This window comes from Xenopus tropicalis, chromosome 1 (assembly GCF_000004195.4).
Source record: "Xenopus tropicalis strain Nigerian chromosome 1, UCB_Xtro_10.0, whole genome shotgun sequence".
NCBI classification, from domain to species: domain Eukaryota; kingdom Metazoa; phylum Chordata; class Amphibia; order Anura; family Pipidae; genus Xenopus; species Xenopus tropicalis.
The window spans coordinates 132457618-132601796 of NC_030677.2; the positions used below are offsets into that span (position 1 = coordinate 132457618).

At 38.7% G+C, this 144179-nt stretch overlaps 3 protein-coding genes and 1 pseudogene across 8 annotated transcripts; 3 read left to right on the top strand and 1 right to left on the bottom strand.

Moving 5' to 3' along the window:
• Window positions 1-17053: 17053 nt before the first annotated feature.
• Window positions 17054-70539, bottom strand: gnaq (guanine nucleotide binding protein (G protein), q polypeptide). The gene is given in 7 exon segments (NM_001044517.1): window positions 17054-17434; window positions 18980-19133; window positions 19879-20008; window positions 20637-20765; window positions 25766-25920; window positions 36728-36912; window positions 69859-70539. Coding segments are annotated over 7 exon segments (1080 nt in total). The 5' UTR covers window positions 69995-70539; the 3' UTR covers window positions 17054-17243.
• A 10187-nt stretch (window positions 70540-80726) lies between these two features.
• Window positions 80727-86049, top strand: LOC105946328 (annotated as a pseudogene).
• Window positions 86050-97014: 10965 nt separating this feature from the next.
• Window positions 97015-124047, top strand: cep78 (centrosomal protein 78kDa). 6 transcript variants are annotated; one of them, XM_031895600.1, is made up of 16 exons: window positions 97015-97459; window positions 100584-100866; window positions 101188-101363; window positions 102052-102124; window positions 103135-103238; window positions 104735-104909; window positions 107090-107203; window positions 107921-107985; window positions 109660-109768; window positions 112297-112429; window positions 112982-113015; window positions 116146-116292; window positions 117061-117138; window positions 118720-118886; window positions 120083-120260; window positions 120822-122780. In XM_031895600.1, the coding sequence occupies exons 2-16, from the start codon at window positions 100614-100616 to the stop codon at window positions 121305-121307; spliced, it is 2292 nt and encodes a 763-aa protein (XP_031751460.1). In that variant the 5' UTR covers window positions 97015-97459; window positions 100584-100613; the 3' UTR covers window positions 121308-122780.
• A 6406-nt stretch (window positions 124048-130453) lies between these two features.
• On the top strand, window positions 130454-140819 carry psat1 (phosphoserine aminotransferase 1). The gene is given in 9 exon segments (NM_001016582.2): window positions 130454-130553; window positions 132868-132928; window positions 133010-133079; window positions 133933-134138; window positions 134643-134815; window positions 136538-136707; window positions 137311-137439; window positions 137752-137889; window positions 140135-140819. Coding segments are annotated over 9 exon segments (1110 nt in total). The 5' UTR covers window positions 130454-130493; the 3' UTR covers window positions 140238-140819.
• Window positions 140820-144179: the final 3360 nt, after the last annotated feature.

Here is a 144179-nt window from a genome sequence, read left to right on the forward strand (position 1 = left end):
AAATACTTTATTGCGGAAAATGCAACGTTTCGAGGCAAGGACTGCCCCTTTGTCCTTGCCTCGAAACGTTGCATTTTCCGCAATAAAGTATTTGAAGGGCATAGTCCCATATTAAGCTCCTGAGTGCCGTTGCTATCTACCTATTCAGAATTTGTGGGGAGGGTGCCGATCCCTCCGAGCACTGTGCACCAAGCGGTGAATGGTTATTGGAGAGCTGAGGGAGTGCGGGTGAAGGTTCATTTTTTATTACTTCAAATTTGTGACAATTTCCCTTCTCCCCCCAATGAAAAAGGACTGCAATATTCCATTACTACTTACATTAGGAGCACAGGCACCACACGGCATAAATATATAGGAGGGCTACAAGGGCCCATGAATGGGATCTTTACCTTTAGTCCACCTGTGTTAAACAGCTACCAGGGCAACCTAAACTGCATTGAAAGAGGAGGTATCTCCAAGCAGTCCTAATTAAACTTATTCCTTCCATTCCAGTTTTAACTGCTAAATATTACTCCTTATATAATCCCTGACTAGTGTAATCGAGAATACTTAAAAGAATTGCTAACTACTTTTCCTCTGTTGGCATTTTAACGTCAAACCTAAAATGTAAAACTTACAAATTTACATTTATTTCCAACCCCTTCATAATTAAATGCAATATTTTTTGCCTGGCCCTTTTTCCCACTTTAGATTTTTGTGTGTGTATGGGAAAATGTACAGTGTTGTGAATACAAGTGTTGCTATATAAATATCAATGCATATATGGTAAATGTCATTTTTATACATTTTTAATGTTGTTGCCTGGCAAGTTTTAGACCAGAAATAAAGATAAAAAACGTAATTTGGGATGCTAACATACAGTATCTATCGATCTGTCTATTCTTGCTTTAGCAATGTAAATGTAGCTTATACCCTGTGCCTATCAGCTAGTTCTGGTTTGTTTTTGTTATATGGAAGGGTAAAACACACATTAAAAGACATTTAGTGATATATACATTTACTTGGACACAGACAGAACAGATTTAAATCCTCACACTGTGGTCATTGTTTAAAGAACATATATACAAAAAGGTTGAACAATGTAAAGTATTTCAGGGGTTTCTAGTTTAAAATGTAAATAAGAGTCCAGAAAGAACTGCTAGCACACGTAAGTTGCAGGAAAAAAAATAAAATGTAACTGTTTCTAGTTCAAATGATCAGAATCCTTTGATTCTGTATTTTTGTTTAATGCATTCATATACAGGTAGAGGTATCTATTATCCAGAATGTTTGGGAGACAGGGTATTTCATTTAAAGGGTCTTTTCATTATTTTGATCAACAGACCATAAATCTGCTAAAAATCATTAAAACACAGCGTTGGACTGGGCCCCAGTGGCCCAGACCCAAACAACCCGGAGCACTCCAGGGATCCTTCGGTCTCCCTCCCCAGTTACGCCGCAGGTACGATTTAATTAGGCACTTTCGGGGGAGGGGGTTGGAGGGTGTTGGGGGGGTGTGGGGCTATTGGGTGGTGCAGGGGCCCTTGAGGCAGAAGCCCTGGTGAGCCCTGCACCCCCAGTCCAACCCCGTTTAAACATTAAATAAACCCAATCGGATTATTTTACCAGCAATATGGATTCATGTAACTTAGTTACCATCAGGTACAAGGTACTGTTTTATTATTACAAAGAAGAAGAAAATAATGAAATAAATTACTAACTTTCTGGATATCTGGTCTGTGGATAAGAGATCCCATACCTGACCAGAAAATAGAGGTGCCATAGCCAGTTGAAAGTAGCTGGCAAACAATAGTGGTATTCCTCTCTACTAAGAACAATTCAGCAGAACGAAGCAGTAGAAGTCTTTAATGCACTTCTTTATGGCCAATGCATGTTGGATTAGCCTATTCATATTATAGTTTCTATATCTAGGAATAGTCAGCCTTTCTAATATTGCAATCCCTGGCTATAGTCACGTAATGAGTATTTATATTTAATTGTACTGACTGGTGATCACTGGATCCCATATTTTATTTTACATATTCTATACTCCCCTAATATTTGCAGCAGCAGTCCCGTATTACCATATGTTTAGTTAAAATTGCATATCTTTAGCAGGCATTAATTAGCACTTTAGAGTGTGTAGCAGTGAAAAATAGCGGGCAATTAAGCCTAATTTGCATACATCTGTCCCTGTTCTTATTTGTTGACTTTAACTGTCCTTTTAATTGAAGTGAGCCCCAAGTGCATTACATTTATAAAGGAGAGCACTGAGATTTTTCTCAGTCTGCCTAGCCTAGTTGTAGTAGAGAATAAGAGCAGAAAGAAAAGGAGAACCCAGGATCATGCAGTGAGTTAAGCAAACCGACTCAAAGTGACAGATCTCATATATAAGAGAAATTTGAGTTAAATAACAGGTTTCTTAAACACCAAGCCAAAGATATACCGCAGAGTACAAGCCAAAAAAGGGGGAAATATTAAATAACCAAGACTTGTATTTTCCACAGGATCCTGTTGGTGAAGCTAATTAGGATAGTGGATGTGAGCCAAACCACTGATGAATGAGTGGAATGAAGACGTAGAAGTCAGCCCGCTGGTGCGCAGTATGAAGTGCAGCAGGTTGCAAGAACATGATGTCAGATGAAACAAATGTTTTCCCCAGATGGGTGTTGTCCAATAATTTCCTTCTTGATTCCTAAGAGTTCTTCAAGGTCGTTTGATTTCCTAAAAGAACAAAGCCCTTGACACAACACAAGATATCCTGTACCAACAGCCAATTTAGTCTCTGGTACAAGAAATATAATAACCCTACAGAGCAACAATAAAGGGTCAGGCATAAAACTGAAAGTGGCCAAACATCTGATGACATGTGTGACTCCTATTTGCTGCACAGTAACTTCCCATCCAATGGATCTTTTCGAAAGATGCAGCAGTGACCATTAGCATACTATGTATTTCACTGCAGGATTTAGTGCTGCATGCAAAAGGTTCATGGCTGGAAGTAATACATAAACATTATTATTGCTAGATGTATGCAGACTTGTCATGATATATATATATATATATATATATATATATATATATATATATTATATACACATATAGTAAACACACTAAGTTTGCCCAGGTGAAAGGTAAATTCTACCTGCTGATTGCTTGCTATGGGTAACTGCTCCTGGGCAAAATTAAAGCCTTTTATTATGTAACCCCCATAGCCCCTTATTTATCTTTATACAAATGGAATCACTGTTAATCACATGGCTAACCCCCTTTCCCCATATAAATGAAAAGCATCTTAATGGAAAACTATACCCCCAGAATGAATACCTAACCAACAGATAGTTTATATTATGTTAGGTGAGCTAATAAAGAATCTCACCAAACTGGAATATATATATGGAAGCAAAAGGCAGAACTCTGTCCATTAATTGGCTGATGTGGCCTAGCATGTATGTGTGCCTTTGCTTGTTTGTGTGCACTGTGAATCCTATGATCCCAGGAGGCGGCCCTTAATTCTTTCTATTTAGGAGTACCCAATCACACATACTACTAAAAAAGTATATTTTTATGAAAATGGTTTATTTAGATGAAGCAGGGTTTTACATATGAGCTTCTTTATGCAATATATTTTTATAGAGACATACATTGTTTGGGGATATAGTTTTCCTTTAAGAACCCAATTTGTGCCACATGCACAAAACATGGTGCCTCCATCTGGATGTAGCAATATCATATAAATAACGTGCATTGCATTGTCAGCTTTACTGGTCTGCACGTCCCTTAAAACACATTTCATGTTAAAAAAAATAATAAAAATGACAAACATTTAAAGTACCTGTAGATTTCAGCTATGTTTTAGGTAATCAAACCTGTTTTGGTCAATTAAGCATGGTAAATGTTCAAACAAATTATATAAGGTACAAACTATACATATGTTAGCTGAAAGGCCAGAACTGCATGCAATCATTTAGGTAAAGTGCAAAAGCAACAATTTGCACAGCATTTACGCAGGAGAAGAAGGAATCCCATCAATCGTGTGTCCTGACTAAACACACCACATATTTCAGTCTTTGGTTTTTGTTTTTTTTTTTCTTAAAGTAACAACAAAGTTCACCTCGGTTTGACATAGGTTAGAGAGCTAGGGCTTGTATAAAAGTGTTTGGTTACTCACAGTTAAAGTTTCCATTTGTTCTTTAATTGGACTATAAGGCTATAGGTTGAAACAATTTGATACCAGAACGGTCTGTCAAAATTGCACCCCCAAGGTGACATCCTAGCCCAGATGATTGAAACAGTATCAGCAAATATAAAAGGGGACCTGTTGCCCTAAGAGTGAGTTTTGTGAATTCTTATGGGAGGGGGGAGCAGTAGAGAGCTGTGCAGACTCTGGCCCTGGAAATGAAGGATGTTTCTGAGAGAGGAAGTCTGATGCCAAAGAACATGTTTACAAAAAATTAGACCGAAATCCTGTGTTTCTTTTTATAGAGGACTCAGTGCAGCTTATTTGTGCTTATGGCTGTATTTAATTAGACCGTTCTGATAAAGCTTACTTAGTTTTTACCTTTCCTTCTGCGTTAAGGAAAGTTTTGCATCATGCCGCAATCTTGTTTATGTGCCAGAATGGGGGACCTGATGCCCATGTCCATGCACTGGCTACACAGTTAGATGGAGAGGTGGGAGGGGGAAAGTAAGTAGTGCAGTGACATGTAGAAAGTGCTGGATGGAAACTGAGAGAAAATCCGCCCCACCTCTATAGCAGGAGGAAACTTTGTGCAACTTCAAAAAACCAAAGCGATGCATAAGCCTTTCCACTGGGATTCCCTTTGTTGCCGTTTGGAGTGATCATCCGTGGTAGCAGAGATCTATTGTGGGTGACTAAAAGTCATAGAGTGAAGACAAAACAGCCTTATAGATTTCTCTAGGGACCCTGGTTCCAGTAAATGCTTATTTCTACACTTTAGGATATTCTTGGCAATCCTGGGCTTCCTACTTTGTGGCAAAATCTTGGGGAATGCCCTTCCCTATTTTAGTTAAAATTGTCCTTACTGAAGTAATATGTGTCTTTGCGGAAAAACTTAAACAACCTGGGAGATATGTCGGTTAACTTTTAGTTGAATGTTTGAGCTCAAGACATACTAGTCAATAAAAGTAATGTTACTGTGGTTTTAGTCAGTTAGTGAAGCCTGGCCCATCATGAACACATCGTATTCTGCCTTTTCCAGCTTAGCCCCATTACCAGTCCTCTCAGCCAGCAATCTGAGTGTACAGTACTTGTATCCCAACGGCCTTTTAACAGTCATCTCCAACACCACAGTTTCAGTTTTAGTTTTTTGTTTCTCAGCCTTTCTGAGCCCATTTCTCACTACTATGTTGCCACTAGGTGAGAAACATAGTAGAAAAACTGTGTTTCCACCTCCAGGCTTTAGTAAGAGCAATCCTCACCTCAGTCAGTTGAAGTAGAACAATTATATATATATATATATATATATATATATATATATATATACACACATACATACAAGCATGCTATGCAACTTTCCTGGGTTTCCTGCCTAGACCTTTTTTTTTTTTTTTTTTTTAAATTACGTAGCTTCTTTGCATGCTGTTATCACTTAACATGGCACTTGAGTGCGTTCCTAAGCAGTTGTTCCAACTATCCCTGCATAAAATGTAAATTCCCAGAAGGGCCTGAAGTACAGAAAACAGAACTGATCTGAGGAAATCAGGTTTGTGGCTCTATAATTATTAATGACAGCATCTCCCCACCTCCAAAAAAACGCAAAAAAAGACTCCTCAAAAGCATATGCAGCCTGTGTATCTTGGACTACAAAGTGCAATAACATGGATAGGCTGAGAAGGGAGAAACCTTTAAGGCATACAGGAAAAGGCCAACTCTAATAGCTGAAAAAGCAATATAATTAAGCATCTCAGTTTACATAGGAGCCAGAAAAGTCTTATGTCACCACAGAAGTTTCCATTTACTTTTCCGGCTAACACATGATTATGCATTTTATTGGCCATAAAAGTCCATGACCCACCTTGCAGTTACATTTTTTTTTAGAGTTTAAAAAATGATTGAAATTATTTATTATGTTGTTTTTATATATGCTTTAATCAGGAACCAAATAGGAAACTGTAGGAGGTAAACCATGCTTACATGAGCCTACAGTCTACCTGCTGATAGATCACAAATCGAATCAAACTCGGGACCATAACACTAATCACGGAAGCCTTCTCTTGGAATGTTGTTCTGTTCAGGTTTTTCAGGGAACCTTTAACTGTGAAGGGAGAACTAGTAGTAAAACTGGGGGAGCAAGAATGTCTGGACTGGTCAGAAAGGATTGTAAACTGGGGAAAATGGGACTGCACAGAAAGGAAATGCTAAAACTAATTAATACTAAGAATGCTATATAGGTCTGAGTCAACTCAGTACAGGAATTGCTTGTACAGCTCTGTCCCACATGGGTTTAGGGTATTTAAGCATTTAACTCATACGACTGTGCCTTTAGCATCTCAATTTTTCTCTAAATGCTGTTGGAATTACTGGCCCCTTTTATATTTGTGGCCTGCTAATAACTGTTATCAGCCTTTAAACTAGAAGTATCTCCTATCTGCTGGATCTTTTATTTCTATATTGACAACATGTTACACAGCCCTTTACAGAAATTTTATAAGTCCTTCTCTAATGAACAAAGGCTAAACAGTTGCATCCATATAAAGGGTGTAAGCCCTCTCCCTTAAAGGACATGTAAACCCTACATTTTACTACTATGTATATAAACTGGGCACATCTTCCCTACCCCAACCACACCATTTGTATTGCATATATCGCCTCTGTTTGCCAGCACTATCACATTTTCTTTCAGAGACACTTTACTGCTCAGTTGCAAGTTGGAGTGATATCACCCCCCTCCCAGCAGCCGATCAGCAGAACAACGGGAAGGGAGCATGATAGCAGCTCCCAGTAGATATCAGAATAGAACTCAATAGTAAGAAATCCAAGTCTGGCTTGGGTCTCCTCACATCACATGGGAGCAGGAGAAACAATAGGTTACCTGAAAGCAGTTCTAATGTGAAGCACTGGCTCCTTCTGAAAGCTCAGACTCAGGCACAATGCAGATGGCTGCCTTAATAGCACTTCAATTCTATGTAAACAGTGTAAGAAATAAAAAGCCATACACCATAAAAATCATGACAGAATCCTTTTTAACTATGTGCATGGGGTAAGGAGCATGACGTATATCTGCCCAGCTAGCCAGTAAGGTTGCCCCTGAGGTAACAGTGTAAAAAAAAAAAAAAAAAAAAAAAAAAAAAGGTTAATGACAGTGCAGTACAGTACAGAGTCAATAATTTCCAGGGAACTATTTCAGTTAAATCTTGTACAGCTTTTAACAATGTAACCTATATTGCCAGATACAAATATGAGCTATTTTTTTTTTTTTTTTTTTTTTTAGACTGTGCCTTTGTACAATATGCAATCCAGCTTGGGCTCTAGGACCCAATGCAGCACCTTTAACCTCTGAGACATCCGGTCCAGGAGCCTGAAGGATGTTTAATTTGACCATGGAAGTATTATGTATGCAGCGTTCAGAGCATTGTTATATAAAGAACCTTGTTTGCCACCTTGTGGTAGAACTAAAGTAGTGATTTCTCAACACTTCATATGTTAAAATACATTGTTGCCAAACAATTTGACATAAATGTACCAACCATCAATGTAAATTCAATAAAAAATTATTACAATTTAAGGTTCCACCAAGTCAAAAAAAGTCTGAATACATTTTTCTGCCCCACAGGTCTTCATCATAATTAATAATTACTAGCTCTGCAAACCACGAACTTAGTGATAGCATTTTGTTGCTGGTCTGCAGAATCTAATTCTGAGAGAATAGATTGATCATAACTCTGGCCAATAGTGTCAACAGTGGTCCATTCAGGGACAAAAATACTTTAATAACACCCTTACTTTAAGCAGCACCTTTCAAAAACAAACATACTTACATCTCGTGCCTGTACGGCCCTATGGTGTGTCACAGTCACTTCAAATAAGGGTCCATCCATATTCACAAAATTTAAGTGTATGAAGAGACTCATCACCACAATTCTGTATCAACCAGTTAGTAATAACTGGTCTTATGTTTTAAATACAAGACACAAGTATTAAGAGTATCAGTGAAAAGCTCAGCCTGCTACTGAACACTGATGAGTATCTTAGGCGTACAAGCTGAGATTATCAGCATTTATTTGTATGTATGAGTTTATTTATAAAGTGCTACATTCTTTATTTAATTGTTGTCAATCAACATCATCAGCCTCACTGATGCAGTCCTCACTGTATTCCTGTAATTATGATCCGATAGTTTGGCCCTAGGGTACTCTATCCCCCACCTCAAGATGAACATAAGCCTGCTTGGGCAGGGCTCTCTTCACCTCTTGTATCGGTTATTGATTGCTTTATATGTTACTTTGTATGTCCAATGTATGAAACCCACTTATTGTACAGCGCTGCGGAATATGTTGGCGCTTTATAAATAAATGTTAATAATAATAATATCAATAAACATATCGGGGGAAAGATACGCTTGTTTGGCTAGCTTTACGCTCAGTAGCCATTGTGTAATTCAGCAATGGTTCAGTACAGATAAAACGGGGACAGAAAAGAAACTCATTAGCTCATGGATGGACTATAACCAATATTAATTTAAAAGACTGCATAAGCTGTTCAGCAATAACATGTCAGCCAACTATTATTGGTCTACACCAGTGCTGTCCAACTGGCGGCCCCCCACCTGCCTGGCTGCTTTGATAGCTTTAAATGGTATCAGTACTGTGATTAACTGCCCCCCCTGCATGGTTCACACCTCAGAATCAGGCTGTAATCAGGCTGTATATCCCCTGTATTGTTTAAAAATGTAATCCCCTGTGTTGTTCACACCTTTTAATCTCTGCATTGTTCACCCCCTGCAGTGTTCACACCTCAGGCTCAGACTGTAATCACCCACATTGTTCCCCTGTTCACACCTCAGACAGACTGTAGGAGCAGTAGAAAATAAATCCTTGCACACTACAAAAAGAACATATACTGAGGTGGTACTGCAATTAAAAAGTTTTTTAATATATAGTTATTGTGCAGATTGTAGGAACAGTGCCAGCATTGTGTCACTGTATGCTGCCTGTGTGTTCCATACACACAGGCAGGGTAGGGAAGGCAGAATATGGCACACGCAGGCAGCGTAGGGAAGGCAGAATATGGCACACGCAGGCAGTGTAGGGCAGGCAGAATATGGCACACGCAGGCAGCGTAGGAAAGGCAGAATATGGCACACGCAGGCAGCGTAGGGCAGGCAGAGTATGGCACACGCAGGTAGGGTAGGGCAGGCAGAGTATGTAACACACGCAGGCAGCATAGGGCAAGCAGAGTATGGCACACGCAGGCAGCATAGGGCAGGCAGAGTATGGCACACGCAGGCAGCATAGGGCAGGCAGAGTATGGCACACGCAGGCAGCATAGGGCAGGCAGAGTATGGCACACGAAGGCAGCATAGGGCAGGCAGAGTATGGCACACGCAGGCAGCATAGGGCAGGCAGAGTATGGCACACGCAGGCAGGGTAGGGAAGGCAGAATATGGCACACGCAGGCAGCGTAGGGCAGGCAGAATATGGCACACGCAGGCAGAATATGGCACACGCAGGCAGCATAGTAGGGCAGGCAGAGTATGGCACACGCAGGTAGGGTAGGGAAGGCAGAGTATGTAACACACGCAGGCAGCATAGGGCAAGCAGAGTATGGCACACGCAGGCAGCATAGGGCAGGCAGAGTATGGCACACGCAGGCAGCATACGGCAGGCAGAGTATGGCACACGCAGGCAGCATAGGGCAGGCAGAGTATGGCACACGAAGGCAGCATAGGGCAGGCAGAGTATGGCACACGCAGGCAGCATAGGGCAGGCAGAGTATGGCACACGCAGGCAGCATAGGGCAGGCAGAGTATGGCACACGCAGGCAGCATAGGGCAGGCAGAGTATGGCACACGCAGGCAGCATAGGGCAGGCAGAGTATGGCAGGTTTTTGCTGTACTACCACCATTAATATGGGTATGGTCATGTGATAACACGGGTGTGGTTTCAAGTGGGTGCAGTTTCAAAAAGGGGAGTGGTCAAAACTGGCTTCCATTATCGGCCCTCCACCACTTAGGTCGGAAAAATTCCGGCCCTCGGTACCACAGAAGTTGGACAGCACTGGTCTATACGTATTCACACTGAATGCAGATTTTCTTTCTGTGAGAAGAAAGTTCTTAAACCCAGTAGATGATTACTCTGGAATTTTGGAATGTTTTTCAGAGGGGCATTGCCATTGCCTTCCTACAAGGCCAAAATTACTTAGTAGAACAGATAGTAAACCTTAACTTGAGGTGGACAAACCAAACCACTTACCATTTAAAATACATAAATGTTAGAAAAATATCTCATTTGGCACAAAGAAACATTACGGCAAAACACAGCAAACTGCAGGGAACAAAGCAATATAGTCATTAGGAATCTTGCTGGTTACAGGGTAAGAATAGGATTATCAGCTAAATGTGTGGGTGACCTCCAAAATGCACTAAGATGTTTCACTTTTTTACATCAGTCACGTCTATATTCTAAAACAAATTTAAAATCTTCATTTTTCTGGAAAAACATGTAAAACAAATAAAATTTGTTTCGCAGCTCTCAGCATTTGACTTTCGACTGGTATTTGTTTGCTGTGCTTAATTAAGCTACCAACTAGGCAGCAGTTTGGAGGTCAGAATGGAGGCGGCCTGAAAAGAGAGATAAGCAATTAAAGATAAAAACAACAAAATTTCACACTCACTGGAGATCTGTCTTTAGTAGATGTGGTCAGTGAACCCTATAACCAGACAGCATTTTCAGTTGCAGGCAGATGCAGATGTTAAAAAAACATCTAATAAACAATTAAAGGGGGCAAATAGGGTAAACTAACTTTTCATAGTATATACACACTGTTTTTATGTAGATTTCAAGATATCCGTTTTTTACTTATGAAGTGTATCCTGTGTGCCCTCTGCTGTTTATTGGCTGGGCAGGACAGCAAAACGTAATTTTCCTTGCCACAGGAAGTGACCATTCATGCTAATCTGATCAGGAGCACTCAGATATTAATGAGTATAGATATGACTCAGATATGATACACAGACCTAACTGAATAGGCACCTCCTGTTCCTGCAGTTGGGTAAATACAGATATAGGACCTGTTATACAGACCTTGTTTTTTTTCCGGAAAAGCGGTCTTTCCATAATTTGGATCTCCATACCTTACATCTACTACAAAATAATTTAAGCATAAATTAAACCCAATAGGATTTTTTTTGCCTCCAATAAGGATCAATTATATCTTAGTTAGAATCAAGTACAAGGTACTGTTTTATTATTACAGAAAAAAAGGAAATGATTTGTAAAATTTAGAATTAGTTGAATTAAAGTTGAGCATTTGGGTGATGGGTTTCTGGACGATAGTTCCTATACCTATAAGCTACTGCTCTTCTATTGGCCATCAACCAGGTTGTACAGAAGAGGGCACTCAGGATACAATTAATGATACTAACAGTATAATGTGTTTAAAAACGTATATATAAAAAACTAACAAATTGCAAAAGTGTTTATAATAGCATGACATGCCCCCCTTTAAGACCAGCTAAAGCTGTTTCGAATAGGTTCATTTCTATGTGCACACAATTAAATGGCATGATTCAACAGGGTAAAGTATAAATATGTGGACTTGGAATTTATTATATATTAAAACACAAGATCACCAGCATATTTACAGAAAAACTTGATCGCATTAAGCCATGAAAATAAACCCTGATTGCATTGAAAATCGCAATGTTCTGTTACTTAAAAAAAAACAAAAAAAAACAAAGAAAGCTTAAATACACCTCTCACTGACTTAAAAGTTCATCTGGTTTTAGTTGGCAAAAACTTGAATCTAACATTTTTTCCCAACTGGTAAATCTTGAATACACAAGTTCTTTTTTTAAATCTTTAGATTGCGTTTGCAATTTCCTTCAATTAGAGAAGAAAAATGGGATCCGGAACTCTAAAGAATGAAACCTAATTTCCTACTTGCAGTTAGAATCCGCTGAACGTGATCCTGTTTTACGACAAACCAATTTGTAACAATTAAAATCCAAGACACTGAGAAAGAATAATACATCACTGTTTAATTATATACTAAACAATAAAAAAGGTCAAATTTTCATTTGTAAGCCAAATTGACTAATATGTTGAGGAAAAAAAAAAAAAGATGCTGCTCAGTTATTTAGAATCCGTAGCTTGTCCCTATATCTGTCTAGTTTGAATTTTCTCAGCACAATGAATAACATCAGTATCATGACAAAGGTATGCATACCCATAACTGTGTATAAAGTGTGAACTCAGCTCAGTATACATACACCCAGAGATGTGGATCTTTGGTTGGGTGTATAAATATTAATACACCCTTCTGGTATTATTAGGATTAGAAGCATTCTAAACTTCACTAGGTTTTTAGCTAAACCTAAAAAATGTTGATCCATTTCTTTCCCTCCATATAGTGATGCAATAACAAATAGCCAAACGAACAGTCTGTATTGTACACATCAGGCTGTAAAAACAAAAACATTTTATTCCATGACCTTAGCTTCATATTTATCTTTTGCTGATGCATCAGCAGTCTACAAAGAAAGAATTTGTCCATCTTATAATATTACCAACCCTTGTACTGAAAGAAAATGAAATAGTCCCTTTTTTATTCTCAATATTGGAGATAATTCAGTTTGGCAGAATGATTTGAACATATTGTCGTTTTGAGTAACCTGCATTTCCAACAGTGGTACAGTGCATTGTTTAATTACAAAATAATTATTTTTCTCAAGAATTTTTAAAAGAACATTTTTACATTTTTTTTAATGTGCTGCCTGGGTTACACATACATTTCCTAAGTACAAGTATGGGACCGGTTATCCAAAATTCTCAGGACCTAAGTTTTCTAGATAAATGATTTTTCCGTCATTTGGCTCACCATACCTTAAGTTTTCTAAATATGTATTTAAACATTGAATAAACCCAATAGGAATGTTTTACCTCCAATAAGGATTAATTATATCTTAGTTAGAATCAAATACAAGCTACTGTTGTATTGTCACAGAGAAATAGGAAACTGTTTAAAAAATAAATAATTCAATTAAAATGGTGTCTATGGGAGATGGCCTACCCATAATTTGGAGCTTTCTGGATAATGGGTTTCCATACCTGTAGGACATTCAAGTGAAATAAATGTATTTTGTCAAAAACGTATGCTGGATATCATCTATGGTTTTTTTTAATGTACAGTTTTGAGGCACAAATATCTGATCTGGAGTGCTAGAAGGCATAACAACAAAATGCCAGTTCAGCAACCAGGGTACATTCTTGTAAGGAAATCACTGTGCATTCCCATTTTGTTTTGTGCAACTATAAATGCATTATTTACTAATTGCCAACAGGAGGAAAAAAGCCAAGTGCTGCTGGGGAGGGGGGTTAGGACCAAAAGACTTCTTGTCCAGTGGATAAATGCAGGCCAAGAATCTGCCCCTACCCTACTAACTGCTTTCTGATGTAGCTGCATCCAGAGCCACTTTATCATAATCAAATGTTTCTGCATCAAAATCTGCTGTGTGTTTGCACCCAAGCCGACACAGTGGCTCTGGGTGCAGGCACATCAGAAAGCAGATAGGAACATAGGGGCAAATCCTTGGCCTGGGTTTATCCACTGGCCAAGAATCCACCTGGTGTGGCACTAGCCTTAGGGTCCTACCGTGGTGTGGCGCTAGCCTTGGGGTCTTACCGTGGTGTGGCGCTAGCCTAATGTATTTATTATCTATTCCTTTAATCAGTAAAACCCAACATTTCTGGATATCTTAAATAAAACAATTGTAAAAGAAAACATGATTATGCCCCCTACTCCAAGACTACCTTTACTCCTCATGCAATATTGGCTCAATATTAAAGGTAAAATATTAAAAGTAAAATAAAAGGCACTGCAGGCTATTTAGGGTGCCTCGCGGTGACCCCCTTCAAACGCAGTGATATTTTCTCCATTACAAAAAAACATCATCAATATGCAGAAAACTGCAATGAAAACAAGGTCCTAAACTTCAACTGTGGTTTTTTAAAAAACTTAAAAAACTGTTTTTTTTTTTTATATATCTGGGCCCCATCTAAAAAAAAAAAAAAAAAAAGTAATGAAACTTTGATTTATGAGATATAGCATATATACGGTGATAAATATAACCCCACCTCTCCTCCACCAAATATTACAAAAAATTAAAAACACATGGAACTTCAGTGTTAACTTTCATTTCCGTCACAGCATCATAAAAAAAGAAAAACAAAACAAATATATATATATATATATATATGTATTTATATTTTCACTGACTAGAAATTGAACATTGGTGACAATTATTTACATAAGAAATGTGCTATCACCTTGAATAATATATTGTATGTGTCTGATGATGATATATTAATGTTATGCAACAAAATATTTTGCAATGGCACTGTGTATGCAATTAGAACAGAAGAAAAAAAGAAAAAAGTTTTCTTTTGGAATAAAATATATATATATATTTTAAGCTTTAGTCACCCTTGAAAATACCAAAGCATATTATCACATCATAGTTCCTTCAAAGGTGTACAAATCAACTGAAACCCGGTCACTTGATTGATTGAGGAAATGTATTTTGTTTCTTTTTCCCACCTACTGATTTTTGGGCAATCAGAAGTATACAGAATATTAATCCAAGCCTCTAATTAGTCAACTTTATGTAAAAAGAATGCATTTCTGGAGCCAGCAATATACAATTAAAATAATCAGCAATCAATCCATACACAATTAAAATTTCAGGACATTTTTATACAGGGATTTCTCTTATGAAATGCAGGCTGTAGTTCTGATCAGTGTACTGGTACCACTTGGGACCAGTGTTACATTTTGTAGTCATTATTTGTAAAGAAAAAGAAATTCCTAACCAGTAATTATCTGACAAAATTTACATTCTCCTCTCTTTAAAAAAGGAAAAAAAAATATATTAAAAAAAGAAAAAAAAAAAAAAGAAAACCAAGATAATTCAAATTGTGAATAAGCTATAAGACAATACAGTTACATAGATACATATTTATCAATACAGCACATTCAGTCTGCCAAAAACTAATGATTACAAAGCCAATATGGATGCTGCCATATATATATATATGTATAGAAAGAGATAGAGATGTATGTACAATGATTATAGCATTCATAATTGCATTATACGTACAGCCAGTATTTTTTGTGTTTTTGTTGTTTAATTACAGGTGTGGACCACCAGTCTAAGCATATAATCCAATGAATGCCAAGTAGATGGGACATTCAAGGAGTTAACTGTAAACAGTTTAAGGGCAAATGCATCAAGGCAGAAAGTGGAGCTTCCAGGGGAACCGCAAACATGAAGTGAGAGGTAAAGAATACAAAGACATTGCATTTATTTTAAAGGCAGGATACTGTGGGTTTGCTCGCGGGGGAAGGGGCTGACCACTGTTGCCGTAACGCATAGGCCGCATTATCAGCACTGACTGTTCTCTGCATCCATCAGGCAATGACTCCAGCATACATACTGCATTGCAATCTAAGCAACTGGAAGACCAAAGCTGGCTTCCCATTTGCACAACTTGCTACAAAATCTGATGAAAGTTAGCAGTAATGAAAGAAAAAAAAAATTTGTGCAATGGAAAAAATATGGCAAATATGTGCTTTTGTTATTCACTTCTGTGCATTCAAGAAGCCCGAAAGCATCAATATTTACATACAGAAAGCATGTGTGTGAGTATGAAGGGCTGTGACTTGTAGAAGAGTTTACAAGGCAAAGGAATAGGAATTTCCCAGGCTCTAGCATCCAGTGTTTGATCCTAGACAGGGAAGTCTGCAAAGCAGTGCGGTTAATGTTGGTCACAGGTTTCCCTACTCAAGAACTGGAGCTCCACTGAAGCACTGGGAAGCAGGGCAGGAACATGGTAAATACTGGGACCTCTGTGCACGTAGCGTATATATACTGCTAGTTATTTGGCAATAGTAATAGAATACTTTATGAATAGAAATACATTTTCTAACCGTATGAAGTGAAACGGCTTGTTAATTGGCAGTCATCTGATGAGTAACTCAGGACCTAATCAGTAAGTTTTGGCATTTCCGTTTCTATGTACAGTACAATAAGAAAAGCCAGGTTTTGGCAAATGGAAACTTACTTTTGCCCTATGAAGTAACCAGCCGAATCTGCAATACCACCTCAAGAAAAGCTTAAAAAAATGCAAATACAATATATAAAAAATAAATTGCACTAGATCTGGGGAAACTGCGTGTAGTGTCCGTGGTGTTCTCTGTGCAAGTGTAAATAAAATATTACCAAATAAATCTGTTTCCACTTCAAAAAAATGGCACTTTGTAAATAAAAAAAAAAACACGTTTACGCTAAACTTATGTATCTTGATCATCTTTATAAACACTTGAATCAACTGTCTGCCGTGGGCCTCTCCTGTCACACACACAATTAGTGCCAGTTCTTCTCGCCTACCTCCGTGACAAGAAACCGTACCACCGACCAAATTTACTTTATACATATCAATAATTTAAAAATCACAGTATCAATATTTTTATCCTTCAGAGAAGTATATAAATTAGCAAAGCAGATGGCTTAATTTTAAAAATACATTTAAAAAAAAAAAAAAAAAAGAAAGAAAAGAATGATGCCTAATTGGCAAGTGGTGTGTGTGGCTCAGAAAGAAAATGGATGGAAGGTAAACAGGGAATCTTGTACTTGAAAAGATTAAAATACTCTAAGGGTCTAGGAGCCTTAGATGTGCATGCGTAAATAAAAATCTCGCTCTCGCCTTCAAAACTCAAACACGAAAAGAACTAAATAGCCAATGTGAGTGCACAACTGAGAAATTATAACACAAGTTGGATTTTTTTTCTCCTAGAAAAATTTGCTGCAATGTCCTGCAGCACCTTTTTTTTTTGTTTTTGTTTCCTTTACATAGTTTTAAATAAAATCAGAATAATTACTACAAACTCTGTGGACCACTCACAGAGTCCAGGACGGCAATAAATTAGTATTATGCAAATTGTTTCTTTCTCTGTTATAGATAATACAGTCCATCTTGTATTTCTTCAATGGCCCAAAGGGAACAGGGAGAGCTAGCAGGCACCATTACACCAGGTTGTATTCCTTCAGGTTTAGCTGTAGGATTGTGTCCTTGACTGCAGCAAAGACGAAACGAATGTTCTCAGTATCTGTGGCGCAGGTGAAGTGTGAGTAGATTATTTTGTCGCTGTCGGGATTGAGATCTACGAACATCTTTAAAATGAATTCTCTTGCTGCTTGTGCATCTCGTTGGGGTCCTTTTGAAAGGGAAATAAACGATATAAAATTTTCTTCAATAACATTAAATGAATTTGAAAACACAATTCAAACTAGTATCACTAATTAGCTAGAAGATTAAATAAATAAAGCAGCAGAAAAATACTGGCAAAAACATTAGAAATCATCTCCAGGAAAAAAATGAATTGCTCTGGTTATGGTTCTTAGTAGTGTGGGGTCTGTGCTTACTGGTGGTAGCCTTGTGTACCATTGAGAGGCTCTGTAAAATCAATACTTAAAGTAGGATTATAGGGGTGGTGTTGGCAAATAAAGTTCTGTATTGCTGAGCGGACAAGTAAAAATTTACAATATTTAAACAGTTTGTTAAAGGGGGTCCCTTCACTAAACTTTGACTGTCAACTCAGAGATGCAGACTCTTATTCGCACTTTCACAATTTACATTCCATAGCAATTTTACATTATTTTTTTCAGTTTCAGAGCTATTTAAGTTTTTATTAATTGCCAATGTAATGAACTTTGAAACAGTGCCACCTGGATGTCAGTTCCTGTAAGTGTACAGTCAAAGGACTGATGTGCTCAGGAAGGAGATGTAAAAGGGCAATGTGAGGCTTCTGATCTCTTTCCTAAAACACTTTTTGTTTTTGTTTCTAAGGCTAATGCCTGATGTGGTGTTTGGCAAGCCGAAAATCGCTTTCCGAAAATAGCGCCATAAGCCTCCTACCTGTGCCTGCACCCAAATGAATGGAATACCAATAGCCAATATCCGCCAAAGATATGAAGTCTCGTGTTTTTTGGCGGATACCGGCTACCCGAGTGTAGTCCATACATTTGGGTGCAGGTACAGGTAGGAGGCGTATGGCGCTATTTTTGGCAAGTGATTTTCGGCTTGCCGAAAATATACACCAAACTGCACGTCTGGCAGTAGCCTAGAGGTAGATCTCTTTGACTGTACAATTATAGGAACTGACCAGCAGGTGGATCCGTTACAAAATTCATTGTATGAGCAGTTCAAAAAACTAAATCGCTCTGAAACTGTAAATAGCAAAAGTGCATTTTTAAATTACATTTTGTTAAAGGTTTATTTATACTTTAAGATCAACAGATGTATCGGCTTGGGGAAATGAAAGCCAATGTGACTCAGAGAGTAGACATGAATATAGCGTTTATGTGGGACTTTTACGAGCAATAAGGTTACAATGGCAACCTTTAAGACCTATGCATGTCTGAGTGAATAGGCATATAATGATGTAGCGGCCATATATGTGCTACTATGGACAGTAGTCAAATTGCTTCACCAGCAGGACTTACTCCAAAGCACAACAGATAGGGGTTATTTGACTGATTGACAGCTGTGTCAGTGTGGTCACAGCATTGCTATAGCTGCTAAGTTAAAAACAGAACATTTTGACATTAAGGATATAATATATGGTTATGTATTGTGATATTAACATTGTTATACTGGAAATTGCTAATCTTGTAGATTTTTTTATGCCCAGGAACAATTAATCAAATGAATTTAATCAATTAAACTACAAAGGTGGCAACAAACTGATATTTTTACTAACCATCATATTCAGGAAAATAATCAACTAGATGTGAGTACATGATTTTCTCCTCTAAAAGATCTTTCTTGTTTAGAAACAGGATGACTGAGGAATTTTGAAACCACGGATATGTGATGATCGTCCTAAATAACGCTTTGCTTTCTTCCATTCGGTTCTGTAAAAAAAAAACGTGACCATATAATAACAATGTTCTTTAAGTATGACTTGCAATGCAGAGGTTTTAAGAACATATGCTCTTCCCAAACAGACTGGGTAATCAACTACAAGGCTTAAAAACAGTTTGATCCCTAGACCTATGCCTTATCTGACTTGGCTATATATTTTCAAGCACCTACATTCAGCATTGCGGCCAAGGGGAGCTTTCACAGTTTTTTTTACATAAGAAAACTGGCATAACAAAACATCTAGAATGGACCAGATTCCATCAAGTAAACCATTACCCTCAGCTGATGCCCTTAAAAACTATTAGGTTCACTATTAGGTTCAGGTGCATGATGTACAGTGAACTGGCTTACCAACCATTATTAAAAAATTATATTTGACCTCTCTTCCCATGACCTATATTGCTCAGAACAAGATCAGATCAATGACAGAAATGAAGAGGAGCCACAGTTCCCCCCTCACTTTCTCCTGTTCTGATCAATCAGCCGATTTGCCTAAATGAACTGAATACTATCAAGGTGGCCATACACTTGGATTTATCTAGCAATAAACCAATAACATAAAAAGGAGGCATTAAGACAAATTTGGCAAATCCAAAAATGTCAGGGAAAGTCTCACAAAAACATTAAAAGGGAATGCCTAACATTTTTAGCTAAAAATGATTGTAACACAAGATTCTAGGAGAGAAAGAGGGCCTAACAGCGATAACCCTCCTTGGGTCCACTGCCACTTCTTACCTCATTGTCAGATTCCACCAGCACTTGATCATATTCACTAAGGGCTACAAGGAACATTATGGAGGTGACGTTTTCAAAACAGTGTATCCATTTCCTTCTCTCGGACCTCTGTCCTCCTACATCCACCATTCTGCAGGGCAAAAAGAAAAACAATACATATTTTAACATATGAAAACGTTCAATGCATCACAGAATGGTAGCTATGTTGTTTTTTTTTTTTAACCAATGTACAACAGAACTGTGTAAGCACTGATTTAAAGAGGGAAAAAAGTCAGAGTAGTGTGTGTTTGCATAACCCTCATACCACACAAGTATGACAATGCCCTAAACAGCTGCAGGATAAGAGACCGAAACCTATAGATATTTCAAGAGAAGAGCACAAAGGGGCCAACAAAAAAAGCATATAGTGAGCTTGTCTATACAAATTTTTGGAGTGATAGATCCAATGAAAGATCCTGATACCATGCAGTGGAATAAAGCTGACTTGGCTGTAATAGCCACACTCAAAAATAAAAAATAAGATGTGTGCTTAGGTGCTGGTTCACCACTTCCACCCCTCCGCTATAAGCCATTACAGCCCTGTGCATGTGCATTAGTTTCGGAGGTGTGCAGGGCCGCATAAAATGAAAACTTAGATGCAGGTTGAAATTTTATTCACTTCTTTTGCTTAAATATACATTAATGGCTTAAATGGCTGCCAATTAGTTACGTTAAAAAATTATTAGCAAGAAGGTAATTATTTTTCCACATTATCTTACCTGAAGATAACACTTTGTAGGTCAAAGGGATACTCAATTATTCCAGTTGTTGGAACTCGAACCCTCAGCACATCTTGCTGGGAAGGAAGGTATCCTTGACTTGCTATACGGTCCAGGTCATTGAGATAACTGTAGAATTAAACAAAAACATGCAGATGGTTAATTTACCACTTAATAATATAGTGGCTTGTTGATACACACGATAAATGAAAGTAACTTTGTATTACGCATACCATTTTACCAAAACCTTCAAACATGTGGAAGAAGGATGTATTTACAAATTTTGCAGTTGGTCTCATGTATCACAACCAGAATCTGTAGCAACCACATCATACATCACACCCCAAGTTACCAAGATTTACAATATAATGCAATGTAATTGTACATTAGTACTAAATTCATGGTGCAAGGCTGTACTGTTCTCCATATATGCTTTACATTACTATTACTGCCTTTTCACAACAGTAGGACCTGGTTATCTCTCCACTAAAGGTGGCCATACAAGCTAAGGTCGCCAACTGAGCGGATCTTCTCCCGATATCCCCACCTACGGGTGGACGATACTGGGCTAATTCAGTCGTTTGACCCTGGAGCCAAACGATCTAATTAAAACGACGGGTATAGGGTCAACAGGCCGATGTGGTCCCCGATCTGACTAATTTTTAAACCTTCCAATCGAGATCTGCCCATCATTAGTGCCCATACATGGACCGATTGGTCTAAGGGACTGATATCGGCAGCTAGAATAGGCCCGTGAATGGCCACCTTTAGAGAACTGGTTTTCATGGCTGCCTTTGTTGCCTCAGTCTAAGAAAAACAAAAATTCAGATGAAAAGCTACCACTATTATTTATAAGTCAGCATTCTTGTAGCTTGGGTCGCCACCTTTCTGATTAACCATTGCCAGCCTGCAGGGGGAGGTGCTGACTAAAAAGGCCATGGGGGCGGGGTATGGGTGGTCCAGTGATGTCACGGGGGCAGAGAATGAACTGGCTTATGACATCAGGGTTGGCAAAATAGCCAGATTGGGGAAATGCAAACAGTTGGACAGGGAAAAGGAGGGATAAATGGGACGGCTTATCTGAAAAAAAAAAAAAAAAAACTTTATGGAGGGTAGGCAATTACAAATTCCCTTGAAAATTTGTAATAACAGCCCCAATCAAATACCTCCTAGGTGGCAACCTTAATTGCAGCTTGACATCATTTTGCTATGAGGGCTAATGCTGGAGTCAAAACAATTTAAGGCGCAGCACGGGAGACAAATATGCTTTGCAGCCTCAAATGCAGAAGTTCTGACCGAGTAGTACACTCTCACAGTGGTTGCTGCTGTGGTAATGTTTCCACTGAAAAACTTTGATGAAGCTGGAAGCAAGCCAAGATCCTGATGTGCAGTGTCTCATTATTAACTAAAGGAAGCCAAACAGGAACGCTATGCATATTTCTTACACCCAACCTATGACAAAGTCATGATCTGCAGAAATGTCTGTAATTTTGTTTTTCAGCACTTCTGCTTCCTAATAGTAAGTTCCCGAAGAACAAAACCAGAGCAGTGTTTTAGCCCTCGGTCTCATTTAGCAATATGGGCCTGGGTTACTTTACATACCCTACACTGATCTCTGTCTTTCACCTTGCATAAATCTTTGCTCAGTAGCATTTTCATATAAACATGCAGTTTCAATGATGTCCAGCTAAAGTTGTTTTAGCCATGATTTGTGGTGAGAATTATAAGCTGTGTGCTACAGGAAGGGGTGAATCCTTGCACAGGAAGTACCCCTGGCCATGAAATGTCCTCATATATGTATGTCTATATATAGTCACTTGTAAAGGAACTGTTGTCAATTTGTACAATACAATAATAGTACAGCCAGGAGGAATAAACTGTGGAACAGAAGTAAATTTATACAGTTACAAAGATTAGGAAGCAGCATTTACTATTGTATTTGTTTCATTATTATTATTTAAACACATTTTTTTAGGAAGGAAAATAAAATACCGTATATACTCGAGTATAAGCCGATCCGAATATAAGCCGAGGTACCTAATTTTACCTAAGAAAACTGGAAAAACTTATTGACTCGAGTATAAGCCTAGGCATCCATTTCTTTTAACACACCTGCACACTAGCTTGTGTCTGAGTAGTAAGGGCAGCGCTGGATTACTAGTCCAACTGGCCAACCATGTTATCATTTTAATTTGGGTGATTAGAAAGGAAAGGTTTGCATGTAGTACAGTGATATCCCGGCACAGAAGGAAAAAGGGGGTACATAGGGGGAATGTAGAACAGAAAGCAAAACAGAAAGTAAAAAACCTCAACTCATACTATAACTGTAGACATTTGTGTATTCCATCGTCTTACTGTTTTGGCTTTTATTACATATTGGGGATGGAGTTATCATCATGAGTGATGGCACGGAGGGGTGGAAGGCAGCCAGGTCCTCCAGGGGGCCCATGGGTATCCACTCTCCCTTTCTAATATGTTTACTTTTGCATATTTGACTTTGGTTACTAATAGACATCCATTTTTAGGGCAGCCTGGGTCAGTGGTTTTGTTGCCCACTGAAGAGAAAGCCCTGGAGCAGGGGTAGGGAACCTTGGCTCTCCAGCTGTGATAAAACTACAAATCCCATCAAGCATTTTCCTTAATTAACTATGACTGTGGCTGTCAGACTCCTGCAATGCATTGTGGGACTGGTAGTTCCATAACAGCTGGAGAGCCAAGGTTCCCTACCCCTGCCCTGGAGCATGTGTGTTATAAGGCTTCTGTGCAACGTGTCACATACTGCAGCCCTATTAGAGCAGAGAAAAAAAATCATTGGCGACTTAAGGAGCATAAAATAAGAGAAATCAAAGCCAAAGGATGAGACATGTCTCCGAATGTGTCTGGCAGGATGTGCGATCCCCCTGAGGCATAATGTCCATTTTCATATTGATGAACTGTCAGGTGCAAAAAATGGCATGAACTTATAAATAAAGCAAGACCTATGCATTCTCCCTTGCACCGTTTGAGGCATTCTGATATCTTTGGTTACAAGGAGAGCCAGCTCGGCAGATAAGAGTTTAATGGTCATTAACACTCAGCTAAACTCTTATCTGCCGAGCTGGCTCTCCTTGTAACCAAAGATATCAGAATGCCTCAAACGGTGCAAGGGAGAATGCATAGGTCTTGCTTTATTCATTAAACAGCTCATTTAAATGAAAGTTCTTTCCGTAATACCTTGCTACAGCCATCGGACGCGTACCGGCATTCGGCGCACACTCACGCACGTCACGCAGAGTGCGACATGACACGTGTGCGCCGAATGCCGGTACGCGTCCGATGGCTGTATGGTCTAGCTGGTCTGAATGGTCTAGCTGCGCTCGCTGCCTGTAGCAAGGTATTTTACGGGGGTATTTTACAGAGAGGGGGTCGCAGAGTAAGCGCATGTACACGCGTCGGCCGGGGGAGGGTTGGGTGTGTGCGGCTACGCACTTGGGCAGCGTTACATCAGCATCTACCGTATATACCCGAATATAAGCCGAGGATTACTTTTTCAGCTCTTTTTTAGGGCTGAAAATCTCGGCTTATACTCGAGTATATACGGTAAATCAGGTGTTAAAGTGCAAAGTTGCTGTTGAACTTTAGCACTTAACAGAACAAAATCTGTTGAAGAAGTTAAATCAATTCTGACAAATTGGCCCTTTTAAAAATTGCCAAAAGTATTTGATAAATGTGGCAATTTGATGAAACTTTTCCTTTCAGGATGATCTGCACATACAGTGGGGCTGGAGCAGTCCCATTACATGAGGACAGGGTCCCATTTAGACATATTGACAGCCTGGTGCAGTCATTGGCCAAATAATTTTTCCAATTATTTTCTGTATATTTCCATGCCCCAATAACATTTGGCAAGGGTAAATGCAAACATTCTTGCTTCTAGGCTTAAACATAGGATTTTAATACCAACTAATAGCACTACAGAATAGCAGGAACAAGTGTATTTCCACTTACAATTAGCATAATCTTGATAGTAACTACAGGCCAAGGCCTTTTTGCAGTGCTTAAAAAATTGCTGTCAGTGGGTAAATGTAGAGATCAACCTACATGACGAGGAGGGTCCGATTGTGATCAAACAATGCTTGTATGCCTTGACTTGCGTTTGCCGAGAGTGGTTGGCAGTTTACACACACACTATAAATGACTCCGGCTTCCGGGCTTTCCGGATAAGGTATTTTTTCATAATTTGGATCTCCATACCTTAAGTCTACTAAAAAATCATTTAAACATCATTTAAACCCAATAGGGTCGTTTGGCCTCAAATTAGGATTAATTATATCTTAGTTGGGATCAATTAAAAAAAGGTACTGTTTTATTATTACAGAGAAAAGGGAAATTATTTTTAAAAATTAGTATTATTAGAATTATTTTCTTATGTGAAACTCACACATTCATTGTAATTAAAAATCATGCGGCTCTATGACTGGAGAAGTACAATCCTTAACCCCGTAGTTTACAGATTTTGTGGGTTCAGGTCCCTTTTAAATGGGTTAAAGAGATTAATATTGGCACAACAACCCCTGCTATAATTTCAGGACTAGGGTAGCAAATTAAACCTTCATCCTAAAGCTCGCTCTAGGAAGTCTTGAAACGTGACAACACATAGATTAATGTGCAAAATGGGGCCCACATTATATCCACTTTAACATACAGGCAAACCATAAAAATATTACTGCCTCCAGATGACCCACATGCAGTGTAGCATTCCTGCCTGCATAGATGCAACAAACAGCGTGGGGGTCAACAACCGCCTAAGACAAATCATACTAGCAAGGACAGCAGGAAAGAAAGAAAAAAGAACTCCTGAGCAGCTGCTAGTGAGAAACATTCAGAATACCAGTAACCTAATAGCTAGTATAAGATTCAGGAATTATATTTAAGCAATAGCTGTAAAGCTACATGTTTCAGATTGTTTGTCCTCTGGAACAAAGGCCTATGTTAAGGCTTGTAGAATAGGAAGTTTAATTTTTAATATTTTATTAAAAGGCAATGTTCATAGTTCCCAGTAGAACAAAAGTACTGCAGATACCTGCAGTAATTATTAAAATACATCTGTTAAAGGGGATGGCAGAGAGTATATAAAAAAAACTACTTACTATTTAGTGGAATCAGACAGCTGATACTCCCGTCGCCTGTCGTATGCCTCTTGTATGCCAGGGTCATTCCACAAATACTTTATTGCATCTACATAAGGATTCTCAAATGAGGCGACCTTCTCTACATCAACTTCTCGAATTAACAGTGCATGGCCCTGAGGAAGGGGGGAAAAATATCATTTCTAAAAATAGTAAGACAAATAAAAATATGACACGGCAACTTTCCACATATTTCCTGTTAAACTAAACAAAAGGAAAGGGTGTGGAACTGGCAAGTGTTGCATCCCAAAATTAGCAAAGAATTGCTACTAAATGTGTTAAGTATAGGCAAGTTGCATGTTTATCTTTTCTCTGCCTTAACTACATTTCTGAAAAACTCCAAAGCTGAAAAAAACAAAACAAACATTTTTCCCCACAAGCAGGTTTTTGCCACAAATAAAAGGCTTGTCACCTTAAACCTGGCAAGCTTTTTTTTTTTGGCACAAAGACAGAAATGTATTTTTTTTTATTTTAAACTCAACAGAGGCAAGCCACAGCAAAAGCAACTGATTGCAGAAAAGGCAGGGATTTCAAACGCTTACCTGTCACCTTGGGCTGGTGCTTTACTTTTTCCAAAATTGCATCAGCCCAGGGCACCGTGTGAGAAGCACCAAGTTGCAATCTTCTTCCTCTTCTCCATGTGTCATCTCTAGTTAGGCCAGGCACATGTGCAGTTTAGAATTTTTTGTACTGTACATGTGCTCTATGGAATTGTAGAAGAGGACATCAACTTGGCATCCTCCCACCAGTCATTTAACCTTTACTTTTCTTCTACTTAGCATATTTTAACAGGCTTTTCTGTGCCAATAAATCTTGAATATGCAAGGGACTTAATGACCCCAAATTGATCGTGGGCCACTTTATTTAATTTAGACCTCAAACTGCAGTTTTAAAAAGCTTTCAAATACATTCAATACGGCAACTAGAGAATTATGTATATGGACTAAATTCCTATAATTCCTAAATTACTATTTATTGGAAGTCAAGAATCATCACTTGAAGGGTTTTTTTTCTGTGCTATAAATATGTAGGATTTAAAGTTTTATAATCCAGTAGAAAGATTTTAATTAAAGTTTGGCTTTGGTCTGACAACACCAATGAGGATTAACTAGCTACACAATGAAGAAATCTGGCAAAAGTTACTTGCCACGCTTAGAATATAGCCATGTATTGAGGAGCAAAAAGTGAGGAGAAACATACACAGTGCAAATGGGAAACAATCAAGATACAAGGTGAAGTATACTTGTCTTGTTATGTTGGGAAGAAAAATATATACGGAGCTGCTTCTGGATAGCAAAGGCTATTTACAGTGGCTTACGATAAAGGTATTTATGTTTAAGGGTTGTGTATATACAGTCATGGCCAAAATTGTTGGCACCCCAGAAATTTTTCCAGAAAATCAAGTATTTCTCACAGAAAAGTATCGCAGTAACACATGTTTTGCTATACACGTTTATTCCCTTTGTGTGTATTGGAACAGAACAAAAAAGGGAGGAAAAAAAGCAAATTGGACATAATGTCACACAAAACTCCAAAAATGGCCATTAGGCCGAGGACCACAGTCGGTCCCTGATCAGACGGGAAAATCAAACCTGCCCTATCGACGCCTGGCTTATTTTCAAGCAGATATTGTTCGGGGAGGCCCGTCAGAGAGCCCTATACATGGGCAGGTAAGCTGCAAATCAGTCTAAAGGACTCAAAATCGGCAGCTTTAACCTGCCTGTGAACGGCCACGTTAAGGCTAGCCATAAACAGTCTAATATTGCCTGTCAACCATCCCTGACCAAGAGATTAGTTTATTGGCCCATGCCAACCATTGTACAATATTTAGTAAAGAAAACGCAAAAAACTGAACCAGTCAGGAAAAGCTGCTAAAGGGCAACAAAAAGGAAAAAAAAACTGCAAAAGGTTGCTAAAGGAAAGGCACAATGATTTTAATAATGAGCAGCCCTTAAGTTATTGAACCAACACCATTAATCAACCCAGATGGACATGAGGTATTCCAGGGACTGTAGTTTAAAGGGGAAATATTAGACTGGCGGTGTGTTTAGTAACTTGAGTTGAGAAAAACTGAACATGCTCAGGAGCCAAGAGCCAAAGTAAATTGCTGAGGGAGGGGCGAGTGAGTTAGAGGAGGAGATGGATTTCCAGGTGATTAAGGGGATGCCACAGCCTTACTATTTTTATTTTTTACCTTTTAATATCCAGAGTTGCAGGTATTTAAATATTTTAAAGAGGGTGTTTACTGCTTAAATGTTTTTGTGGAGGGTTTACATGACAGGCATTTTAACACATTGTTAAAAATAGTACCTGAGAAATGATAAAGCACAATAAGCGCACTGAGTTCTATGTTCTACCAAGGCTTAGGGGCAGATTTATCAAATCACGAGATTGAATCCCGAATGGGAAAAATTTGGAATGGATGCGAAAATTTCAGAAGATTGCAAATCACGAAAATGCTTATGAAAAAATCGCATTAGTCACGATAATATCATATTGGCGATCCGAAAGTCACAAAATTTTCGTACCGAACAATTGTAAACAGCGGGAAAACCTTTGCAATTTTTTCTCGCAAGCATCGAAAAAGTCATGCAAGCATCGAAAAAGTCTGCGAAAATACGCTCAGAGCGTTCAAATGAAAGCTCCAAGCATTCTGTCAATTGCACTGGTATTTATCTACAGTGCTGCTGCTTTTAAACATCACTATAGTTGGAATGTTCTGGCTTAGTTATACACCCACAGAGCTAAAACACTAAATGCTGAGGCCATGAAGTTCAAGGTAATTAGATGGCTTCCCAAGAATCTGATACAGGAACTAGGCCACCATGCATAACAGGACTGTGGCATAAAAATTAATCTTTGCCTCTAAAGATGCCCCCAGTAGCTCCATCTTCTCCTACAAATCATCTCTCAAGCCTGGTACTAACCTATTATGCAGTTTTTTTTTTTATGCAAGCTTAGTGTAGAAAAACAGGTTGCTTGTGGTTACCGACTTTGCCATCTCCTAGGAAATTTTCTGTGGCCAACCATCAACCAAGCAAAAATGTACGAGGTGCCACCAAGTTATTCTATGTGCACGGAATGTTAGTCATGCGTGTCCTTTTTTAAAGGAGATTATTTAATAGGTCACTTAACATAATACAAACTATCTGTTGGTTAAGTATTCATTCTGGGGGTATAGTATTCCTTTGATGAAAAGGCCCATTATGAACTTTAGAAGCAGCATGGTTCTGAGAGTAGTGATTTCTATGTGGCATGGCTTCTTTTTAGCCTCTTATCTGCCGAACCGATATAGATATTATATATAAAGATATTGTATTTGCTAAAAGCAATGTCTTGAGAGGAACAGTATGTAACAACTCAACTATATCCTTGGGAAATAACTATAAGTCAGCAATTAGACACACAGACACACACGGCTTTGATGCAGTGTTAGCACATGTAATGAGCAATTCCTGGCTACAGACTAGTTTCAATCTTTAAAAATGAGAATTTAAAAACAATAATAGACTGATTAAAATATAGATGCTAAATTGCAAATGTGCAATTGCCAATAGAAACTGACTAGAATCTAGTTTTGAACAGTCTACTACAAGAAAATGAAGCAAAGGTTTGCCTAGTTGGGATTGGAAACTGCAGTTCTATTGTGCTTAGAATACGGAGATATTATGTGCTTTGGTTAATTAAACCAGGGTAAATTTTTTTCCTGTTAATACATAAAACACGAGCGGGCTTTCAATGTATTCAGTAGTTTGTCATAGCAATTGTTTTATTGTGTCTTTTGCCAAGGCAGCCATATTTTGGGTGCAACTTGGTTGAAAAGCATGGTCTGACTAGTCAGCTCACACTTATACCAGTAATTTTCTAGAAGAGTTCCTCAGTCACAGTCACTCTCCTGCACTCCAGTCCAGAACCATATAGTTGGATGGTTGGATGAATAGTGCATACTCTCAAAAAAAGGTCTTTAAGTTTTATTACTAAGACCTCACAGAGGAGATGATCATAAATATCTGCCAAATAAAATGTGCAACGTGCTGTCTACTTATAACATCTGCAAGTCTTTCAGAAGACATCACCTGTTGCTTCCTGCCCACCACCTACTCCCCTCCTGTGCACGCAATGCTGCATTTCGTTCCTCCGGAGAAAAATGCAACACTGCAAGCAGAGCGCTCAGTGTATGCTGTCTTCCTCTTGGGTCTGGCAATGTCAAATATCCTAACAATACATTTTTCAGATACTCCATGTTTGCCCCCTCCCTTCTTCTGTCTCGTCCATTTTTTTTCATTTGCTCCTGTAGAGCAATTAGTAAATCTGCCCCTAAGATTCTTCCCATCCTTTAAAGTCATGCAGGTGGGTAAATAGGCTCCCTGTCATCCACATAAAAAAGGAGAGAGTTGAGGTTCCTCAACCTTCTGTAGACAGAGAGCAACATTTAAAATGTAAAAAATTGGTGAGTCACTATAATATGTGCACTGAAAAAAGTTTGATGGGCAGATCAATGTTCTGGCTGGCTGTTGGTTAGCCCCATATTATCTAACCTGTAACAGTAATTGGTTGAAGACATGTTCTACAGCTGAAGACAGGGAATCACCCACAACCAATCCGAACAAGCAATATTTGTGCAAATTTCAACCCTAACCCGCCTAACCTAAGAGTAAACCCACGGATCGCTTAATGTCCCACACGTCGCTACTCTGTGGCAACATCATTTGGTGCAACATGTTGCTTGCGAGCCACTGATTGGGAATTACTGATCATTAGACTCTGACCTGGTAGGAACTCCCTTGCTGAACAAGTAGAATAGAAGAAGGACTTAATCATGTGAAAAAAACTAAAGAAATGGGACAATGGAAAATCAGATACGAAAAAATAAAGACGTAGGAACATATTCACTCTGGGTACGTGTGTACTACAGTGAAATGGAGTTAAAATGGTAGCAAGAACCCCAGCCTAATTGATTTTTCTTTGGACAGATGCACCTGCCAAAGGAAGAAATTAAACTACTTAATTTACTGGAGGAAAGTTGGCATCCCCATGAATATGATTGTCCTTTTTCTTTTTAAACAATATATACCGTATTTTTCGGACCATAAGATGCACTTTTTTTCCCCCAGAAGTGGGGGGAAAAAGTCCCTGCGTCTTATGGTCCGAATATACTTTAAAAAAAATGTTTTTACTTGCCCGTGTGGTCTCCGTGCAGGGCCCTCCTCTATTCACCGGCACTTAGCTCTGGCGCTGTGCGCATGCACAATGACGCGCATGCCCATACGCATGCGCGTCATTGTGCATGCGCACAGCGCCAGAGCTAAGCGCCGGTAAATAGAGGAGGGCCCTGCACGGAGACCACACGGGCAAGTAAAAAAACCTTTTCTTAAAGTATATCTGTAGGCTATATGCTGGTACAGATGGGGGCAATATGTTGGGTGCTGCTGGTACAGGTGGGGGGCAATATGTTGGGTGCTGCTGGTACAGGTTCGCTTTTAATGCACATAAAATATTTTAGGACAGTATTTGTTTCAGAATCTTTTTTTCTTAATTTCCCTTCTCTAAAAACTGGTGCGTCTTATGGTCCGGTGCGTCCTATGGTCCGAAAAATACGGTAGTTTGTGCTATGCAAAAAAGTAAAATGGAACATGGGGATCCAATGTGCCCAAAATAGGATGAAAGCATTGAATGGTCAGAAATGCTCGGTCAGCTATGATAAACCTCTTCTGCCTCTGTTACTAAAAGCATGGTTCCTAAGGATTAATTAATTTGGCATTTTTAAAGCTTTACACATGTATGCTGTACTATGATGCTTTATTTTACAGTACGGAAAAAGTTAGTATTCCAATAATGGGTTTCCTTTAACAGCCCATTTTATTCCATGATGTAAGACAACGCTAAAATGTCAAAGCTTATCGCCAGTTCAGGAAATGTGCGGCACTGCTGTCATGCCTGTCCTTATACAGATAAATAGCACTTTCAAATGTATTAAATGAAGAACACTTTCACATTTTTAAACAGCCCACAAAAAGTGACATGTGGTATATATTAGTAAAAGTTATAAACACCATCTAACATGGTGAAAATTATTTTGCAATAACTGGAAACTAGCACTTATATTGCTGTGTCACCCACTTTAACCTACAGCACTTATATTTGCCTATTTGTGCCTGTAAGTTACCCTCCCATATAGGATTGTAAGCTCTACGGGGCAGGGACCTCTATCCTCTTGTCTCTTTGATACTTAACATATTGCAACTGCACCTTGTATTTATTGTTATACTTTTTATTTATTATATTAATAACCCTCTGATGTATTAATCTATTCTATTGTACAGCGATGTGTACATAAGTAGTGCTTTATAAATGTTTCGGCTAGCTTTCTAGACTTGTTTGTTTGTAAAAATACAAACAAACAAAAAAAAAAAAGTGTATATAAAGATATAAAAGTTATCAATGATATTCATCAACTGCTTTTTTCCCCTCATAAAGTGTTTAAAAGATGTGGTTTTTGTTTGTATTTTCACTTTGAGAGCTAGCCGAAAGGTTAATATTCTGTAATAAAGCACCAAATTGTTTGTGCGAATGTGGACCTGTCAATTATTTATTTATAAATGTGTATATTTTATGTATATTTATTCACAACTGGAGGGCCGCCTCTCCACAGTCTGTGTGCTACAAGAAGTTTTAGAAAAATGTTTTTCATGGCTGTTCATTTAAAAGGGATTTGGACAACCTTGTATGGAAAAAATGCCAGTACCAGAAAAAGAAACTGAAATTTTATATGTACATATACTACAGTAGTTATATAAGTGAAAAGAGGAGCATTCACACACACAACTTAAAATGCTAAGAACACTATTCAGCTTATATGTTTTGGGTTCCACATAGCCCTATGTACAAACATACAACAAAGTAACACACAAACACCACGTTGTTTCACTCCAAGTGTAAAAATGTCCAATAAGCCAGATCAGGTGACAGATTGAATGCTGACATGAAGAAGCACTAGAAAGTCTGAGGGAAGCCATCCTGTGGAGAAAACAAGCAAAGATGGCAAGAAACACAGAAGATTACCTAGCAGAATGAGTGAAAACATGGAAAGCAGAACGGCAGGGATAATGCTCCACAGGATAACCACCTAAATAGTCCTGAACAGGCTACACAGCACAAACAGCATGCTGACAGGACAATTCGGATATATCACAGGCAAATATTTATTTTAAGAGTACACTGGTCAAGAAGAAGTCAACACATAAGGGGAAGAACAGAAAAAAAACCCACTGATGCCACAACAGAATGCAAGCATTTCAATAAGTGGAGATGGTTAACCCAGAAGGGAGAGGTGGTAAAAGACACTATCAGCTTATACCTGGCTTTTGCCAACTTGATAAGACTGTTGAAACCTAAAATGTGTTTAAAGGAATACGGGTTTTTTTTTCAAAATGCATTCGTTAATAGAGCTTCTTCAGCAGAATCCTGCACTGAAATCTGTTTTTCAAAAACAGAGTTCTTAATATTGAATTTTGAAATTTCACATGGGGCTAGCCATATTCTTCATTTCCCAGGGTGCCACAGCCATGTGATCTGTGCTCTGATAAACCCACCTCCGAGCAGGCGATCAGCAGAACAATGGGAAAGTAGCAAGATAGCAGCTCCCAGTAGATATCAGAATAGCACTCAATAGTAAGAAATCCAAGTCCGGCTTGGGACTCCTCCAGTTACATGGGAGTAGGAGAAACAATAGGTTACCTGAAAGCAGTTCTAATGCTGGCTCCTTCTGAAAACTCAGAATCAGGCACAATGTACTAAGATGGCTGCCTACACATCAATATTACAGCTAAAAAAAATACATTTGTTGGTTCAAGAATACAATTTTAAATGGTAGATTGAATTATTTGCTATGTAAACATATAAAATATCATGACAATATTCCTTTAATGATGAAAGAGTGCCTGTTAATGCTACGAAAAAGTTAATAAATGCCAGACAAAGATAATGAGGAATGCCTTCGAAACGTGATGAAGGAGGTGAGACATGTTTGGCACAATAAAGAACATCTAAGAACCCATGTAAACTTGTTCAGAAAGAAAAGGCAAGACCTTGATAGTCTGAAGCAAAACCAAGATATAATCAGCATAAAAGCAGACAAGAGAATATTAATTGCTAAGTTAGACTACCTGTGGGACAAGAAATGTTAACTATCTATTACTGGCCACTACAAGGTTGTGGGCCAAGTACCCAAATGAGGTAAAAAGGGATATAGACTCTTTGGTAACAGATGCTTGGATGAGTGGAGAAGTCATTGTAATTGAAAGATTTTTTGATGACTTATTACTCCAAAGCTGATAAAAGCTGCTGGCATCTTAACAGTCTGTGTATGGGCACTCAGATAGGCCTGCCAGACCAATATCTTGCAAAAATCAGCCAGATGCCATTCAGGCAGGTTTAAACATTCCATTGAGGTGAGGAGGGCATCAGTGCATAGCGATATTTAGAACCTATACCACATGAGTAGAGTATGCAATAAGCTGAGGAGGCTGTGCTGGTTCCCAGGTGCTGCAGATTTCAATTCAAATGGGAAGAGCAGGGCAAATCAATGGGTACAACTATTGCACAATCTTTCATGTAAATGAGAAAAGAGAAGTCCCTGTCCTGCCATTATATAGGCTGATGCCATGTGCAGGCACATGTAGCCGATATACGCATGAAAATGCGAGAGAATGCAAAGTCTCGCATTTTCATGCGTATATCAGCTACATGTGTCTGCACCCGAGCGTATCTCATTCATTCGGGTGCAGGAACAAGTAGCAGGCGTAGGGCTGTATTTTCGCCAAACGATTCTTAGCGGGGGCGATTAGTCACCGCAACTGGAATTTAAAAGTTGTGACGACTAATCGACCTGTCTGCCTTCGCCATAAGTCAAGTTAAAGTTACATCAAGAACAAAAAGAATACAATCAGGAACTAAAAAAAGGAAGTTTGAGAACAAACTTCATGTTGGTTTGAAAAACGTGAAGTCAATGTATGAAATTTGATCTGTTGTTGGCTCCGCTCACTTTTTCTAACCTTGGACCACAGTTATATAGAAAAAACCACTGTGCCGTTTCGGGACCCTGGTTTTAATAGTGTCTGAATGGCAGCAATTTCAATTTCCCCACTGAAAGTCAACGAGTGACATCTGATTGGCGGTTGGTGGATCTGCCCAATTTTTCTAACCTGGAACTGCAGTTACCCAGTGACTAACTCTGCAAAGTTTAGAGACCCTAGGATTAATACTTAAAGAACGGCAGCAGCTTAAATTTAAACCAATAATTCAATGGATGAAACTGGCCATTAGTGGCCCAACCCACTTTTCCTATTTTTGAACCGCAGTTCCCCAGTAACCAACTTTGCAAAGTTTGGGGACTCAGGCATAAAAATTGTGAGACTGACAGCATTTTACACTTCATTATTGAAAGTAAATAGGTAAAATGTGATTGGCTGTTGGTGGCCCTGCCAACTTTTTTTTCTAACTTTGAACGACAAATACCCAGTGAGTAACTCTGGAAAGTTTAACAACCCTGCCATTATTTAATTTTAACATTAACTGTTGGTGGCTCCACCCACTTGTTCTAACCCTGAATACGAAGTCAGCCACTGACTGACTGTGCAAAGTTTGGGAACCCTGACATAGTGTGATTTAAGATTTTAAATTTAAACCAAAAAATCAATAGGTGAAGTCTGATTGGCTGTTAGTGGCTCAATCCACTTTTTAAAACCTAAAAATGCAGTCCCCTAGTGACCCTGGTGTTAATACTGGGAGAATGGCAGCAGGTTGAATTTCCCCATTAAAAATCAATCCTTAAAATCTGATTGGCCCTTGGTGGCTCCACCCACTTTTTCTAATTGTGAACCGCACTTACCTAGTGACTAGCTCTGCAAAGTTTGGGGACCTTAGTATTAATATTTAAAGAATAGCTCCAGTTTACATTTAAACATATGAAGTCTATAGGTGAAATCTGATTGGCCATCCAGTGACAAACTGTGCAAAGCTTGGGGACCCTGACATTAAACATGTGAGAATAGCAGCAGTTAAAATTTCTCCACTGAAAACAATGAAAAAAGTGTGATTGGCTTTTGGCAGCCCAGCCCACTTTTTCTAACCTTGACTACGTAGTCACCCAATGACTGACTGTGCAAAGTTTGGGAACCCTGGCATCAAACAAATAAAATTCAATAGGTGAAATCTGATTGGTTGCTGGTGGCTCTGCCCACTTTTTCCAAAACTTTCCCTAGTGACCAACTGTGAAAAATTTGAGGGCCCTGGGGTTAATAGTGTGAGAATGGCAGCAGGTTGAATTTCCCCATTAAAAGTCAATAGGTAAAATCTGATTGGCTGTTGGTGGCTCCACCCCCTATTTTTTAAACTTTGAACCACAGTAACCTGGTGCCTAACCCTGCAAAGTTTGGGGACCCTGATGTTATTACTGTACCGCCAAGTCAATCGTTAAAATCTAATTGGCTGTTCACAGCTCCGCCCACTTTTGGGCATCCAGCAATCATCATATTTTCATTCAGGCTGACCCCATGACTATGTGATTCAAGTTTGGGGAGTGTAGCCTCAAAGCTGTAAGATTAGCCTTTTGGACAGACAAGGTACAAATAAACTAATATATATAGTTAATATTCACTGGAATTGCTGTGCGAAACATGGTGCAGTTCTTGGATACCAAGCTCTGTAGCCACCAACTGTAGGTGGTTAAGATATGTATACTCATTTGCAGACCTGTCACACAGACATAAAAGTTGCATAAAGTAAACCCCAATTAATTACACATAAAACCCTAATTCTTGTTTAATTATTTATTCAGTACTTCTACCGACCACATGCATGAGTCTGATCTAGTCTAACCAAAAATTATCTTCCAGTAGGAGAAAAAGTCTACTAAAATCTTACCTTGTTGTGTTCATACTTGTATGGGATTTTAAGGGTGTCCATGGCTCGAATCATAGCTTGCATTGCAGTGAATATATTTTGATAGACAAGCTTTGTGAACCCCCTTTTATCTTCATCTGAATAACCAGATCCATGGATTATTCTCATCTGTTTGATAAATGTGCTTTTTCCACTTTCTCCTGTGCCTGAGAAGAAAATAATATTCGTTTAGTTAACATATTGGTTTCATAGGTGATCAAAGCAAACAAAAGGAATTCTGGGAATGAATTCCAAAACTCTTAAAAAAAAAATCTACCTAAGCTGATCAGAAAACCCTGCACTACACTGATGAGCCTCAAGTAAGGCGAAACCGGTCTGTAGTTGGGAATCTGATCAGCTATTATCCTGGCTTCAGCTTTAAACCCAGTGGGTGAGCTGTAGCCTATATGATAAACCCATGTAAATGGGATTTTTTTTTTTTTAAGAGTTTTGGAATTCATTCCCAGAATTCCTTTTGTTTGCTTTTGTCTGTATGAGGCAGTCTCCTCAACCTTATTTATTTGTTTATAGGTGATCTAACAAACACTCTGTGCGTCAATAACACAATATTCAATGCACAAGAACTGGGTGTTCTCAAGATTCCACATGGAGAGCATCTGATGAGGGCACCCCGGCATTAAAGATATACTTTAAAACAAATTGGTACAATCTTTTTTTTTCTGAAGAAAACTGCCCCCAAGCCACACCCATTGTCCCCATGGATTTTCACAGAAATGTATTTTCTTCTTTATATTTTTTTTTTAAGATTTTATTTTGTTAAAAAAAATATTACAACCAAATTATTTAAAAAATAAGGATTTCAGGGATCTTGCACTACACAGTATTTCTGTTTTTAGAATACACAGATTAACCCTGACCCCATTGCTGCCTATGGGATTCCTGCTGGCATTTTCTATCATGTTTTGTCTGTAATAGGCACATTTTAAGAAAGAAAGTCCTTTAGCAAATTGCCAATGTTTTTAAGCTACTCCCACAAAAATAAACGGGAAAATACATAGTAACATAGTAAGTTAGGTTGAAAAAAAGACGTACGTCCATCACGTTCAACCATAATGCCTATATATAAAAATGATTTAGGGAGTTTTCAAAGCCATGATTTTAGCGTAAAAAAACCTGTTATGGGCAAACATCTCAAACTGCTATGACTGCCACTGGCCTTAGAGACAAAAAGTACTTTTACAGAAAAAAAAAAAAAAAAAATAGCTTGAAGTAACATTTACCATAAGGTGCACCAACATAACATTTTCTTACTGATTAGTGATGTAATCAGTTCGAACAAGAAAAGTAGTCATTGAATGGTACATGCTCCCCAACCCAATTTTTGCCCTATGTAACACTCAGCTGATCCTGTTATCAGTCTGGCACTCACAGAAACTGGGAAAAACGGTTAGGTTAAAGGAGGTCACAAATAATACATTAACACCCCAACATGTCACAATAACTATGATTAAATGAAATCTATAACCCCAAACAATGTAGGTCTCTATAAAAATATATTGCATAAACAGCTCATGTGTCAAATCCTTTTTCATCTAAATAAATCATTTTCATAAAAATATACTTTAGTAGTCAAATTGCCATTTTAAGAATTAAGGGCCGCCTCCTGGGATCATAGGATTCGCAGTGCATACAATCAAGCCAAGGCACACATACATGGCCACATCAGCCTATGAATGGACAGGGCAATAATATTCCAGTTTGGCGAGATTCTTTAATAGTTTATATTATGTTATGTGACCGATCTGTTGGTTAAGTATTCATTCTGGGGGTATAGTTTTCCTTTAATACTATTTGGAAAACAGAACTACAGTGAATTTTTGTATAACAGTTTTCCTCAAAAGTCTTGTCACTATGGGAAGGATTAACCCAAACTGTTTATGCATATAAAAAGTACCTTGAGGCAAAAATAAAAATAAAAGCATGAGAAAAAAAACCCGTTTACATCATGCCATAACTGCCATCATGTGCTGGATTTTTATATCATAGGAAACACTTTAATATGTTATGAAACCTATGAAACAAAAGCTCTCTACATTCATGGGATTCAGTCAAAGGACATGGGGACATTTAATAATAGCAATGATTGAGCCAATGAAATTTGAAGATTAATATAAATGTAAGAAAGAGCATTTTCATGTCAGTGTATTTTACATAATGCTCAGATTCTTCCCATACTTTTTAAAAAAATCAATCTCTTTGTCTGCTAGCAATCAGCGTGCTTTGATGCTGTGCATTGCCTAGGAAAACACATTCTTCCCACCGATATGCACAGATTGCAAAATTATAGAAAGTACATTGCTGCCAGAGCGCCGCCGGGATCAAAAAATCAGCATCGGAGCCCATGGCAGCAGCAATCGTTTTACTTGCAGCGATCCAAAGCTTAGGCTGGGGGAAGGCATTTTGAGGGTGACAAATCTGCAGCAACAGTAAAGCAACAGTAAAGTATAAAATGACTTGGAGAGCAATACAAGCATCATAAAAGTTCATGGGGGAGCCAAATAAGGGCTAAAGATTGGCTACTAGGTAGCCTCTATGCACACTATCAGCTTACGCGGATGCCAGATGTGGCGTAGGCTGATATTTTCGGCAAGCGGAAAAACGCTTGGCGAAAATACAGCCCTAACCCTGCTACTTGTGCCTGCACCCGAATGAATGAGATACGCTCGGGTGCAGGCACATGTAGTCGATATACGCATGAAAACGCGTCTCATTCATTCGGGTGCAGGCACAAGTAGCAGGCGTAGGGCTGTATTTTCGCCAAGCGTTTTTCCGCTTGCCGAAAATATCAGCCCTACGCCACGTCTGGCATCAGCTTAACAGGAGGCTTTATTTGGTAGTAAATTTGTTTTTTTCCAACCAAAACTTGCCACCATGTCAGGAATTCAAAAATAACTACCTGGTTTGGGGGCACCGAGAGCAACATCCAAGGGGTTGGTGAGCAACATGCTGCTCAACAGCCACTGGTTGGTTATCACTGCCTTAGAGGGTCATGCCTCTTATCTACAATTACTAGCAGATCTTTCTGCATTAAGGATTTAAAATTATTAGTACCAATATAATTAGGCCCACGGGTATACAAAAAGTAAACCGGTTCACACATCTTTTAAATCACATATATTGAAAGGGGGTGCTAAACCCAGGGTCCCATTCAGGCAACATGCATTTTTTCTTTCCTGGATTTAAAGTTTTCCCAGAATTTACACTGTTTTGACACAGCACCTGGGAAAAGTTAAATCAGGGTTCAACTGTATAAACTTTAGCACAATGAAAACATAATCTTAAAGTTATGTGTAAAACCAACTAGGGCTTAGTGCTTCTGTCCAGGGCCTACATAAATAAGGGAAGCATGCCACAGGTCGAAGTACAGGGCATGCTGCAACCACTGATCCTCCCTAACTTAGATTAAATTAGGGGGTGGGAGAAGAGATGCCTACCCCCAGCCAACATTTATGAATACAGAATTTTCAAACACAGATGGCACTGTATTCATACAAGAACCCCTCATAATTCTGGTGTACCATGCATGCACCCATTTTTTTGCCATCCGCTGCCTTTTGCACCTGTATGTGTGCACGGGGACAAGCACAAGAGCTGGCTGTCAGCATACACACACACAGATTTTGGCCCAAAAATGCAATTTCATGCTCAGTGTCTGCTGTCAGGGTACATACATGCAAGGTGCAGAAGAAAATAACATTTTAATATATTTTATAAAAACATTTTCATCTCTGTTCATGTGCCTAACACCAATGTGCACATTGTGCCCATAACTCAGATTGTAAGCTCTACGGGGCAGGGACCTCCTTCCTACTGTGTCTCATACCACATGGCACTTATATATATATATTATTTATTGTATTTATTTATTATATCACTTGTCCTCCCTGTGTGTAATTTTGTATTCTGTAAGACTGTACAGCGCTGCGTACCCTTGTGGCGCTTTATAAATAAAGTTATACATACATACATACATACATGTGTGTAATTTTGTATTCTGTAAGACTGTACAGCGCTGCGTACCCTTGTGGCGCTTTATAAATAAAGTTATACATACATACATACCTCAAAGCATAACTTTCAACATGATGTTATAAATAACAGGAGTCTCAGACTCACTTTTATCAGGTATGGTACCTATGGATTGGAAGAAGGCTAATGTCATTCCTATATTTAAAAAGGGAGTAAGATCTCAGCCTGGCAATTATAGGCCTGTTTGACATCTGTGGTGAGCAAGTTATTTGAAGGCTTGTTAAGGAATCACATACAAAAATATGTACTGGAGAATGTATGTATGTATGAGCAGTAATCAGCATGGCTTTATGAAGGACAGGTCATGTCAGACCAATTTAATTGTTTTTTCATAAGGCGAGTAAGAAGCTGGACAGTGGGGATGCAGTAAATACAAAGGTATAATCTATTTGGATTTTGCCAAAGCATTTGATACCATTTCCCACAAACGACTGCTTTCTAAACTAAGGTCTATTGGTCTTAGTGAAGTTGTTTCCACATGTATAGAACACTGGCTACAGGATCAGGTACAGAGGGTGGTTGTTAATGGTACATTCTCTGCTTGGAATAAGGTTCTCAGTGGGGTCCCTCAGGATTCTGTACTGGGTCCAATTTTGTTTAACTTGTTCATAACTGAATTAGGGGAGGGTATTACAAGTAATGTATCATTGTTTGCAGATGACACAAAACTCTGCAGACCAGTCAATTCTATCCAGTATGTTGCATCCTTGCAGCAGGATCCTGACCAACTGGCAATCTGGGCGGCTAAGTGGCAGATGAGATTTAATGTGGATAAATGTAAGGTCATGCACCTGGGATGTAAAAATATGCAAGCCACTTATTACCTTAATGGGACTGCACTAGGCAAATCCATAATGGAGAAGAACCTTGGAGTCCTTGTAGATAATAAACTTGGCTGTAGCAAGCAATGTCAGGCAGCAGCTGCAAGGGCAAACAAGGCTTTGAGCCGTCTCAGGGCTCTGGCACATGGGGAGATTAGTCGCCCGCGACAAATCTTCTTGTTCGCAGGCGACTAATCTCCCCGAAATGCCATCCCACCGGCAAAAATGTAAATCGCCGGTGGGATGGCATATGTGGCGCTGCAATTTCCCTGATATCGCAGAAGTTTCGTCTCAAGGCAACTTCCGCGATTTCAGGGAAGTCGCGGCGCTGCGTATGCCATCCCACCGGCGATTTAAATTTTTGCTGGTAGGAATTTTTTCCCCTCTGCGGCAAATTAGAACAGGCTTCAGATGGGGTTTTTTGCCTTCCTCTGGATCAACTAGAAGTTAGGCAGGTTATATATAGGCATTATGGTTGAATGTGATGGACGTATGTCTTTTTTCAACCTAACTTACTGTGTTACACCACGTGTTCTATTCAAAACTCATTTTTTTTTTTTTTTTTTTTTTTTGTTACTACATGGTTTTTTATTGATCCGACGTTTCAGTTCCTAACAGGAACTTTCATCAGGGAAAAATAGCACTGTGAAAGTATACACACATTTTTAAAAGCACCAGATGGCGCCAAAAACGCGTTGCTAGGCAACCACCAACAAGAGTAAATCATATGAAACTGCAAACAAAGCTCAAAAATAAACAAAGGGTGATCTAAAATCCAATAAGGAATATAGCACAGCTGGTTTTGGAGTGAATACTATTGAGGACCAGATTGTTGCCTGCCACCCACCTGTACCCCTGCTCGTGCCCGCACTCACCTAGGTCCCAGTGGGGAATCGCCAAAGAGCACCATGCCTCAAGCCCCCTTCTGCCTGCAGTCCCCTGTGCCTGTGTGTTGCTATCAGCCGCACCAGTCAGAAGCGCTAGGCCAGCGCGCCAGTAAAGACGCGTTGCCATGGCAACCAATTTTACGATCGGCTCTCCTGCTGTCCCTCCTTGTGCGCTGTTATGAGGAACAGTGCATATGCCACCAGTACCTTCAGGAGGCACCCCGGGACCCGCCGAATAGCTGTCCCTGGTGCTCCCAGGGGTGTCAAGATCTAGAGGGTGGTTGGGGGAGGAGCCACTGTTCTGGCAATAGGCACAACGTAAAGGGGACCCCCCCACGCGGGGGGATGCAGTCTGTATATATAGATATATTTATATATATATATAAATACATATATAAATACAAGTGTGATCACTATAAAGAGGCCCTTGCCACAAAGGCCTTTTCCAGCCACTGCTTTCACTTCATTAAGTGCTGCAAGCGATTCCTGTAAGGTAGCATTTTCACTTCCTTTCACTAGGCACTTAATAGCTTGTCTATGCATTACACAAAGTAAATCATCTTTCCATTCCCATTTGCTAGCTTTTTCTGCATTGGTCGTATTCTTATTGTTCTCCTGAAATGTCCCTTGTGTAGGAGATAGTGCCATAATACTATTTTCCTGCGGGCACTTTGTCTATTTTGTGCTGATCTCACAGACTGTGTTTATTAAGAAGCCTGCAGAATGTTTACACCAAAAACAAAAAAACTTGCAGGTTTTGAAAACGTTAAGAGACGTTTGAAACGTTTGAATCCGTTAAGAGAGACGTCAAATTGACCTTACAATCACTGCCTATCAATGGTGCTAATGTAAAAATTATATGCTGACGAATCTCGCAAAATGAGCAGATCTTTCCCCAATATGCCCACTTTGAGTTGGGTGATATTTGATATTGGGCCAAACAATCAGATATTGTGAAGCCATGGCTAGAAAAGGTGTGTGTGGTGGAATTTGATGGAATACAGACCGTTGGGACGAGGACAGCGTCAATGTGCCATGGTTCAGAAGATAACAAAATGAGGCCATGGTGTTTACCATGGAAAAGTTACAAAAAAAACAACATCGCTCCAGTAAAGCCTAACCAAAATTCTCATATTTCATGGCATCCTGCCACTACGGAACAGTAGTCTATGCCAAAAAGATCTTACTTCCTTATTAGTGAAGCCCATATAGTAGCTCCCAATCACAAAAAACACAAATATGGGGAAAATTATAAGCAATGTTACACACTGACTGAAATCATTTGAAAATGTATTCTGCCTATTCAAATCCACTTTCATACAAAAATACTAACTTGATTGTTAGCTCCCCATCCTCCCACAACTGTTATGTTGAACCAAGAACATTGGAAAACTAAACTCTCAACTCTTAAGTTTTGAAGCAAAAGAAGGATCCTCCAAGGAAGAGAAGAGACATCTGCCAGTGACTTCTACATGAACTTGGCAAGTTTTAGCTGGCAAATTTTGACGCATAGTAAATATAGGAAAAGTGGCATTTTTTTTTTCTGCAACTTTTAGTGCTAAAAATCTGAATGGAGGGGGGGGGATCCTGTGGTTAGTATATGTCCCCCTTATTATCCATGCTTCAGACAAATAAAAGGATCATCAGGAGGTTGAAAGCGAATTATGGACCATCACGTATGACTACAGTATGAGGAACCTTTTGGCTTTTTTAAACTAAAAGAGATACATTTTTTTTTTTTAGGTACAACAAAACTGCTTTGATCAAGGATATAGGAGAGTGACATAATGCAAGAATTAAAAAGACTTATATAAGAAGGATTATATCTGCAAGGGAAAAAGTTACAATATCACAGTATTTTTTTTTCCCCGTCTGGGGTCATCTTAATATATCAAATGTGGAGAGATGAAGTAACAGAATTAAAAAATAGAGCACAGAGTATGGCAGTTTTCAGTTTTACACTATACCTTATAGGGTGGAGGAGAGGGTCCACGTGGTGTGGCTGCACAAGTGAAGTTCAATTTTTGTTTAACTGTTTTATAGGTCTTCAGCGGTACCTGTGTTATTCAGGTACTGCTATATTTTCCTGCTTCTGGATCTATTCAACTTGATACAACAATGAAAACACCATTTGCCACAAAACATACTGCATTCCCCCATTCTCCAAGACACCGCTTTGTTTTACTTAACAAAACAATAATGTGGCCTTATATACCCTACAAACAGCATCATTACCCATATCCAATGTACAGTAATTTAGAGGAAAATAGGGATTACCTACCCCCTGGTCAAAATCATAGCAGTGAATAATATGCTGGTTTTTTAAAAAAAAAAACAAAAAAAAAAACAAACAAAACATTGTACAAGTAGAACACAAAAAGGTAACTGTAATTTCCTATTTAACAGTTATTTTCTATCCTAAAATAGACTGTCTGATCCTTAATTCCAGCATGTGATTTGCACTGGGGAGTAAGGATACATACAGGTAATATTGCTCAGCCCTCTAATTTTAACCATTGAAAACATTAATTTGCAAGCATATTTTATAAAATAGACTTTACAGTTCAGACAAATGCACATGATTACATATTAGTCGTTCTCTTCATAAATGTACCATAATAAAAAGGTTCCTTATCTCTCATAGAATTTCAGAGACATTAGACACACCAAGTAATAGTAAAATAACATAGTATTGTATGAGCTTACCTGAGATACAATAGTTTCTAATCCTGAACAGTTTTACACATACAAATAAAATATATTTTGTCGGACTGTTACATTGATATATACTATACGTATACCTTAAGGTTAGGCAGATGACAGTAGACTGTAAGCTTGTTGCCTTTACATCTTGTATCTGTTATTTTTGTATGTAAATCTGTAGGCTCAATGTATACACCCATTTACTGTACAGCACTGCAGAATATGTTAATAATTAGTATGCTATATAAATTTGGCTGTTTTCCAAAACTACTTGGTTTTTGCTATGCCCTTAAAGATGCATAACTTCCTCCTTATTCCCTAAGCCACGTCTCCAAATCTGTCCTACTGTCAGAGGTTATTATATCAGCCTTACAACAATAGAAAGGGATTTAGTGACTAGAGGAGAAACAAACTCAGTATCTATTAACAAGCATAGCAGGGTTTACAAGAATTTACAAACCCTTTGCAATAGCAGTGTCATTCCCTGTTTAATAATGACCGCAAAAATACACATCAGATACGGTGATAATTCCTGCTTTGTGATTGCATATGGTAAATAGACACTACCATATTACATTTGACTGGCTGGACACGATTTACTAGCATTTACTTGTGTATGCACTATATTGTAAAATTGCTTGAAAACGGTTTAATTACTGGCATGACTGTTCCATTCTACTTATCAAAATCAACTTAGCACATATCAGCTATAGTCTTCTAATGAGTAAAAAATGAACTCAACAGGAAGGAAGTCTAAACATCCAACAATTTGCAGTTTAAAGTTTACCCCACTTACGAGGACAAAGGTTTAGCTGTGGAAGAGAAAAATTCTACTGCTAAGCTACACATGGATATAGATAACACAATGTTCATAGACAAATAGCTGGTGTTACACCTTTAAGGGTCAAAAACTAGGATTTTACTGTGTAAGCCAGATCAGAAAAGGAACAAAAAAACAAAAACAAAAAAAACATTTTTGTACTCACAAGTCCAAAGAAGGGAGCTCAGAGTCCAAGCTTGCTTTGTAAAACAGATATGGGATAGGAAATGAATACTGACCCTTGAAAATGCACTAGTGATTTACGAAGGAAGATACTTTTTGTTCAAAATGTACAGCAACCAATCTTCAAGCTAAAAGCTAGGCTGCTGCCTGAATTTATCTATAAAATGTAACAGAGCCAAGATTCTTAAAATGGGCCCAGATGTTTAATCACAATGAAATTTGGAATATGCATGATTACTATTAAACAGGTATTTATAAAGCACTAGAATATTCTTCAGGGCTGTACAACAAATGGATGTATACACTGAACATACAGATGCACAAGGTGCATAGGAAAACCACCAATAAGCAATAGGTAAAAAGGGCCCTGCCAAAAAACGCGTACAATCTAAATGAATACAACAACATATCAATGTAGCAAAATAAACAAACAAACACAGGTGAACAGCTGTAACCATCAAGATGTGGCAACTATAATAAAGCCCTTGGCAATCAACCTTAAACAGTCAATAACTTTTATAAACTACAGCATGCTGGGAGCCTAATAGGCTAATGTAATAAAATGCCTAGGTGCAATAACCCATAGCAGCAAGTAGAATTTACTGGTCACCTGCTTAAAAGCAAACATCTTATTGGTTGTTATGGGTTACTGCTACAATTCTGAATAAGCCCCATTTCTTTGTTAAAGGGAGCTGACCAATGTAAATTAAGACAACCTGGAGCTAGCATACCATATTGTGTACACAGAGAATTAACTGCAAATGTGCTTATTGAAGGTTCCCAGCATGTGAGTCGAGGTTGCCAAACAAGTAAAAAAAGCTGGTTAGCCCCTCCTCTATTCCATATGTACACTGACAAGACTGCAATCTGACTGTTTCGTAAATAAACGGAGAAGATTTCAGCTGTGCCCGCACCGACAGTACTGTGATTGCACCCACACTCAGAGCAGAAGGGTGTTGAATCTATGTGGCACAGTAGCTAATAACAAAAACACAGGAATTTACTGGAGACAAGAGCATTCCTTTCAATGGTAGTATCAGGGAGGGGAAAAAAACCAAGAGCTCCCAATATCTAATAGTGAAGGGTTATTATTTCCTAGATACCTGGCAGGGACAGCAGTAGCAATCACATGCACATATATTTAAGGCCCTTTTTTTTTTTTATTGGTGCCACAGATGTGACCTATGAGAAAAACAATGCTTGCTGGGACAAGCCCTCTCCCTATCAGGTTTACTCTACATTATGAAAAGGGAAAGAACTGCAGAGGCACATTACTTCGGGTGGCTGAAGATCTTTCTTGCAAGCAATACAATGTAGTTTTATTTCAATCACTAAAGGGGAAGTGTGTATTTCTCCACAGACAGAATGCCAGTATTAAAGAGGAACAACTGGCTTTTGATGTGTGAAACATGAACTAGAATATAAATTATAAATAAGGGTAAGGCAAAATGCACTTACTTAATACCACAATACTTATTGATCAAATGGTGGCATTCTCAGATATTTCTATGCCTTCCAACTGTCCCACAGTCTTCAGTGAACATTTCTGGTGTGTGGACTAGGGATGCACTAAATCCACGATTCAGTTTGGGATTCTGTCAGCAGGATTCAGGCAAATCCCCACTCCTGGCCAAACCAAATCCTTAAAATCATGTGACTTTGTCACATAAACACGAAAAGGGTTATTGAAAAGATTTAACTTATGTATCCTAATTTACATATGCAAATTAGGATTCAGTTCAGTATTTGCTCGAATCTTTTACAAAGATTTCTGCCGATTCGATGATTCAGTGCATCCCTATAGCGGACACAAAAAACCCAGAGTTTCCAAAAATACGCATGGCCAGGGGAAAATTGCAGAGGATAGCGTTGGCAAGAAAAGAATGGGTGCATAAAAATATTATTTAAAATAGTGTTCCAGGTCTCTACATAGCTTACTGAATTAGGTCATAGGCACACAGAGTGTTTGCTCAACTTCTCTCAGCCTGCATTTTTTTCTTCAAGCTGAGAGAAGTGGATCTGCTCCCTTACACAGCTCTGTGTACCTTCACTGAAAGTAAAGCCGACCATACACGCACCGATACTATCGTACGAAACCTCGTTTCGTACGATATTCGGTGCGTGTATGGCATGTCGGCGAGTCGACCGAAATCGCAGGAAGCTGCTGATATCGGTCGACTCGCCGATCGGCCAGGTTAGAAAATTTTGATCGGGCGCCATAGAAGGCGCCTGACCAAAATCTGCCGTCAGGGCAGAATCGGCAGAAGGAGGTAGAAATCCTATTGTTTCTACCTCCTTATCTGCTGTTTCAGCCCTGACGGTGTGTGGCGGATCTGACGACGTTTTGTGTGACCGATGGTAGCACGAAACATCGTCAGATCGCCACGTGTATGGCCAGCTTAAAGCTTCTCCTCTGCTTAAGTGCAGGCAAACAGAGTTTTCGGCTTCCCCCAATTCACTCCATGTACCTGCACTCAAGAGGAAGCTGTACCTTCTCAGTAAGAACATATATAGGGTCACTAGTGTGTCTGAAACTAAGTAGCATTACATCCTCTTATAGGCTCAATCCAAGGAAATCTAATTAAGCAGAACAGGATTTTGTTTCAACCTGAAAGATTAGCAAATGGGATTGTCTTATCAACATCAAGTTCGTCTTGACAGATGCAGTATAGAGGCACGGAGGCAGTTTGTCACATCAAAGGCATACACAGTAAACACCCAGTATGTTAAAATGTGTAGTGATCATATACACGGTAATCCATAATGTAGAATGGTAAAGTAAAAAATGTAACATCTCAATAGCCAGGGCAGTCACAAATCCTAAACTGTTACCTGGAATCCACCCTGCTGCTGGCAAAAAATCCAAACTGTTCCTAACATCACCATAATCTGCGCGGTATACCCTTTCAGAGATACTGTTATCACAGAATTAACCCTTTTCATTAGAATACAACGTAATTTGTTACATAACAGTATTGTTACATTAGTGGTTCAAATTTTAAAAAAGGTAGCCATACATTGGTTAACAGTGGCTGCTCCAATCAGTAGATTATTGGCCAATGTATAGGGTCAAACAACAGTCTGTCCAACTTATATTTCGTTAAAGCCGCCCATACACACACTGATTATATCGTACGAAACGCCCACCCCTCATTTCAAACTCTGACAGAGAAGTGATATGATCTATAGGGAGCTCCAATAAAGGGGCCATTTTTATAGATAGGATTAATTTTTAGCACAAAGTGAAACCAGCACCGTATTATTATTCATAATTGCCTACAAAATTAGGGTTTTTCCCATTTATCCAATATGTCTCTTTTAAGGTGGAGACTGCAGCATTTAAAGGTAATCTGGATATGATGTTTGTTGATAATTTTGTGGTTTGTGAAATATATATATATATATATATATATATATATATATATATATATATATATATATATATATATATATATATATATATATATATATTGTAGTTAATTACCCCAGTATTCAGGGAATTATTAAAAAAAAAAAAAAAAAAAAAAGATAATTAGTAGAAGGCCCAAATAGAAAATAAATAAAATAAGAGCAACAATAAATCTGAAGCCCCAAAGCCTGTTCTATTGTTGCTAGGGTCAGTGAGTCATGCCCACATAACATATCTAGATTTGCCTGGTTGGAGAGTGACTCCCATACCATCTAAAATCCTTGCCACAAAGCAAGACAAGACCCTGAATGCCCTCTTATATAGTAGGTAATTATATGACTCATGGCACGTACACAGCGTTACTGTTATTAACTGAAAACCAAAGTGAGAATTATCCCCATTTAGAATTGTGGACAGAAGCATGCTAATTGTTTTACATTCTTGATCCAAGCCAAAGGCCTTTACCTTTATCACTTTTTTAAAATACCTTCAAGATACAGGTAACAGTAGTTTGATCTAATCACCAGCTAGCGTTCACACAATACACTCTTCAGCTAAAATGTACATGCTAGAATGTTTTTGGTAATGAAGGGTAAGTATGGAAATCATGACTAAATGTTTCAGTGCTAAAGCTCTTAGTGGTACAAATGATAAATAAGCATTACAGCAGCAGAGCTGTCTAAATGTTTGATGCCTCAATCTCATGTTGCAAGATATATTGTAAATGCAATAAACAGATCCCCTAGGGCACAGAGTGCTTTGAATACCTCTATATCATTAGTGTTTTGTAGACTAGATTTTCCAGCGATGGTCCAAGCAACACTTAATTGTCTGGTGTTTTAGTCAAAGACTAGCTAGGCAAAGATTTAGGATTACATCATAATAGCTTGGGGTCTATATTGAGCAAAGATCAAAACCATAATCTGGAACATTTAAAAAATTAAGAGTATAAGATCCCAAAGACAGGGTAACAACACAGTGTTTTCTTGGACATTATTAGATTTCAGTGGCTGCATTTTAATATTTCAAGAATGGTCCAAGCGTGATGTGAACTTCCACAAACAACTACAATGAACCCTGGAAACAGTAAACAGCAGAAACCTGTATGCAAGCGGATGAGGCTGAATGTATGGCTTTGACCATACTGCAAGTAATGGGGCTGGAGTTGATTAGAACAGGACTGGGATTCAAAATAGCCTATGGCTTTCAAGTACACAGAGGCCTAAACAGGCTCCACCAGCCTAATAAATAATGACTGAGCAGTCCCTCTGGCATTTGCCAGAATCCAGATTGCCAGTCCAAGCCTGGGGCTGATGGTTAGTGGCTCATTGGCAGATTAACGTGCATCAGCACATAATAAAATGAGTGGGACTGCAGCTGATCCGATTGTGATCAGGACTATTTATTGCCATCTTAAAGGAGAAGGAAAGTTCCAGTGACTTTAATCAATCACTTACCTGATATCCCAGGCAGGTGCTCCTGTTAGCTAAAAACTCCCAACAGTCCATGCAACCAAGCAATCCTTTTCTTGTCTATCTTTGGTTTCTCAGGGCCGGCACATGCACAGTAAAGTGGAAAAAAAAAACCAAACAACTTTCTTGTTTAAGTTCCGTTTTTCACTCTACTGTGGGAGGGCAGATTAAAGATGATTGCTTGATTGCAGATCGCCTGGGGCAGTGCTGTCCAACTGGCGGCCCGCGGGCCGCAGACCCCCCTCTGTGTGGCCCCCCACCTGTCTGGCTGCTTTGATGACTTACCTTTGAGTAAGCTTTAAATGGTATCAGTACTGAGATTAACTGGCCCCCTGCATGGTTCTCACCTCAGATTCAGGCTGTAATCCCTCTGTATTGTTTAAATATGTAATCCCCTGTACTGTTCACACCTTTTAATACCTGCATTGTTCACCCCCTGCAGTGTTCACACCTCAGGCTCAGGCTGTAATCACTCCCATTGTTCACTTCTTCACACCTCAGACATAGGTACTGTAGGCAGAGTATGGCACATACAGCCAGCATAGGGCAGGTAGAATATGGCACACACAGGCAGCATATGTCAGAGAGGGTATGGCACACACAGGAAGGGTAGTGCAGGCAGAGTATGGCACACACAGTCAGGGTAGGGCAGGCAGAGTATGGCACACACAGGCAGGGTAGGGCAGGCAGAGTATGACACACAGAGGCAGCATAGGGAAGGCAGAGTATGGCACACACAGGCAGGGTAGGGCAGGCAGAGTATGGCACACACAGACAGCATAGGACAGGCAGAGTGCTGCCTGTGTGTGCCATACTCTGCTTGCCCTGTGCTGCTTGTGGGAGGTGAACCTGGCAGGGGTTTTTTGTGGGAGTTTATTAGCAGTTGGATGGTCCCTAAGGTGTGTAATTATGTACTGGGGGTTGCTCTGCTATCCACAGGGGAGGAGGAGGCATATGGAATTATATATGTATATCTTAATATGACAATTATTTCACATATGAATGATGGTTGATATCCCCACAGTAAGGACCAAGCATTTGGGATTTTGCTGTGCTACCACCATTGTGATAAAATAGGTGTGGTTTGAAGTGGGTGTGGTTTCAAAAAGGGGAGTGGTCAAAACTGGCTTCCATTAGCGGCCCTCCACCATGTACGCTAGAGAAATTCCGGCCCTCGGCACCGTAGAAGTTGGACAGCACTGGCCTGGGGTATCAGGAAAGTGATAGCACTCATTGGGGGAAGTGCCTAACATTTTGGTAGCCCTTAGTGATCGTACCTTTCCTTCTCCTTTAATGTGACATACTGAAAATCTGCATTGGGGTTTCATTTTTAGGGTTATTAAATTATTTAGCTTTTTGTTCGGCAGCTCCACAGTTTAAAAAGAGGCAAATTTACCCTGGGAACCAGGCAGCGGCTTGAATGAGAGGCTGGACAATAATTAAGAGAGGGCCTTAAGTGGGGGGAAAAAAAAACCCCAATACAATTGTATTCTCACAGAAAAATAGTTTTTTGGCTAATGGGGTCAGTGACCCAAAAGGCTTGAAAGAGGCGTAAAAGGAAGACAAACAATTCATTTTTGCTTTTGAAAACCAAATGAAGAGTTGCTATGAACAGGGTATTCTAAAAGGAGAACTACTTTATGTTACTGTAATTTTTAAGTGTTACTAGGATATACAGTGCTGTACATTTTACAATATATACATGTAGACACAAGGAAGACAATGTTATAAAACGGGCATTTAATCACTGTTTATTTCTATTTATTTAAAGAAGGAATTGCTGCCCCATAAAGCTAACAATCTACAAGAGGGTAGATATTCTACAGTCACAAAGAAGAGGGCAAAGTGAACAAAGATTTGGCCCATTGCTTTCCCTCAGTTAAGCATCTTCCAGAAAATTCAGCCTCTCATTTTAATAAGCGACAAACATGCATAACCACTTCAATAAAAGCAATAGTTATAAAAGAGACTTCTAAATCATCCATACAAAAGTAAATCAACCTTTAACGGTTCTTACCCAGAATCCTTACTTTAGGGTTATCCAACAGGAAGCCCAACATGCATGGATTAGACATTCACTGACTATTTTTATTGTTAACATAATTATTATATATACTGTGGGACTGCAAATAATTGACATTCAGTGAGTAGACAGAACCACCTAACTTTATGGCTTGGTATATCAATATTGTACTAAGGAGCAATGGGATGGCTGTCTCCATGGCAACACAGCACTAGAGTTTCTGAAGCAAACACACAAGTGTTACCAGTGCAGAGCAACAGTACATTAGATTTTAATTACTGTAAAACACATTTCATTTTTGCTGTTACTGTTCCTTTAAAGGTGAAGGAAAGTCTAACATGAACATTCAACTATTTTGTTTGCCATATTAGAAAGATTAATCCCTGATGACAAAGCTGCTCTAAGATTTAAAGTTTTCCTGCAATGATCTTTGGTGTACCCAAAGAATTGCATACCTGTCATACATCGGTTAACTTCCATCTCTTCATTCTGTTTAATGCCCAAGGCAATCGCATGTGCAATGCACTCCAAAGCCTATCACAAAACCCCCTTTTCACCTTCAGATTAAGAAGGGGAAGAAAAAATAAAGTTTTGCTCGTGCTCGTGGGACAGTAACACCAACAAATGAAAGTGTATAAAAGTAATTACTATATAATGTAATGCTGCTCTGCACTGGTACAGCTGGTGTGTTTTCCTTAGAAAGACTACTATAGTTTATATAAATAAAGCTTCTGTGTAGCCATGGGGGCAGCCATTTACAGGAGAAAAGGCACAGGTTACTTAACAGATAAGCTTATAGAATATAATGGGGTTTTATCTGTTATCTGCTATCTACTATGCGCCTGTGCCTTTTCTCCTTTTTCCCAACTTCAATGGCTGCCCCTGTGTTGACATAGCAGCTCATTTATATAAACTATATTAGCGTTTCTGTTGCAAACTTACCAGTTTTACCAGTGCAGGGCAACTGTACATTATATTTTAATTACTTTTAAACACTTTCCTTTTTTGGTGTTACTGTTCCTTTAAAGGAACAGTAACACCAAAAAATGAAAGAGCTTTAAAAAAATATAATGCACTGTTGCCCTGCACTGGTAAAACTGGTGTGTTTGCTACAGTAACACTACTATAATTTATATAATAAGCTGCTGTGTAGCCACAGGGGCAGTCATTCAAGCTGGAAAAAAGGAGAAAAGGCACAGGTTACATAGCAGATAACAGACAAGTTCTGTAGAATACAATAGTGTTTTATCTGTTATCTGCTATGTGCCTGTGCCTTTTCTCCTTTGAATGGCTGCCTCTATGGCTACATAGCAGCTTATTTATATAAATTATAGTAGACTTTCTGAAGTAAACACACAACTTTTACCAGTGCAGGGCAGCAGCACATTATATTTTAGTTACTTTTATACACTTTCATTTTTTGGTGTTACTGTTCCTTCAAGCACTTGAAGGAAGGTACAATGCTTGGGGTAATGATGCCAATCGTAAGCTTCACAGTGTCAGAAGCGCATTAACAGGCATTATACACAGTAAGGTTGCAAATTAACAAACAGAGGTTAGGTAGGGAGAACCTGGGCCAATATATGGCTGCTGTACTGAATAACTACTTTTCCTTCTCCTTTAATGGAACAGTAAAACCAACATTTGGAAGTATATAAAAGTAATTACAATATAAGGTACTGTTGCCCTGCACTGGTGTGTTTGACCAAAGAAAGGCTACTATAGTTTAAAAAGGCCCAGGTCACAAAGCAAATAACAGATAAAACACTATTATATTTTACAAAGCGTATCTGTTATCTGCTATGGAACCTGCGCCATTTCTCCTTTTTCCAGCTTGAATGGCTGCCCCCATGGCTACACAGCAGTTTATTTACATAAATACATAAATAGTGTTTATGTAGCAAACACAAACTTTTACCAGTGCAGCGCAATAGTACAATATATCGGAAATTACTTTGAAACTTCTCATTTTTTTGGTGTTACTGTTCCTTTTAAGCAGAAAAAAGACTTTTGTGCATATCTGTATATTTAGCTTAGTTGAAACTGAATATTATTATTTTTTTTACCCCAAACCAGCAACCACAGGTCCACTGTTCTAGCTGTCATTCAAGTTTAGATATCATATATACTAATAAGAGGACCAACATTTTTGAAAGGGTGCACTGTGAAAAGACCTAATGTGGCAGAGCCTTTAACCTCAACGGTCAGATAAAAAAAATAATTTTGTTTCAGAATAAAATAAAGACACTTCTGTGTCCAAAGTCAGACTTGTTAAAAAATGATTATTCAATAAATAGAGTAAATAAAGTATTATTCAGTTTTGACAATATATTTAGAATTTTACCTCGGAGATGGTAGAAGATTTAAATTAATACAAATAAATATACAGACAACTAAGGTTATATGTGCAAAAACCTATATGGCACCAAGAGAAAAAGAATCCCATTTAACCATGGTATATACATACCTGCATCTATAGCTGAAGGCTGTGCTTAAAGTAGCCATTGGAATGAGAACGGGGATTATGCAGTACTAGAATGCTAGACATAGGAGAACGGAGATGAATGAACAGCTCTCCTGAATTTGCAGCTTTTTTTTTTTAAATCAATTGCTCTGTCCTATCTTGAACATGGTACTTCAAATGTGACTGTAATTATGTACAACAAAAACTGAATTAACATTTTCTGGAACTCTTGAGAAAACGAAGTCTGGACCTTCCCTCACTTTTGACCATATTTATACAAAACAAAAGTCGAAAGAGCTCTTAATGGGAATTTTTGAACAAAAGCCACAAACTGCAGAGGAAGTAATAAAACCACAATCACATTTCTGGAAGGAGGGGGGGACCTTTCCTATGCTCAGAGGCGGGCAATTTTATCTAAAGGAAAGAAGCATGAAAAGTGTGTATTTTTATAACGCGTACAAACATTATAATTGGTGAAGTTAACAACATATAACGGTAAAGCCCCATGGAGCACTGGCTCAGCTGCTCTCAGCCTGGTGTTTTTTTTTCAGCCTGAGAGAAACGGATCTGTTCATGTACTGTAAAAGCAGGCTTTTTCAGGCCAACCTCCGTTCCGCTCCACTGTGTGTGCCTGCAAGTGTGTGGATGCAGTGCAGATCAATGGATAGGCATACAGAGCAGATTAGTTTGTCTCACGCTGAAAAAAATTGCAAGGCTAAAGGTGGCCATACACAGGCTGATACTAGCTGCCAATATGCCTCCCTTAGACCAATTTGGCAGCTTATTGGCCCGTGTATGGGCACAAACAGCGGGCCTGCCCAACCAACATCTGGCCTGAAATCGCCCAGATCTCGATCGGGCAGGTTTGAAAATTAGTTGGATCAGGGACCGCATCGGCTCGTTGATGTGGTCCCTGAACCGACATACGCTTGTACCCTTTGTTGCAATTCGATCATTTGGCCCCAGGCCAAATGACTGAATTAGCCCGATATCGCCCACCTGTAGGTGGATATCAGGAGAAAATTCACTCGCTTGGCGACCTCGCCAAGAGAGCGGATCTTAGCGTGTATGGCCACCTTAAGACCGAGCGAGAGTGTATATATTATACACACACACACACACACACACACTACCTTACTCAGCAACTATATGGCATACCTGTACTTTCAGTTTCATCACCCTGGTCCACACAGCACATCATTACATTCAGTAAAAGGCCCATCTCATTTCAGACCCATGATCGTATACATTTCTGACCAGTATCATCAGCCATACTGATTTTCTAATGTGGCTGATGAAATATTAAATCATTATAATAATCATTTAAAACTGAAGTGTTGTTCCCCTTTACAATCATACAACTCAGAATATACACTAATTTCTCCATAAAAATATAGATAACAATCTAACAGCATTACTTACATAATGAATCATGTTCTTAGCTATTCTGAAAATTTATGAGATACAATCCATTGTTTTTAGATGCATTATGATGTCAAGAATAAGTCGTATATTTTCATTGGAATTGCTTTCCTGTTCATTTACATGCAAATCACATGAATATTATCATGTTTCAGTTATTTTATAGTAATTAAATAGTTGGTTATATACCCAATACAGCACATAAAGCACCAGCAGGAAAAATTTGCCTGCTAGAATAAGAATATAATAATATATATAGCCCTAAAACGAGTAATCAGTAAGGATACGTTTTTTTTTTAGTTTAAAAATGGCGATGGTTGCTGGAAAAACTGGTAAGTCAAAGAATTATTTTCTTTGCACAAAAGTAGCTTTTGCCATCTCCTTTTCTTTTGTGTTGCAACAATGAAACGCTTTCTTCCGTTTCTTTTTGTCGAGACATTTTTTTCTGTACAGCTACTGTAATCTTTATATAACAGACATGTTTGCAGACACCAGTATCCTCTTAAACCAGTAGTTCCCACCTCTGGGACTGGCCCTGTAGTGGGGCCTAAACCAGGGGAAAGTATCAACATTTTCAAGACTTTTTTTTATGTGTTTACCATTTAAGTGGCAATTATGGCTCCGAAAGAGTGTTTTAGCAGCCTTACTTAATTTCAGTAATGATGGCTTGTATAGGTAATGTTCACAGATCCCACTTGATAATATCTCAGGTCCCCCCCCCCCCAAAAAAAAACCCAAAAATCTCTTGTAACCTCTAGGTCTGAACAATTTCCTTCCTAGGTGCTATTGAGCAAATCATTCATTTTGCCCATAGTAGTTCAGGCCTACCTAGACATGAAGATGCTGGACTATGGCCAATGCCCCAATTTTTAGAATCACTACATATCAGCCTGATGCTGCTGCAATTTAAGAGACTCATAGTTAAAGGAACAGTAACACCAAAAAATGAAAGAGCTTTAGGGCTCTGGTACACAGGGAGATTAGTCGCCCGCGGCAAAACTCCCTGCTCGCGGGCGACTAATCTCCCCGAGTTGCCTTCCCCCTGCCATCCCACCGGCGAACATGTAAGTCGCCGGCGGGATGGCAGACGCGGCGGGGCGATTTCGGGAAATCGCCGAAAAAGCCTTCGAAGTCTTTTTCGGCGATTTGCGCGAAATCGCGCCGCCGCGTCTGCCATCCCGCCGGTGGGATGGCAGGGGGAAGGCAACTCGGGGAGATTAGTCGCCCGCGAGCAGGGAGTTTTGCCGCGGGCGACTAATCTCCCCGTGTACCAGAGCCCTTAAAGAAATAAAAATATAATGCAATGTTGCCCTGCACTGGTAAAGCTGGTGTGTTTGCTACAGTAACACTACTATAATTTATATAATAAGCTGCTATGTAGCCACGGGGGCAGCCATTCAAGCTGGAAAAAAGGAGAAAAGGCACAGGTTATATAGCAGATAACAGATAAGTTCTGTAGAATACAATAGAGTTTTATCTGTTAACTGCTATGTGCCTGTGCCTTTTCTCCTTTGAATGGCTGCCCCCATGGCTACATAGCAGCTTATTTATATAAATTATAGTAGACTTTCTGAAGTAAACACACAACTTTTACCAGTGCAGGGCAGCAGCACATTATATTTTAGTTACTTTTATACACTTTCATTTTTTGGTGTTACTGTTCCTTTAAGAGATGTAGGTTATGGGGGTTGATAGGATTAGATTCTTCTTGCTATTTGTTAATCAGGAAGTCAAAGAAACATGACAATCTACAGTCCGCAGGTTGGTCTCCACTCTTTAGAAGATTTTCTATTTTACAGTATGCCTAATACATTTCATGTGAATTCTAAACTTTAATTAACATAAATGCCAATTCCCACTCATTAGTAGCACTAATAAGCTTCAATAAACCTTATCTAAAAAGGACTGGGATATGAAATTTAAGAGCCACGAGAGAGTCTTGGATGCCTACAAACCAACTCCTGCTGTTTCTTAGTGTTTTCTACTCTGCAATTATCTGCCAATTTTCTGCTGAAACGCTGTGTATTGGGAAATGTCTAAAATGTGCTCATTTGCGCTTTCCTTTACAAACATGACTATAGGATTGAGGGTTTATTCATAGACATTATCACAACAGTCCAATATATTTTTAAATAATTTGTTTCGTTAGTATACGCTTAAAAAATGAATTTGCTTTGTTAGTTGATGTGCTTGCTAGTTTGTTTTGGTTGCTACAGACTCTCAACATCTGAATTTTCACAAGGGTAATACTAGTTAACCTATAAAAAACAAAAACAAAAAAAAAAAAACAGGAACTTTTATTAGATAGATGGTGATAGCTGGTCACCTTTAAAAAAAATTATCATGGCACAAATAATTCCATTTACAGTTGCTTACTATTTTCTCCTTTTTACCATTTTACCTAACATATAGCTTTTAAAATGTACACAAGCTTAATTTTCCTCCCTAGCTTATAAGCTATATAAGACAGGTAGCCGACCTTCTGATCTGTAAATTTGATTTTGAATTCTAAGGAGCAGAAAAAAAAAAAATCTGGCACATTATGTATCAATTGTGACCACTGGGGAGCATGCTCAGTAGGGGCTGCTACTTAGGTCTGAGAAATGTATCAAACAACTTATTTACATACAGTAACAAATCGTAGCAGTTTTGAAAGTCACAATTTGGCTTGTTGAGGCAGGAAAATGAGAGTAGGAAAACAAAACAAACACATTTTAAAGCTTAATGAGGATGTCCACACTAATTTATGCCTAATGAAAGCAAATAAAACTTTAGGCAAGTTTCAAATATACATTAATGATGCATTTTTAATGGTATTTAAGTTATTTGTGAATGTAATTGCTACTGAAAGCTGTACCTTTCCTCTCTATTTACTTTATGATTTGCCTGCCTGCAGAAGCACAGCCCTTTTGTTGGCTCTTCTCATGCCAAGACTCCAGTTCCCACAATGCCCTGTGTGTTCCTGTTATTCTCCATCTCAGGCTTGACAATCACAGAACATGCAAGGAATTGTGGGAATTGGAGTCTTGGCTGGAGAAGAATGTTACCTACTGTTACACAGTTTCAATATGTCCATGTAGTCAAGCAAAAAAGGGGCTAGCATACTGTTTCATTAGCAATCACATATTGAAATGACAGATAAGTTTTAAATATTGTATACTGGAAAATTGCTTAGCATTTTATTATAAAATTTGAATTAGTTTTTACCGTAATTCAAAATTAATTTTGTGCTAAAACGCAAACACCAATTAAGAGTTTTCAAAACTTAATGTTTAACAAAAAAAAAAAAAAAAAAAAAACACGAATGTAAAAATTCACAGTTTAAAAGCTGGAAAGTACATAGAAATCAACTGGATCTGTCCCAGCAAAGACCAAGCAATTTTTTTCAAGTGTCTCTAATTTTCTTTATGCTGATGCCCCATGGAGAGACTTAGTTGCCCATGTTACAGAGATTTATCATGGGCGACCAATTCCTCCAAAATACCTTTCTACTGGCAAAAATACGAATTGAAGTGATGCATATGCCTTTCCACCAGCAGTTTTGCAAAGTCGTGCAGTTTCCTCCTGCAGAAGAGTTCTATTGCAGGCAAGTAAATCTTGCAAAATTTGGTAGACTAATTAAAAAACGATGAGCTGCGATTTGCTGCATTCAAGTTATTTTTAAATGTTTCTAAGTTTTTTTTTTTTTTTAAATAAATAAATACAAATTTACCAAATGCAATCTTTGTATAACAGGGGAGCGTTTTTATCAGAGTATAACCCGTGTTATGACATAAATGTAAGACTGTTTTCTCCCTCTCAGCCCCCAAGGCCGCATCAGTTTGATAAAAATGACAATACTCCCTAAAGTATTGTACGTACTAACGCAGGCTCCCATAAGGATCCCTAAATCCTTCTTCAAAAAACTTGACAAACTAATGGGCCCCTTTATATGGGGAACAGGGAGAAGGAGACTCAAACTGGATTCCCTCAAAAAAGCCGCAAATAGCGGAGGAGCATCCCTACCAGACTTTGAACTATACTATCTGGCTGCCCAACTAGCACACACTAAACCCTGGTTCACCCCAAAACCCACATGCCCATCCACTAAACTGCTAATGGCCCTGAACAGCCCAGAAAGGCCCGTCCTACAAACAATGCTAAAAACCCCTCCCAACAAACAACATAACACAACCCACCCCATAATATCCCTAACTCGTACCGTATGGTCGCGAGCCGAAGTAATATGCATACACCGCACCAAACACCCAGACACACCCATATGGAACAATAAAGCACTCAGCGAGTTCACCCATATAGAAGCAGGCCGGATATGGAACAATAAAGGTGTGCAACTACTACAACACCTGATACACGATAACTCCCTCAAACCCTTTGACAGACTCCAAAGGGAATACGAAATCCCTGACACCCAATGGCTAACATATAGACAGATACAACATGCTTTTCACTCTGACCCCCCCAAAATGGGGAAATCACCCTTTTGCAAAATACTGGAGGTACAAACAAGCCAACATTTGATATCCACCCTATATAGCACACTCAGATTCTGCAAATATGAAAAAACCAACGCTGGCCTCTTTAGGGCATGGCAAACCGACATCCCCTCGCTAACTGACGAGGAATGGTTGGATGCTCTGGAGGCACCCGGGTCTGTATCCCCTAATGCCAACCACAAAATGATTCAGAAACTTATCCTCCACAGAGCCTACTTTACCCCACTAAGACTACACAGGATGAACCCCCAAATATCCCCCAACTGCACCAGATGTGACCTAGCTCCAGGTACCTTTATCCACATGATGTGGGAATGCAACAAACTACAAGTATACTGGAGAAAGGTATTTACCACAATTGTGGAAACAGGGGTGCAACTTCAACCCTCCCCAGAACTGGCCATACTAGGAGCATGCGATGACTTCATGGCCAATAAAGGTCAGCTAACAGTTATACGACAGGGCCTCTTCCAAGCCCGCAAGTGCATAACACACCATTGGAAAGATGTACATCCTCCAACCCACCAGACCTGGTTAAACCAAATGCAGAAATACCTTGACTGCATGCAATATCTCTATACCAAAAAAGCAACCCCCGAGACATATGAGAAAACATGGGGGACCTGGCCCCCCCTCTAGATATTACCCTAAAGCCAAAAACCCACTAAGACATGGGCAACAACAAGAAAACCTACCCACCAAATGCCCAGGTCAAACCCCAGACCTCCAGAGTTACCCACGGTATGAATAGGCAACAACCCTGGTTATCTACTATATCATATACCATGCTATGCAATCTCAATGCTCTAATATTACCCTTCGTTTATTCTCTCTTCTATACTCGCTCTCCTTTGTATGCTCCTCAAATCTTGTGTAAGATCTACATTATTGGTAAACAGATATGCCTATACATGTACAATACAGAAACAAAAATTCAAATGTTTTCAACTTGGTATGTAACCAAGGATGTACATATGATATTTGTTTAATGATCAATAAAGGTTATGATGTTAAAAAAAAAAAAAAAAAAAAAGTTTACACTAATAATTTCAAAAAAATCTTGATTAAAAAAAAGTTAGCTTCTGTGGCTGTCTTTAAATAAAGGACAAGCTCTCAGCAGTCCTATGAAGCCTTTTACTTTCAAATGATGCTGGGAATAAAGGTCCCCACACTATAAGATCCGCTCGCTTGGCGATGTCGCCAAGCGAACGGATCTTCACCTGATATCCCCACCTACGGGTGGGCGATATCGGGTAGCAAGTAACTTAAAAAAAAAAATAATCCGATCGTTCGGCCAAACGATCGGATTACATTTGTGGTTATGGGGCAGTCGGTTCGGGGACCGCATCAACGAGCCGATGCGGTCCCCGATCCGACTGGAATTTCTAACCTGGCCGATCGAGATCTGGCCAATTTCAGGCCAGATATCGGTCGGCCAGGCCGCTCGTTTCTGCCCATACACGGGCCGATTAGCTGCCGAATCGGTCCAAGGGAAAGATATCGGCAGCTATAGTCGGCCCGTGTATGGGGACCTTTACAGTTCAAATGAGGACATACTGGACCACCTAATTTTTTTTTCTCATACATTAAGCAACAAAAAAGGAAACAAGATTTGTGGCTTACCTGATAACAATGACAAAAGGGCATAGATTTATATTTTATTTGTTCAACGTTTAAAAAAAAAACAAAAAAAACCCCAAACCTTTACTGAGAATTTTGATTTTCTTTTAACATCAAAATCCTAACTTTAAAGGAGAAGTTAACTCAAGCCATGGTAGAATAAATCTCGCCATCAAGTAAATGGTAGCCCAACCCAGAGCCCCAATACTGTATTCCTTGATTTGTTGCATAATGTAATCCAGGAAACTTCCTTTAGTAAAAAGTTGGATAATGCTGTGTTACATTACTTGCATAAGAGGATCACAAGAAAAATCTAAAAATTTTTTTGTATTTTGATAATTTTCTCCCTAAGGGGCAGATTTAAGAATAAAATTCAGTAACAGGATGGCACACATGCTCAATCAAACTGCAAGCTACGGCAACATAAACGAAAAAATATAATGATTCAAAAAACTAAATATCTTAAATATCTTATAATATATTAAAATTAAGACTGATTGAAAAGTTGCTAAGAGTATGACATTCTATAGCATACTAAAAAAAGTTAAAGTGGAAACACCCCTTTAATTAGCGGCTTATGCACACTTCCTGAGCAACACCACTGACAACTTGTGCCTATTGCATGGGCACAGAAAATGAGCTGGACAATGGACAATGAGGTGCATACACTTTCACAAGCAGAGAATATATGCTTGATAGGAAGTCAGCAATCATAACCAGGATGTTCTTCCTCCACCCCACCCCAAGCAATGTCACCTGTTGTAGCCTTAGTTATTTCTTGTTCCCAATGAGTGAATGCATTATTTTTTTTTTCTTATCTTACAATGCGACTATTTATAGCAGTGTGACTCCAGTCTAAAAACAACTGGGAAGGATGAAAACAACTGACAAACATACAAAAATATACAATTTCAACACCCAGCAAACTATAGTTTTCAGAAAAGGCATTGTAATAGAGTATTTGCAGTACCATGCTCAAAGGTTACATATTCTTGTAAAACACATGTGTTGTGCCTGTAAAAGGCATACCACATATCTTTTCAAAAATGAAACAAGAGCATATGTTAGAGGTGTTTTTTTCACTCAAAATTCAGAGTTAATGAAGCACTCACAAGGGATAAAAATAACTTGAGTTTGCCTCAGATCGGTTGAGGCCTATTTTAAATCCCAGAGTTACCTTAATGTGAACTGACTTTTTGTTTTGTACAAGAATATTAAATTTAAAATTCTATAGTTGTTTATAAAGTTTTGCAGTTAGTGGTCACAAGTTATTCTTGATGCACAAATTGGTTTGACAGTTAAAAACTACGTTTTAGCTATTTTGCCTGGTTTGGTTTTTTTTTTCCTAGACCAACATAATTATAGAAAATAACTACCAGGGAATATTCTTTTCTGGGCACATGTGCCTGTATCATTATAGAATTAAGCATCTCAATTCACTTCTGATAGTAGTTGAAAAAAGGATTTAATAATTTGCATTTGACTAGTAGAATCTGAGCGCAGTAAATAAAATTGTGGTCATTACATTTTCATACACACTATTAAAATGTTAAAATTAAATTCATAGGTCCATAATACCTAGTCCCAGCTGTGACAGTTGCAGACCATGCACATAACGTATAGTGCTGAAAATGCGAATGCCAATTCATTCTACTGTGTAGTATGAACAATGCACCATTTTTGCTACAAAACTATACACAGCCCCATAGAAATACTCTACTAAGTGACAATCAGCTCATTGTTAACTGTATTTCTTACTCAAGTCCTGGGCCAGATGGGCACCCCTGAAATATTTAATTAGCATAAAGTTACTAAAGCCTTTTACTAGGCCCTTCTTGGCTGCAGCCATGATTTACGGTCTCAGCTGACAATTTAATGCAGCTTTGGGGAACAAGCAAATAATTTAAATTTAATAAATGCCACCTCTGTTGTCATCATTACTCCAGAGGCATATGGTTGCCCTTGGGGAGATTTTAGGTGTTGCAGAGTGGTGAAACCAGGCAATAGTTCAGATGCAACTTATGCCACTCTTTGGAAAACTACAAAACTACAAAGTCAGTTTTGACAAGTAATTCCCAATCAGTAGTTTGTGAGCAACATGTTGCTCCCCAGCCCATTGGATGTTACTCCCAGTGGACTCAAAACAGGTTCTTATCTTTTAATTCTTGGCTTGTAGGCAAGTTTTGGTTGCATAACAACCAGGTGTACTGATAAACAGAACCGCCTGTAGGCTGCCAGTCCACTTAGGGGCTACCATTTACAGCCCCCAGAAACTTTTTTATGCTTATGTGGCTCATGGGTAAAAAAGGTTGGGGATCCCTGGCTTAGATATACAGGGCTCATGTTTACCCACAGATACCCAAACAGAGCCTTGCTTCTGTGGTTCTTATGTCTATTTCTGCTTTGCCAAATGTCTTGACTCAACTTGCTCCTCCAGACAAACCTTTTTATGATGGCACAACTTGCCCTGTGTAGATTCCTACGTACGTACCACATTGTGGTATATATAGAGAATTTTGTATTTCAATTGACCTGAGCATATATTTTTTAAAAATGCACACAGAAGTTAAAAATGTGCACACAAAATATTTTTTTTGCAAACACAGCCAAAAAGAAACTAAGGAAACTTTCCCCACTCTCAGTATGCAGTGCTATCTGCGCTTGGCAGCTAGAATACCACAGGGGGCGTCAATTATGCTGCATATGGGCATCACCAGGAATGCCCCTACCTTCCGTGTCAGTCCATGGCAAGTGGCAAGTTCAGGGTTCCCTTTATCTATAAGCACTGCACATAATTTTATTAAATCAAATTCAATGGTATTATGAAAAGGAGCTTAGAATTGATGAATGCTAGAGAAAATCCTGCAGAGAAAGAAAATATTTTTGTGAATGCATTTATTTCTCATATATTATTGCTTGGGTCGATTTTCTCAATTGAGACACCCAAGAAAGCTCTTCAAGAGCTTCACAATATTGCCATATGCTTTTTATTGATAGGATTTAGTAACACATGCTGGTGTGCCCCACTGATCTTGGCACCTCTGAAATCAAGATGTTTAGGGGACAACACACTAGCAAAAATACAATAAAAATTTGAAAAATCTGCATCAGAAAAGCTCTTCAGCACAAGATTTCTCAACATTCAATAAATTGGCACTTAAGTCTCTCAAGCAGATTAACAAAAAGTTTTAATTTTTAACAACTGCTCTGAAACAGACTACACGCTACAATTACCATCCAATGGTCGTGTGAAAGATCATTTGTCCACTCTACTAACGTTAAAATAGTCACATATGCAGGTAAAAACAAAGGAATTCATTACCCCTATCTGACAAATCCGCATTATCGTTCGGGCACCTTCAAAGACACCAAACAATATTTTCAGTCCTGCCCGATTGCGAGGTGACAGTTATCAAAGGATTTTACCGAAATTAGTTGCCTCATCTCCCACCATAAATTCACAGATTATCGCACAAAATGAAGTTTTGTACAATAATATTGGTGCATGTATGGCCACCTTAAATACAAAGACAGAGGGGGCGACAATTTTTAAAAATCCAGTTGCAGCAACTTGCAGCCACCAGAGACAGTGTCAGAGAGTATGCTCCAATACAGTCAGGGAGTATGCTCAGCAGGGGCTGAACCTGCTGCTGAAAGATGCCAGCAACTGGTTGGGGACCACTGCTCTATATCATACACATCCTGCCAAAGTGGAGCTTCCAATCTAAGTTTCCTATTGATTTACACACAATATGGTAAATTTTCTTAACAACCACCCAGTGTAACTCACATTCTAACATAAACATTATGGTCACAAGCCAAATAAGCTGCCTGCACAAAGACAGTGCCCTGTTTGACACCACTGGGCCCCAGCACTGCAAGGCAGCAGTATTAACCACTGCACCAAAATGTAACTCCATAGAAAAATGTATTTAATCAACAGCCAGCTTGCTGGTATCTCCTTAAGTTGAATAAATACATAAGTAAAAAATGGAGTGAATAAGCTTAAGTACAATTCCTAACATTACATTTATTAAAGTTAAAAATGACAAACAGGGCAATTTCAAGAACTTTTGGTGCCTATACGTATTAATGCTAGAAGGCCACAATAAAAAGCCTGAAAATCCAATTATAGTCTATGGGGTGGGGGTGAACTGCCTGAAAATACTCATGCAAGTGATTGTAAGATAAGTAACGCTTGTAAGAATGAACTACCATATTTCCAACATACAATTGGATGAGGAGTGCTTGTAAGAACACTTTCAGTCTACTGCCATGGCAGGCATGAAGAGAATATGACCAAGCTAAGCTCCTCCGGATAGCATTTCATTGTCTCGGGAAAGCTTTGTTTTTAAATGTTTAAAAGCTTTAGCTTGGTAAAACCAAATGAACCTTCTTTTATGCCAGTTGCCGACCACGGATACAGTTTCGTCAAAAACCGTCTATCTTATTTTGTCAGAGAAAGCAGTATAAGAGCTATGTATACAGTAAAACATATGACCGGCAAACAGTAGCAGATAAATAAGGCTATTCTTACAAAACTATAAAAATTTACCCAAAAAGGCCTTTGACAGAGCTAGTCTTGTCGGTATTTATTACAGCAATTTTATCAAGCAAACAAAATTACATCATATCAAGGCCAAACTGTACTTAGAAGATATCTAAGAAAAAGGATATCCTGATTCGGGTACATTTTGAATACAATTTAGCTTAAGTTCTGCCCAAGAGGCGGCAGTATGAACTTTGAACTGGACAAGTTAAAGAGCAAATTCCTCTTCTTTACCCTTTGCTAGTATGAGAAAACACCATTTAATAGCAAAGGGTTACACACCAATGAACTTTAAGGTTTCATAAGCAAATATAATTCTTTGGTAATTTAGCAAGACTTAAAATTGACTACAACCTTATGGCACCAGAACACAAAAGTCATACTTATATAATAAGCATTACCTAATATATAAAATAAACATTCCAATATGAAATTGATTTGTCACAATCAACAAAATATAAAACATCATGGTGAATCTTTAGAACAATGTCATGACCAGCATGGTATCAGATATTTTGTTATTAGATAGATCTATGTTTCTCAACAAGAATAACAATAACAAGTAACAAGAATAGAAATCAAACCACTCAAAATCTATGTTTTGTTGTATACTAGTAATCAGGGTCCGTCAGCTTCCGCCACTGCCAATTTGCAGTGGATTCTTTGCTTAATTTTTTTCCAGAAAGACAGAATACAGTAAGTAATTGTAATTTTTTGTAAACACAAATAGATGGCAATAAAAGTTTATAAGCAATTGCCAGGGTTACTTTTATAACACTGTGCATATTGCCAGTCAGTCAATAAAGCTCATACAGCTCAGTGCTGCCCAGTTGGAGGCCTAGCTGCTCTCTCAGCCTGTCCAAAAGCACAAGATCATGTTTCCATGATTTTTATTTGTAATCCAGCTCACCACACAGAACATTTTTAGACAGTACATGTGTTGCACTGCAAGTCTAAACAATGCAAATCTGGTCAGTGATTAGAAAACAAGAAATAGGTATAAAAAGTGAAAGTATGGCTCTATGCTGGCCAGGAAAGCCACACCCACAAAAGTGCATGTCAATATATATTTATGGCACTTGCCAACTCCTCATTACCTTTCTTACATAGGGCGAACTGGGCTGTCAAGTAGAGTAAGGAATACTGGGTGGCAGGTTGTCTTCTCTTTTGAACCCCCATCTCTTATTACACTATACATTCTAAAGAAATGCAAGACACCTCACAATAATAGCATGTTTTACAATGGTATAGAACTGATTTGCCTTTATTATATCTATAAGATTATCCCTCTCTTTACAAACTATTACATTTCGAAATTTCAGCGAGTGAATGAAAAATATATAATTTAGCCTTTGTGCAAAGATGATTTTCACCATAAATTGCACTTCCAGAAAGATTTGCAGCATATATGCTGTAGTTTTGCTCTGAAGCACTTTGATACAACACACAAAAGAAAACAAAACACCACAATATTGTGCTTTCCTCACAACACAGTAAGCTATATCATCTCTATAGGCAAAAAAGCAGAACTGTATGATTAATAATTTCATTAATATGATATTATATGAAATACATACATGTATATTTCACTCATTTACCACCAGAAAATGCATACAAGAGCATCAGTTCTATACGTCCGTATATAATATTCCCATGTCCTAATGCCACCCTCCCCGAAACAAAAAATCTGCTAAGGCCCTTGTGCTGGTGTTTTCAAGTGAGGGGAATGTGTGGCCTACACACACACACATATATATATATATATATATATTATATATATCTCAAAATGACATCCCTTCAGGTACTGTCATACTGAAAGCATAAGCATCCCTGAGCAACAAATGAGTCAGACTCCCCTAAAAATCAAAAGGCACATATAAAAATATAATACTGCAGGGATCCATATTAACCAATGCAATTCTGCAGTGTCCATATTTCATAAACCAACTGCACTGGTGTGTGTGTGTGTGTGTGTGTTTGTCTATATCTATGTATGTATGTACATATATAAAAGGCATATACATGGGTACATGACACACCTTGGCGCTGTTTTGCACCCTGTGTGCTGCTCCCACCAGGCTCCGGGGGATGAATGAACAGCAGACATGTAACTGGGAGGGATGGTGCTGGGCACACACACATGTGTATGACAAGGCCACACAGCCACTTGCCCCTTCCATGTGTCTGTACTCACCGAGCAGGAGGAGTTTGAGCTCCCGGCGGGCGTCCCTCTTATCCCGGCGGAGCTGCCTCTCGATTTCATCGTTAATCCTTCGAGCTTCCTTGGCCTCCTCGCTGAGGCAGCACGCCATGATGGACTCCAGAGTCATGCCTCCTGACTGGTGGGGAGTGAGAGACCTCCACCCTGCTGCAAAAGGGACCAACGCACTGGAAATGTAGATATAGCAAAGCCCAAAGCAGCCGTGCGCGTACTGCAGGGAAAGGAAAAAGGGGGGAGGGGGGATACAATGAATGGGGTATTAAATCCACAGGGCAGGAAGGCAGGCACTGAAGTGCCCCCCGCCAGGCAACTGATGTGATGGCACCCTGGAGTGGGTGGAGGGTGCTGTTGCCCGTGCACAAGGAACACCAAAACGCCCGATCCGCTGTCACTCGCCAACTCCGCCTCCTCTCAAAGCCATGCACTGCACAACATGGTCACATCTACGGGGGAGCAGCCCCAGCACCGTGACCGTGAGAGCGAAACGTTCCACTAAATGGAGTTTATGGAATGCTGGAGCGATACGTGCAGCCCGATCCGACTGAGCCTTCCCAGCGGGGTCCTCTTTACAATAGAGCCAGTGAAACCCCGGAGCCTACTGTAATGCTAAATAGATAAAGCGGCTATTTCCCTTCCCCCAGTCACACATCTTTTCTCCCCTGTTAAATTTTAGCAGAGCTCCTCCAAATTGCAAATCCTTTAAAGGCTCCCCCTCTTTTCCTTGCCCTTAATAATCAGGTCTCGCCCTTGTGCGTGAACTCTCCTTAGTGCTGTGTCGGGGGGTTGTCACAGGATCTGGGTGCTCGCACTCATTTCCTCAAGCCAGCCTTTTTCAATGGCTCTGCTCCCCGGGCGTGGTAAGGCAGAATATGGCGGACCTTCTCCAAGCAGGCAGCAGGGATACAGACAGTTCTATATATACAGGAGTGTGCGAATCCCAGGAATAATGATCGAGCTTTCACTCAGCAGCCGGAGATCTCTTTATGGCAAACAAATCACTGCACCCGGGGCTAGTCACCGGCCAGTGCCAGGGTCCCTCTCATTGCCATGTGCGCACTAGTAGCCCCAAAATTCACAGGGGTTTTTTTCTTAGTCCATGCATGTAATTTTATTACAACCAATTCACTATTGGATCATATGACGTTGTGAAACTGGGGAGGAGATAGCTGCAACTCCATAGAGAGAGAAAGAAAGGGAGAGAGAGAAAATACACACAAATATAGTTGCAGTGCATAATATATCAGGGCGCTACAACCTGCAGCCTCGAACTACAACTCCCAGAAGGCTTGCAGGGGTGGTGGAAGCAGCAGAAGATCAACAAAAACTTGGTGGGCTGGGAGGTTTTATCTTTGCAATTTAATCTGGCGTTGATATGTGGACTTTACAGTTAAGAAAATAAGACTAGTAGAGGAACTGGTTTAAACTATTCAGCTGGAAGTATTCCTAGGCACAGATACACTCATTGCTACTGTATAGAGTTGTAGCTGTCTGCCTCAAGGAACATACTTCAAGTGATTTAAAAAGTTTATCTTGAAATCTACATAGCATTCAGCATACAAAAATAACATATCTTAAGGGCATGTATGGCAGTAAAAGAAGAAAACCAGTCAGACACAACAGGAATCCCTAATCATTATCATATTTTCAATGGAAACTTTAACAAAAAAAAAGGAAGAATTCTTTTCATAGACTGGATAGCACCAACATATTTAATAGCAATGGTTGTGTAAAACGGGAAGTGGGTAGTGCAAAGGTAATAAATTGCTGTTGCTTTTAAATAAGAAACCGCACATACATATTTGGTAAATTATACTCTTATGAATGGTGATAAGTGATGCCATCAGTTATAATTGGTGCATAGTGACAGTAATTTGTGTCACATGACTTATTCAAACTTGAACTTGTGTATTTTAAGAAATAATGTAACCCCCCCCCCTCCTGTTGTAAAATATGAGAATATTAGAACTCACCATGGAGTTCCATGACCTGTATAAAAGCACTTGGCCCTTGGCCTTGCTGATTTAAAAGAAAACCATAGACCCACTCGCCAAACTATTTTTATTCTTTTCCTCACTCAACCCCTTTATTCTCTTAGTCCCTTGTCTTTCCATACTATCTATTCTACCTATTTAGGCTTTTCATTGCCATACAGAAATAGGGCCTTATCATGACATAAGCAAAATGGCTAGAAGCAGAAGGGCCAACTGACACCTGGGCCCACTTGGAATTTTACTGGTATCCTGGTGGGCCAGTCCAACACGACTTCTAATATCCTTATAATACAGGAGAGCCATGAATATGCTTTATGCTTGGTGATTTCATCAGTTATAATCTGTGCTTAGTGACGTTATTTCAGTCACATGACTCACTAAAACTTTTATATTATGTTAAATAATGTACCCTCTTTTGTAAAATATGAGGATATTAGAAGTCACCTTGGAGTTAATGACTTGTATAAAAGCACTCAGCCTTTGGCTTTGTGCCTTAATATGGTCATGGAACTCTTCTGTGACTTATAATATCCTTAAATTTTACAATAGGGTGTTCATTATTCACTATATAATTTACAATAGGGGGTGCATTATTACCAATATATCTAGTGATATTACTTGGTACTTTTTGATATCCATGACATACATATGTTCCTGCTGATAGAGAATCCTCTGCAATATTGACAAATGGTGGTTAATATCAAAATTAAAAAAAACTGTGAAATAAACAAAAGACAATTATAAAGCCAAAACATATAGAAAGAAAAGTGAATTATGTACCCCCTATTGTAAAATATAATAATAATTCACAAAGGAGTTTTATTAACATATCAAGGCAGAAGGCTGAGTGCTATTATACAGGTCATGGAACACCGAGATGACTTCTGATATCCTCATATTTTAAAACAGGGGGGGTATTACTTATAATCAGGGCCGCCATCAGAGCGGAAAAGGGGTACAGTTGTTCCGTGCCTCATGAAATCTTCTGTAAGGAGTCCTAGAAGACTACATAACTTGCCTAGAAACGTAAGTAACATGCGTATTAAGCAAAAGACAATGTAAAGAGGCTTTGCAGGGACAAACGCCACTGACCACCAATAAATTAACAAATTCCAATGCCCTCAATGAACTGACTGACTTATTAGCCTGTTATTTTTTTTTTTTTTTTTAATTGAAATTTGTAGCATAACAATCCAGAACAGCGCACAACTATTTATACGAACTGCTTATAACGAGTAACATCAGCTGTTAATATTGGGTTCCATATACTAAATTTTATCAGTGTCTTCTAAATAAACTTTCCAGCAGGGGAATGACTGGTTATTGGGCACCACAGCAACATCATTGGGCCCCTACACTTACACAGTTTATATAACTTGTGCAAAAACGTACTTTACTTTCAAAGAAACATACATATGAACTCCACTGACCCCCCAATCCAAATACTGATTTTTTTAGCACATTAATTATTTTTACTGTTTTTATGAATTACTACTGACTAGCTATTGGGCTCCACAGCAAGATCATTGGAACCTTAAACTTACGCAGTTTACATAAGTTATACAAAAACTTATGTTACTTTTAAAGAAACTTACAGATAAGGGCAGATTTACTAAAACTCACAAATTCTCATTTTTTTTATTTTCAAATTAGACTTAATTCGTTTCCCCAAATATCTATTTACTAAAAACAGTCACTACGAGAAAAGTTGAAAAAACTCAACTTTTTTTAATTGTTGTCGCAAAAATCTCAACTTTATTGAATTGTTGCTGTGACAATTTGAAAAAGTTGTGATTTTCGGACAGAACCCAATGAAATCTCTTAAATTTCAAGACAAAAGAAAGAACTTCAAGGAAAGGAAGGGACCTTTGCCATTGACTTCTACATGACTCTGTAAGTTTAATCTGGCGAATTGTCGAATTCGGATGTATAGCCGTTTAGACACATAGTAAATATCGGAAAAGTCGCTGCGCTTTATCTCAGCAACTTTTCCAAAAAAAATATCTGAATCTAGTTTAAAATTAAAAAATGATGGTTAGTAAATGAGCACCATAAACTCCACTGACCCCTCCAGTACAAATACTGAACAATAATGAATTTTTACTATTTTTATAAACTACTGCTGACTAGTTATTGGACCCCACAGCAATATCATTGGGCCCCTAAACTGCAGAGCAGGGGCAGGTAGGTGGGTAGGTAAATGGAACTGACTTATTAGCAGATTAATCATACTCTTTAAACTAACTGCTTATTATGGAGTAACAACAGCTGTTTATACACACAAGGGGCATGGCCAAAATTTTGGTACTGAGTGCTTGTGCTCATGGGGGGCCCCATATAAATAACTTGTATAGGACTGCAAAGTTTCTCATGGTAGCCCTGATTATAGGTTTCAGTGAGTCATGTGACAGAAATTACTAAGCACAAATTATAACTGATTTCTATTATTAAGCACCATTTCTAAGGCATATCATTAAAAGAATGTACATGGCCCTTATTATAAAAGAATAACATACAGCACCCAGTTGTAAAATATAAAGTAAGTTTACAATCTAGATGAGAGGGTAACTTACAGACACAACTGTAAAAATATTAGGACATTGTAAGACATCTATATATATTTATTCCTTATTCATATTTACAGTTTGTCCATGAAATTCACTTATTTTGAAAAATGTTTTAAAAAATAAGAATTACATATACAAATTTAACAAGTACCTTCCTGCAACATAACTATGTCAGAAAAACATTTTTGCTAGGCAACATTGTGTAATAATAAGGGTTTGAACTCCTGGGTGTTTTCTGTTTTGCTTTGTGTGTGCATACTGGCATATTTGCTTTCCTAAGCTAGGAGGATGTCAAGGTACAGGGGTATACTTTGCACAGGAGAGCTAATGTAAAAACAGCATGTCCCTGGTAACAGCACAAGATGCAGATAACGAGTGCATTGCCTAGTACATGATGAAAACTATATAGTAGTCTAATAATTGTAAAGTCTAGCCAATAAATAGGAAATGTGTGAAATTGGGTGGACAAATATGCACACAGGCATAATTATAGTGATAGTTATTGTGAGGAACACAATAGGAAGTAAAGAAGCATAGTTACATAATTACATAGGGTTGAAAAAAGACCATAGTCCATCAAGTTCAACCCTTCCAAGTAAACCCAGCACACACAACCTATACTTACCAATCTATACTATCACATACATAAACTATATATACAACCACTAATACTAACTGTAGATATTAGTATCACAATAGCCTTTGATACTATGCTTGTCCAAGAACTCATTCAGGCCCCTCTTAAAGGCATTAACAGAATCTGCCATTACCACATCACTAGAAAGGGCATTCCACAACCTCACTGCCCTTACCATGTAAAACCACCTACACTGCTACATCACATCTGCAATGTAATATCACCCTTATTAATAAACTCTCCAACCAACTGGTCAGTTGAAGGCTACAGAGGGCACACCCCTCAAAAGATTGCATCCTGCAAGTTGGATATTGTTGTTGTTCATGTCTCAAAATAACTAAATTTTGCATGATTTACATTAATTGTTGAAAGTAGATGAAAACAAGAAACCATCAGACTTTATCTGATAAAAGGATTTACATTACAGCATAGAGGATAAGATATTGTGGCATCCCACAAAATCTTGTGCTTTTGCATGCTGGTGCATGATGAGATTTTGTGCGATGTACAAATATATCAGACTAAAACCTCTTGTGCCTATTACACATCCATAACCCCCTCCTGGTTATCAGGGTAAGCCAGCCCTTAAACACATATAATGTACCATCCAGCACAAAACCCACAAAGTGCGAGTTTGGATGTGCAGTAGGCCAGAATTTACATCATGACATCATACTATCCCTTTGATCCGTTCAGGTTAGGGCTACAAATACGAAAGACGATGGAAGGCCTATTGGATCTGGGTGGTAAAGGGAGGAGCTAAGGTCAGGTGTAGGTCAAATGGCTGTTGCAATATTCTAAATATTAGCATTACTGTAGATTACATGAAAGCAGGGTAGACAGGTAAATATTTCACACTTGCTTTTGTCTCTGCCCCTTTCTACCACGCTTACTTTGTTCTTAACCAGAGGTCTAAATGATTTTTGTGCTCAGACCCTGCCTCCCCTCCTATTGTGGGCAAAACTTTCTATGACAACATTATAACTTGTGAGGCTATGTCCATAGCAGTCTCCCTTCTATAGTTTCAGGTATATCAAAAACACCCAAGTATTTGTAAATCCCTTTTTACGGTTTTGCTTTACCCTAAGTGCTGGTGGTTTAGTAACTGATTCTAAATGTAAACAACTTAAATAAATGATAATTGAAGGAAATTGTCTTCATGGTGTATATAGCTGAAAGGTCAGTCACCAATTCTAGTAAAGGATAAATCACTTTATGACTACATAACCTGAAACTTATATGTAAAATGGTAATGAAATAAAGAAATAAAGCAAAACCTCAACAACAAAAGGTGCTATTTTAAGCCTTTACTAGGCCAATACTGCATGACTGCATGTTTCAGGTATAAACTCTTTTTTAGGTGATACACAGTGCATAGCAAACCAAATATATAAACTCATTAACCACACCCACTAATTAGTAAACTTGCCCCTTTATTATAGCATTTATATTCAATGACACATGAATTTCTGAAGTATACACTTGTAATCCATAGTCCAATTTTCATAAAACTCTGTGAACTGTTAACTGGAGAAGAGTTGGCAGGAAGTTATATTCCCCTAGGTTCATCTATAACTCTCCCATGTACAACGGTCCTGAGTGGATCATTTCTCTAGGAAGTCTCACCTGGGGAATAATTACAGTTGAACCCCAATTATATGTACCCAGATTTGACCCTGAATTGATGCTGTTTTTCGCTGTCCCATACAGGCAAACAGCATTTTTCCCGCATTTTGCTGTTTCCCAGAATTTATGCCGATTTGGTGCCATTCCCTGGAAAATTTAAAATTCTACTGTAGCAGGGTTAGATCTGCTAGCATCCCATATATAGCAGGGCCAGTGTAAGCTAGAAGCTGAGAGTGCTAAGATCTGCATGAAATAAAGACAGCAAATTGCTGTGGGTTTCCAAAAAAAAGGACTCTGAGAAGGTACAGTTTCTGTAAAGATTTACTTTTGTTTTCAGCCAGTAGGGGACCGGTATTAGAGAGGGAAAATACAATGTGTAGTAGAGCAAAAGTGTTGCAAGGGTTTTGTTATAATTTGTTTTTGCACCTGTTCGGTCAGAGTCTGGACCCGTATATAATAAATTTTTTATGATAAAGATCTGTTTGTTCATCTGATCCTGCTCATATATGGTAGTGGTATACAATGGGCAGCAAAATACTGCAAACCACCTGGAAGCTTTGGGAGCCAAGCAGCAAACTAATTCACCTGCTGCTTGCACAAATCAATACAGTGATATCAGTAACAGTGCCTTAGAACAACTGGCTGACCAGTACTTACAATATAAGATCCAAGTGCAGTGCAGCCCTGGTCCTAGGGTTGCCACCTGTCCAGTTTTTACCCAGACAGCCTGGTTTTTAGAAGGTTTATCCAGGTAAAACCAGGCAGGACCCTCTGAGACTGACGTAGCCCCCAGCCCCATGACATCACAGTCCTGCCCACCAGATATCTCTGTACCACCCATGCAATGTCACTGTCCAGACCATCATGACATCATGCCCATCCCCCTGCCTGGAGATAGCGACTGCAAAAGGCGGCAACCCTACCAGGTGCAATCACCAATCTGCAAAGCAGTCCAAATGATCACAACATGATGTTGAGGCCTACTTGGCTGTATTTGAATTACAACAAGGGAAAATTTATGCCTGGAGGAATGGGTAGAGGTGATAGCACCTTACTTGACAGAACTAATGGGTTTTGCCAAATTATTCCATGACTGGCTTCACAAAGAAGTGAAAAGGACTGGCATACACTGTTGGTGTTTATCAAAGGGAAAAATGATTATCAAGTTTGTGAATTCAAGATTGTTTTTCTAATTCGAATAAACTCACATTTCAAATGCTTGCTTATTTATTAATAAGGAAAACTCATTTGAATAAAAAACTTAAATACCTCAAATTTTTAAGTTTACGAATTCGAATAAAACTCGCAAAACTCAAATATCTCAAACTAAAAATATGGCTTGGCTTTGCCTAGGACAACTCCCATTGACTTCTATATAAACTTGCAAGCTTTTAAATGGCGTTTTAAATTCAAGTTTTTGTTTTTTTGCACTTAATAAATACCAGAAATTTGAAAATAAAATTAGAATTTTTGAGTTTTAGTGCTAAAAAACGCAAATTGTAAAAGAAAATCAACTCAAACATTGATTAATCTTCCCCTTGGTGTACTGCTATTATAAAGAAGTAACCAACAACTGGACTATTTGGAAATATGCAGTGCTTTGCAGCACTGGGATCTTGAGTTGAATTTTAACCTTGGCACCTGCAATAAGTATGTTCTTTCATGCCTCCCTTGGTTTCCTCAGGGTATACCAATGTCTTTCTACACTCCAAAAGAGTATAGGCAGGATAATGTCTTCCTGAAGAAAATGATCATAGTATGTGTGAATGTAATAGGGAATTATGATTGGTAAGTTCCATTGGGGCAGGAACTGATATAAATGATGCACAATGTCTGTAAAGTCCTACATAAACTTGCCGGTGCTATATAAATAAAGGATAACAATCATTTTTACTATAAATCCCTTCCTGACAGCATACACTGTATACAACTCTCTGGAAATATCTGGGTCTCATTTATCACGGGACTTATACACAGACAAGCATCCCCAGTTTTTTATGAACCTCAGTTGCTAAACCCTGTATCCTTATCTCCCTTTCTTTAATAATCAGAGCTACACATTTCCCTTCCTAACCCTTCCCACCAATGAATTATTTATTATTACTGCACTTAATAAGGAATTTTATAACCTGAATGCCCTTACAGTAAAGAAACCTTCCCTAAACACTGATGAGGAAAACTCCTTTCCTGTAGTCTCAATGGATGTTCTTTTTTTGCTTCTCTATTCCTTAGACTATAAATTTATTCCTAGAATTCCTGGAATTCAGGCTAGTATTCCTGTAGTACACAAGTTGCGTTCAGACTTCATTTGCAGGCTGCAAACTGTGGTGCAGCTTTCTATCTGACCTTGGTTTGTAATCTCTGTATTTTAAATTATTTCTTATAGTCAGATATTTTCTACTTGTTTGACAAATCATATTCTCAGGTCTCTGGTAAGATTCAGGTGATATTATGTAGTGTTTAGATCAGTAATTGTTGAACTTTTTCAGTTTAGGCCCCTTTAAGGGCCATCATTAGAACATAGAAATGTTACAGGTACAGAAAAAAAAATAATTTCTTACCCATTTACATTTTCATTGACAGAACAAAATTAGTTACACATACTGCCAGTCAGTTTTAAACATTTTGTGCTCTTTCCTGGAAGGGGAATTTTCTACTACTGACTAAGAAAAAATATAGAAAGCTGGGGTATAGGTATTGAAACTGGTCCAGCAACACACCAGTGATAAAGACTTAATAATAGAAATATAGAAATAAAACAGAGCCAAAACCTGAGGAATGCAGATGAATGGGATATTCCCAGCTTTATCTCATGGTGCTCATGACACTTTAAAGAAGATCAAACGTTTCAGGACCCACAAGGCCATTCCTCTGTGATACTGAGCAACACTTTTAGATATACAAACAGTGACCCCTACTGGGGAAATATAGCATAGGTGTTAAAGGGGAAGTGATCCTTCTTATACAGTAAGTCCAATTAGAAGTCCCAAAAATTTCAAACAAGTCAAAAACAGTTGTCACATTCAAAAACATCCTTATAGGTATATTGGTGTGTGCTAATTTGCAAAAGTGTACAATCTAAAGAAGAAAAAAAAAGATAAAAGTAAAGTGTTTTGTGAGTAAATTAGTATGTCTACTGACATTTTGAACAAGTGTGTCTAATGACACAGGAGAACCCTGGAGTTACTGCAATCCACAAAGGTAGTGGTAGCTCCAGGTTTTCCACATTTTATTTTGACTAAAGTGTTGTGTGCAGGTGGCATTTTTATGCCAAGCACCAGAGGTGATGCCAGCTGGACTTAAAAAAAATCCCTTCTGAATTCTACAGTCAATCTTACCCTATTGTTGTGCTTTGAACCCCTTGTTTATATGTAAGTGTATGTTGAATTGACAATATTTCACGTAAACACAACAAAAGACCTTACACGCACACCCTTAACTCTCCTCAAAAGTTTGTGCTCGGTGCTCACTGCAGGGGGATCGGCACCCTCCCAAAGAATCCAAATAGAGAAATGCAATGGCACTCAAGAGCTACAACTGGGACTAGCCCTTTAGATACTTTATTACGGAAGTGCAACGTTTCGGGGCAAAACAACCCCTTGACAAAGGGGTTGTTTTGCCCCGAAACGTTGCACTTCCATAATAAAGTATCTAAAGGGCTAGTCCCAGTTGTAGCTCTTGAGTGCCATTGCATTTCTCTATTTGAATTGACAATATTTGCCAGGCTTGCTGTTGTGTACCACTAGAGGGAGCTCCATGCCTAAATGTTAGCTCAGCTACAATGTGTTATCTAGCATAACTTCTTGTTCTCTATGGTTAGATATACTTCCTACTTGAAATGTCTGTATGCAGTTTGCTATGTTGGAGCTAATAAATAAGTTGTTTAAGCATTACCATTGAGTCCTGCACAACTCCACTGTGAACCCAACACTTTTTGTGGCGACGAGGATTAGAACTCTGGACAGAGCAGCAGAATAGGAAAAGATAACTCACAGGACAAACTTCAGATCCACTGCAGACATGGCTACCCTGGGACACATGGAGGAATTTGATGTAAGTGACCCTGCTTCTTGGGACTCATATGCAGAGAGACTTTCTTAGTTCCTAGAAGCAAACACAATAGATAACCCTGAGCAGAGGAGGGCAGTGCTGCTGACTGTCTGTAGGCCTAAAACATTTGCAGTCATTCGCTCACTCACTGCCCCGGCCTCTCCAAAAACAAAGTCTTATGAGGAGTTACTAGCAATGTTAAAGGCACATTTTTCTCCAACACCATCTGTCATTATACAGAGATTTCACTTCCACAAAAGAAACCAAAGAGCAGATGAAACAATTTCTACCTATATTGCAGAATTACGGCACATAGCAGAGTATTGCCAGTTTGGAGAGTTCCTAAATGATATGCTGAGAGATCAATTAGTCTGTGGTATTCAGAATGAGGCCTTGCAGCGATGGCTTCTCGCTGAGCCTAACCTGACACTGGCAGCTGCGCAGGAGAAGGCCTTGGCTGCAGAAACTGCACTGTTGCACACTAAGGAAATTCATCATACAGCAACCAGTGTGCACACCATATCCTCCAAACAGGGAAATTACATTCATTTTCAAAACAACAAACCAAAAGACTATCTTGCAACAAATGCATCACCATTTACACCATGTATTGGATGTGGTGGTCAGCATAGACGCTCTGTATGCCCTTTTAAGAATGCTGTCTGTCATTACTGCAAGAAGAAAGGCCATGTAATACGTGTTTGCAAAGCAAGGGTTAATCAGGAAAAACAAAGGTTTTCACATAAAAAATTACCAACAAATACAGTGGCTTGCAAAAGTATTCGGCCCCCTTGAACTTTTCCACATATTTTGTCACATTACAGCCACAAACATGAATCAATTTTATTGGAATTCCACGTGAAAGACCAATACAAAGTGGTGTACACGTGAGAAGTGGAACGAAAATCATACATGATTCCAAACATTTTTTACAAATAAATAACTGCAAAGTGGGGTGTGCGTAATTATTCAGCCCCCTTTGGTCTGAGTGCAGTCAGTTGCCCATAGACATTGCCTGATGAGTGCTAATGACTAAATAGAGTGCACCTGTGTGTAATCTAATGTCAGTACAAATATAGCTGCTCTGTGACGGCCTCAGAGGTTGTCTAAGAGAATATTGGGAGCAACAACACCATGAAGTCCAAAGAACACACCAGACAGGTCAGGGATAAAGTTATTGAGAAATTTAAAGCAGGCTTAGGCTACAAAAAGATTTCCAAAGCCTTGAACATCCCACAGAGCACTGTTCAAGCGATCATTCAGAAATGGAAGGAGTATGGCACAACTGTAAACCTACCAAGACAAGGCCGTCCACCTAAACTCACAGGCCGAACAAGGAGAGTGCTGATCAGAAATGCAGCCAAGAGGCCCATGGTGACTCTGGACGAGCTGCAGAGATCTACAGCTCAGGTGGGGGAATCTGTCCATAGGACAACTATTAGTCGTGCACTGCACAAAGTTCGCCTTTATGGAAGAGTGGCAAGAAGAAAGCCATTGTTAACAGAAAACCATAAGAAGTCCCGTTTGCAGTTTGCCACAAGCCATGTGGGGGACACAGCAAACATGTGGAAGAAGGTGCTCTGGTCAGATGAGACCAAAATGGAACTTTTTAGCCAAAATGCAAAACGCTATGTGTGGCGGAAAACTAACACTGCACATCACTCTGAACACACCATCCCCACTGTCAAATATGGTGGTGGCAGCATCATGCTCTAGGGGTGCTTCTCTTCAGCAGGGACAGGGAAGCTGGTCAGAGTTGATGGGAAGATGGATGGAGCCAAATACAGGGCAATCTTGGAAGAAAACCTCTTGGAGTCTGCAAAACACTTGAGACTGGGGCGGAGGTTCACCTTCCAGCAGGACAACGACCCTAGACATAAAGCCAGGGCAACAATGGAATGGTTTAAAACAAAACATATCCATGTGTTAGAATGGCCCAGTCAAAGTCCAGATCTAAATCCAATGGAGAATCTGTGGCTAGATCTGAAAACTGCTGTTCACAAACGCTGTCCATCTAATCTGACTGAGCTGGAGCTGTTCTGCAAAGAAGAATGGGCAAGGATTTCAGTCTCTAGATGTGCAAAGCTGGTAGAGACATACCCTAAAAGACTGGCAGCTGTAATTGCAGCAAAAGGTGGTTCTACAAAGTGTTGACTCAGGGGGCTGAATAATTACGCACACCCCACTTTGCAGTTATTCATTTGTAAAAAATGTTTGGAATCATGTATGATTTTCGTTCCACTTCTCATGTGTACACCACTTTGTATTGGTCTTTCACGTGGAATTCCAATAAAATTGATTCATGTTTGTGGCTGTAATGTGACAAAATGTGGAAAAGTTCAAGGGGGCCGAATACTTTTGCAAGCCACTGTAAAGGGGCAGCCACTGGAACAGAGGTCAACCAGCTGTATCATATCCAACATGTCAACAGTAAGGGCCCCGTAAACTCTGAAATTACTGCAAATGTTTTTATACACGGCCATCGGTGTGAAATGGAGATTGACTCAGGAGCCGCATTTACCATGATAAGCTCTGAATTATTTGATAAACTGTTCCCTCACAATCCTCCCACATTATCAAAGCCAGGGTGCACACTCCGTGACTATAATGGACAGTCTGTTGAGCTTCTTGGAAGTTGTGATGTGAGTGTTCAGTACAACACATTCAGCGGAATGTTACCCCTGATTGTTGCTAAAGGTACTCAAAAAAGCCTTTTGGGAAGGAACTGGTTCTCTCCATTAAAAGTTAGCATCCAAGGCATCCATGTTGTCACTGGGGGATCAGTAATGAAGGTCATTGAGGAATTTCCACAAGTTTTTGCAGATGAACGTACAAGGGCCCACCTGTGTCACTTAGATTAGACCCTACAATCTCACCCATACACATGAAAGCCAGATCTGTGCCATATGCTTTACGTCCAAAAATTGAAGCTGAACTTGAACATCTCACAGCACAAGGGGTCTTTGAGCCAGTGACACACACACAATGGGCAACCACGATTGTGCCAGTTCTAAAGCCTAATGGTGATGTGAGACTCTGTGGAGACTATAAATGCACTTTAAATAAAGCTCTTAATCAGCATCCATATCCCGTGCCTGCTGTGAATCAACTGTTATCCACACTAGCTGGTGGCAAGGTTTTTTGCAAAACTTGATCTTGCCCAGGCATACCAACAGTTGTTGGTGGATGAAGCTTCTGCAGATGCCCAGACTATTATTACCCATCGGGGTGCATTCAGGGTAAAGCGCCTCCAGTTTGGGATTTCAACTGCACCAGGAATATTCCAGCACTTTATGGAAACTTTGCTATCCAGCATTCCTGGTGTTGAACCATATTTTGATGATGTTCTGCTAATGGGGCCATCTGAAAGTATACTGGCTGACCGCCTTAGAGAAGTACTATCCGTTTTGATTCATCAGGCATTCGTTTAAAAAAAGAAAAGTGTGAGATTGGAGCTACCAGTGTAAACTTCTTGGGGTACTGTATAGATGCTTCAGGCATTCGTCCTACAGAAAGTAAAGTGAAAGCAATCCATGATGCACCTGAACCAAAATCTAAACAAGAACTTCAAGCATTCCTTGGGTTGCTCAATTTCTATCACAACTTCCTTGCTCACAAGGCAACAGTGGCAGAGCCTCTTCATCGCTTGCTTGACAAAGGGGTCCCATGGAATTGGACTCCTAAATATTCAGAGGCCTTCTGCAAAGTTAAACAGTTGCTGACATCTGATTCTCTTCTTGTCCATTATGATGAAGATCGGCCATTAATACTTACTACAGATGCATCTCCTTATGGTGTTGGCGCTGTTCTTAGCCACATTCTCCCAAATGTAAAGAGGCACCAGTTGCTTATTACTCTAGGACAATGACATCAGCAGAGAGGAACTATGCACAAATTGATAAAGAAGCATTAGCTATCATAGCTGGTGTTAAGAAGTTTCATAATTACCTCTATGGACATACATTTGAAATCCACACTGATCATAAACCATTACTGGGTTTGCTTTCAAAAGATAGTCCTACTCCTAATGTTATGTCACCTCGAATGCTCAGATGGAGTATCATGCTAAGTGCTTATGATTACACTCTTCTTTATAAACCTGGCAAATCAATCTTAAATGTTGATGCTTTGAGTTGCTTGCCTTTACAGATCCCAGACTGCTCACTACCCCCTTTACTTGCAGTACTTATGCTGGAATACCTCCCTGATTCTCCACTGAGAGCTACTGAGATTGCTCATATGACTGCAAAGGATCCAATCCTTTCTCGTGTTCTCAACTGGGTGTGGAGGGGATGGACAAATGAAAAGTTGTCTGAAGAGTTCAGACCATATTCAAACCGTCAACATGAACTATCTGCACATAAAGGGTGTTTATTATGGGGAAGCCGAGTAGTCATTCCTCAAAGAGGACGCAAATTTGTCCTAGATATGCTACATGCAGCCCACCCAGGAATCGTGCGCATGAAAGCTCTCGCAAGGAGTTATGTCTGGTGGCCCAGAATTGACACAGACATAGAAGAGGCCGTACATCTGTCTGTCACTTGCCAGAACTCTCGTCACAGCCCCCCTGCAGCTCCAGTGTTTCCTTGGGAGATTACAAAAAAGCCTTGGTCTAGACTTCATATTGATTTTGCTGGACCATTCCAGGGGAAGAACTTTCTTGTAGTGGTAGACTCTTTCGAAATGGTTACAGGTCATCCTAGTGTCATCCCAGACATCAGCTGTGACAATTTCAGCCCTACGTCATCTTTTTGCAACACACGGAATACCAGATGTTATTGTATCAGACAATGGGACTGCTTTTACTTCTGAGGAGTTTAAGACCTTTACCAATAACAACTTAATAAGGGCAGTAACCATTGCTCCACGTCGACCTCAAGGAAATGGACAAGCTGAAAGAATGGTTCAAACTGCGAAGGATGCACACAGAAGGATTACTAATGGGGACTGGTCAACAAGACTTGCACGATTCCTTATAGCTCAGCATGTTACCCCATGTCCTACCACAGGTGTCAGCCCTGCTGAGCTTCTGATGGGGCGGCGCCTTAAAACATGTCTTGATCGTCTTAATCCAGATCTAACTGATGATGTAGAAAGGAAACAGCAACAGAGCCTGGATTCAGCCCTATCCTCTAAGACTCTACGTACATTTGCTTCTAATGATCCAGTGTATGCCAGGAATTATGGGGCTGGTCCAAAGTGGAGTAATAATAACTGAAGTTACTGGACCTGTGTCATACAAGGTACATTGATGACGGGCAAGAGTGGCACCGTCATGTTGATCAGTTGCGGAGGCGTCTTCAGCCAAGTAACAGTACCTTAATGGAGAGCATGGGTTGTCCCAAGGTGGTTCCTAGTGACTCTCTTCCAGATGAAGTGGCTACCCCATGCAGCCAAGGGACCAATGAAACCAGTATTCCATCAGAGAATGACTCTGCTCCTATAGAGAACTGTGATAACTCCTCCCAAGATGTCTCTTGTGGTCAGACTTCTGGTTATGAACGGCCACAACGCAACAGGGTGCCTCCAAAGTGGATGGACGATTACGTTTGCTAGGGGGGAGGAGTGTTGTGTACCACTAGAGGGAGCTCCATGCCTAAATGATAGCTGAGCTACAATGTGTTATCTAGCTTAACTTCTTCTTGTTCTCTATGGTTAGTTACTTCCTACTTGAAATGTCTGTATGTAGTTTGCCATGTTGGAGCTCCTGCACAACTCCACTGTGAACCCAACACTTGCCTTCCTTTGTTTGGGTAGATTTATTTACTCATCAAGAAATTTATTTTTTATGTTAGAATTCAGTGAACAGTAAAAAGTAGAAATCCACATGATACATATTATACTGTAATTTATATATATATGAATGGTTTATACAAATAGATGTTAATGCATTCATCAATACTGTTGCTTCTAATATTTCAGTGTATGGTTTGTGTGGCTACAAAGAAAGCTTTTCTGCTGAATATTATTATGTTCTCCATTGTGATCTTAAATTGTGTGTTTATTTTATGCCTATTTTGGTTTTGTTTTCAGAAAAAGATTTTATACAGTGTGGTGTATACCCAACTTCCGATGCCTTAGATGGTGTGGCCAAGTTGGCAAACTAAGCAGAAACACTTTGAACAGCAATGTTCCACCATAGTTTTTTTGACTCAGTTTTTGAGTTTACTACTACTATTTTTTAAGTCTAAAGTGCCTACCCCAACTACAACTGCTACAGAATGGCAGAGCTGGGTCAACTAGTGACATGCACCCCTGCTCAGTAAACTTTTCCCTGCTCAGCAAACTCCTCCTATACTCCTCTTAACCACCCCTTGCCACTTCCCTTAGCTCCTATCAGATAAGAAACTTAGTGCTGGGCCTGAGTTACAGGCAGCAAATATATGTACCTAGAAACCTAACACCCCTCCACTGCTGCGTCCTAGCCATGTGCCTCTTTTGTCTACCCCTTGAATGGCTGGCTGCATAAAAACCATAACACCACTCAAGGTGCCTTGCATGCACCTTAGACAACAAGACTGATCTAGGATCTTCAATAAGTGTCTAGGAAGCCAAGCCACAAGAACCTTGTAATTCAGAGATTCTAGCAACAATTAATGGAGCCTATACCAGCATGATAGTACAAATTGAAACAAAAAAAATTGATCTTTGCCTACTGAATCTGAATCTACAAAGCCTAAGGGACAGGACAGCTGAGGCAAAGCATGGGAGCTCAACTACTGAAGGCACAGTTTATCTACTACCTTACAAGCTTTGAAAAACTGCCACAGGCACAGCAATTAGAATAATGGGACTGTCTAAGATAGCAGAAGGAAGGCTGCTAGAACCATTTGCTGAAAATTGGCTATGAAACACACAGGTGCACCATTTTTGGAGCTTATGGTGGTTAAGCAAGCACCCCAAATGCCAACAAGTCTGTGGAGGTGGGGGCCACTTTCACTTTCCATTTAGCACTACTTAGATATCACTGCACTCATTTCATTCCACCTCCATTGCATGGGCATCAGGCCCCTACTCTAGTGCAAACAAAATATTGGGATGATGCAAAGTTTGCTTTAATAACAGTGATCAATTTTCCTTCTAAGCTGTGCACTCGTGCACACACACAAATTGTGGTGTGCAACAAGAATTGTATGTGAAAACACTTAATTTTTGTACTGCGACACCAGTTTTTAAAGTGCGTACATGGTTTTAAAAAGTGCACACAAAATACCTTTTTTTTGTGCACACGGCCAAGAAGAAATTAGAGGGAACATTGACAGTGATGACAATGGCGCTTGCCTATGTGCTCTAATCGTGGATTACAAAAGAATGAAGAAAACAATATTTAAATAAATTACATAGTGTAAGATTAGTTTATTTTGCTTGGGAAACACAATAGAAAGAATTTGGAATTATTTCTTAGGGTCACAGGTGTGCTTTAAAATGTTGGTATGAGGATTTTTTTGCAGAGGATTTTTTTGTCTTTCACTAAAATGGAGGCAGGCAGGACATTGTCATATGCACACAATCACTCTTTGCATTCAATTCAAGCGACACACAAAGAGAGCTCTGTATCTACTGCCTAGTCACGGCAGGTGTTAGGTACAGGGTTCCCTTGTGTTTAAGTGTGTCCTGCGCCCTGAACCTCCCACAATAAAAAAGGCCCAACCAGCAATTTGATGAACAATACTGTTATAGATGGGCCAAAGCTGGCTGATGTTCTTTATGTATTCTATTTAAATAGGCACATTTTTGTATGCATTTTATGCAATAAATAAATAGGATCAATGAAATGTGTACTTGATCCCAACTAAGCAGGCGCATAACTATAGAGGAAGTAGACCCCACAGTCGTGGGGGGCCCAGGGGACAAAGGGGACCAGACTGCGGGATCTAATTCTCAGAAATCTGCCTTCCCCAGCTGATATCCCTCCTTCCCACCTGCTTGCATGCATGTCTGCCAGATGCGGCAGGCGCACATGTGCAACCAGGCAGGGAGCAGGCTGTGCTTGCCAGCCCCCTCAGAAGATTTTTTTTGCAGGGGAGCCTATAACAGCTTGTTTCGCCACTGAAACAAAGATATAATCCTTATTGGAGGTAAAACAATCCTTTTGGGTTTAATAAATGTTGAAATGATTTTTCAGTAGACTTAGGGGCAGATTTACTAAGACACGAACGCTCCGAGCGTCTTTTCGCTGAATTTTTCGTGTCGGAAAAGGTTTTCCCGCTGTTTACAATTGTTCGGTATGAAAATTTTGTGACTTTCGGATTGCCAACACGATATTATGATGACTAATACGATTTTTTCGTAAGCATTTTCGTGATATTTGCGATCTTCAGAAATTTTCGGATCCAATGTATGAAAATCCAAATTACAAATCCCCTTATACGGAAAATTCTGGGTCCTGAGCATTCTGGAAAACAGGTTGCATACCTGTATTATATTATTACTACAATTAATAATAATAATAATAATAATAATAATAATAATGTTTTGATAATTTTCAGCCTGACTCTCCTGTGGCAGTGTGGAATGGAATTTCTTCGGAAGATAGACAAATTACCAAACATTGCATATTATATATACCCAATATTACAAAAACCCTGATAAGTAGGTGCCAGAATGGCAGATAAAAGTCGATAGTTAAAAACTGAACAGGTCACTGTGAAGCAGTTAAACTGTGATCTTGAAAGTGGTGCTAATATTTTTGTTTTACATGTATTTTTTGTGTATCCATTACCAATTTGTCTTCTCTAGACTGAAACTGATTTAAAAAAAGAATTCAATTAAGTATACTGTATATGATTTTCTACTGTTTACTCACAAATTTGCAATGAACCACATAAGTAAATTAATGAATGCAGTGTAAGCAGAATAGCCATGTGCTCCATTCACATAACAGGATGTGTCCCAGGAGATAATCATTTCCTGAAAAGTTATTTCCAGTTTTCCAGTTTTCACTTCTGGCAGAAGTGCTGATCTCTTAATAGAAAAATATATTTCTAAGAATGACTGTCCAAGCATGTTCTTAGAAATACCATTGCAGCTGCTCTGTTCACTACCAAGAAGTGATCAGTAGCCAATCACTAATTGTCAGCTGTCTACTGGCTGCTGAATACAGGACTCATTCAAGGAATAAGTAATTGGCATATTATGTGAATGGGCAAACATAGAAACGTTGGCCTGCATATGGAAAGCATTTAGCTGCTTGGTACATGCTCTTAACAAACTTTTAAAAAAAAAAATAATTCTACACAATAATTCCTTTAAAATTGATGTCAGATGAAGTGCACAGAGGCATCAGGAAGATGCCTCTGAACTCTGCAAAGATTGACACTCTTTTACACTTATTACAATATAGCAAGATATAATACAGTGGTGTGAAAAACTATTTGCCCCCTTCCTGATTTCTTATTCTTTTGCATGTTTGTCACACAAAATGTTTCTGATCATCAAACACATTTAACTATTAGTCAAAGATAACACAAGTAAACACAAAATGCAGTTTTTAAATGAGGGTTTTTATTATTTAGGGAGAAAAAAAATCCAAACCTACATGGCCCTGTGTGAAAAAGTAATTGCCCCCTGAACCTAATAACTGGTTGGGCCACCCTTAGCAGCAATAACTGCAATCAAGCGTTTGCGATAACTTGCAACGAGTCTTTTACAGCGCTCTGGAGGAATTTTGGCCCACTCATCTTTGCAGAATTGTTGTAATTCAGCTTTATTTGAGGGTTTTCTAGCATGAACCGCCTTTTTAAGGTCATGCCACAACATCTCAATAGGATTCAGGTCAGGACTTTGACTAGGCCACTCCAAAGTCTTCATTTTGTTTTTCTTTAGCCATTCAGAGGTGGATTTGCTGCTGTGTTTTGGGTCATTGTCCTGCTGCAGCACCCAAGATCGCTTCAGCTTGAGTTGACGAACAGATGGCCGGACATTCTCCTTCAGGATTTTTTGGTAGACAGTAGAATTCATGGTTCCATCTATCACAGCAAGCCTTCCAGGTCCTGAAGCAGCAAAACAACCCCAGACCATCACACTACCGCCACCATATTTTACTGTTGGTATGATGTTCTTTTTCTGAAATGCTGTGTTACTTTTACGCCAGATGTAACGGGACTTGCACCTTCCAAAAAGTTCAACTTTTGTCTCGTCGGTCCACAAGATATTTTCCCAAAAGTCTTGGCAATCATTGAGATGTTTTTTAGCAAAATTGAGACGAGCCATAATGTTCTTTTTGCATAAAAGTGGTTTGCGCCTTGGAAATCTGCCATGCAGGCCGTTTTTGCCCAGTCTCTTTCTTATGGTGGAGTCGTGAACACTGACCTTAATTGAGGCAAGTGAGGCCTGCAGTTCTTTAGATGTTGTCCTGGGGTCTTTTGTGGCCTCTCGGATGAGTTGTCTCTGCGCTCTTGGGGTAATTTTGGTCGGCCGGCCACTCCTGGGAAGGTTCCCCACTGTTCCATGTTTTTGCCATTTGTGGATAATGGCTCTCACTGTGGTTCGCTGGAGTCCCAAAGCTTTAGAAATGGCTTTATAACCTTTACCAGACTGATAGATCTCAATGACTTTTGTTCTCATTTGTTCCTGAATTTCTTTGGATGTTGGCATGATGTCTAGCTTTTGAGGTGCTTTTGGTCTACTTCTCTGTGTCAGGTAGCTCCTATTTAAGTGATTTCTTGATTGAAACAGGTGTGGCAGTAATCAGGCCTGGGGGTGACTACAGAAATTGATATTGAAATTGAAAATTGAAATTGATAAACCACAGTTAAGTTATTTTTTAACAAGGGGGGCAATCACTTTTTCACACAGGGCCATGTAGATTTGGAGTTTTTTTTCTCCCTTAATAATGTAAACCTTCATTTAAAAACTGCATTTTGTGTTCAATTATGTTATCTTTGACTAATAGTTAACGGTTTTTGATGAGCAGAAACATTTAAGTGTGACAAACATGCAAAAGAATAAGAAATCAGGAAGGGGGCAAATAGTTTTTCACACCACTGTATATATGTGAATAGCTACCCTGAATGCCTATCAATGATTATACTCATTTCTTGTCATACTCAGTTACTATCCATGACCTAGATTACAACACTGCTAATTAGTAGATAAATCATAAGAAGGACCTATCCTAGTCCCTAAATGATAGTAGATATAATTACTTATTATATGTATTATTTGTACTTAAAGGGGTAGTTCACCTTTAAATTTACTTTTAATATGATGTAGACATTAATATTCTGAGACAATTTGCAGTTGGTCTTCATTTTCTATGGTTTTTCAGTTATTTAGCTTTTTGTTCAGCAGCTCTCTATTAGGTATTTTGGCAGCTATTTAGTTGCTAGTGTTTTATTTAGAAATAGACACAGAAAGATAAGTAAGAAAAAGTAACATTAACAATATAACCGTAGCCTCCCTGAGCAATAGTTTTTGGCTGCTGGTGTCATTGACCCCCACTCGAAAGCTGCAAAGAGGCAGAAGAGAAAGGCAAATAATTCAAAAACTATAAAAAATAAATAAAACCAATTGCAAAGTTGCTAGGAATTGACCATTCTATAACATACTAAAAGTTAACTTTAAGGTGAACCACCCTTTTAAACCTCCATGATTTGGTATGAAGTTGGTCTTCCCATTGGAGTTGCCTGTATTTATACAAGGGATGCACCGAATCCATTATTTTTGGGTTTGGCCGAACCCTGAATCCTTCAAGAAAGATTCGGCCAAATATTAAACTGAATCCAAATCCTAATTTGCACATGCAAATTAGCCTATGGAAGGGCTAAATAAAAGAGTAGAAATGTTATATTATTATTTTTAATAAAGGATAGCACTATTTTAAAGACCTGTTTAAAAACTTTTTTAGAGCAAAAAAAACTTTTCCAGAAAGACCTTTCATTTTACTTTATAATTTATTTTGTGCTCTTGCAAACTATACAGTGCTAATCTTTTTTAACTGGCAGATGGGTCACAATGCACTTTCTCTGTTAATTTCTTATTACATCCACACACACATTTATGATGCTGCACTAATATCTTTAAAGGACAAGGAAAGTCAAAATCTATGAAGCGCACTATTAAATAGTACTACTATTGCTGTGTAAAAATGCTATAATTCTGGCTTGCCTAATGAAAGATTTACAGAGATACACCTGCTACATTCTACATACTTGTTTGAGTGAACGGCACCGCCATTTTGTCAGCACCCCCCCCTCCGCTCGATCTCTCTCTCCTGTCCGATCCCTCCTTGCCTCTCCCCCCACCAGCACCTGCTTGCCGGCTGTCACACACCACCTGCTCGCTTCGCATTTTGTCAGCACACATACCCCCACCCCCCCGTCCACTCGCTCTCTCTCCGGTCCGCTCCCCCCTTGCCTCTCCCCCACCAGCACCTGCTTGCCGGCTGTCACACACCACCTGCTCACTTCGCGTTTTGTCAGCACACATCCCCCCACCCACTGTCCACTCGCTCTCTCTCTCCGGTCCACTCCCCCCTTGCCTCTCCCCCACCAGCACCTGCTTGCCGGCTGTCACACACCACCCGCTCGCCGCTTGCCTCTCCCCCCACCAGCACCTGCTTGCCGGCTGTCACACACCACCCGCTCGCTTCGCGTTTTGTCAGCACACATCCCCCCACCCGCTCTCTCTCTCTCCGGTCCGCTCCCCCCTTGCCTCTCCCCCCACCAGCACCTGCTTGCCGGCTGCCACACACCACCCGCTCGCCGCTTGCCTCTCCCCCCACCAGCACCTGCTTGCCGGCTGTCTGTTCTTCTTCTGTGCCGCTGCCGCTGCATACACGCCATGGCAACCGGACGCTAGAGGGGGTGTGCATCCGCTACCTACAGTCCCAAGTCACCAAGTCTGGGCAGGAGCGAGGCATTATGGGAATCTTCTCTACCCAGCTCAGCGTTTTTTCTAACTGTTTGGCTTCAGATCTTCTGAATGGGAGAAATATGGGGAGACTTAAGGGCACTATTAAGACAACTGAAGGTATGCCTGCATTTTGAGATTAACTATTTACTAGTCTTTCCTTCTCCTTTAAGACAAAATTTAGGACATTATTTATTAGGACATATATTGTCTACACAGATTGTTGTCCAAGTGCACTACATTGCTAAAATATTCCTGAGATTAATAGTTTGTTTACAAAATGCCTCTTTTCAGACTCTACAAAGTAAACTGCATTGTATTTGTGCAGTTTATCTTTTTTTTAGTATTAGGTGCTTTCAGTAGGGAATAGGCAGCGCCAGATCTGTCTTGTGCCCGCCCCTAGGCCCCCCATTGGTCCCCCCCCGTGTGCGCATGTGCGAACGAGCGTCCCCCACCCCCCTTCCGGGCTGCGAGCGTAAGTGCGCATGCGCAAACATTTAAAGTCCCATATGGAGCAGTGGGGAGAGGTCCCCATTGCTCCGTATGGGAGCCAAATTTAAAAATGTAGTTGCGGCGGCCGCCCCTAAATTTGTGCCGCCCTAGGCCCGGGCCTTTGTGGCACCTGGCAATAGGTGAAGTTCTATTTTAGAGGGATTCAGCCAACAGCATGTCTGGTTGATAGCATAATTGATTCTGATTTAAAGCCATTTGACTTTTTAATAAAGATTCTCATTCTTTTATGCATATTAAAGAAGGAACAGGCTGGCAACTGCACACATAAGTTACTGGTCCACTATATTGCCCTTACCAAACACCTAAATGCATGTTCATAAATGTCCCTGGAAATACTTACTGTGAGCAAACTTAATTTGCCAAGGTTTGCAAAGTTGCAAAGGTTGATGGTAGAGGTGAATCAGACTCGGACTGGCAATCTGTGGATTATGGTAACTGCCAGCGGTGGCTGCTGTAAGAGGCCATAGTCAGTTACTGTTTATTAGGCTGGTGGGGCCTGTTTGGGCTTGTGTATACTTAAAATGCCATGGCCTATTTTAATCACAGTCTATGCTTGGGGAGAATGTTAGGTGAGGAAAGCTTTTTAGGGATGGAAGGTTCAACATGGGGACAGTTGAGGGAAGAAATGGGCCTGTATTTGCCAACTGGCCAATATTTTTGTTGATCGGCATTTTCAGCCTGGGCACTATCAGTATGGAAATTGTATGTTCTCCTCATGCTTGCCTAGGTTTCCTTCCACACTCCAAAAACATATGGGAAGGTTAATTAGCTCCCAATAAAAACTATCCATAGTGTGTGAAAGTGATAGGGACCTTAGGTTGTTAGCTCGACTGGGCAAGGCCTGATGTGCAGAATATGTTGGAGTTAAATATTATAGAATTATTATCATATTTAAGTATAAACTACAGGCTGATGTCTCCAGACAAGAACACTAACTATAACTTCACTATACGCTGGGCCTACATAAAGGATAATAATATGCTGCAGGATTATTATTAGGGCAAGTTAGCAAAGTATTTTTTCTAGAGAATGGGAAAACTTTAGTTTAGTCACCATTAGATACCCTCTAGCTCACATGAGGATGCATTCATAGCAATATAAACAAGACTACTTTTCAAAATATTAATGTATGTTAAGTTACCTATAGGTTTGGTTATCATTTTTCACTGGTCACCTTCTGTAAGTAATTGTTACTTGAAGTTCAATATTTGTAATATTGCACTATTTTTGTATTGCACTATTCATTTAGCAGTTTCACCGTTGCACTGATCTTGTGTTTTCCACTGTGTATACTATTTCACATTATACTGTATATTATATTTTATTATATATTCATTATACTGTATATTCTTTATTCAATTTTTTTTAAATTATTATAGTTATGTATATATCTTGTGTATTGCACCTTTTTGATCCAGGAGGATGATATTTCGTCCCACTGTGTACTTGTTAGTATATTGTTGGGATAACAATAAAGCTCTACTTGACTTGACTAAAGCTGACTATTTTGCCATCCTGTCAATTATAGCTTCAAATGCTAACAGGCTACTGCAGCACAAATATGGCAGCCCCTCACAGAGCAACATGAACTGGTTACAGGTAGTTTAAAAGCACTGGCAAATAATTTTAAGTCAAAATTATAAATAGCAGGGAAACATAATGTTATGATAGATGTAAAAAAATTCCAGTGTCAGAATCTCTTTAAGTGTATGGAAGTAAAGTGGCATACGTCCCATGGCAAATCTGCAAAAAGTATATGTTGTATAAGAATTGTTGCATATACATTAATGTATCTATCTAAAGGTGGCCATACATGGGCTGATTCTAGCTGCCGATATCGGTCCCTTAGACTGATTTGGCAGCTTTTTGGCCCATGTATGGGCAGTAACGATGGGCCTGCCTGACCGACGTCTGGCCTGTAATTGGCATGTTTGAAATTTAGTGTCCCCGAACCGACGGACGCCTATTCCCGTCGTTCTAATTCAATCGTTTGGCCCCAGAGACAATCGAACGAATTAGCCCAATATCACCCACCCATAGGCCAAGCGAGTGGATCTTAGCGTGTACGGCTACCTTTACGGATGTTTACAACCTGTAGTTCTTCAGCTACTGCTGAAACACAATTAGAGGGTTTTATTTTTAGTTTAACAGTAGATGAATAATACAACATTATTTCCATGCTGGAATAGAGACTTTGAGCTTTCTGCCTCCATTTACTAACATTTAGAGGAGAAACACCTTCTAAGATATAACCCACGTCAACCAATCACATATTTGCTTTAAATATTCTTCCTTCAGCAGACTGAGAAAAAGTTAACTGGTTGCTATGGTTTATTCCCCAGTAATACATTTGCCCAGTATTAATAAAGGAGGTTATGTCTTTTCTTCTTTTTACTCCATTACATTCAGGAAAATCTGTGAAAGTATTTATTATTGTCAAATCACGTACAGAGGGCAGGGGCTTTGAAGAATACAATTTGGTAGGAAAGGTGTTTATAAACTTAGTTTAACTATGAGCAGGGCCGCCATCAGGGGGGCACAGTTGTCCCGGGACGGCCATGATAGTTTTTTTTAGCTCGGGCCCCCTTTAAACAATTACGGGCCCTGTCATTGGTGGTCAGCGGGTAATTCGATTGGTCGTGCCCCGTGCAGATGTGTCGTCAGTACACATGAGGCACAACCTTAGAAAAGTGAGGATGCAGCAGGGAGCCCTGGGCTGGCTAACAATAGGCCCTGGCACCAATGCAAAACTTAAGCACTGGCCACTAATGTTTTAGGGGGCCCTGGCTACCAATGTTTTAGGGGGTCCTGTCTACCAATGTTTTAGGGGGCCTGGCAACCGATGTCTGTGGGTCCTTTGAAGTGATGGGAGGGGTCACTGGGGAGGGGTCAATGGGGAGGCAAAACATTTTATTGTTAGGGCCCCATGTTTCCTGATGGCGGCCCTGACTTTGCGAAAGTAACTTATAACTTGTAAGAGACAAGCCGACATAACGAGTAAGCACAGGAGAACATCAAATCACTGATATGAAGCAGCAGTATTCTTGATCCCAGCGGTGGGAAATGAGAGGGGCGGCACTTGGAAAAGGTCGAGCCGAGGAGACTAAGATGGGTTGGAAGGGAAGGAACCATCTCTGACTGAAGAGGTCAGTAGGAGGGGAGCAGGAAGCCGGGCACTCGGAAAGGGCGGGGAAATGGAAGGCGGTTAGGAAACCAAGGAAACGGCCCCACGCTCAGCCTGCAGAGTAGGCATAGGGAAGCAGATGGCACAGTACGATTGTTGTTGCGGGAAGCTGATTACTACGAAAGCTGCATGCTTACTCCCGTGAGTCCGCCAGGTAATATAGAGCAGGCCTGATGGTATAGCGCGGCCAGCAGCCTGACCTTCATGCTACTAACTCCTTTCTGCTTTCTGTTTAACCTTTCCAGTGTTTTATTATCATTCTGCCTCTGTTATTATAGTCGTTCGCCGGCAAGCACATGCTTGTGTATTATTATTATTATTATTTGTTATTCTTCTGTGGCTAAACTCCAGCAGTCACGTCTGTAACTTGCGGAAGCAGCCATGGACTTCCATGAGTAAATAATGTAAAAGAAAATAACCAGGTGTTAGAATATATCCTCCACCCAAGCAAGAGCTGGCATGGCATAACATTACACATAAGAAACTCTGGGGAAAATAACCAATACTCTGGGGTAGTATTGTTGGTAGTTGGTTTTACTCATTAACTTTTCAAATAGGAATATTAATAGCATATAATCCATTCTGCAGTGCTAAACCTGCTAGAACTTCCCCACAATAAAGGCTTGTGTTGAAATTCATATTTGCCCAAGAGAATCTGGTTTCTGGTATTTTGACTGACCTGCTGAATGCATGACAAAATTTGCAAAAGTTCATGAATAAAATCAAAATTTTCCTTAACGATACCACCTTGGTGTTTTGTTTGTTTTCTCTCCAGGCTTTCCATTTTGTAATTTAAAGGAGACATATAGCTGAAGTGAATCCCCTCCTCAGACTTGTAGGCAATAATTTAATAATATATGTAACCTCTTTCAATATGGGATAAAAATGATCATTATCAATCATATCAATTGCCCCTGTATTGGCACTCCCCCGAGATCTGATAGTGACCTGTCTGTGTTTCAAATGAGGGGTGAGCATGTTGTAATAGTTTGGGGATGGCCAATCACAGCCCTGCAGTTACACAAGCAAAGACAGACTGCAGTTCCCTATCACGTTCCCATCCTACAGTGCAGTGTACCAAGTGCCACTGGCTCCTCTGTCTGCCTGGAAAAGAAGCCATCAGGAAATGGAACACAATTTTTTTTAAGCACGTTCCTCCTAAATTTAAAAATAGTATAATACACCAACTCATTCATTTTTTTTTTTTTTAATACAATATGTCACCTTTTTCAAATATAACCCAACCGGACCACTGATGCAATGCATAGGGCGTTTGTGCAAATAATAACTTCACACTTACTATAAGTACAGAGCATTGGTCTTTGTACATAATACCCCAAGCAGGTGGTCAATGTAGTGCAAAGAAACTTATGTCTACTTTTAACATTCAGACTAGGAATACAGTGGAATGCATAGAACATACAGACCTGTTGTACAATCCATGCTATGCACGGAATAGAAATGCGGTGCAGCTGGTTTGCGCATATCATGCCAGCTATGTAGGAAATTCAGAGCATCAAATTCTATTACATGTATTTAAATATGTATATATATTAAATATATATACATGTATATATTTAATTTAATATGTATATATATTAAATCCTCACTGCACAATTTCAAATATTGCATTGCATTTTATTATTGTAAATACTTGTACCTTTATTGCACACTTTTATTATATTTAATATTTGTATTTTTCTTTTTTTTTTTTGTCTATGTAAAGTTGGGAGGAACACGGGTCAAAAAAATTACATTACAGTAATGATGCTTCATTGTTATTTGTATATGACAATAAACATTGAAACTTGAACTTGAAACATGTATAGGATCCGTTATCTGGAAACCCGATATCCAGAAAGTTCCGAGTTATGGAAAGGCCATCTCCCATAGACTCCATTTTAAAGCGGACCTGTCACCCTAAGAAATAACTCCAAATTATTTTCTATATTGTTAGTTGAGCAAAATAAACTTTACTTACTCTATATAAATAATATAAATCTTGTTTCCTTTCGTCTTGGAATTACTCAATCAAAGCAAGCAGGCAGCTGCCATTTTGTGGGCACTGTTATGAAGACAAGCTTTGTATCATGCCAAAATCTTCTTTATGTGATAGAATGGGGGACCTGATGCCCAGGCCCATGCACTGGCTACACAGTTAGATAAGGAGGAGGGAGGGGAGAAGTGAGATGTGCAGTGACATCTAGGAAGTGCTGAATGGAAAGCTAAAGTTACTGTCTGCCCCGCCTCTATGCCTAAGGCATAGAGGCGGGGCAAGCAATATATGATTGACAGCTGTGATTTTTAAATGCCTTTATAATGGGTTTGGATGTGTTAATATAAAAATGAATTTGGGTTTCATGTTTAATTTGAACAGGACTTTTATTATACAGATTTTCATGTCTGGGTGACAGGTCCACTTTAAACAAGTGATTCTAATTTTTAGAAATTATTTCTTTTTCTCTGTAATAATAAAACAGTACTTAATCCAAACTTAGATATAATTAACCTTTATTGGATGGAAACAATCCTATTGGGTTTATTTAATGTTTAAATGATTTTTTAGTAAACTTAAAGCATGGAGATCCAAACTAGAGAAAGATCTCTTATCCGGAAGACACCAGGTCCTGAGCATTCTGGATAACAGATCCCATACCCGTACTATTAATCTACAATACTTGTAATACAGTGAAATATGCACAGTATCCCCAGAGAGACACCAGTTCGCCAGTCCAGAGCAAAAAAAGGGTTAAGTTGTGCTCACAACTGAATTAAAAACCATTAGGTGGGGATGCAATGAGGACATGACTACAAAATTCATGCAGTCACCCATTTTCAGCAAATATATGACATTAAGACATTTTGTGCATCTAACTATTACAAATGCCCCCTTTTAAAGGAGAAGGAAAGGCTAAGTCACTTGGTGCTGCCAAAATGTTAGGCACCCCCAAGTGACTTTAATCACTTACCTTTTACCCCGGGCTGGTGCCCCTGTTAGGAGAAAACCGCACCAGCCCGGGGTAGCTGCTTCCTTCTGTCTTCGGAATCCCTGGGCCGGAAGCGTGCAAAGAAAGAGGAGACACTAGCTGCAAAAGTCTGATTAAAGTCACTTGTGGGTGCCTAACATTTTGGCACCCCCAAGTGACTTAGCCTTTCCTTCTCCTTTAAAATTTAAAATTTCTTAACTGCATTCTAGGAGACATTTTTTCCCATGTCCCACCCTTTCTATAGTTGGGGGGATAAAAACTGATCAAAATACCTTTTTATTATTTTTTCAGCACCTAAAAGAATTTGTGTATTCTTGAAAGATGATTGACTCAGTCCGTATACGCCATCAGGGTTCCATGGATTTCCTTTCACACTATGAATATCTGTGTGCACTTCAGGATTCTGTTCCAATTCCAGCTGTAAAAGCAAACATCCGACATGGCAGTCTTAGCTTCAATGCAGATCGGATAAAACTCTCTGACTGGCTGCCTATTCTAAATTCTCTGAAAATAAATAAGAGTTTGCTAAATGTGTCAATAAAAAGTTGTCACCAGCCTGGACTTGGGGAATTTGGTATGTAATAATAACTATGAGAGGTATTTATAAGTGACTAAAATTTATGTATTTTAATGTGTCAGGCTTATTGTTTTACTTTCACCATTGTGAAAAAACACATGCACAAAAAATTTGCTATACTGTGGTGGAAGCAAAATTTATTTCATTTATCTTCTCTATGAGTATGGCCCTGTCTAGTAAATATTTTGTACAGTGAAATGCACAATACCCCTGCTGATTATTTAGTATTCCTAGTCTATATACATAGGAGTAGACTTAGATGATATGGATGTTATTTAAGGACAAGTGACTTTTTAACAGTGCATTTTGATATGTCAGGTGCTGAGAAGTATGGAATATATTTCAAAAGGCGCATCCCCCCCATCCGATCAAAGGACATGACTTTTCAAGTATGCAAAGCAATTACAAGCTGCTTGAGTGTATCAGGCTCTTTAAAAGAGTTAGAGCTCCATGGACTGCCTCTACGAGAGAGAGATTTAAGAATTTTAGCAAAGGTAAGGAGTAAATATGTGATTGTGTTACTAATGATGTAGGATGAATGAGGGGGTTATTGAGATATTATAATAATTATTGTATATGAGAACATGGCACATTGTTTTAGAAGCCTTCTTTTCTACATATTTGCATGCTTATTAATGTATTAAAGCTAGCTTCTTGATTTGTTTAGTAGAGCAAGACCTTTAGCAATGAATTATGAAAGCCAGTCATCCATCTTGAAGAAAACACAGCAAGTCCATTTGATTTGGCATATTACTACAGATTTATAACTGTAAATTTGTAGTATCTCTATGATATATTATATCATCTTCAGATTCTATCAGATTCACATTTTTGCATAGAGATACGTTTACAGTGGTGCTTGAAATTCTGTGAACTCTTTGTATTTTTAATTCTTCTGCATAAATATGCCCTAAAAAATTTTTTTCACACAAATCCTACGACTACATAATAAAACCCAAATAAAAATATAAATCAAAAACATTATACTTATAGCTGAGTGGAAAAGTTTGGGCACCCCTGCCAAATTACATATTTAGCTAATTATATACATAAAAACAACATATTTGCAAATGTTAATGCACAAGGATGATGATGATGTCAGTGGAGATTATCATATATCAATGGAGTTTGTCCTCAGGCCAGGCCTTGGAATTCTATGCTGACCGTATGCATTTTTTTAAGGGTTTGGCTGCATCCTCATCTGTGGAAAGCCTGTCTTTGGCATATTGCTCCTGTGGAGATGAAGGACTGGAAAGTAAGTTTTCCTTCAAGTTGGTTATTGTATGTATTTATGAGAATGAAATAATTTTTCATCGCTGAAGTTTTACTTTTTGCCATTGGGGTTTCACTTGAATCTGCAAAAAGCACATTAACCCATGCTCTTATATAAAAATGACACCCTTTTAAAGGGTCAGTATACCCTCTTGTTTAACATGAGTTCAATGAAAACATCTTGTGCTAAATATACTTCTTGCTTATGTCATTTTTGGTTCTTGCAAATTTGATTTCCAGTGCACAGATAGTCCCCCCTACATAATGGACTCCTGCTAACAAAACAATCTCAACAAAGGGTAAAGGGTGGGGGTTGTATGCTGGTAATGTTACTAAAAAGAGACATAAATGTAGCCCCTTGTGGAATTATTATAATTCTTTGTGTATAAAGTGTCAGATAAAATATCTCTTCTATAGGTGATCAGCATCTACTCACATCATTTCTTTCTCAATTAGTTTTTGTTTGGTAGAACTGTTCCCGCTGATGCTTTATTTTGTGTATTTCCTTTTCTCTGTTTCCTCCGTTTCCATGGAAATCTCAACAGGATAAATTAACTGTATTTCTGAATGTGTAAAGCCTTTTACAGTGGTCTCCACAAGCTGCAGGATATGACTTAATGAGCAGACAAGAGGAATTCATGATGCATGCAACTGATATTTTCACTGCTTCTTATAGAAGCACCCAGCATCTTTTTATATTCCTATAAAGAATAAGCCATAAAGCCAGATACTGTGCCAAAAACAGGAAATTTTTGCTAAAAGCACATGATTTTGTTTTTTAAGGGCATTTTTGTATATTCTTGCCTTTTAACATTTTCTGTGTTTCAATCTGGTATTGGAACCAATGTCTAGAATGCTTGGGACCTGGGGTTTTCAATATTGGTTTTTTTTTATATAATTTGGATCTTTTATACCCTAAGTATATTAAAGCATTTAAATATTAAAATTGACTCTATGTGAAACAGTGAAACAAAGGTTTTTTTGCGTTTTCAGTTATTTGTCAAAGTGTAAAGAATTCACCTACAATCAAGACAGTAAATTTCACAGGGTGCAATCTGACATGGCGAGGAGCAGAACACATAGCAAGTATCATCAAGGTAAATGGTCTGCAGTGCATTTATATGGCCTGTGATACTCTGGAAAGTACTGGTCTGGTTTAATAGCTGAGAATGAGTAGTACTGATGCATGATATTTCATGTGAGATTTAATTGCAGGTGGAATTAATGCAGGAGGCCTTCCAAAGGGGCCTATTTATCATGCTCTGTACATGAGAACTAAAGCCTGAATAGTATTTTTGAAAGCTCTCCCTTCCCCCACCAAAACCACATCAGTTTGTCCCCACAAATCTGCCCTAATTTCCTTATCTTATGAAAGGAAGCAAAGTAGCATAGTGGGGTTAAAGGATATTTTCTTACACTGCTGAATCTTTTCTCATAAGTGATTGCAGACACAGATGTGGTGCAATTCAGCCCCATTGCACTGTTCTGCTTGTTCTCAACAGGTAGGGAAAACTGAGTAGATTTTAGGGGGAAAATTGGTGTGGTTTGTATGGGGGAGGGCCCTCCAAAAATATTACCATTTTTCTAAGACTTTAGTTCTCTCTTAATGGATTACACAAAGTCTGAAGTAGTAATATAATACAGCAATTGGGGGGCATAAAAGAGCATGCACCTCTTTATTTTATACCACTTTTGATACTAAATCATTTTACATTGTTTGAATAGTACTCAAAATATACTCCTGTGGTCAGACAAATAAGCTATCATTGATGCCTAAAGAAAAATGTTCTCCATTGCAACTCTTACTTGTTAAGCATCAAACCAAGGAGCATGCTTGGTAGGGGCTAAAGGTGCTGCTGCTGCTACTGAAAATACCTGCAACTAATTTATCAACTTTTAACAGCTTAGAGCAGGCATTCTTAACCTATGGGTAAAGAATTAAAAATGAGTCTATATTCTGTTTATGGTAGGTCTCCTTGACCCCTTTTAATCATGTGAAATTTCTTCTACTGTAGAAAGCAATTAAAATGCTAGCAAAACAATTTTGGGCTGCAAAGAAAAGTACATAACTTAATTTGGGTTCCCTAAGTATAGGCCTATAAGACACTGATTGAGAGAGTTGATACTGGTGACCTAAGTGATACTGGGAAGACAAAAAGGGGGAAAACTAAGTTAATTTATGTCATAAAATTGTATATTTTCTATAATGCAGAGTCTGCTATATAACATACAACAAGTGGGAAACGAGTAATGCTCTTGGGCCTATTGCTGTTTTTTATAATGCTGGCATCACTCCTCTTATTGTACTTTTTTTTTTTGTTTTGTTTTTTACTTTCGTACCAATTTATTTGTGCTATTCTTGACCTACTCAAGTAAATTTTGGCAAGCTGAAGGAATTTTTATATTTTCTTAATTTGCTTATCGAGTTTTTTTGATAGCCAGGGAAAGAACAGCATCCCAACACCAGGAAAGAATGTTTTGCAAAACTTACTGTGGATATAATTTAATCATGTTACAAGTTCATGTGCTGCTATTTTACATCAAAGATGTCATGCAGAAAATGACAGGTGAATGTGTAATTGTATCTTCATAGCATCAGGCTACCAGAAGGCACAGTGAAGCCTGGGCTGAAAGCCTGAGATACAGAAGGCCTGATCTTGACTGCATGGCTGGTTTAAGGCGTGTCACTCTTAACAGCAATACCCTTGTGGGTGACCGTGGAGCCATTGCCTTGGCAGAAGTGATAGGCGAGGACCTCTGGTTAAAAGGTATACATAATTTTCAAATGCAGTTTCAAAATATGTAGTAGGAGCATGTATATTATTACTATTATAGTGTACTGTAATGCTTTAGTCACAGTCAATCTAAACACTCTCTAATATCGGCACCCTGCTTGGTCAGATTTTTTTTTTCTATTATTCATGTGCACTTCTAGGGGGCAGCAAAGGACATGTCCAAAAAAATTAAACTTCCCTTATAAAAAAAAAAACCAAAACATAATTCTAAGCTATTTTATTATAATTCTAAGCAACTTTGCAATATACATTAATTACAAATATGTAATGGTTTTTACATTATTTGTATATAATGTTACAGGGTTTGTCCTTTTCCCATTCTTTGCCTTGGTTTTAAAGGTAAGTTCTATTTTAGAAACAACACAAAGTTTACAGAGTGACATTTCCTAGTTGGCAGTTAGTTATCAGAGACACTGTATAGAGGAGCCAGATTTACACATTTAACAACAACTGAGTCACCTCCATCATTTCAGGGGATCTTTTGGAGGTTCAGAGGCTGGGAGTACCCTTGTCCTTAAAGATTTATAAAGTCGGGGTGTGAAGAAATAATTTTCAGGTGTCCATTTATTGAAGTGCCTCTGAAAATGTATTACACTAGGGTTCCCAGACTCATTAAAGGAGAAAGAAAGTTAAAAACTAAGTAAGCTTTATCAGAAAGGTCTGTGTAAATGCTGCTATAAGCACTCACAGAAATGCTGCACTGACTTCTCTGTAAAAAGATTAGTTGTGTCTGTTTTCCTCTGCCAGTAACACACAGCTTTCAGCTCTCTCCTCTCTGCTGCTCCCCCCTCCCTCAAGAATGCTGAGAACTCACTCCCCCCTTAGGAATGTGGATCAGAGCCAATGAGCAGGAAGCTGACTCATAGGGGCACATTTACTAATCCACGAACGTCCGAAAAGCTTCCGAATGCGTTTTTTTCATAATGATCGGTATTTTGCGATTTTTTCATAAATTGTCGTAGCCGTTACGACTTTTTCGTAAATTGTCGCGACTTTTTCGTAGCATTACGACTTGTGCGAATTGTCGCGACTTTTTCGTAGCCGTTGCGCCGAGTACGAAGATTCATTCAAGCTTCAGTATCGTGACTTTCCTTGGGCCAGGTTGGAGCTGCAGAGTGCCATTGAGTCCTATGGGAGGCTTCCAAAATCATGCAAAGTCTGAAAGGTTTGCCCGCTGTTTACGAGCGCTCAATACGGAAAAGTCGCGACAATATTGCAGCTTCCAGGACTTTTAAAAGTGATGGGTGTTAATAGTCTAGGGAAATCTAGATTGTTTGCTAGAAAGTCAATTATTTGGGACCAGAAGTGGATATGGGGACATCAAATCATGCTCCAAGGTTACCACACCATGGGCATCTGACAGGGGTATTATAGAGATAATGATAGGTTTGTGGCTCTGATTTTTAAAAACAATTTAACACAAGCCAGTAGACCGACAGACCTGTCTTACTGGAGGATTCTGGCTTTTGCAACATTATTTAAAAAGTCATACCCAGAAGTTAAGCAAATGCTGCTTTCAATAGCAAATACTTTTACAAATAACTTTTAAAGCACTAAACATTTTTAAAGGAGAAGGAAAGGTAAAAACTAAGTAAGCTTTATCAGAAAGGTCTATGTAAATACAGTCATAAGAAAGAGGATTTGTTGTCTCTTAGTTTTCCAGGGACAGTCAGCTCTCTCCTCTCTACCCTCTCCTGCTCCCTCCACCCTCAAGAATGCTAAGAACTCCCACCCCCCTTAGGAATGTGTGGTCTGAGCCAATCAGCAGGAAGCTTCCTCATAGTCTTATAAACTGCGCATGTACACCTTGGTGTTGGTGCAGGAGGCTTCTGATCATCTGAACTGGAGAAATGGAGATTTAAGGGCACTGTTGAGAGAACTGAATGTATGCCTGCATCTTGAGATTAACTCTTTATTAGCCTTTCCTTCTCCTTTAATAAATTCATATTTGATAGTTGCTTACAATTATGTTTTCTTTTAAAGTTGACATGTCCTTTAAAGCCCTAATTATACATATGAATTCTTGCTTAGGCCCTCATATACTGTTTATTGTAACCTGTTACATATATTGCATTGTTGGCAAGCTACATTTTCCATAAAGTGTAAGCCTTACACTAGATGTTTTTTTTTTGTTTGTTTCTTTTTCACTACAGCACTAGATTTGCGCCAGTGTGGTATTTCCAATGAAGGTGCACAAGCATTTCTTAACGCATTTCAAACAAATACAACACTGATAATACTGGACATCAGAAGAAACCCGCTAATAGGTACCAATGATTAAAGATATGCTGTATGTTTAAAAATTGTATTTATAATTCAGTGTAAGCTTAGAATAAAGGTGGTCATATTCTAAAGGATATGCTCATTTGGTGATGACCTTGAGGTGGGTGATCAACAAACTGATGCTTTCCTTGCCCAGTGTGATTTTTAAACCTGCTTGATCAACATCGGACCAAATACATATACAAATGTATATGCAGAAGTTACCAGACATACAGGACACCAGAAAGGAGCACACCAGACGTTAAACAGTTGTTTCATTTGTTGCACTCCTTTAATAGTCATCACATGGGGGTTATGGTTACCTATCTGCACACAACAAAAAAGGTTGTTTTTTTTTTTGTGCAAAAGTGGATATACTGCTTTTTATTGATTAGCTTTGCCTGTATCAGAAGATTGGGAGCTTGTAGATGAGCCAATTGTGTTTTGTTTATCAAAATCAAAATCTATATATTTTTGGTAGTTTAGATCATGTTTATGCACTTTTTTTTTTAACATAAGCCCAACTAATAAGCTTATGTCAGAAAGGGGGTATTTTTCCTGTTGAACATACTTCTATGGGCCCCAGATATTGCTGTCTACAGATGCTGAGGATCCCATTACAAGACACATTAAACAGATGGTGTTATGATTAGCATCACATATGCAGAATATAATCTAACTGATGTTTTTAATGCTTGTTATTCTTTGTTCTGTTTCTTTAGACCGTTCCTTACTGAAGACCATTATTGAGAGAGTGTTAATGAATGCACATGATACCAATTCAGAGGTATGCCTTACCAATTACTGTAATTATTTCATTTGGTTGCAAAATCTTTGATCACAATAATTTTTTTGTATTAAGTATGCATAATGAACTATTATGTTACTGGAAAACCTTTGGCACTAGTATATGTCTGTTTCTTTGTAAAGGCAGGATATTTGAATAGTAGGTTCTCATAAAATGGCTTCACCACTTTTGCACCCACACATGTAAAGGTCTTTAATTGTAGAAAACAAAAACTTCGGTGTCATGCATGTAGCAAAAATGTTTTGTTTAATCTGCTTTAAAACTCCAACTTAACTAGATAATATTGAAGCAAAACCTTTACAAGCTCTGGTCAATTAAAGCTCTTGCTTACATCAATGAGATATTGCCTCCTTTTTTGACATTCAGTCAAAAAACTCATTCAGTTGGGCTTATGTAGAAAAGGTGCATGAAAATAAATATATTTTTTTTACACAGACATACCTGATTCCACAGGTCAAAGAGAAATTATGGCACTTTCACAAACCATTTCTCAACTGTCTTAGGCTCACAGAATCATGCATCCCCTCTCGCCTTGTTTCATTTTGACGTGATAGATTCTTGAACTTCAAGTCCCCTCCGCTTTTCATAGTTGGTGGTGTACAGATTTTTGGGAGCAGAGAGACTTGAAATCTATCATTTTACAATGAAAAAAGGTGAGGCAGAGGTTGCATGATGTTGTGACTTAGGGGATGGGGAAGTGGTACCTGCCATCAGAGGTGTATAATGGATTTTTTTCATTAAATAAATGTTTAGTTTTTTCAACAAAGTAAAAGTGCATTCATACTTCATAATAAATCTGTTGCACATATTCAATACCCCAATCTAGTTAAAACTGCAACGATATTAAACAGGATACATGTGTATAAAATTGCCCCCACATCTATAAATACTCGTGCAACATTGTATATTATGTGAACGTTATGTGAACCATATAAAGTGCAATTTTGCTAAAATAGTAAAATTTAAAAACAATATGGTAAAAGATGGTTTGAACAAGAAGAAAGCATTGGTCTTACAGGTATGGTTTGGGAGGTACTTACAAAGTATGTTTACTGGCAGGATCCAGTTGGACAGAGTACTTGGTATTCAGATTTTGCTCGAGTGTTTGCGATGGCATGCGCTGCTGCTGCGCCCCCCCCCCCGTGGACGTGCGTGCGCATGCCATCGCACACACTCGAGCAACGCACACACCGGCATGCAGTTTGTCATGATTCACAAATCTATCTGGGTTCCAATTTGCAGGTATGCAAGTTACAGGTGGCCTGAAAACAAATACGAACTAAAGTTCCACATAGTGATTGCTACCGGCTTATACTCGAGTATATACGGTACCTTTAAGTACAGTACTTATAAAAAAATATCTAGCTTTTATGTATACTGTTAAGAAATTCATGTTCTTTTAAACAGTTAAATCAGTACTATCTTATTGATCTGTCAAAACAGGATAAGGGAAATGTGTGTTTCCAAGTACATTCTTTTGCTTCTGAAATAACTACTGTTTCACATTTAGTATTTTAATATTGGTCTATAATAGTGCTTGCTATATTCACAGTTTCACATAGGTGCATCCTGTATTTAATCATTCAAATAATTTTGAGCTCCCGTCCTGTTTAAATTCATAGTAAGTGTATTTTGTTTCCTGTTTCATTCCAGTACAAATGGTACACATCTCCGTCTTCTAAGGACAATGGGAAAGTAAGGCAAAAATGGAGATCTATAAACAACTGGAATGGACGGAAAGGAAAAAATATTGTCCGTGTTGGTATGTGTTTTTTTTTTCACATTAACAGCTAAATGCCCAAAACGCCAGGGAATGATTATGCTTAAATGCAGTAAGACATAATCTGCACATCAAGAAAACAACAAAATGTGGTGACTTGATATCAGTATGCATATAACTCTCTAACTCTGAACAATGCAGTATATGGTTTTGCCTCCCCCTTCCCCTCTTTTCTTTTTCCTTGTTTCTTTCCTTCCCCCACTTGTACTTGTATAACTGAAAATTTATATAAATGCTGAATGTTCAAAAAAAAAAAAAAAGGCTTATAGACTTATTCTTTTGTGTTATTAGTTTATTAAAATAGTCCCTTTGAACTTGCTATTTAGTTTCAGAAAAAGGATAAATGTAGAACTCCAGGTAACTCCAGGTGTTATTGAACTATTAATTTCCAGCACTGTAATATATTATTCTATAAATGTTCTTTATCCAGTGAACAATCTACAGCGTTACATATTTTGGATTAGACAATCCTTCCCTGGGTTCATATACATAAAAACAGAATAAAAAATTGAAAAACATAAAGTGCACCAGCTCCATAGTGTATTTCCAGCTCCCCCCCCCCCGAACCTATACTGACTCTATCTGATAATTAGCCTATTAGAGGCACGTAAGGGTTAAAACTTCTCAATTAGTGCATACTGAGCAAATGGTAAAAGCTCATAAGTACCAACTGATTGTGGATAAATCAGCTGTAGTATCAAGACTTTAATGATACAGGTAATCTATTTATTGGAATATATTTATTACTACATATGTTTTTAATCATATTTATTAAATGTTAAGTTTTAACAATTTAGACAAAGCACTAAATTCTTTCTAGCTTGTTTTTTAGTCTAAGCAGGGTGGTAAACACCCAGTGTGGTCTATCTATATAATAAACTGGATTGGTGATTACAGTATATGTTTTCATTTTGAAATACTGCCGTCTACTGGCTAAGACCTTTATTGTAATGCACTGAATAGATCTTTTACCTTGTTTACCATATGTTTACAGGGTACCTTCTATATGATATAGTTATCAATATGCATGTACCAAATACACAGAAAGCATACTGGAAAGCTTTTTATATATATGCATTTGTTCATTCCAAAAGGCATCATTCATTTTATCAATCCATGTAAGGACCCTCTTGACCTCTTGTATCGGTTATTGGTTGCTTTATTTGTTACTCTGTATGTCCAGTGTATGAAACCCAGTTATTGTACAGCACTGTGGAATATGTTGGCGCTTTATAAATAAATGTTAATAATAATAACTCACCTTAGTGTCATGATTGTTATAATCATTATAATCAGTCTTTGGAGCACAAAGGCAGTAGAAATACCTTGGAGGTTTTTATCTGGCTCATGGGCTTCAATGTGGAAAAGCACTGATATAAATAATCCCTGAACTGAATTTATGATTCTCAGACAACTTTTCATTTTCTCATGCCTTTTGCATCAGTTATTTGGCGGTGTACAGGTAAGAAGATAACAAACACAGAGGTTAATTTTAATTCTTTAAAAGTTGGCAGCATTGTTTAGCTAAGGTAATGACTTGATATTAAACATGCTGGAACACTCATTGGCAAATTATTATTATCTCTCCACAAAACTTTAGTGTATAATGTTCAGGAAGAGAAGGATACTAATTAAGAACATACTGATACATAGGTTGGCCCAGGATACAAATCTCACATACTAAGGCTGCTAAAATGCTTCTGCTTCTGCCACAAGAATGGATTCTTGGCCTATGAAGAAATGCAGGCCGATAATCTTCCCCATGTGGCAGGAGCCTTATTGGCCCATGCATGGGGTCCTCAGAGGGGCCTGGCTGACTCATATTTGGCTGAAAATCAGGCAAATATCTATAGGACATGTTTAAAAAAAAAAAACACCATCTGGGGGCAGCATTGGTGTGTTAATGCAATACTTGTCTGATGCATGTCCATATGCCCTGCTGCATGATCTGTTGACCCCTGTTGTAGGCCCAATTTGGCCTTGCAGGTCCCATGCTACATATAGCTTTAGAGAGATGTGTTCTAATGATCTGCTGCATTGGTTTGTTTCCAGTGTTTTGGTGTTAGATTCATCTGTATTATGTATTGTAGCTTTCATAACTTAGTACTTAAGCCAGTGATCCCCAACCAGTGGCTCGGGGGCAACATGTTGCTCACCAACCCCTTGGATGTTGCTCCCAGTGGCCTCAAAGCAGGGGCTTATTTTTGAATTCCTGGCTTGGGGGCAAGTTTTGGTTGCATAAAAACCAGCTGTACTGCCAAACAGAGTCTCCTATAGGCTGCCAGTCCACATAGGGGCTACCAAATAGCCAATCACAGCCCTTATTTGGCACCCCAGGAACATTATTCATGCTTGTGTTGCTCCCCAATTCTTTTTACATTTGAATGTGGCTCACAGGTAAAAAGGTTGGGGACCCCTGACTTAAGCTATAACAGTTATAATGACAAATAGTTTTGTACCTGTTAAGTAATGCAGATTAGTTAAATTTCTATTGATTTTTTTCTCAACAGGGTTTTCAACTAAAAAGCCAATGGTCATTGGAAGAAAGTATTCCTCAAAAGAATTGTACTGTCCCGATCCAAGGCCTCCAGGAGCTGAGGGATTTCTGCCTTGGCGTACAGCAGAAAGAGCAAAAAGACACAGGTAGAGCTCTTATTTCATCTATATGTTTAGCAGTAAGTATGCACTGTGTGTTGCAAATTCCCTGGCAAATCAAAGTAATGTATTAAGTAATTTATTAAAGGTGAAATGTAAATTTCTGTTGAGAACATGCAACGTTTTAGTTTGAAATGTTGCTTACACTTCTGTGCAGGGCTGTGGAGTCGGAGTCGAGGAGTCTGAGGCAATTTTGGGTACCTGGAGTCGGAGTCGGCAAAAAATTAACCGACTCCGACTTCTACTAAACTTAAATGGGAATAAAAAAAAAAAATAAAGCAAGTTTAAATGTCCCAATTCACAAACAGTCATAATTTATTACTTCTCTGCTATAAGAATAAAGCCCAATGCACGCAGTGCATAAACGAACACGTTGAGTGACCATGGAGTCGGAGAATTTATCTACCGACTCCACAGCCCTGATTCTGTGGTTTATTTGTTATTGAAGATGAACAGCCTTGCGTCTTTCATGTATGACAAGATGATGCACATATAAAAGTAATATAGGTTTAGTAACATTGTTCTTAATGTTTGTTCCAGGGACGTTTCAGGAGAATGGGCCTCTCCAGGAAAGGTATGTTATATAAAGAGAAGGCAGTTTATTTATGGTAAGATTCTACATTGGTAGCTGAAGTCTTACATCACCTGTGGCTCTTTTACAGCCAAGGAAGGCAGTAGCTTTCCTTGCACCCCAGTGTAAAACCCTGTGCCACTCCTCTGCCATGTGTGTACCCTTTGCCCCATGTACAGAATTTGAATTCCTATACTTCCCATGTGGTATAAGCATATCTTTTTGTCCTCTTCTACTTTTGTGCACCTGTTGCACCTCATCCTGTGCTCTGTGTGTAACCTTTTCACACAACCCATTGCCGCATGAGCACACCTCAACCATTTTCTTCATACCCTTTGTCTTAAATACACTTTTATTGTATTGTATGTTTCTATGGCTGTTTAAATGCATATTAATGTGGCATGATGGACTAGGTGACTGATGAGCAGCTGCAATATATAAAATATGTCTTGTTTCCAGAGGGGCCTAATGATCTTGCTGTGGGGCTCAATTATCAACTTACCTGTCTATCCTATGTCAGTACTTGATACTTAAGTTATGAGAGCTTCTTTGTGAGTTATGTATTTTTCTAGGCAAGTTGAGGATGTTTTTACAGAAATTCTGTAAATTTGTGCTATGCTATACCAGGCCCTGGACAACTGTACCCCCCCACCCCCCCCAATTGTGGCCCATATATAAATGTTTATGCAACCTGTACATTTAAACTATTTTTTTAAATAGGATATCTTATATAAGTGGGGCAGCACTTTAGGGGTATTAATATGTTTGGGTGAAGTATAGAGGGAATTTAATCAATTTATCTAGGTTAAGAATAAATAACATCTGGGATTTTCAATCGTTTAGGGATAAAACCCTGAATTCCTACCGATTTATAATAATATCTTATCTCTTTATATAATATATTATTTTTTTGGGCATCATTCACAGAATCATAGCTCTTTCTCTAAATAAGGACTTTTATTTCTAAATAGTCAATCTCAAATACAATAAGAAATAGAAAATTAAATTGCAAAACTGCTCAGAAAGTTTATATTGTGTTAAGTTTTTTTGGGTATTGCAAAATAAAATATTTTTTAGCATGTGCCTAAAGTTATTACCTACTGCCATCATATTTCACATTCCACTTTATAGGGATCGTTCATCCTATACATCCTATACATTACTTGCCTAGGTGACTCTTAAAATCTAGGTCACATTCACACACACTATGGTCAGTCTTATCAGGAGTTAACCTGCCTGTATGTGTTTGGAGTGTGGGAGGAAACCAAAGTACCTGAAGGAAACAAATGCAGACAAAGGGTGAACATGCAAACTCTTTGATAATATCTGAGGAACATCAAGAATTTGGTGTTATAAAAAGCAAAGTGGGCAAGGTTTAATAAATTTTTAATAAATTCATGACAATCCATGAGTTGTCTGCAGATATATATGAAAGCAGAAGAGGTGATCTATAGTATAGAAAAAAATCAAATCAATATTATATTATGGGCAAATTCTAGATTTTCATAAATGTTGAATAGAGCTAAATTGTATAACCAAAGCGAAATTAGGTGGTGCATTATCTTAATAGCTTAACATGAAATCAAGTCATCACTCGTTTTATGCCACTAGAGGGTAGTCCTGGTCTGTAGAGACAATTCTTAAAGTGAAAAGTATTGCCATTTTAAACTATTATGATATTCTCCTGCAAGGTTTTTCCTTTGTGTTTTTGGCATTAACCTTGTATGTTATAGAATTCCCATAACACTGAACTGTGTGGTGCAAACAGTTTACTCAGGATGCTTTGGATTAATAAGATTCTTTTCTTTTGAATGGGTCACTATGAAAGTGTGACATTGTACTGACTGAGAGGGTGAGAATGTTGTGGTGCAGGACTGCACACATACATACATGTTGCTGCTAATGTTCATAAAAAAATGGCAACAAATGGAAAGCTGCATACTTTTTACTGAAATAATTTTCACTGTGCGTTAAAAGGACAAATAAATACTGACATTACGTAGACAAACTTACAAAAGCTATGCTTCTGCTACCAAACTTAAATGTCCTGTCAGCAGAAACTTACCTTTACCCTGATTTTATTTCAGCATTCTTTGACTTTGTCCTCTTAAGATACAATAATTGCTTATTTAAGCATTTTTTATATGTGAGTAATTAAAGTGCCAGTAAAAAAATAACATTAAAATAATAATCATTTATAGACCATATTTGTGAATAAAGCTGTCTGGGCTCACAAAGGAATAGATCGGGATCCTGGCTATTCTAAAAGTCTGCAAGCTTCTCTCTTTTAGGGTTTAAAGGAGTTGTTCACTTGAAATTAACTTTTAGTATTATGTAGACATTGATATTTTGGGACAATTTGCAATTGGTTTTCATTTTTTATTTTTTTTGTAGTTTTTCAGTTATTTTGCTTTTTATTTAGCAGCTCTCCAGTTTAGAATTTTAGCAGCTGGTTGTTAGGGCCTTGCTTACCTTAGCAACCAGGCAGTGGTGTGAATGGAATATGAATTGAAGAGGGACTAAATAGAAAGATAAGGAATAAAAAGTAATAATAAAAATAAAATTGTAGCCTCAGAGAGCAATAGATTTGTTCATTGCATATACCCATTTATTGTAGACCACTGCAGAATATGTTGGTGCTTTATAAATACGTGATAATAATATTATGGCTTGTGTTCCTACCTGTTGTGAATAGATATGGTGATTTTCCAATTTTTCCACAGAATAACAGAGAAAATACAATTTGAATCTATTCCCATTTAAATCCTTCTTCTTTTTAGTCATCAAGGGAAAACCCCTTGTTACTTGACTGACCATGTTTGGGCCTAATAGGAAGTTAGCTGTGTCCTGCTCCATACATTTCTAGGGTCACCTTGGTGACTACACAAAAAAAGGATTAAACAGTGAATTGGGAAAATCCATATTTTCTTCATGGCATCAGTATTTTTTGTATAATAGGTTTTATCCTTTAGATGTGTTGAACGTAAAGCCATATAGAATTCAACTTGATTTAAACCTTTTGTAGCAAATGCCAATTCACATGTTTAATGTAATGTTTTATGTTTAATGTACATGCAGTTATTTCTGTTTTTTTCTATTTAAATGTGTTTAATCATTCAACTTCTGTACTTAGGCAGATACTGCAGTGAAAGTGATTATGGATAGTGAAACCTCTTCAGAAAGTGAAAAATCTGACAATATTTTGAGTATCCTTGATCAAGAATATGCCGTGCCTGGATCTGGTGAAAAAACGAGTGTAAAAAATTACAAATGTCTCCAGGTACCAAGCAGCTAATGAGGCCAGTTACATAAATGTATTTTCATGATGTATGTTATGGTAGGCTACATGATTATAAATAAGTCTGTATGAATGTATTTATTTTCATAGAGTACATAAATGTTGGTTAATGCATGACATTTAAAAAGTTAAATTTTTTACTTTTCATTTTAAAAAGCAGTTTTATTTTCATGTTGTCTTCTTTACACAGAAGGCATAGAAAAGACTATTCCTTTTTAACAAACTGTCAGAAGCACTATCTGCAGTTGTATATAATATTTTACCTGTGCCAGGACACGCAATTTGACGGCTTCAGCTCTCAAGTTATAAAATGGCCTGTCCACACTGTTTAATGGTAATTTCAGGGAAATTATATGGATGAAAATAATTATTTATAACTTGGCATTAAACTTTTCTGCTAAAGCAGAGTGAAATGGATTCATAGGATCCGATCCTAGTGACTGCAACCTCACTGTGTGCCAGTAAAGAACATTCACCACAGAAATGCTGTGCCTTGTATATCAATATTATATAGTACAATAATAAACTGGGTTGATTGTCTTTGTGCCCATAGTCACAGGGGACACACATGTTTTATAATTTGTTTTTGATTTATTTATTTTTTGCTCTATATAATGGATCCCTAAAAGACATCTGATGTTAGTGTTAATGATTTACTTTCTGGGGCAGTGCCTTTGCTGAGCCGGCACAGCTAGAGGACTAGGAAATGTCCTGACCAAGGTGCCAAACTTACATACTTAATATTGGCAGGTTGAATTGCAGATATGTCAAAAAAATTTAAATGACGAAAGAAAAGCAAGATTACGGGCTGATGAACGGATAATGGAGGTACAGTAACCTAATAAACAGATTTTGTTCTTCCCCTAGGGAAGTCTGGGGCAGTGAAGCCATGAATATGCATAAGAAATAATACCTTTTTTGAAAGAAGTATTAGAAGTCCTAAAGGCACGATAGCATGAATTTACCGGACGCTAATATACTGTATGCATGAACACTAGTAATTGATAATTGATTCCAGGTAATCAAATTGCTATACTTAATCTACTGGCCAATGCCTAGTAAATTAAAAAAAAAAAAAATGCACCAGCCCAGGGAAAAAAGTTACAAAATTTGGCTTGCCTTTCTCAGGTATCCTAAGTGCAGATTTAGGGGCTGATTTACTAAGACACGAATTCGAATCCGAATTGGAAAAATTCCGATTGGAAAACGAACATTTTGCGACCTTTTTCGTATTTTTTGCGATTTTTTCGGCGCCTTTACGACTTTTCGGAAATTGTCGCGACTTTTTCGTTACCAATACGATTTTCGCGAAAAAACGCGAGTTTTTCGTAGCCATTACGATTCGCTCGTATCTTGTCGCGACTTTTTCGTATTGAGTGCTCGTAAGTGGCGGGCGAAACTTTCAGACTTAGCATGATTTTGGAAGCCTCCCATAGGACTCAATGGCACCCTGCAGCTCCAACCTGGCCCAAGAAAAGTCACCATACTGAAGCTTGAATGAATCCGAACGCTAAGAAAAAATCGCAACATTTTGCGCAACTTTCGGAATGGCTACGAAAAAGGCGCGACTTTTCGCACAAGTTTTAACGCTACGAAAAAATCGCCAGATTTTGCGCAACATTCGGAATGGCAACGAAAAAGTTGCGATAATTTTCCGAAAAAATCGCCAAATACCGATCATTACGAAAAAAACGCAATCGGACGCATTCGGCCGGTTCGTGAGTAAGTAAATGGGCCCCTTAGACTCACACTTGTGCAGTAGAAAAAAATTAGAAAATCTAAGTCTTCTGTATCTAGTATAAATAAATTTAAAGCAACTGGACTTGTTAAGTAATCATTGAAGACGTTTCACTACTCATCCGAGCAGCTTCGTCAGTTCAACTGACTGGTATGGGAAGTCCTCAGCATATATACTCTTCCACTAATCCAATCACAATGGCACTTTGTAACTAAGTCTTCTGTGTATGCTCAAGTCTAAAGCTTGCCATACATTATATACTCCTAAGTGGCCGATATTGAGCTAATCCAACTTTTGGCCCTAGGGGGTCAAACAAGATGGTGGCATAGTGAGTGGTAGTTTTTTTCCCTGGGCTGGTGGTACTGTCCTTGCTGCTGTCTCAACTGCTGTCTCAATTACTAACTTTTCTATGAGATACTGCACATGTGCAGATTTGCCCAGTGTTAGAAAACTATCCCTAGTATTCCCATAATCTAGAGATGTAGGTGTTTAATTTATCAGTTTTTGTTTGCTTCCCCCATGAGTATTGGTAATGGCAATATAAACTATAATTTTGTTATGGAAGTCAGTACTTTATGGTTGCAATAATTCTTTTACATTTTATTCTTCTGATAAGATATTTATTCAGTCCTTCTTAGTCTATTCCAAGATATTTATGATCTTTGTTTTAGCTGGAGTTTGAAAACACTCGACTAAGGCAAATAAATCATACTCTTTCTGAGTCTCTTCACTCGAGGACAGCTACCTCTGTGATCTTGGAGGATGAAGGTGTCCTTGACAGCATTGAAAAGTCCTTCAGCAAGTTCCATGCGTTTCTGGATCTTCTAAAAGATGCAGGGTAAGTTGCATGTGATTGGAAATTGGAAGGAAAACAATTGCTGCCGCCAGGCATGTTCTGTAACCTAGTATAAGCATTCCACACTCGCACATGTCCGGCTCTTTTAAACTGCACCTAAACTGAAGTCTAACATTAACAAAAGGTGTAGGTTTGCTTTAAAACTATTAAATATATATATTATGTATTTATATATTTAAAATACTGTACTTTGCTCACTATAGTAGGTTGTGTTAGTACATTTTGTACAGGTATGTTCTGTGTGGGATGTAGGCATGTATACAGTGTGCAATTGTACAGGATCAACATTTTGCAGACACTATGGGGAAGATTTATCAAAGTCCGAATTTCAGATGTTTAAAAGTACGATTAGAAAGAATTTGGAGTAAATACGATAACTTCTAATGTGCATTAATTGCGTGAAAATTTGTACCGTGGTCATACCAAAATACCGTGGTACGATCCGAAAGTTACGAAAATTTCATATCCGAGCGATCGGAAACGGCGGGAAACCCGTTCTGACTTCAATGCATGATTTTGGAAGCTTCCCATCACGAAAAAGTCGTACTTTTTTAACGATATTATTGTTAACTGTACGAACAGTTCTAAACTTCAGAAAAAATACAATTTTTTTTTTAATCGTACCCATTCGGACTTTGATAAATCAGCCCCTATGGGGCCCATTCATTAAAGTACGATTGAGTATGAATTAATGTTTTTTCTAATTTTTAGAACTTTGCGTTATGTTCACAATATTTTCGTTAAATTCTGCGCATTTTTCACGGTTTGCGTGAATTTCCGCAACAAAAACGTATCCCAAATTTGTACTTTAATGAATGGGCCCCTTAAATGACTCCTGTATTTTATGCCTTGTTCATAACTTATTTAAAGTTTAGGGGTCCATTGTGCCTCTGCATTCTGAAACTTATTCTGGATTCTTTATTTACAATTGTTGTGATCTTTATAGTGCACATTTTTGCACCTGGTAGTTGTATTTGTATTGATACATTAGGGTCCCATATGTAGGTAATATGGCTTTCAGTATGTCTACTACACCTAGCAATTATTTTTGATCCTCAGTTTTTATTTGGAACTTTTAAAAGTGTGTAACAAGCAATTTGTATATGCTACAGAAACATTCCTATAGAAAAATATATAGTGATATTTGTTATCTTGTTATTATTTAATTTTTGCAAAAGAACCATAATAATTCCTGATCGCTTCTGCAGCCTGGGGCAGCTTGCTAACCTTGCAGGCATTGACCAGTCAGACTTTGCTCTGCCAGGGGATCCTCAGATGTCTTCTACTATTGATAAAATAGCCCAGCAGGCACCAATGCCACATCAAGATCAGCAAGAAACATTCTTTATCCATCAGGTAAGCAGGCACTTTTTTTTTAATACAGGTTGTCCTCACAAGGGATTCTTCTGTGGTGCATTTAGGCACTTGCACAGTTAGGCGTTATCTAAACTTGCACTGTAGGTGAATGGCGTGTGTTGTTGAAACTGACTGGCTTTTTTAGAACATGCATCTAGATTCTATAAAAATGGCAGAGACGCCCACAACAATCATTCATGCAGAATACCTGCCGAAATACATGGCTTTTTCATCGTAGCCATTAAAAAATCTTCCATCAAAGGAGAAACTTCTGCAGTGACCACCCTTACTTTACTGACAAAGACCCCCAGATTTTAATGAAAGGATGAAGGGTAGTCAGTTAATGATTGGGGGCTAGTGATGGAGCAATTTATATGTTCCTTTATTCCCCCTTTTCAAAAAAAGGGCTTTGTTTAAAACTTTTTAAAGCGATTTACAGTGACTGACAGAAATTAGCTGTATTTTGCTAAGCTGATTTCATTTTGCTTGATTTTGTCCAGGAGCTGGGAAAGCTTCAGTTTCATGTTGTCATTTTATGTTAATTCTTGATATTTTTTCTAGGCACAAAGCAGAGATAAGAAAGGTGAGCATACAGGCCCATCAGAATCCAATGCTTTGACTGCTGATACACTCCCTTCTTCCCGAGAGGCAGATAAATATTGTACCACCAGCCAGAAGAGCAAAGAAGGTTTTGATCCTGATCTAAAGGCCAGAGAGGCAAACGTGAACAGTGGGAGGCTTCCTGCTCTGGAGAATGCACAAACTTACTTGTATGATAAAAAAGGATCTAGAAATGAATGTTCTGACTCAGATTCCAGCAGGAGCCAAAGAAGTAGCTTAGGTCAGAAGTCCAAAGCATCGGCAAGTGAAAAGGAGAGAAAGCCATCTTCAAAAAGAAGCCATTCCTCTGGGACAAACAAAGCTAGTCAAGAGTCCATAGCAGCTAGGGATGAAAAGGCTGCGGCCCGTTCTAACGCCAGTATATCAGAATCTGAAATACAGGAGAAAATGAATTCTTCTGAAAGCATGCACAGTGGCTCACATTAAATAAGTTTCTATTAGAAGGAATAGGCATATTTTTATTATTTCAGGTTTTTGCATTTTATTAGAATGAGAAAAATAAAATATTCTAGACAGGGTATACGGTGATATGTGTGCTCATTTACTAACATTGGGCACATTGGCACCTGGGCAGTAACCCATAGCAAACAGCCAGGGATTTTTTTGTTCAGTTAATCAGCTTTTACAATTCAGAAAGTGTAATTGCGTTATGGATGGGGCACATAGTGTATATCTGCTTCTTTCAGCCTCTTTCAGCGTTTTTCCATCAGACTCAAAGAAGTGGATGCACTTTCCTATGTTGCTCTGTGTGCCTGCACTGAAAACTACAGTGTCCACCTGTAAAACGCAAAAGCAGACGTTTTTAGGCAGACTCTGCTCCGCTGTGTGAGGCGTTGTAGAGTGTAGTTTTCAGTACAAGCACACAGAGCAGCGTAGTAAAGTGGATCTGCTTCCCATTGCCATATCAATTAGGATACAAACAACCAGAATGCAGTTGAAATTTCAAGCCTGAGAGTTGCAGAACATCATTGCGCTGCAGCATGGGCCAAAAATAAAAAGGACCATCTCTAGACAAGCTCTACAACTTTTTTTTACATAAATTAAGTGATATAATCCCCTTTATGTGAAATAGGCAGTTTTTAGCCCTCCGTTGCTTGTGAAAATAGGAGTCCTTTTATCCTGTCTCCTATCCCAGATGTTGGTTGCTGTAGTTTCCCAACAAGTTTAGTGTCAAATGTTGCCTGACCCTGTCCTAATCAGGCTAGTTTCTGCAAGGCTTTTACTTCATATATACCTGTAATAAAGGAGGTTGCTGACCCCTTGCCAACTCCACAGATGTAAGTGCAGAAGTACTAGTGATGCATTAAGTATGAAAGCACTACAGTAAAGCCTTGAGTGGATTGAATCATTTGCACACACATGACCTGGACTAAAGCCCATCCATACCTTGTAACAGCAGTGCAATATCGGCAATGAACTGAACAAAAATAACTCTCCAGTTTTCACTTATATCGTGTAACAAGTGCAAATTGTAAGATTTTGCATGACATTGATAAAATTGAGGGAGCCATAGGAGTTGGAGTTACTGATGTCCCAAGTAACGTAAGCAATTACGTTACTTATGCAAAGCACAAATCCATGAAGTCCAACCTTTTGTCCCAGAAAAACACAAGTTAATTTTTAGTGCTAGTTAATTTTGTGTAGTTTGTACAAGGGGCATAGCCAAAAATGTTGGTTCTACACACTTGGGGGGGGTTTTGAGTGAGGCCCTGGATAAAATACTTCACTGGTTAATAGTTTATTGAAGGTGTGGATCTCCTGTAAGGCTTTCCTAGTCATCAAATGGATTTAGTAGTAAAAGGCACATTTTTTTTGCCCAGGTACAGTAAACAATAGTAACCAATTACAAGTTTGCATTTATCCAAGTGAGCAGTCAATGCTTTTAGCTGCAAGTTGTAACGGCTACGAAAAAGTCGCGACAATTCACGAAAAAGTCGCGATGGCGACGAAAAAAATCACCAAAAATACAAAAAAAGTCGCAAAATGTTTGTTTCCAATCCGATTTTTTTCCTATTCAAGATTCGAATTCGTGGATTAGTAAATCAGCCCCTATGAGTATTTAGCCAAACCAGCCCTGCAGTTTTGATAAGTCACACTGAATTGTAGAAATTAGGGGTTATTTATTTATTTTTTAATGCTATGGATTCAGGATTTAGACACATGTTACAATTCAGATGGCTATGAGGCACAGACACTTTATATTCATATTTGCATTTCATTGGTATAAATGACATTTTCTATAGTAGTTGCTTTGGTGAAGCATTATCCTTGAATTGTAAAGCCAGTGGTGCACACGGGTTTACATTGCCACATTTATCCCTGACAGGGCCGCAGCAGTGTGAAATGCCTGGGTGCTTTTAGCATCATTGCAGTGTGTTGTGGACCATTAGGGCTTGTTGTTTGTCCTAACTTTGTATTAATCTTTTTCAACACTGTGAAAATCTGTTTTTATAGAATGAATTTTACCTGATTTTTTAGAAAAAATTGGATCTGTTTGGGTTTAAAGTGGACCTGTCACCCAGACATAAAAAGCTGTATAATAAAAGCCCTTTTCAAATTAAACAAGAAACCCAAAATCATTTTTTTATTACCACATCCATACCTATTATAAAAGCATTTAAAAATCCCAGCTGTCAGTTATATATTGCCTGCCCCGCCTCTATGCCCTTAGGCATAGAGGTGTGGCAGACAGTTACTTTCACTTTCAATTCAGAACTTCTTAGATGTTGCTGCACCCCTCACGTTCCCCCTCCCTCCTCACTATGTAATTTTGTAACCAGTGCATGGACATGGGCATTAGGTCCCTCCATACTGGCACAGAAACAAGATATTGGCAGAATGCAATGCCTGCTTTGATAACAGTGTCCACAAAATGGCCCCTGCCTGCATGCTGCAATTGTGAATTCCAAGGCTGAAGAAACTAAGATTAAAATAATTTATATAGTGTAAGTAAAGTTTATTTTGCTTGAAAACCACAATAGAAAACAATTTGGAATTATTTCTTAAGGTGACAGGTCCGCTTTAAAGAGTTTTTACTAGTCGAGATTTAAGAAGGACAGAAGACTGAACAAATTTGTTTTTTTGGTTTCATTTATGAACTTTGTACAATTTTGAACTCTTTGTATATTTTTTATATTAAGAATATTTAAATAAAAAGTTACATTTTTAGAAGTGTATTGTTATATATCAAAAATATTATTTGTGCTTTTTTATAAATGCATCTGTTCTAATGACCCCTCCTAAACTGGAAAACTAATTTCACCTTATGAGTGTCTAGTTGTATGAACTCTTACAAACAGAAGGTGGCAATGCAAGTGATGTCTTCAGAGCTGGACAAAGTAGTAATGCTTTTTCGCCTGGCAGCCAAAGGGGCATGCACTTGTATCTGTCACGTTGTGCTTTTACTGTTCTGCTTGGGAGAATAGTAGATAACCCCTTATGTTTTTTGTTTCCTTACTAGCCTGTGGTCACCACAGAACTTAGCAGCGAACCTCTGTATCCATGAAAATTTCTCAGTAGATCCCATAGGAACAGTCACTGACACAACCTAATGGTTTAAAATTTAGTGGTGAGCACAACTTCCCCTTTATTTACTATAGTCTGTATAGGAGCAGTGGCCAACTTCATGTTGCAGCTCCCACCCTTTCCAGCTACAGTCAGGTGATCCCAAGGGAGTTTAACCTTGAAAGCAAGCATGTTGCAGGTAAAACCTCTTTGTTAAATGTATATTGAAGTAGTAGAATTCTTAATGAATCCGATAAGTAGTGTAGGACTGGCCAGAGGGGATGCCAGCTTGAAGTATATTGCAATATATGGTTAAACAATCCCTGTTTTGCTTAAAGGGGAGGGCATATCTTGGTAGCTTAATGCACAGAATGTGTTAATGTCCTATATATATATATATATATATATATATATATATATATATATATATATTGATAATGGGTGGGGACAGAGGACCTTTTGTTGTCTATACAACAGCAACTGTTATTTGAAATTAAATTAGCTAACCGATTTCTGCTGTAAAAATCACATATTTTATCTGCTAAATACATGAGTTTATTGATGTGTTTAGGTCATTGCTCAAAGTTCTGCAATGATGCAATGATCAAATGTTTGGGGATAAAAGAGAGGCTTTAGATGCCCTTTAACTCAGGTTGCCCTCTTAAAACCCAGTGACTACCCTTGGACACCAAAAGAGGGCATTACAAATGACACCAGCTGTATTATTATTATTTATATAGCGCCATCAGCCCTTTACAGAATAGACGGGTACAAAAGACAGAACAGTTAACATGTAAATATAAACAATTTAAAAAAATGGTTTGCAGTTACATTTAGATAAGGATCGGAGACACTAGGGGGAGGGCCCTGCTCACATGAGCTTACATTCTAAAAGGGAGGGCTGAGACATAAGGTCAGGATAATTAGCATGGCGTTAGAGTTCATGTAGGTGTGTAAAGTGACAGTAATTGTGGAGTGAGAGGTGAAAACCAGTGGTTATTGAATGTTTGAGGGAAGATTACCTAATGCTCAGTGGGTAATCACATTTCTGAGGGTTTAGGTTATAGGCTTGAGTGAAAAGGTGAGATTTAAGAGACTGTTTAAAGGCTTGGAGAGTCTGGCAGTGGCTAATGGGACTGGGAAGAGCACTCCAGAGGATTGGTAAGCGTGTGAGAAGTCCTGGATGTGAGAGTGAGAGGAGGTGATGAGTGAGGAGGAGAGAAGGGGTCACGTGTAGAGCGAAGGTTACGTCTGGGGGTGTACTTGGGGATTAGGGTGGTTAAATAGAGTGGTGCGGCACAGGGTGAGTGCTTTGAAGGTGAGTACAAGAATCTTGAACTGAATCCTGTATGTGACAGGTAGCCAGTGTAAGGATTGGCAGAAAGGGACGGCACTTGTGGAGCGGGAGGATAGGTGTATGAGTCTGACAGCACTGTTCATGGTGGATTGGAGTGGGGTCAGTTTAGACAGAGGAAGCCCACAGAGCAGTGAGTTGAAGTAGTCTAAGTAAATATATTTTTCTCCACTCATTTTTGTGCTGTGGTGGATAAGTTTTAGTGATGGCTGAACACTTTTCAGAATTATCTGTAGGAATCGAGGAAAATGCAAAATCTCGAATTAAGAAATCTGGATACCAATAAAAGTATTGTCTATTAGTAAACACACAAGTACATAAATGATAGCCTTACAAAGCAAGTTCACACAATTACATTGACAATGACTTTACTCTCTGCAGATAACCTCTGCTGACAGTAGTGTTCAACAATTAATCATCCATTAATCCATAAATGCTTAAAAGTGCATGCCATTAAAAGTTCATCAAGTTTAGTGCATGGTGCAAACTCAGGGCATAGCGCTCCCCTGTCCCTATACTGAATGTTCTTTAGATAAGAAGTAAGGATCCGCTGTGATTCATATCTTGTAAAGTTATTGCCCATACTTCAAAGCATGTAAGGATACAAAAGAACCTTTTAACCTTTCTGAGGGTTCTGTACAAAAATCAATCAGTTGATCAGTTTATTTTTTAAGAATAAAAAGCATTAATAAATTGATAATAAATTAATCAGTATTTGCAGTGTTCTATATCAACACATTACCTTTTATAAATGTGAATGAACCCTTAAAGTTTTTATACATGAGAAGTTCTATAACCATTAGAGCCTGACAGCTTCAACAGATAAGCTGTTTTTACTTGTTATACTGTAACTTTTCTGTAACGGTACTAACAGTTTTAGTACTAAAAGTCTTGGTATATTAATTATCTTGATAGCCTTTTTTTACAGAAGGGAACAAAAATTTCCTTTGAAAATGAAAAACTGATTATTTAAAAGGGAACTCTCTCTTTAGAAACAAAATTTGTTAAAAAGTCCCACCCAAAACAGACACCTTCATCCGCGTAATATGTTCCTTTAAAAAGTATGAATGAATACCATTTTAAAATGGGGAAATCCAGCTACAAAAAAGTTCTCTTTCTGCATCATTTGAAATCCTGGCAGGGGAGGAGGGACTAAAACACTAATGTTACAAATTATCCACAGTTCACACTCAGCATGTGAACTGCATAACCCACAATGCATTGCACTGTGATGTTCCATTCCTTACTCATATACTCTGTGCAGGGATTAGTGGGATTTGGAAGATGCAGACTGATGGCAAGTGGTGGACAGTTGACTACTGTTATAATTTTTTTCTAGTCTCAAAATAGTCAGCCAGATCAGCAGTAGAAAAGGGGTCCAGGCTTAGGTAACTGTTCCAAACCATATTATTACATTAAAAATCATGAATGTATATTTTTTAACTGATGTATACTGCAAAGTTGCTTGCAATTGTGTTTACATTTCAAAAAAAAGAGTTCCTCTTTAAAATGATACTTAGTATGCAGTTTCAGGCAGGCTTGACAAATTAATGTAGAATAACTGGCTATGTGTGCTATGAAATTTACAGTATGTAAGAATAGTTTTTAACAGGAAACAAAAGTAGGTTAAAGGTGATTGAATTACAACATATTATGAGCAATGGCTGTCTATAGTTTTCTAGATTGTTTAAATAAATTGATATATTCATCAATATAGATTCATTTATTTGCGCTTTCTGTAACAATTCAGTGGCTTATTTTAGCAATGTGCCTGGATATAATACAGGCAGTTTTAACGCCAATAAGACAGGATATTGCTATGTATTTTCCTGAGTTGCAGAGTGGCAACTCCAAAGGACACTTTAATAACAAGGAATTACAATTACTCAGCAATGAAATTGTGGGGGCATTAGACATGCATAAAATGTTGCAAAGGGACACTGAGGGAAGTAATGTACAACATAGACACCTGCAACACAGGCCTAGACTGACAATCTGTAGATAGGGAGTCTGAGTCTGTGCTATAAATCTGTGCCTTATTTCTAATTTCTGATACAGAGGGCATGTGGAACGCTGGAAGCTTTAGCATTTGTCGGTAATGTCCCATTCCTAGACCCCTAACTGCCATGCCATCAGTATTTTTGGTGAAAAAAGCTGGAAGACTGTAATAAGTAATGCATGCACTTTCTTTTATTGGACTGGAACGAGTTCCTGTTATTAGTTCTATTGTTCATGAATAACAATATGATTATGTAGGGACCCATAGGGTTAATATTAGAGTTAATAAGTAGAGAGTATAAATCCACAAAATGTGCTGCTCTATATAAAGCACAATAATAGGCAAAACATCTGTTTGAAAACCATTTGACCTGAAAGCAGTTACTTGTGTTGCTAGCCAAGCTGGAAATAAATAAAGCCCTATGTGGCTTATATAAGAGAGCTTCCATAGAAGGCTGGCCGGCCACCATTATATCACCTACATTTTCTGGTTTTAGAATGTGCATATTGCCAGACATATTGCTAAATAGTTTTGAAGCAGGACAGCCAAACAAGAACAGAGCTGCTCTTCAGTGGGAAGTACCAGAATATAGGAGACTTTATGGGAAATTAAATACACACAGAAAAAAAACAGGGGATCAGATTGGGATTTGGTGAGTTTCCTTGGTGTTGCAGCCACAAATGGCCATGCCCCCACCCAGGGCTGGCATAAGGCCAATTGGAACTATTTGGCATCATAGGGCCCCACACCAGCGGGGATAAGCACATAATGCCTACCCCCAACAATGTTTGCCTGATAATGCAGCTATGTGTTCTGAGACATTAAACACAAAGTGGGCACTGCATTCATACTGCTATCCCAGCGTTCACACTGTCTTTCACTGTTTAGAGTGTGCTTTAGGAGCCAATAATCACTGTCTCACACTGTATATAGTATGTTTGGTATGTCTCTGCCCAGTGCTTGGGGGCCATATAGTTCCATGAAATGTTGGGGCCAATGGAACAAGAGAAAGAGAGGCGATAAGGCAGGGTTACATCATCAGTCACATGGAGAGAGTAAGAGGCAGGCACTATTTGCCCACCCAGCCCTGGAATCCTGTGCCAGCTGGCAACACCTTGGGGCTGATTTACTAAGACACGAATTCGAATCCGAATTGGAAAAATTCCGATTGGAAAACGAACATTTTGCGACTTTTTCGTATTTTTTGCGATTTTTTCGGCGCCTTTACGACTTTTCGGAAATTGTTGTGACTTTTTTGTTACCAATACGATTTGCGCAAAAAAACGCGAGTTTTTCGTAGCCATTACGACTTGCGCGAAAAAACGCGAGTTTTTCGTAGCCATTACGATTCGCTCGTATCTTGTCGCGACTTTTTCGTATTGAACTTTCAGACTTAGCATGACTCATGACTCAATGGCACCCTGCAGCTCCAACCTGGCCCAAGAAAAGTCACCATACTGAAGCTTGAATGAATCCGAATGTTTCGTACTCGGCGAGAAAGCTGCGAAAAAGGCGCGACTTTTTAACACTACGAAAAAAAATCGCCAGATTTTGCGCAACATTCGGAATGGAAACGAAAAAGTCGCGATAATTTTCTGAAAAATCGGCAAATACCGATCATTACGAAAAAAACGCAATCAGACGCATTCGGCCCGTTCGTGGGTAAATGTGGGTAAATGTGCCCCCTTGTGTAGGCGGCCCTACCAAAATGGTTACAATAGGGGCCCGCCATTTCTATGACCAATCCTGGCTGCAAGAACCTCCCACCATCCATTGATTTAATTACTTTGCACATAGCAAAGTGAGTTGTAGTTTCACTACATTTCCCTTGATCTTTCCATGTAGCGAAAGCCCATCCTGTGTGAGTCCAGTGTACCACATTCTCTATAGCAGTGATCCCCAACCAGTGGCTCGGGGGCAACATGTTGCTCACCAACCCCTTGGATGTTGCTCTTAGTGCCCCCAAACCAGGGAGTTATTTTTGAATTCCTGACTTGGGGGCAAGTTTTGGTTAAATAAAAACAAGATTTACTACTAAATAAAGCCCCTGTAAGCTGATAGTGTGCATAGAGGCTGCATAATAGCCAATCTTAGCCCTTATTTGGCACCTACATGAACTTTTATGAAGCTTGTGTTGCACTCCAAGTCTTTTTACATTAGACTGTAGCTCAGGAGAAAGAAAGGTTGGGGACTCCTGTTCTGTAGCCTAGTTAGCTGGCATTGTCTTGTATTTAAAGCCAAAAAGGGGGTTACAATTATAACAAAGTAACTTCATAAATGCGACGCTAAATTGCACTCTGTTAACACTTGTTCACAAGTTCCTAATTTGCAGTTAAAACACCATGAAAGAAGAACACATGACACGTTACACCGTACTGGTGCTCAGCCCCAACGAGGTTCATATGGAACTTTATAGAGCAGAGCGCTGTCCCTCACAATTCTGTGGGGAGAAGGTCTCCGCCCCTTCCACATGTGCCATTGTTGCTGGATGGTGCAATCCCAAGCTAGCCTTGCATCTAGGCTGCGGGAATCACGCGTCGAGCTCGTGCCCAGGCAGCCAATCAGAGAGCAAAGCTTCGGAGCCCAGCCAATCAGAGAGCGGGACTGCGAATCACCATGTGAAGCCGTCCAATGGCGAGAGCGCCGCCGCTGTTTATTTGGAGCTTGGGATGAAGGTTTGGAGGAGAAATCTGTGCAGGTTACGCTGCATTGGTGTTTAGCGTTCTGCCTCTGAGACCTACGCTCTGTTATAGCCATGGACATCACTAGGGATGTACTGAATTTCGGTGCTGGACCTGCCAAGCTCCCGCCATCGGTAAGTGCAGTCTCTTTAATAGGGGGCCTCTATATAACATCTCTGCATGCCGCATGGGTTCTGCAACTCAGGGTAACTGCATATATATTTAGTGCTTATCCATGAGCCTTGCTCTTACAGACCTGGGTGAAATTATGAAATAATAGAGTACTTTGAGACATTTTCCAGGCCCCTTGTCGTTGTATTTTAACTGAGACACAGTAAATTTGACTGTATTTTTTGCTGACCCTTTACAGTGAACTAATTGATCCCTAAATGGTGATACAAGGCCAGTGGCATACCTATTTAGAATAAAGTAAATGTGCTGACCTGTCTGCCTAATGCTTTGTATGTGCTGTATGAGTCTGCAGTGATTTGAATAACTCCTGCAATAGTCTCCAAAGGCAGCTTGCTGAGAAGCCAGAGTTATACACCATGGCAGTCATATGCTACTGTCAGGATTGCCACATTTAGGTCTGTAGTTTCCCCTCCAAAGGTGCAACTCTCAAGGCACTTCAGCTGCAGGTCTGTAGGTAATATGTCATTCCTGCCAGTGCATCTGTTCCAGTTGAGCCACATGGATTCTTGTGTAAAGAGCTCCAACACATGCAGGGGGATTGACTCTTTAATTTGCTGTTACATTTAGAGGGAACTAGAAAGCATTCTTATCATATAGATTGTAAGCTCTACGGGGCAGGGACCTCCATCCTCTTGTGTCTTTAACTCTTAACTTATTGCAACTGTTACTGTATCTTGTATTTATTTGTATTTATTGCTAAACTTTGTATTTATCTATTATCTTATTAACACCTGTTTGTATTAATGTATTCTACTGTACAGCACTGTGTACATAAGTAGCGCTTTATAAATAAAAATATACAAAATACAAATACAATGTACAATGTATGGATAATTGAGGAATATGGGTGCTGAATAGTACAAATGCAGTTGCACACTGCAACCAGTCAGCAGTAAGTTACCTGATCACCTAAAGATTCAGAGGCCAGCTAGAAGGGCTGCACAGTATAATTTAAATTATTTCAGTGCAGCCCTGCATCATGCATTTATTAGTCCTCAATTATGAAGTGATCAGGTAACCTAAAAATGAAATCACAAAAAAGTTGACTGGTCTCAGCAGATCAGCCCCCCCCTTGTTTGTTTTCTAACAGCTGTGACAGGAATCTCTATACTGTATTAAGAATCCTCAAAGCTGTAAAGCAATATTCTCTTTAAGCTGTGGACATGCACACAACAAACTGGAGACCTGGTACATTTTTTTGCACACACATAGTTCAGTAGTTGCAAGTACTGATTTAGTGCTATGCTCCAACAGCTTTTAAAGAATGCATGTATAAACTATTTTATTTTTTGTAGAGTCTTGGCAACATTACTGTATGAAGGTCTAGTTTTCATTCTAGCATTAAAGCAGAGTGATATCCTGTACTTGGTAACCATGGCACAATAAAAGCCACTGAGCAAATAGTAGATGGGAAATCCTAAATGAATGTTGGCATGCAAATGACAAATGGGGGGGGGGGGGGGGGAAAGCTTTCTTTCCAAAAGTGGCTTGTGTTTGAGATCAGTGAAGCAAAGAATGTTGGTGGAGCTAAAGCCAGGGTTTCAGTGCTTCTAGGAATTGCATCAGCCCCCAACTCTTACCAATCCCAGGAGCTGCTGGAATGGGGTGTGACTGCCTTGGCAACAGCTCACACATTTAACAATGTTTCTGTGTTGTCAGCTAAGGTTCCAAACTGTACATCTTCTGAATTTGCTTTGGGTTCATTAGATGCTTTATGGAGCAGAAAAACAGTTCTGTTTATGCTAGCAGAAATGAGGCATGCATAATGTAGGGTTTTGTTTTCAAATCTCTTGTATGTATTTACCCAGTTTCAACTTAACCAGCAGTTGGTTACAAATAATGTATTGGGAACATTATATAATATATATATATATATATATATATATATATATATATATATATATATTAGTGGGTAAGCCAACATTACTGGTGATAAAAAAAACAAATGCAAAGATCTAATTGGTTACTTACTTTTAGGTGACTGTTGAAATCTAATTGCTGATTGGTCACTATGGGCAACAGGTGATGTTAGCTTACACACTAAAATAAATACGCCTTTGTGCCACCCACTGACAATTATTCATATGCCATAAAATTAAGAACATTTTTAAATGGACTAAAAATGGGTGTTAAAGTATCCAATAAAAAAGACTCAAGATCTGTTCATGCAACCCCATGTGAATCATGTTTCAAAGTAATGTATAATTTTGTTAAATTCAAGCACAACATAATTTATTCATTCTCTTTTATTTGTAGGTTCTGCTTGAAGCACAGAAAGAACTGATTGACTACAGAGGACTTGGCATCAGTGTTCTAGGTTAAAACAATATTTAATTATTAAATTTGCTAATCCCCAGGATATACACTTATTTTAATTGTATTTTTAATTTCAATACAGAAATGAGCCATCGATCATCTGATTTTACAAAGATTATGAACACCACAGAAGTTTGCTTGCGTGAATTGTTGTAAGTATTCATCCTGCTGTCAGGGAAGAAGTTGTGTCTCGCATGACATCTGTGAACTACAGAAATTTCTAGTCTTAAAATCTGATACATCAGTAATTTATATATCAGATGTGATAGTTGCTGTGTTACAGATGTTGATAATGCCAAGTGAGGACTGGAGCTGTTCTCACTGTATCAGCTAACATATTAAATTGTAACTATTCCGAAAGCCATTCCTCTGGCGTACTGAGCTTCTACTGGGAAACATGACAGGGAAAAAACTATATATTTTTAAAACTAAAAGTGGGATATCCAACCAAAAATGTGCATAATTAACAAAATGTAAGTCTAAGTTTATGTATATTGGAATTTCACATAAACACATTCACATAAATGTTTGGTAAACTGAATTACTATTGAAACCTGTATCTGTCCTTTTCTCTGCACTGCTGGTTCTGGTTCACAAACAAGTAGCATTTGCTGGCCTCCTGGTAGATATAAAAATAAAGATATATATTTCTAATTGCTGTGGTCCTCTCAGGATGAGCTGGAATGATATATGTAAATGCCTTAAATAGGAAATGTACGGCCTATGAGTTAATTATGCACACTTGATGGATACTCGTCTAATGACAAGTTCTAGGGAGTTAGGGCTCTGGCACACAGGGAGATTAGTCGCCCGCGAACATGTAAGTCGCCGGTGGGATGCTACACGCTGCACAGGCGATTTGCCGAAATCGCGCCGCCGTGTGTGCCATCGCACCGGCGACTTACATGTTCGCCAAAAACACCTTAAACAATGCACCATATGTTTCAAATATATCAATCATTTCATATCCAGTGACTTTGCTAACCTGTGTTTAATCTTTGGCAGGGATATTCCAGATACCTACAAGGTGCTTTTTCTTCAAGGAGGTGGAAGTGGACAATTTAGTGCAGTTCCCCTTAATCTTATTGGTTTAAAGGATGCCAAATGTGCGGATTATGTGGTTACTGGAGCTTGGTCTGCAAAGGCAGCGAAAGAGGCAGAGAAATATGGAAAAGTAAACATTGTTCATCCAAAGCTTGGAAGTTACACAGGTAACCAAGTATTTCCATGTTCCTGTGTTTGCAGTGAATACAAATCACTGCCAACGCAGTAGTTGTACAATGCCACTGACAAATTCTACAACAAACATTTAGCACATTAGCATTTTATGCATGAGCACCGGCATAACCTCTTAAAATATCACTGAACAATTTATTTTGTAAATGGGATCTCTTCCAATATTTTACCCCTGCATAAATTCAGTTAGTAATGATCAATTTGAATATGATCTTCAGATAACAGAATGCTTTGCTTTTCATAGAACCAACAAAATCTGATCCACAGACTGTCTTGTAAATGTGCACTTGGATGTGTTCATACCCTTGTCTTACTCTTAAATAAGAAAAAATTCTTATACAGCTTTTAGCTTCCATTTTAGAAACACCACAACATAACCAGACCCAAGGCAAAGATTTATGATTTTGTGAAAATTCTGTTTGGGGGTTTGGTGTAAGAATTTTTTTTTTTTTAAAGCACTTTTTATATCTTGCTTTCAGGGATTCCAGATCCATGCAGCTGGAATCTTAACCCAGAAGCTTCATACGTATATTACTGTGCAAATGAAACTGTTCATGGAGTGGAATTCCAGTTTGTTCCTGAGGTTAAGGGAACAGTTCTAGTCTGTGACATGTCCTCAAATTTCCTTTCTAAACCAGTTGATGTTTCTAAGGTACAGTATTCTCACAGAAGATAAGTAAAATATTAAACTGTACAGTGCTGCATGCACAAGTAGCACTTTATAAATAAGTTGCATGTGTGTGTGCAATTTTTTTTTTTTTTTAATCAGTTCAGTCTATCCCTATAGAGCAAAGGAATTTCTTGTTGTAGCCTGTCCCTATAGAGCAGGGATCCCCAACCTTATTCCCGTGAGCCACATTCAAATGGAAAAAGTGTTGGGGAGCAACACAAGTATGAAAAAGGTTCCTGGTGGTGCCAATAAAAGCAATAATGGCCACTATGGCTTTAAATCCATGCAGGTTCAGTTTCCTTAGTTGCTGGGTGGAAGGGAATGTATCTAAGTAAGTTCATCCTACATATGTGTGCTATTGGCTAGCAGGGATGGTGACCACATCATGCCTCACTTTGATATAGTGCTGGAAAAGGAGTGGCACCTTACTCTTTGCTTTCACCTGAGGAACAGGATGGATGGCTGCTGTGGGCATGGGCCTAATTATAGTCGGGGAACAGGGCCCCGTGAATGAGGAATTAGATAGTGGCAGGTGTAGCTCCGTTTATAGTGCACTCTAGGAGTGTAAGGCAGTTAGGGTTGTGCTAGAATGAGCAGTTCTGAGCTCCTACATAGGAAAGACAGTTTTGGAGGTATCTCTCCCAGGGCATATTGCCTGTAGTGTAGGGATCACAGTGGATAGGGAATTGGGATAGAGAACTCCCTGAGGTGATCCACTATTGGGTGTGGCAGAGGTGAAGTGAGATTCCTGCAAAGTCTGTCTGCAGGGAAGTGTCAGTCTGTATTACACTCTGTATGTGGTGTTGCCTGTACCACTGGCCTCTGAGAAGTTGTATTGTGAGTAAAACCTGTGGATGTTCAATAAACACTTGTTTTGTTCACAACACCCTTGCCTTCCTCTTCCATTTAGCAAAGGCCCATTCTGGGTGAAACAGTACAGTGTAAGCCATGTTCTACTGGTACTAGTCCGGGAAGGCAGCTATTGAGCTGAAATAGGTTACATGAGGAATGGGGAACATCCTTTGCAACATTTGCCGTTATCTAGGACCTTTAATATGATTTTAAAAAGCATGTTGCTATTTGTGGGCAATAATTTCACTGCTTTGTACCCTCCTAATGGACTGGGCCCATAGTTTGAGGAATTGGAACACATGTTTATGATAAATAATTCTGAAAGTACATATTTTTTTTTTTTTTTTTTACAAAATGAGAAATCTCCTATATTGGCCACAAGTATGTCTCATGTTAGTGCTGTTTCAAAGCTATTTTGATAACCTTTTCTCAACATTCCCCTCATACCTTTGCAATTACATACTCTTCTGCTTTAGACTAGAACCTAAATGATTGCTTTCATGAAAACCTTCACACCAGTGCATTTTTTAGTGCCTGCCTCCTATGTGTTTATGCCACAATGTTTAAGGAGTAGAAGATGAGGAAAATGGTTTTATTATACACAGACTTTTCCTAGGAAGACTAGTGGGTTCTCACCATTAGTGGCACTTAATAAAGGGACGTCTGTGTCAGCAACATGAGGATCATGTAACAAACAACATCAAAGTAGTGTCTCTGTGGGTTGTGTGCCTGCTTTCTACCTATTTACATTTCTGTACAGGAACGTGTGGAATCTCTTGGTTTAGGTCTGGCGTGCTAACGTGACTTACCAACATGTCTGTTGCTAACTCTCATATTTTTCTTTTACTGTAGTTTGGTGTAATTTTTGCTGGAGCTCAGAAAAACGTTGGCTGTGCAGGGGTGACAGTAGCCATTGTGCGAGAGGATTTGCTGGGTCACTCTCTAAAAGAATGCCCAACAGTTCTGGATTATAAAATCCAAGCAGGAAATGGTTCCTTGTACAATACACCTCCATGTTTCAGGTACGTCCGCTTATCTGCTTTTTAACAGAAGAGAAAGCATATCTGTTAAGGGACCTTGAAGAGAAACTGTTTGGCATGTGCTGTAATTAAACAGAAATGGGCAAAGGTCTGATCATATGACTACTGACATATTAAAGGGCTATTAAAGAATGGTGCATCTCTATATATTCTCCTATTTATAGACTCCAAACGGGACAGGCTGGTAGATATGCATGGTGTGCTATGTTCTTTAATATGCATGCACTCTTTACTAAAGCTCAGAGTGTACTACTGTCTTTCTAGTAAACCCTATTAATACACAGGGGATATCAGTCATTATTACTAGGTTTACATGGCTGACTCAGTGGCAGCAGGCAACATATGATATATATTGTGTTTGACACTAGTTCTAGTTTGTTGCAGATGCATTCTGTTCTCACTTTGGACTCCTATTGAGAGTGTAAAAAATCACCCAGCCACATACAGATGACCACACTTTTGGGAATTGGCTGGTGTTAGCTAGATTTTTTTTTTTTTGCTGGTCAAAGTAGACTGCTCTGTGCCACTCTTATTTGTTTAACTTGTACTGATAACCACATTTTAACATGTATCCTTATGTTTCAGCATCTATATAATGGGACTGGTGCTCGAGTGGATTAAGAATAATGGAGGTGCTGCAGCTATGGAGAAATTAAGCATCATTAAATCTAATATGATTTACAGCATTATTGATGAATCCAATGGATTATTTGTGTAAGTAGTGTTTTCTGGTTTCTTCTTAATTGGAGATGACTTGTATTTATTCATTTGAGTTTTAGCTTAAATAAATATTTATTATATCTCTCAGAGTTTGCTGTGAAATTTAAATCAGAATCTCAGATGGCCATTCCAGGCTACCCTGTTTAGACATTGAAACACTACTTGTGGGTTAAACACCTCATGTTCAATTATAGGTCTAGGTCTTCATCTCCCCCCCCCACCACCTTGTGTTCGTGAAATCTTTTCAGGTACAAACTAGAATATTAACCTAACAAGCTCTTCTTTTTTTTCCCCTCTAAATTGCAGATGTCCAGTAGAAGAGAAGAGTAGAAGCAAAATGAATATTCCTTTCCGTATCGGAAATATCAATGGGGACAGTGATTTGGAAAAACAGTTTCTTGCCAAAGCTGTAGAACGTGGGATGATGTCTCTGAAAGGCCACAGGTAAAACTTGACACCCCCCCCTCCCAAATACTAACAGCTCAATGAATCTAGAAGAAACCTAATTGTGTGTTATAAATAAACACAATCGAAACTACTTTCTAATAGGTCTTCCATGATATATTTATTGGTTCAAAACTGTTTTAGCCTGCAGTTGAAACTGCGGTCTGGTTCAAGTCACTAACCTGTTAACCCAAATATAAAAACTGTTCAGCTGAAAGGGTTACATTTTTATCAATTTATTTTGATTTCAGGTCCTCATTTAGATTCAAATCTGAAATCTGAATCTGGGAAAAAAAAATCTGCCTGTTTAGGTAATGGCCCCCTAAAAATTTGTTACCTAAAAATATAATATAAAATTGCATAGCGACCAATCGGTAATTAGAATTAAACAGTCACCTACTGCCGCAACTGCCTATGTATAGATACTTGCAGCTGAGACATACAGTTAGAGCCCAATTCGGGGCAACAGACCTGACCCTCAAAGAACCACCATTACTCTCATTATTAAGAAGGGAAGACCCCAGCAAAATGATCTCCCATATCTACACACAAATAATATCCAGTGGCCCAGCTCCATTCCAATCAGCCTATACTAAATGGCAAAGTGATATACCGAGCCTAAGGCCAGACCAGTGGGAAGAAATCACTGAGAATCTATATAAATTCCTGATTTGTACCAGAGATAGATTGATCCAACACAAATTCACACTCAGAACTTATTATACCCCGAATAGACTATTTCGCATGGGCCAAATACCAGCCCCTATTTGTAAAAGATGCGGAGGAGTGGATGGGTCATATTGGCATATGGTATGGGCATGTCCTATCATCAGCAGGTATTGGGTGAAAATTACTAGATATATGATAGATACATTGGCCCTCCCTCCCCTACTGCAACCAGAAATATGCCTATTAGGTCTTGTGGATGACCTTGTCCCAACTAACTATGCGAGAATTTTGATAAGATCACTATTATATTACGCCAAAAAAGTGCTAATCATGCATTGGATGGCCCCTCTACCCCCTCGGAAGACTGCGTGGGTAGATTTGGTCAATAAAACGCTTCCGCTAATTAAGCTTACATATGAAGCTAGAGGCCAACCGAATAAATTCGATAGAATCTGGGGAGGCTGGCTAGACGCTCACTTAAATGACTTACCTTGAAGCATATATGTGAATAATCTGACATGTTCTGTATAATAAAATGGAAAACTCAACAATGGCTGTATCCCCCCCCCCCCCCCCCTCCCCTCCCCTCTTTCCTTCTGTATCCCAATCCTATATACTGGAAAACCAATAAAAAGAATTTCTGTTAAAAAAAACAGTCACCTACAAGTTAGAAAACTAAGTAAAGATCTGATTGGATGCTATGGGCAACATCACTGGTGATGTTGGCTTACGCACTATAATAAATATACCCCTAAAAGTAAATTTTATGGTGTGCTGCTATAACATTTAAGTGCTGAATTCCTTGAGGTTAAACTACATGGAGATTTTGATTAGATTTTCTGGTCAGACTACATCTAATCCACCAACTTGTCACACAACAGCACAGTATTTTGAGGAATCCTACAAAATCTGATAAAAGTGGATTGTGATCACCGACAATTAACATTGTCAGATGTAGATGCAGGAATAAAACTCACCATCCAACTTTGTTTTCAGATGCGGATGCAGTGTACCCTTGTGATGGGCCTGCAATGTGTAGTTTACACATCAGATTATTCTATTCTATCACTCCATTATCTTTTGACCCAGGCAACATTAGACTTGTAGGATGCATGTGTCTTGATCTGAAACCAAAATCTCCCATGTAGTTTACCTTTAATCTTAAATAGTTGGATCTACAAGTGTTTGCTTTCACCATAGTGATATAAATGCATGGAAAGTCTCATAATGCAAGGCACATGAGTAGCGTGGCTGTCCTTGTGGAAGTATAGTGTAAAAGCTGTTTATATGCCACATATTCAACATACTAGTAAATTAGGGGGGCCGGTTTATTCCAATTTTTACCGCAACTTGATCTTTCATTTGTTATGAATTTGATTTTTGGTTTCGGGAACTTGAATGTTTTCAGATTGAGTGCAAAAAAAGTGAAAGACACAAATGTAAAACATCATCTAATCACTTTTCACAATTTTTGCAAATAAAAAAAGAAAACTTCTAAATTCGAATTTTGATTGAATAGGCTTCTGTCTACATTTATATTAACATACTTATTTTGATTTAACTTCTATTGCTTTAGGTCTGTGGGAGGCATAAGGGCTTCTCTGTACAATGCTGTTACTGTGGAAGATGTGCAGAAGCTTGCAGACTTTATGAAATCCTTTCAGGAATCACACCAGTAATGGACTCAAGCAGTATTATTTCAAGCTTCACCATCATGGACAGCTGTAATAAAATGGCACTTACTAATATGTTGTTCATAGTTTGTACAGTATTGTTTGTAATTTTATCATTCTTTTGTAATGAATCAGGGGTGTCTGTTTGTATTCCCCATCTCTTTGCACAAAAAGGCAGTTAAAAAGCTAAAGTAACAGTAAAGCTGGAATGCTTTCCTTTTGCTAAAATTGTAGTTTGTGAAATGTGTAAAGCTTAAATAACTGAACAAATGCATCATCCTGATAGTCTGATGTAATTTATCTGGTGAAATAAGACTATTGTATCCTGTTTGCTAAAGGGACCAATATGTATGTATTTTCCTTATGGCTAAGGAATTAAGGCAGAAATAACATGTATGATAGTTTTTTTTTTTTTCTTACATTCCCTTCAACTGCTTTATAATGTTCTGTTCTAGTGGTGCTACAGAACCAACTGGTTGGTACCTGCTGCTTTGGCAAAAAGATACAAGACACAATGCAAAGGTTAAAACGTGTTTTTGTGATGCAACTTTTACATTGCCTTGAATAATGTATTTAAAAAAAAAAAAATCACTGCTTTTTCTTTGAGTTGGACCAGCAGGGGTATTTTTTGGGTCAATGCTGCCCTGTGATGGCCTTTTGCATGCCGCCACCCCCTCGCACCCAACAGTTTTCCATGTGTTGCAGAGGTTTGAGGGGCACAACGCCAGTGCAGAGAGTGCAAATTCCAATTTCAAAATTTTGAGTTTCTGCTCTTTATTTTACCAGGAGCGGCTTTTTGCCACCCCTGGTAATTTGTGGCCTGGTGCCACCTGAGGTGGGTTTCTCGACTCCCTTCATGGCAGCGCCCCTGAGGACCAGCACACTCTCTATAAGTAAAAAATGTTTGCATACCATTATTGTCCAATGTTTAGACCATTATATATAATTTACTTCAGCAATGCATTCCATAGAAGCTAACCAGCTAAAGTGCAATTTCTTCTTTCAATGCAATAATTATATAAGAAGTGTTTATTCATGGGGGATGGGTGCTAAAACCTGCCTTATATTAAAGTTATTGTAGTGGTAGCATGGCATTTTCTTGGCCTGCGGGTTCTCATTATTTCTTATGTAGCTAACTGCAACAGTCCTTGCAGTCTGTTTTTTTTTTTTTTTTTGCTAGGGTGGGGGCAACCATACATGCACCTCCAATGTGGCTTCAGTGGTTTAACAATGATGCCTGAGACAGTTCCATTGGATTGTGTCTGATCCCTGGAATGACTGGTTTTGAGGGAAACCAATGATAAAGACTGTTTCAAAGGAAGCAGCCCTACAAATTTTCCTATGGGTGACAGATTAGGTTTCAATATTACATTTTGTATGTAAAATGCTACTTTATTATAGATATTTGCACTGCATGAGTGCCTCCTGCAAATACATTGACCTGTGGTTACAGTTTATAAATTTTCATTCATTGTGTTTTAATCCATTTTATGTGGACAAATTCATATATAGACATGTAGTAGGTGGGCCAGATGCCCATACTTGGTTTTATATCATCGCTTTTCAGAAAGACATCCTAATTTTTCAGTGTATGTCCTAAATGTACAAATAAAAGGTCATGTAGAGTCTGTCTGCCTTCTCTTAATTGACTGTGTCACCCCAAAATTGCAGTGTAATTCATTCCTGGATCAGCATACTAGTAGCCATTGTTTCCTTTTAGTATAGATCCTGTCTGGTGGTTTGACCTTGACTGATGTGCATACTGTTCTCAATGACATAACACTTTTCATCAGAAAATAATAAAATATTAATAAAAATAATATAATAAAATATTATACAGTAGCCAGAAGAGCCCAACTTTACATAAATATGAGAAAATCACTCTAGTTTGGTCTTTACGGATAACTAAAAAAAATATCACGGCAAGATTAATATAGCTCTCTGAGGCTCCTGGAAAGATGGTTAATACCCATGTATCTGCGAGGGCTTACAGAGCAATTTCAAAGGATGTTTCAGTCAGTCATCTTACAGTAACATGATTTATAATGTCAGTTTATATACTATTATTTCCTGCAATAAAACAAATCAAAGAACAATAGGACACAGGTATATAGACATTGTGTGTGTTAAACAGTGAGGTGATTAAATGCACTGCAAGTGACCCTGGCCTGTTAGTAGTTGAAACTACAGGGGGGGTGGGGGGTGGGGGGGGGGTGCAAGGGTTGGCAGGGTGCTAGTTACATTACTGCAGTCTATTCTTATGGGGGTTGCATTAACAAGCGCACTGAATTGGTCCTAAATAAAATTGGACATGCCGTATATAAAGGCCCTATGTGTGTTTTTTTTTGTGAGGTCAATGATCCTGTCTTGATTACATTTTTTTAAGGCAAAATTGCAGCATGTTGTGCTTTAAATAATGAGATAGGACGTGCCCAAGTGTTCAAAAGGGGAGAATACAATGGCAAAAATTAGCTTAAGCATGTGCTTAGGTGTGAATAAACCTATAAGGAAAGGCTAAGTCACATGGGGGTGCCAAAATATTGGGCACCCTCCCGCTAATATAAATTGCTAGGTTTTTTCACCCAGGTGGGTGCTCCTTTTCAGAATAACTGGGATTCTACTTCCACTGTGCATGCACAAGTGTGTAAGAACTAAACCCATTGCATTCTGCACAGTACATCTGTTATCTGTTCAGCTTGAATGGCTGCCCCATGGCTACACATCAACTTATTTTAGTAGTATTTCTGAAACATGCAGGGTAACCACATATATTTAAAAGCATATAAAACACTTTAATTCTTTGGTTTTGCTGGTCATTTAAAAGGGAAAATGTTTAAATTATATTGTATATATTTTATATACTGTATATAGTTTATTAAGATGATACTGACACAAAAAAAACTAAATTTTAAAATATGAATGTACATAAACAGTTCCCTATAGGTCATGTAATTTTTTTTTTGCTGCCAGAGTTGCTTTTGTAAGGAATTGTTACTTGAAGTTCCCAAACCTGACTGTTTGCCAACCTGACTATCTCTTCTCAGCCTGTCAATTATAGCTTCTAATGCTAACGGACTCCTACTGCACAAATATGGCAGCCCCCTCATAGAGGAGCATGGGGGATCAGATTAGTAATATTCAAGCATTGGGCAAATACTTTAATGGCAAGATTCTAAAGCTCATGCAAAGATAGTGTAATGACAGATTTGAAAAACAGTTTAATTTCAGGTGTCAATATTTCTTTAATATTAAAAGTTGGTTAGAATTACAATTTATTTCTTTCAAATTAGTTTAAAATGTGCATCCCACATTTAGATATTGTCTGGCTGTTTCAACACCATATACCACTGGTTCTCACTCCTGTAACAATATAACAGAACTAGCAGATTTAACAGACCTAGAGGAGAACTGACCTCCAGAACTAAAGAACAGAACAGGAAACAAACTGGTCTAAATTGCAATTACATTTACAAATAGCTTCAAAACTAGTAATTAATGTATAATGGGAAATGTGTTCTTAGTATTTAAACGATGGTCAAAGCCTTTTAATATATGTGTTACTAGCAATACTAGATTATGGACCAATAAAAATTGTCCATTTTCCTTGGTAATCTGTCAACATTACTGAATTTTTAATGAACAGTAACATTTACCATTTAAAAATGCAGAAATATCAATCTTAGTGTATCTCGGCCATTATGTCCTAGCATTAAAATGGGGTGGCATGGTGGAGGAGGGGCCAGCTTTCTAGGATGGTTCATACATACAACATAAACCAACTAGTTTCTAGTATTTCACTGAGCAGGAACATGGGGATTATCAGATGAAATCCAAAATCATAGCATTAGTATATGGAGGGGAAGGTGGAGCACAGGATTAAAAAGCTACTAATGGGAACTTGGGCACCACCCAAGGATTATGGGGTTTATGTATGTTTTATCTACTTTC

Coding starts and splice junctions, on each gene's coding strand:
- cep78 (XM_031895600.1), top strand. CDS start 100,614: ATGATTGACTCAGTCCGTATACGCCATCAGGGTTCCATGGATTTCCTT. Junction 117,139..118,719: donor CTGATGAACGGATAATGGAG/GTACAGTAACCT, acceptor TCTTTGTTTTAG/CTGGAGTTTGAAAACACTCG. Junction 118,887..120,082: donor GATCTTCTAAAAGATGCAGG/GTAAGTTGCATG, acceptor TTTTTGCAAAAG/AACCATAATAATTCCTGATC.